The sequence below is a fragment of the Taudactylus pleione genome, unplaced genomic scaffold (assembly GCF_031769625.1).
Source record: "Taudactylus pleione unplaced genomic scaffold, aTauple2 ptg000372l, whole genome shotgun sequence".
Classification (NCBI taxonomy): Eukaryota; Metazoa; Chordata; class Amphibia; order Anura; family Myobatrachidae; genus Taudactylus; species Taudactylus pleione.
In genome coordinates, this window is record NW_028284773.1 from 5,993,885 (window position 1) to 6,138,063 (window position 144,179).

The following is a 144,179-nucleotide window of genomic DNA, read 5'->3' on the forward strand; positions in this document are numbered from 1 at the left end:
TGCAACAGGATGAGAGGGATAGAAACATAGAATTTTGATGGCAGATAAGAACCACTGGGCCCATCTAGTCTGCCAATCTAGGCTGTGTAGCTGGCGAAGGCACTAATGAGGATGTTGATGATGAAGATGTTGTTTGTGTAAATCAGGCACCAGTGGAAGCAGTTCTTGCCTGTGATAAGAAGAAGGCCAATGTCATGCCAGGGCATAAGATGAAAAAATCCACCACTTATGTGTGGATTTTAGATCTGCATTATTGCAGTGTTTTTCTTCTGCAACTGGAATCCAACACCAGAAAAACAACAGAAGCTTACTCTCATTTTTTGTAGTAATAATCGTTTGAAAGTATAGTTTATTTAGCTATTTAAAATAATTCATGCTACAGTATGGAAGGTTTTATTACTGCCAATAACTGCTCCTAAACTTATAAAACCAACAGTGGGGCCACCTTTACATTTCTGTGCATTATATAATAGACTTCTCAAGGTGGTAAACAAGTTCTTACCAGAACAATGAAATCACACTTTTATTTCAGATGCCATTAGCGACCATATTGTCATAAAATGCTTCACTAAGTCACAATTTTGCAGATTTAACACATAGGGTGTTGTTGCTGAATTAGTTTGGCTCTAATTAGGAGTTATACATTTACAAAATGTGTGTTAATGATTTATATAGGAGACAAGCAGATTTACAAGTGTTCTGCAGCTAAATGTTGTGTTCTTGTTACTCATTGCCTTCTCTATATTAATATGATTTGTTCGTAACAACAAGTTGACCAACAATACAGGCAGAGACACAGATGGTGGACATGAAAAAAGGAGATACTGTATCAGTGCTAGGGATGTGCGCCGGACCATTTTTGCTGGATTTGGATTTGACTCTGATTCATCGGCTTTGGATTTGGATTTGCCAAACCTGCCATGACTGGCTTTGGATTTGGATTTTTTTTATAAAAATTGCCAAAAAAAGCTAAAATCACATAATTTGGGCTTTTTTTTATCCTAGAGTATTATTAACCTCAATAACATTAATTTCCAGTAATTTACAGTCAATTTAGACCACCTCACAGCTCACAATATTGTTTTCAACATTATTGGCCAAAGTGAGCTGGCTGGTTACTAAGCAACAGAGCAGTGGCACAGACACCGCAGGTTAAAGCACATCTACGAAATATTGCCACACAGCAGTGGCAGAAATGAAATGAAAGGTAGTGCAAGATGTAATTGTCCTACGGCCCAAGGAGTCACAGTGCTTGTATATATATTGCGATATGGCCAGCAGAGTCACAGTACTTGTTTACACAGTGAGCTAAGGCCCAAGGAGTCACTGTGCTTGTATACACAGAGGGATAAGAGCCAAGCAGTCACGGTGCTTATACACATAGAGGGCTATTGCCCAAGGAGTCACGAGCTTACACACACAGCGGGCTATTGCCCAAGGAGTCACGTGCTTATACACACAGAGGACAATTTCCCAAGGAGTCACAGTGCTTATACACACACAGGGCTGTTTCCCAAGCAGTCACAGTACTTTTAATTTATACACAGAGGGCTACTGCCCAAGGAGTCAAGGTGATTTTCTACACAGGGCTACTGCCCTAGGAGTCACGGTGCTTGTATACACAGTGGGCTAAGGCCCAAGGAGTTACAGTGCTTGTATACACAGAGGGCTAAAGCCCAAGGAGTCACGGCGCTTTTATACACAGAGGGCTACTGCCCAAGGAGTCATGGTGCTTTTATACACAAAGGGCTACGGCCCAAGGAGTCACAGTTTTTAAATACACAGAGGGCTACTGCCCAAGGAGTCACGGTGCTTGTATAAACAGTGGGTTAAGGCCCAAGGAGCTATGGTGCTTGTATACACAGTGGGCTCAGTGGCAAACGCAGGATTTTTAGGGGGGGTTTCCAAATCTCTCTCTATATATACAGACACACATATATATGTATATATATATATATATATATATATAGGTATATATACGCACTTTGTATATATATATATATATATATATATATATGAGAGATACACCCCCATTTTTAGTTATGTATATATATATATATATATATATATATGTGAGATACACTCCCGTTTTTAGTTATGTGTATCTGTCTGTATTGTTACTCTTATGCAGTGCCCCTAATGCTGTGCCCCCAGTAGTTTTGTCCCATATGCGTGGCCCCCTTAAGTAGTGTCCCTTATGCATGACCCCTTAACTAGTGCCCATTATACATGCCCCACCCCCCCTCCGCCCAGTACTTACCTCACCACCATGCTGTCTCCCGCTTCGCCGCTGCTTTGGCTGGATCAGGCTCTTCACATTGCGCGGGTGACGTCATGACGTCACCCGCGCAGTGCATCACTGGGAACGCTGGCCTCTGAAGCGATCGGAGGCTTCTTTAGCCTCCGGTCTCTTCAGAGGCCAGTGTTCACAGTGCAGGGAGCCACAGAGGTCAGAGACGGAGCGCTGTCTCCGTCTCTGAAAAAAATAATTTTGGACCATCAAGGGGGGTTTCTGGGTACTCAGAAACCCCCCCTGCATGCGCGGGTGGGGCTATGGCTCAAGGAGTCACGGTGCTTTTATACACAGAGGGCTAATGCCCAAGGTGTCACGGTGCTTGTATACACAGTGGTGTATAGCACCAAAAAATACATTTTTTTTGTTCTTTTTAAACTTTTAACTTTCTTGAAAGTTTTGTTTACTTTTTTAAGCATACATCAGTGTGTAGTGTGCCCCCTATACACAGTCACTTTGCCAGCATAGCCACTTGTGAGTCTTGACACTTTAATCAGCATAGTATAGCGCAGCATACATTAGCGTGCAGTGTGCCCCCTATACACAGTCACTTTGCCAGCACAGCCACTTGTAAGTCTGAACACAGTCACTTTAATCAGCAAATTATAGCGCAGCATACATCAGCATGCAGTGTGCCCTCTTACACAGTTACTTTGCCAGCACAGCCACTTGTGAGTACCTGTACACAGCCAGTGAGTATTAATATCAGCAGAGCAGTGCGCAGCCTGCGGAGTGTGGGAGTGAAATAGCGTTGAGTCACGGTTTCGGCACCATTTGTAGAGGCGAACTCTTGTGAGAATCCGACGTCAGGAGCATGACATTCGGCCTCGCAGTGGGATCCGAGTCAGGCGGGAACACCCAAGCCGCGGCTCGGGTGGACTCGGATCCCCGCTATTCGGAGCGGTTCGGATTCCACAGAATCCGAACCGCTCATCCCTAATCATTACCTATACTACTAATTGACCCCAACTGCAGGTAACTTCTGAAATAAATGAAATACTTGAGGAAACAAAGTACAATATGTATAAAAAGCAAGAACTTGTACACAAATTAACTTTTTCAATTAATGAGAAATTTCCCTTTATGCTTTGTTATATGTAAAAATATTTCCTGGTGCCAAATGTTTTGTCGACAATAGCTTGAAGAAAAATACCTTATAGACTTTGCAGAAGAGGTCATTTTGTGGTACATTGACAGAAGTTAAAGTGATAAAGGGCCTCATTCAGACCCACTCGCAAGCGGCTGTCCGCTCGCAAGTGGGTCGATGGTGTGCACTGCGCATGCGCACGACGGAGGGAGCTCCGTCGTGCGCATGCGCCAGATGCGACGAGCGAAGGACTTTCCTTCGCTCGTTGTGTCTGATCAAAGGGGGCGTGCTGTCGATGTTGATTGACAGCACGCCCCCTTTGGTGGGCATGCCGGGGGCGTGCCTGCCAGACGGAGGCGTTCCCAAGGGAACGCCTACCGTCAGAAGCCGGCCCCACTGACATCACTAGTGATGACAGTGGGAGTGATTTTGGCTCTGATAGAGCCAAAATCACTCCAGGGCTTGTGGTCGAAAAACCCGAGCACAGGCTTCTGGTCACACTGGCGATGGTCGCGATGGTCAAGACCATTGCGACCATCATCCTGCACGCTCGTATGTGCTGTGGGTGGTGACCCACAGCTATACGGTCGTCCAGGAGTACGCTCCATTTTTATGGAGGACGGCCCTCATTCAGAGCGAGCGCTCTGCTCAGAGCGTCCGGCTCTGAATGAGGGCCAAAGTCTGCTCAGTTCAAGTTTCTCAACAAATAGATAAAAAAGCGGCGCTATGAGTGTAACTTTCCAGAAATCATACTTTCAAACAATAAAAGAAGTATTACCCATAAAAGACACTAATAGAGCAGTGTGATTGTTTATAAATAAAAGCTATATATTTTTATTTACAAAAACATCAATAAATGCATAAAAGAAACAGTGTGTTCATTCCTAAACCCTTGTATTATGGATAACATCTAATGCTGGGTACACACTAGACGATATCTTGAGTGATTTGGCAAATTCCGAAGCATCAGAACGAAAAATCGTGTACGCACTACTCCAGCGGGTCTTCCGTCGCATCCTCAGATCTTTTGTACATGCAGAAAGAACTGAGGATGTCGATAGCGATGCCATGCTGCCTAATGCAGCATGGCCCCCGCTACCCCGCGCCATTGCTCAGTCGCTGCCAGCATTGGCAATAGTGTATGCGCTTGCTGATACCGGCACCCCTGCCGGATCCGTCGCGAACGATGTCGTGCTGGGTACACATGGTCTTATGTGTACCCAGCTTAACACCCAACTGTCTGCTACAATCACAGATATGTTCCTTTTTGATACTAACTTAGCAAGATATTTAAATGGCTGCAATTGTAGCTATAGGTATAGTTAGCAGTGTTCACATAACCAAATCCAGTGTGTCAGAGTCTGTATTTGTTGTGGACTCGGGGTGGAAACAGGAGCAGACACAGGTTTAAACTGAAAGGTGGGTTGTTTCAGGGCCGAAACTAGGATATCTGTCACCCGGTGCAAGGCAGCAATTTTGCGCCCCCTCCCTTCCCGTACCTGGATTTTGTCCTTGCTCCTCCATAAGGCAGTGCACTAGTCAAACGTCAATGATATAGTGACACATAAATGCTTGTTGCCAGGGGGTTCCATGCTCGTTGACATTGGGTTTCATGCTCGTTGCCAGGAGGTTTCATGTTCGTTGCCATGGGGTTTCATGTTCGTTGCCATGGAATTTCTGCTCGTTGCCAGGGGGTTTCATGCTCGTTGCCAGGGGGTTTCAAGGGAGAAAATGCAGCTTTCAGCACCTTCTACCAGCACTTGTGCTGGCCTAACAGACACTAGAGGTCCAGTAGTGTCTGTCTCCTCCTTGGCGGTGGCCATTTTTGGATGGCCGTTTTCAGCAGAGTTCATGCGGACGGCTAGACCACATGGAATCTGCTGAAAATGGCCATCCAAAAATGGCCACCGCCAAGGAGGAGACAGACACTAGAGGTCCAGTAAGGACCTCTAGCATTTGTCTCCTCCTTGGCGGCGGCCATTTTTTAATGGCCGTTTTCTGAATCTGCAGCCCCCAAGCCACCGTGAGTCATCCCTTTTTCACCCCCTGCATTTTGGCACCCGGTGCACATGCACCTCTAGCCCCCCCCTAGTTGCGCCCCTGGTTGTTTTAATGTGGCTGTTTGCAGACATGAATAAAGATAAACTAAAGTCCAGTAATAAATAAACTGATATATGTGGCTGAAGGGAGCTGCAGGGAATGGGAGTAACAAATGTCCAGATTAGTGGCAGAGATGAATCCAGATGAACTGTGGGAGTGAAGTGAAAATCCTGGTTTGCTGAATAGTGGCTGAAGGGGATGTCCAGTAATGCAGTGATGCTGGCTGAAATGGAGATCCGGAAATGCTGTGATGCGTGAACTGAGGAGAGTGGTGCAGGCAGGAGTGGGTTAACTGAGGAGACAGGTTCAGGCAGGAGTGAGTCTGGTGGAATGCACAGGACTGATCTCAGCAGTGAACAAGGCTAGGCAGAGCGGTGCAGGTTATGCAGGAAGCCAGAGACCGACAAGGAGCTAGGGCTAGCACCAGAACACCAGTCTGGGTACAGAAGCGCAGAGAACTCTCTCTCACAGCTACGCTGTGAACACGTTGCACTGGCAACTACAGGCAGCTCCAAACACCCTTAAGTACCCAGTAGCAGAACGTGATAGGCCAGAGAGAGCAGGTGACCTACAGACAATTGGCCTGCTATGTCACATGGCCAAAGACAACATGGTGGCACCCAGACACCTGTGACACAGAGATGCCACTAGACACTCACCAAAAATGAGCGGCTGTGACGGTACACTCTGGGTACATATTTACAACCCTAAGTGGGGTGAATATATATCGTGGGCGATGGAGAAGGGGCCCCTTCAGTGCTGTTGCCCAGTGGCAGGCGCGTTCATTGTCTCCCATAGTTCTGCCGCTGGTTGTGCAGTCTGTTTGAAATGCCTGCCTACTCTCACTCCAGTCCCCAGCAGCAGGTCTCACTTCCTGATCAGTGAGTCACGTCACAGCATCATTATATCACCAGGCCACGCCCCAAACATGTTTCGTCACAAAGACTCCCACAAATGCTGGACAGCTTTATTTTTACACTGCAATTTACTGCAGATATGACTTTGGACACGCCCCTCCCAAAGCTACATCTTTTTGCAATTTTGAATCTACCCCACATGGTTTTGCCAAGATGTAAAGGTACTTCCTATTTTGCTTTGCTCCCAACTCAGTCAGCCCCCTAATGTTACAATCGTTATGTATTAATGTTTACAGTTCAAAGTTAAGAGATAAGTGAGTGCCTAAATAATGCTAGAAATATGAAATTGTATTACATGACCCCATCTATCATTGGGGCCAAAATGAGCTACATGGCTTACAGATATTATCTAAAAAAATACAAACTGTATGTACCATATGTACCATGCATTCCCGTACACATGGACACAAAGGGTAATTCTAGTTAAAAATAAACTTGCATTGCATATATACCTTGTATATAACCCTATGCATGTGCACAAACTGTTTCTGAGAAATAAAAATAGCAATACACATTTCACTATAGAAAGCTACAAAGCATTACATTGCACAGTTATAGGGAAAATAAATGCTGGGCAAGGATGATATCCATTTATCATCCAATATGTTCAAATGGGGATCAATCACAATGAAGAGCGATAGAAAATTAAGGGCCCAAAGAATTGTCACCCAAAGATCCATTGCTTTGAGGTGCAAGATATGTTTTGATGTGCAAACATTTAATTGGTATTTGGAAAATTGTATTTTAGCTGCCTTCATTAATAGATCATCGCACATATAAATAATGAGTACATTCTTTAAACACTTAACTGGCTATTTTTTTTCTCCAAAAACTGCCTGGAAATTGTCACTTTAAAAAAAAATGTAAATTAAATTTGAATGCATTTTTAAAAAAATTTATTTAAAAAAATATATATAATCTTGTACGCCTCCCCCCATCTCCATAGATGGAATTATAATTGTTAACAGTTCTCCCAGGGACAATAGAACCCCACTGGCATTTTCCCCACTCCCCAGTGGTAGATCCCTCCCACCCACAAGTATCCATAAGTACCCACCCTTTAAGTAACCCCCCAATGTATCTCTCTAAATATATATATATATACATATATATATACATATATATATATATATATATATATATATTAGGGGTGTGCACCGGCCACTTTTCGTGTTTTGTGTTTTGGTTTTGGATCTGGATCTTCTTCGTGTTTTGGATCTGGATTGGTTTTGCCAAAACCACCCTTCCGTGTTTTGGGTTCTGGGTTTTGTGTTTTGGATCTGTATTTTTTTGAAAAAAAGCATAAAAACAGCTAAAATCACAGAATTTGTAGGTTTTTCTGCTCCTATGCTATTATTAACCTCAATAACCTTAATTTCCACTCATTTCCAGTCTATTCTGAACACCTCACACCTCACAATAGTGTTTTTATATCCAAAAGGTTGCACCGAGGTAGCTGGATGACTATGCTAAGAGATACGAGTGGGCGGCACAAACACGTGACCCATCTAGGAGTGACACTGCAGTGGCAGACAGGATGGCAGTTTGAAAAACTAGGCCCCAAACTGTACATAATGCAAAGAAAAAAAAGAGGTGCAAGATGGAATTGTCCTTGGGCCCTCCCACCCACCCTTATGTTGTATAAACAGGACATGCACACTTTAACAAACCAATCATTTCAGCGCCAGGGTCTGCCACACAACTGTGGCTGAAATGATTGGTTCGTTTGGGCCCCCACAAAACAAGCTGGCAATTAATCTGTCCCTGCACAAACTGGCTCTACGGAGGCAAGATGTCATCCTCATCCTCCTCATCCACCGATTCCTCACCCTCTTCAGTGTGTACATCCTCATCCTCACAGAGTATTAATTCGTCCCCGCTGGAATCCACAACCACAGGTCCCTCTGTACGTTCTGGAGGCTGGTCTCCCTGGAAGAGTTGATAATTCATTTTATGAACATCATCTTCTCCACATTTTGGGGAAGCAACCTCCTACGCCTTTCGCTGACAAGGTTCCCGGCTGCACTAAACACTCTTTCGGAGTACACACTGGAGGGGGGGCAACTCAGGTAAAATAGAGCCAGTTTGTACAGGGACCTCCAAATTGCTTCTTTTTCCTGCCAGTACAGGTACGGACTGTCTGACATGCCTACCTGGATGCTGTCACCGATGTAATCCTTTAACAGACAGATGCACGCTTGTCGCTGCTGCTTTGAGGATGCAAGTGTGGCTAGAGCCCACACAATTCACAAAGACAGAAAAAAAAAGAAGAATATTTTTATTGTTTGTGGAGCGCACTTTGAGGGTTACACCACCCTTTAACAGACAGACGCACGCTTGTCGCTGCTGCTTTGAGGATGCAAGTGCGGCTACAGCCCACACAATTCACAAAGACAGAAAAAAGAAGAAGAATATTTTTATTGTTTGTGTAGCACACTTTGAGGGTGTCACCACCCTTTAACAGACAGACGCACGCTTGTCGCTGCTGCTTTGAGGATGCAAGTGCAGCTACAGCCCACACAATTCACAAAGACAGGAAAAAAAAGATGAATATTTTTATTGTTTGTGTTGCACACTTTGAGGGTGTCACCACCCTTTAACAGACAGACGCACGCTTGTCGCTGCTGCTTTGACAATGCAAGTGCGGCTACAGCCCAAACAATTCACAAAGACAGAAAAAAAAAGAAGAATATTTTTATTGTTTGTGTAGCACACTTTGAGGGTGTCACCACCCTTTAACAGAAAGACGCACGCTTGTCGCTGCTGCTTTAAGGATGCAGGTGCGGCTACAGCCCACACATTTCACAAAGACAGAAAAAAAAAGAAGAATATTTTTATTGTTTGTGTAGCACACTTTGAGGGTGTCACCACCCTTTAACAGACAGACGCACGCTTGTCGCTGCTGCTTTGAAGATGCAAGTGCGGCTACAGCCCAAACAATTCACAAAGACAGAAAAAAAAGAAGAATATTTTTATTGTTTGTGTAGCACACTTTGAGGGTGTCACCACCCTTTAACAGACAGACGCACGCTTGTCGCTGCTGCTTTAAGGATGCAGGTGCGGCTACAGCCCACACATTTCACAAAGACAGAAAAAAAAAGAAGAATATTTTTATTGTTTGTGTAGCACACTTTGAGGGTGTCACCACCCTTTAACAGACAGACGCACGCTTGTCGCTGCTGCTTTGAAGATGCAAGTGCGGCTACATCGCACACAAGTCACAAACACATTAAAAAAATAGTTTTTTATTTTTTGGAGCACTTTGAGAGTTACACCACCCTTTAACAGACAGACGCACGCTTGTCGCTGCTGCTTTAAGGATGCAGGTGCGGCTACAGCCCACACATTTCACAAAGACAGAAAAAAAAGAACAATATTTTTATTGTTTGTGTAGCACACTTTGAGGGTGTCACCACCCTTTAACAGACAGACGCACGCTTGTCGCTGCTGCTTTAAGGATGCAAGTGCGGCTACAGCCCACACAATTCACAAAGACAGAAAAAAAAAGAACAATATTTTTATTGTTTGTGTAGCACACTTTGAGGGTGTCACCACCCTTTAACAGACAGACGCACGCTTGTCGCTGCTGCTTTGAGGATGCAAGTGCAGCTACAGCCCACACAATTCACAAAGACAGGAAAAAAAAGATGAATATTTTTATTGTTTGTGTTGCACACTTTGAGGGTGTCACCACCCTTTAACAGACAGACGCACGCTTGTCGCTGCTGCTTTGACAATGCAAGTGCGGCTACAGCCCAAACAATTCACAAAGACAGAAAAAAAAAGAAGAATATTTTTATTGTTTGTGTAGCACACTTTGAGGGTGTCACCACCCTTTAACAGAAAGACGCACGCTTGTCGCTGCTGCTTTAAGGATGCAGGTGCGGCTACAGCCCACACATTTCACAAAGACAGAAAAAAAAAGAAGAATATTTTTATTGTTTGTGTAGCACACTTTGAGGGTGTCACCACCCTTTAACAGACAGACGCACGCTTGTCGCTGCTGCTTTGAAGATGCAAGTGCGGCTACAGCCCAAACAATTCACAAAGACAGAAAAAAAATGAAGAATATTTTTATTGTTTGTGTAGCACACTTTGAGGGTGTCACCACCCTTTAACAGACAGACGCACGCTTGTCGCTGCTGCTTTAAGGATGCAGGTGCGGCAACAGCCCACACATTTCACAAAGACAGAAAAAAAAAGAAGAATATTTTTATTGTTTGTGTAGCACACTTTGAGGGTGTCACCACCCTTTAACAGACAGATGCACGCTTGTCGCTGCTGCTTTGAAGATGCAAGTGCGGCTACATCGCACACAAGTCACAAACACATTAAAAAAATAGTTTTTTATTTTTTGGAGCACTTTGAGAGTTACACCACCCTTTAACAGACAGACGCACGCTTGTCGCTGCTGCTTTAAGGATGCAGGTGCGGCTACAGCCCACACATTTCACAAAGACAGAAAAAAAAGAACAATATTTTTATTGTTTGTGTAGCACACTTTGAGGGTGTCACCACCCTTTAACAGACAGACGCACGCTTCTCACTGCTGCTTTGAGGATGCAAGTGCGGCTACAGCCCACACAATTCACAAAGACAGAAAAAAAAAGAACAATATTTTTATTGTTTGTGTAGCACACTTTGAGGGTGTCACCACCCTTTAACAGACAGACGCACGCTTGTCGCTGCTGCTTTAAGGATGCAGGTGCGGCTACAGCCCACACATTTCACAAAGACAGAAAAAAAAGAACAATATTTTTATTGTTTGTGTAGCACACTTTGAGGGTGTCACCACCCTTTAACAGACAGACGCACGCTTCTCGCTGCTGCTTTGAGGATGCAAGTGCGGCTACAGCCCACACAATTCACAAAGACAGAAAAAAAAAGAACAATATTTTTATTGTTTGTGTAGCACACTTTGAGGGTGTCACCACCCTTTAACAGACAGACGCACGCTTGTCGCTGCTGCTTTGAGGATGCAAGTGCAGCTACAGCCCACACAATTCACAAAGACAGGAAAAAAAAGATGAATATTTTTATTGTTTGTGTTGCACACTTTGAGGGTGTCACCACCCTTTAACAGACAGACGCACGCTTGTCGCTGCTGCTTTGACAATGCAAGTGCGGCTACAGCCCAAACAATTCACAAAGAAAAAAAAAAAAAGAAGAATATTTTTATTGTTTGTGTAGCACACTTTGAGGGTGTCACCACCCATTAACAGACAGACGCACGCTTGTCGCTGCTGCTTTAAGGATGCAGGTGCGGCGACAGCCCACACATTTCACAAAGACAGAAAAAAAAAGAAGAATATTTTATTGTTTGCCAAGCACACTTTGAGGGTTTCACCACCCTTTAACAGACAGACGCACGCTTGACGCTGCTGCTTTGAAGATGCAAGTGCGGCTACATCGCACACAAGTCACAAACACATTAAAAAAATTGTTTTTTATTTTTTGGAGCACTTTGAGAGTTACACCACCCTTTAACAGACAGACGCACGCTTGTCGCTGCTGCTTTAAGGATGCAGGTGTGGCTACAGCCCACACATTTCACAAAGACAGAAAAAAAAGAACAATATTTTAATTGTTTGTGTAGCACACTTTGAGGGTGTCACCATCCTTTAACAGACAGACGCACGCTTGTCGCTGCTGCTTTAAGGATGCAGGTGCAGCTACAGCCCACACATTTCACAAAGACAGAAAAAAAAGAACAATATTTTTATTGTTTGTGTAGCACACTTTGAGGGTGTCACCACCCTTTAACAGACAGACGCACGCTTGTCGCTGCTGCTTTAAGGATGCAGATGCGGCTACAGCCCACACATTTCACAAAGACCGAAAAAATTAGAACAATATTTTTATTGTTTGTGTAGCACACTTTGAGGGTGTCACCACCCTTTAACAGACAGACGCACGCTTGTCGCTGCTGCTTTGAGGATGCAAGTGCAGCTACAGCCCACACAATTCAGAAAGACAGAAATAAAAAGAACAATATTTTTATTGTTTGTGTAGCACACTTTGAGGGTGTCACCACCCTTTAACAGAAAGATGCACGCTTGTCGCTGCTGCTTTGAGGATGCAGGTGGAATCTAGACGGGATTTGGAACCGGGGACACACAACCTCCATCTATTGTCTAAATCCCACTGCACTAATGGCGGATACCGGACGCATGTCTAACACCAACATAGCAGTCAAGGCCTCAGTTATACGTTTTGCTTCAGGATGACTGCTGTCGTACTTCATCCTCATCGCTAGGGACTGTTGGAGGGTCAATTGTTTAGTAAAAGTAGTGATGTTCCTACTTCCTCTCTGGGATGATGAACAACTCCCAGCAGCAGCAACAGCACTAGGAGGAAGTGGTTCTTGATCTTTCCCTATTTTATTTTTATCGGAGAAAGTTTGGTCCTCCATTTATGTTATATTGATATATACGTGCGGCTAAAGCGCACACAAACACAGAAAATATTTTTTATTTTTGCTGGAGAGTAGTGCACTTTGTGGGTTACACCACCCTTTAAGAAATGAGCCAGCCGGCTCTTTACTTATGGGACACAGGCGCACGCTTGGCGCTGCTCCTTTGTTGATGCACGTGCAGCCACAGTGTACACAAGTCACAGACACAGAAAATATATATTTTTTTGGTTTGGACTGGAGTGTACTTTGGGGGTTATAGCACCCTTTAACGGTCAAGCCAGCCGGCCCTTTACTTATGACACAGGCGCACGCTTGGCACTACTTTGTTGATGCACGTGCGGCTACTGCGCACACAATTCACAAACACAGAAAATATATATTTTTTTGGTTTGGACTGGAGTGTACTTTGGGGGTTACAGCACCCTTTAACGGTCAAGCCAGCCGGCCCTTTACTTATGACACAGGCGCACGCTTGGCACTACTTTGTTGATGCACGTGCGGCTACTGCGCACACAATTCACAAACACAGAAAATTATTTTTTTTTAGGTTTGGACTGGAGTGTACTTTGGGGTTTACAGCACCCTTTAACGGTCAAGCCAGCCGGCCCTTTACTTATGACACAGGCGCACGCTTGGCACTACTTTGTTGATGCACGTGCGGCTACTGCGCACACAATTCACAAACACAGAAAATAATTTTTTTTTTGGTTTGGACTGGAGTGTACTTTGGGGGTTACAGCACCCTTTAATGGTCAAGCCAGCCGGCCCTTTACTTATGACACAGGCGCACGCTTGGCACTACTTTGTTGATGCACGTGCGGCTACTGCGCACACAATTCACAAACACAGAAAATATATATTTTTTGGGTTTGGACTGGAGTGTACTTTGGGGGTTACAGCACCCTTAAACGGTCAAGCCAGCCGGCCCTTTACTTATGACACAGGCGCACGCTTGGCACTACTTTGTTGATGCACGTGCGGCTACTGCGCACACAATTCACAAACACAGAAAATATATATTTTTTTGGTTTGGACTGGAGTGTAATTTGGGGGTTACAGCACCCTTTAACGGTCAAGCCAGCCGGCCCTTTACTTATGACACAGGCGCACGCTTGGCACTACTTTGTTGATGCACGTGCGGCTACTGCGCACACAATTCACAAACACAGAAAATAATTTTTTTTTTGGTTTGGACTGGAGTGTACTTTGGGGGTTACAGCACCCTTTAACGGTCAAGCCAGCCGGCCCTTTACTTATGACACAGGCGCACGCTTGGCACTACTTTGTTGATGCACATGCGGCTACTGCGCACACAATTCACAAACACAGAAAATAATTTTTTTTTTGGTTTGGACTGGAGTGTACTTTGGGGGTTACAGCACCCTTTAATGGTCAAGCCAGCCGGCCCTTTACTTATGACACAGGCGCACGCTTGGCACTACTTTGTTGATGCACGTGCGGCTACTGCGCACACAATTCACAAACACAGAAAATATATTTTTTTTTGGTTTGGACTGGAGTGTACTTTGGGGGTTACAGCACCCTTTAACGGTCAAGCAAGCCGGCCCTTTACTTATGACACAGGCGCACGCTTGGCACTACTTTGTTGATGCACGTGCTGCTACTGCGCACACAATTCACAAACACAGAAAATATATATTTTTTTGGTTTGGACTGGAGTGTACTTTGGGGGTTACAGCACCCTTTAACGGTCAAGCCAGCCGGCCCTTTACTTATGACACAGGCGCACACTTGGCACTACTTTGTTGATGCACGTGCGGCTACTGCGCACACAATTCACAAACACAGAAAATATATTATTTTTTTAGCACTTGGGGGGAGCACCCCTGATGGACAGAGCACCCCCTGGACAACACTACAGCACCCCTTTAGGACTGGGACACTGCACAGGCACTGCACAGGACTTTTTAGTGGGCACAGCCTCTATGGAGAACTGACTGCACAACACAGTCCAGCCAGCCCCTATGGACTTTGAAGTAGTGGACACAGCCCCTATTAACAACAGCAGCACAGCACAACACAGCCAGCCCCTATGGACTTTGATGTAGTGGACAACAGCAGCACTACACTACACTACACTACACAGCCCAGCCAGCCCTAACTCCCACCCTCCCTCTTCACTGTTCACAACCGAGTGAGAAAATGGCGCCGACGCGGGTACCTTATATAGGATCCAAAATCCGCGAGACTCGGAAGGCGGGAAGATGACGTTTTGCCTCGATTTCAGATCCGAGTCAGGTGGGAAAAGTCGAGCCTGACTCGGATCGGACTCGGATCGGGGGGCTCGGGGGGGTTCGGATTTCAGAAATCCGAACCCGCTCACCCCTAATATATATATATATATAGATACACTTGAATATTAGAAATGTGGTAGTTTGGATTCCTGGAATCCGAACACTCCCGAACTTAGTGGTTACGAGTCGAACCAAGCCCCGGCCAACTTTCGGTTCTCAGAACAAGGCAAAATGTAATCTGGGCCAGCCACCAGGAACACATATCTCTCAGGCTGGCTATTTATTAGCTAAAGCTGGCACAGTTCACACCATGGTGCCAGGCTTAATAAAAGATTAGCCCCCTGAGCCCTAGCTTGGAGGCAGCCGGCTGCCGAGCATGGAGACCCGACCGCTACCTTGGACAGTAAAGTGTGTGCAAGAGAGGAGAGGTCCGGGGTGAGGGAGGTAGGAGCCAGCTTACCTGTAGCGCGTTACATCTGTGTCCCCCGCCAGGCAGTTAATCACACTGTTTGGCATGGTGTAGTAAGATTGTGCGTGTGGCTGGTTCCTCAGGAGGGAGGGACCAGCCACCAGAAAGCAGCTTATGTTGGGGATCGGGACTGGCTACTACAAGTCATGGCCCCAATCTGCAAGCACTACAGTGGCACTACTGCTATGGCTGTGTCGGACTGTGAAGGACTGTGGGGTGCAGCACTACTGCTGTGTGCTGAAACTGTGACAGACAGTGAAGGGCTCTGGAGTGCAGCCCTGTAAGGCACTGTTGTTCAGAGCAGGCATCGTGTTAAAAAAATTATGATAAAATTGAGTTTCAGCAGTGTGTAAAATAGAACATGTGGGTTTTTCTGGTTCAGGCATTGTGTTGTAAAAAAATAACAACGTTCATTAGGTGCCAGTTTGCCACCAACAATAGAAGCACTGTGAGTCACAGTGTGTTGTAAAAAAGAAGTTAATAAAACTTGTGTGTGTTCATTAGAAAAGCAGGAGCAGCAACCAGTACTAGTGCTACAGCTGCTGCCAGTCATGATAGTACTTCGACATCTACTAAAAGTAAAAATATAGTAAAAATATAGTAAAATCACTGCGCTTATGTACAATGGAGCAGCTCCATAACAGTTGGACAAATATAAAATGATAAACAGAGCGCTATTAAACAAATATGTATGTAAAAAAAGTTTAAATGTATATAAATAATGAAATGCAATGCCATAAAATAAATAAAAACAAGACTCAATGTTTATAGGCTTTTGATAGAATATATGCGGTTCCCGCTTGACACTGACCAACGCGTTTTGTGCTGATGCACTTTTTCAAGGTAGCTGGTACTGGTATTAGTTCCTCCTTTTATACTTAAAAACTTCAAACAACTTTATTTAAATACATGTTAAAAACGGAAGTCCCATCCCGGATATGGTAAAAATTGGAGGCAACCTAACAGTTAATCAAACATTGACCAACTTCTAAGTAAAGAAACCACGAGGTTGCCTCCAATTTTATGGCATTGCATTTCATTATTTATATACATTTAAACTTTTATTACATAAACATTTTAGTTTAATAGCGCTCTGTTTATCATTTCATATTTACTAAAAGTGGTCCAGGGGACAGAAAGTTTAAGAAAGGGCACCTGAAATCTAAATATTTCACAATGTTAAAGAAAACATCACCTATAACAGGAAAGGGTAATATTACTGCCGAAAAATTTTACATTGCCAACATGCAATACACCACACACAGTGGCAAGGAAAGGCTCAGGCCACGGTCTTTGTTTGCGAGTGGTGGTCCTGCATATGTATAGTTTGAAGCAGAGAAGGGAGAGGGGGGATAGGATAGAAACTTTCAAATATATCAAAGATTTTAACAAGGTACAGGTGGGAAACATTCTTCAAACGAAGAGGTGTATTAAAACAAAAGGACATGCACTTAAATTGGAGGAAGGTAGGTTCAAAGGAAATTTGAGGAATATTTACTTTACAGAAAGGGTAATGTATAAGTGGAATAGCTTCCTATCAGAGGTGGTAGAGACTAAGGGCCTGATTCAGACCCGCTCGCGAGCGCATAGTGTTCGCAAGCGGGTCAATGGTGGGCCATTGCGCACGTGCAAGCCCTGGAGCAAGTGAGAAATCACTTGCTCCGGGGCTCGCTACAAGACGGGATGGCTGTCGATGTTGATCGACAGCTCGCCCAGTTTTGTAGGCGGGGAGGGGGGGTGGCTGCACTAACGGAGATGTTCCCAAAGGAACGCCTGCCATTTGTGGGCGGCCCTACTGACATCACTAGTGATGTCAGTAGTGACTTCCTGCTCTATTAGAGCAGGAAGTCCACTCGGGCTTGCGGGAGCCGAGACTCTCCCGCAGGGTCTCGCCGCAAGCCATCGATAGGTCACGATAATCGTGACCATTGCCAGGCCGCACGCATACCCTGATTCGGAGCGAATGCACGCAAATAGCATGCACCTCTAAATCAGGGCCTAAGACAGTGGAGCAATTTAAACATGCATGTGGTAGGCAGAAGTATATTTTTACAAATAACTAAAGATCAAATAGGGGTGAGGTTACCAAAACGGTAAAAAAAGGGCAGACTAAATGGGCCAAATGGTTCTTTTCTGCCGTCAAATTCTATGTTTCTATGTTTTTATTCCAGTGCTACTGCTGTTTTATGCCTTGGAAGAATGCTTATTGCAGAAGATGGAGCAAAAACCCAGTCAGACATCTTCTTCTGTAACCTCATATGATGATGATACTACAACATTGTCTCACTCTAAGTCAAGTAAAGATGTTCCCTGTAAAACAGACAAAAAAAGAAAAATAATAAGGCTGAAGAACAAACTGGGTGTTCACAAATCCCTGAAGAGAGTCTAGGGGTGTCCACGTTAGCAATGTGGGAGTCTGACATTTCTGCACCCTCTGCCAATGTGGAGATGAGCAATACAAGTAAAGGTGGTGACATTTAGAAGATGAGGATCCTAGCGTGGAAGTGTAACAGGAGGAAGAGGGGGACATTTGTGTACTATCTGACACTAATGAGGATATAAATGATGAGGATGTTGTTTGTATAAGTCAGCCACCAGTGGCAGCAGTTATTGTTCGTGATAAAAAGAAAGCCATAGTCATGCCTGGGTGTAAGACCAGAAAAGCCACTTCTTGGGTGTGGATTTATTTTAACCAAAATCCTGACAATTTGTGAAGGCATCTGTACCATTTGTGAGGCCAAAGGTAGTAGAGGTAGGGACGTCAACCATCTAGGCACCTCCTTCCTGTTACATCCTTTGCAGAGAGTTCATGCAACTTATTTACATATTTATTATTATTTATTATTATTATAATTTTGTTCAAATAATAACAGGCAGTCCAGTATCAGCTTTCAACAGTTAGGACTAGAACATGCAATCTCCACCGCCAACACCCTCATCATCAACCTCCTCATTATGAACGGAGGTAGTCCTTCCAAAAAATGTTTTGTGGGAGCCAAACAGATCAAGGACTTCAGCCACAGAAGTGGCAGTCCCTGTCGCTGAAGTGCTTTGTTTGTTAAACTGCACATGCCCTTTTTAACATCCAACATAAGGGTGGGTGGGAGGGCCCCAGAACAATTACATCTTGCACCACTTTTCTTTTCATAATGGGCAGTATTTTGGGGGGGCATTAAGGATGGTCTATTTTTGCATAGACAAACATTTTTATTGGTTATTGCTCTAATACATTACTACACATTTTTAAAAAGAAAATAATAATAATACATTGTTAATAGCCAAAGATTCGGGTGGTGGGGAACTAAATGCCCCTCCTTGTACTTTTGTCCCTGGTGCATGCATTCCAGTGAGCGATTCTGGCAGTGAAGTCGGCAGACACAGGCCACCGCATCACTACGAGGGAGATGGATGAGCAGGAGGAGATCTGTTCTGCAAATGTGCAGAACGATTTATTCCTTAAAAGCCAAATGGTGCAGCGTCCCGCATAGTTACATGGAATGTGACCGTGTCAGCTAAAGCTAAACATTGCCTATGTTTACATTTTATTGACACATTCACAAAAACTGATTGGCAAATGTTATCAATAGCAAAGTTAAAAAAGTCCTAAATATCAGAGCCATAACTAGACTTTTTGGTGCCCTGTGCCAGAGAGAGCATTGGTGCCCCCCCCCCCTCATTTTTTAAATAGAACATAAGATAGCGCACCTAAAAAGGGCCATGGTCTCATGGGGAAGGATCAGGGAAGAGATAGGGGAGGCCAGGAGATGCTGGGGATAAAAGAAGAGGAAGTTACAAGTGAGAATGATAATAAACAGGAAAATTGACAGGCCCAAACAGCACCCCCTCTGCCATGGCACTGGTCACACCACCCTAGTTACGGCCCTGCTAAATATGTGTTCAGCAGGTACTGTATTCTACTGCAAAAATGAGTTACTGTAACTGCAGATGTAGTTCATGGGACATATCTGTAGCCAGCATACAAACATAGCATTAACTCTGCAGCAGATTGCCACAGCAGACAGTGATACATTTCTGGAAATGGTCTTTGTTTAGAAGAAACCTATGTCTTATCTCGCTGAAATGGTTAAGCTCGGCATGTTGTTTTGATTGACAGACGAAAGGAAAATACTCATATGTATCCAGCATGTGTCATTATTTTTCTGCAGGATTACAATGTGGTACACAGTGGTGCAAAAATACTATTTCATTACTGCACTGTGTCTGCCTCAGCAATGGTCTAGCCAGCTGCAGCCTAGAAATAATCACAATAATTATATTGTTCTTTTCTTTTTGTGAAATCTGGAAAACAATGAAGGAACTGCATGGGAGAATATATGCGGCTGTAGTCAGACTCCCACGCTTCTGTTTGTCTTCTATGTACACAGAGAAAAAATAATAAAAAAATAATCTGTACTATGTTTAAAAAAATATCAATGTTAAGGGCTGTGCTATATAAATAATATTTTTTTTTAAACCCAATATTGCTTCAAGAGATGCACAAAAAGTGGTAGAAGCATACCTTGCACATTAGCTGTAAAAGTACAAGATACTTTATTTTAATTACTACAGTATAACCAACACAGCAGTCCATAAATATACCTTAATAAGTATGCAATCGAAAAAGTGATTTTGAAAGGTCGGGGCAAACTGTAGTGACAAAATTCAGCTTATTAGTTGAATGTCAGACATTAAACATCTCTCATCCCCTTGAAATGATGCTGGTTTATTATGAAGGCAGCAAAAAGTAATGGTGCATGTTATAAAAACTTTCAATTATATTTTGGGAGCACTATTAATTATCCATTTATCAAAAGGTCCTTTAACATTTATCAAAAGGTCCCTTAACATCACTTTTATAGCACCAACATATTCTGTTGAGCTTTACAACTGGGACTTTCTTTGGCGAAAAGTATCATATTTATTGTCACAGTAATAAAAAAAATTCCTTGTCACCACAATTTACCAGTGCAGCTTAGTTTCGCTCAGCCACCCCGGTGATACTGACTCATAGCAGTAGGGGATAACTCAACGCTTTGCCAAGCCAGTCTCCGTAGATATACACATTTGTCATCTACAATAGCTATTGAAACTGAGGGCCTGATTCAGACCCGCTCGCGAGCGCTGAGCACTCGCAAGTGGGTCGATGTTGGGGCAGTGCGCATGCGCACGACGGCCCCGGCTCCGTCATGCACATGCATGAGACCCGGATAGCGACGGGCAAGCTGTCGCTATGGGTCTCGCTACAAAGGGGGCCTGCTGTCGATGGTGAGTGACAGCACGCCCCCTTTGGTGGGCGTGCCGGGGGCGTGGCTGGCCAGACGGAGGCGTTCCCATGGGAATGCCTACCGTCTGGGGCCGGCCCCACTGACATCACAAGTGATGTCAGTGGGAGTGCTTTTGGCTCTGATAGAGCCAAAAGCACTCCGGGGCTTGCGGCAGACGAGACCTTACCACAAGGGTCTCGTCGCAAGCCCGATCATCACGACCATCTCATTGGCCGCTCGCTATAGCTGTGGGTGGTCACCCACAGCTATGCGAGCAGCCAGGAGGCCACTCTAAAAAAGAGAAGGAGGGCACTGATTCAGAGCGAGCGCTCTGAAAGAGCGTCCGGCTCTGAATCAGGCCCTGAATCCCAGAGTTGTGCTTATAGTTTTACTAAGACAGAATAAGTAAATGCTAAAATATAAAATAAAAATCTGTGAAGCTTACAGTCTGTGAAAATTACTGCTGGTTATAGCAGTGTCTCCTTTAATGTATCAGCCCCTAAGTACAGGAGATATCACCCTAAATTTGAGCATCAGACAGCAGATGGTGATCATGTCTTCTCTTCCCAAAACTCCTCTCTACTACACTGGCAAGAATTTGGGTACCAGTCATCTCGCAAAAATTGAAGAATCACAATTACATAAGATTTTATTGGCTGCATCTTTTATTACCTTTTATGAAATATTTTCTGTTCAGTGAATGCAAAATTAGGGACAAGTTTGTAATTGGAGGAGCTATACGTTGACTAAACTTTAAAGTTAAACTATATAAATGTATACCTGTACCTCAATTGAATAGTAAAACTTACAAACTATATTCACTATATTCATAAATAGTGATCATTGCAACTATTATAAAACTTAACTTCGTTATCAATATTTAAATTAGTTAAAGCGCAATCCCATGAAATAAATTAGTTGTGTTTTTCTTCTCTAGTCACTCTAGTAGGCTATAAGAAGCTGCTTGGTAAATTAGTTTTCTCCATGGTTGATTGTTCAGAAAATTATAGATTTATAACACTGCAAAATTTGCAGACTAGTGTTACTACCATGGCAACAACAGTCACCTGACACATTATGTAGTGAACAGAGAGACTACTTAATGCCCCTGTGATCTCTGTTTTTCCTGTGGCATCCTCCCTCTCCTACTCTGCTCACTGCCTTCATAATGACGTGCTGAAAGTTGTTACAGTGACAGCGATATTTATGTTTGCTCTATAGGATGGTTGTAAAAATGAGCTAATGATATGTAGGAGGATAGTAAAGAAGACTGAGACATGAATAAAAGATACTTGACTTGCTATTTAAAGTAAAAATATAAACAAACAATAAACCTTATATATAGTATACAGGATTTCTGTTTTACATAAGCAAGTCAGGCCCACAGAAGCAAGTCAGGCCCTAACCATTTGCTTGTAAATCTAGTTACACAAAGTATTATGCCTGACTTATATCTTATACCCCCTACGTGTCATAGACAGGTAATATGGCTATATGTAGTGGCAGATTTTAGCTATGGAATGCAGGGCTGCAGTCTGGGCTGCAATTAGCAGAGAACAATTCTAATAGGAGGCCATAATCAGCCTTTTCATCAGCCTTAACTGACTTTTAGTCGATGCAGTTGCTAGAAGCCGGTGTTTTTGTGCATGCGCCAGTCGTGGTGATTGCCAGATCCCTATGCACATGTGCAAAGCACCTGGCATGCGCTGCAACAGTCTGGACCTCTAACCGGACTGCAGCGCAGACAGAATACCCTCACTGGTTATGGTAAGAGCCGCCACTGGTTACATGTACACATACACACATCTATTATAGGGATACATTCAATATCCCGGCACATGGGATTCCGGCGGTCAGAATGCCGGCAGCGGAATTTCGACACCTGTCAGAATCCCAGCACCAGCATCCCGACCACAGGAATAACCAAAGGTGAGTAGCAGGGTTAGGGGGAGGGTTAGGGTTAGGCACTAGGGGGTGATTAGGTTTAGGGTGTGGGGAGGGGAGGGGAGGTTAGATTTAGAGTGCAGGGAGGTTAGGTTTAGGCACTAGGGGGGGTCAGGTTAAGGCACCAGAAAGGGAGGGTTAGGGTATGGGGAGGGTTAGGGTATGGGGAGGGTTAGGACACTGACCGACAGGTGTTGGTATTCTAACCCTATCGGGATGCTGGTGGCGGGATTTTGAACACAGAGATCCTAAATGCTGGCATCCCGTACCCATCCCCTATTATATAATTTCTTATGGTGTCTAGTAGAGAGTTGCATGGATCCAGAGAGGATGCTGCCTCAGCTCTCCCTACAAGTGTTATAGGTGAAGCGCTTGCACTGATCTCCCCCTGCTGGTTTTGCCCACTGGCTGAGGGGGTCAAACCTGCTTACCCTTCCCAGCACATAACGCCGATTTGCCTTGATTTGGCCCTGCTTCTTCCCCTACCCTTGGGGGAGATAGGAGGACATAGCAACGCCAGGCGCAAGATCTACAGTTATCTATGCAGTTAAATGTTTTATGCATTTTACATGCTAGCAACCCAGCAAACAATGAGTCCAAAATACTATTACATACTATTACATATATATTAATTTACAAGATATGTAATGCTAACTGTTTTCCATTTATGTTATGAATAAATGCTGTGGCTTATTGCATCCACGCCACGTTTCGGGTGTCAGGTTTTAGTGAGTTATAGGCATGTTCACCAAATTACAACTGTTAAAGAGCAGAATAATATCATGATATCTGTTTCGATAAATCTTTTGGTGTCACAGTGGAGGCAGCCATTTTGTGAGCTAAACCACCTGTACACTAGAAACTAGTGACAACAGTGAGGCAAGATGCACTTTGTGAATTGACTGGTTAAATCATACTTACCTACTTTCCTGATCTGTCCTCCAAGAGATCAGGGAAGGTCATAGTCAGATGGACATCTGTGTGGCATTATACATTGCATTATTGTGGACCTATATTTATTGCCGCAATTCATGGCATTTGTGCCATCATGTCCCTTGCCCACTTCACCAGAGGGATGCAGGAGGGTTGCCCATGCAGCTTCTGGAAGCTTGGAGAATCTCCACAAATTTGTGAGTCTTCTAGAGATGACATGAGCATAGGCAATTATAGGTGTAATACAAAATGTCAGCCTTCACTGTGTGCCAGTGGCTCGAACACTTTAAGTATAACAAATAGACAGCAGACTGTTATAACCATAGATTTAGGACAGCAGGACGCTTCTAGCATGATGTTATTTGCTTGTCTTTTACATCAGCCAGTGCCTTACTGAAAAGGTCTAAATTGCACAGAATAATATATCTTCATATCTACAGAAACTGCTTTAAATACATTTGCTACTGGAGTTTTCACCTTGTGCAGAGTGAATGGGTTAAGCCTCTCTACAATCATCACTTCACATAACGTGTAGTGTCATCACTCTGCGCTGTATTAAATTTTGCACAAGTGGATTCTGTCCAAAGACAATCCTACAGTTCTACACAATCACAGAGATAAGTACAAACAGAAATAAATCTGTGAAAACATTCACAGTGCCAGGTAAGTCATGAACATAATTTACTTCAAAGTACACTTTCAATTCCCTGGCAAGAAGTGACTTGATAAATGGTGACACTGTGTGGCAGAGGGAGGTAGGGCATATTTAGTAGTTTCTGGCAGTAGACTCTATCAGTGTATTTCAAGATGTATTGCCAAGAGGGCCATAGTCGTCTGCATACTGTGCTATTAAATTGTAATAGGAATGGATTATATGGATTCTGTGGCCATGGGGAGAGTTCAATCTGTAAAAAACAATAATACAGTGTAGGGTAAATAAAGTTGTTTTTTGTTATAATAATTATCCCTTTTACAATGGAAGTTAAAGTATGTGCATTGTCTGCCATACAATTCTGAAACAAAATGTGTAAAAAGTTTCAACAGATTACCCCTTAAAACAAGTTTGTATTTAAACTTGATTGGTGTCAAAGAAAGGATTTGCTATTTACAATTAATTTGTTTAAACTATTTTTCCTTTGTTATCTTCTTTAAATTATCCACTTTTGCATGTTTCAACATTAATGCAGGTAAAATAGTATAAAATGATATTTAGGATTCATTGATCACCATAAAGATGTTATCTATAAACCTGGACATTATGAAGAATGGAGGATGAAAGGCGCGATATTTAATTGCGTTTATACTCCATCCTGTGTTAGCTATAAACTGTGGAATAAGCATCGCACTCTTAAAATGCCTGAAACAGTTACTGTATTGACAGGGAAGTTCTTCTTAGCTGACTATGGGCCGGACACACAGTTGTATGCGTCTTTGGATGCAGAAGCGATGCTAAAATATACTAATGCTGCATGGAGACGTCTGAGGATAAAAGAGTCTCCCTCTGATGGCAACATAGATCTGAGTTCTGTGTCCAAAGACGCCGCATCAGATTACTATTGTGACAATCAGTCACTGCATCAGCTATCTGAATGAGTCTAAGGCTACTCAGAATGGCCATCACAGCTCCATAGCCTAGGCCAGTATATATATTCATCGGAAAGTGTAGACGCTGTACTCGCCATTCCCAGAAAATGGGGGAGATGTGACCTTGTTCTCTGGAACACTAGCCATCTCCGCACAGTCCCCGCTCCCAAACCGCCACAGCGTGTCATGTCATGCTGTGGCTTAGGGGCACTGCGACCATAGTAGCAGAAAAAGACATGTACTGTACATGTGTAGTGCAGATCCAGAGCATGCACAGGTAACAAACTATCAGGGTTTGTGTGCAACTCTGAATGAGGCCCAACATCCTGTATTACAGACTTGCTTATAGCAAGAATCCCATAACAGACTATTCTAAGCAGAGTGTAATTCAGTATCAGAATATAAATTTAGTACAGATGGCGTTAGTAACCACCATTTAGTTATGTGGGTATATTAATGTGTAGGAATTACAGAGGAATTGTTTCCCATAGGATTGCTCCTTGTAAAGTGTATCACTAAAGGCAGGGGTGTATCTACCTCTTGGCCAGAATAGCACTTGCCAGGGGCGCCGGCTGAGGGGAGGGCACTGCCCGGCAGTGCAACCCACGGTTAGGAGGTAGAATCACATAGTAGTTCTGCCCAGAGGCATATCTAGAGTGCGTCATGTGCCCTGGGCGCCTTGGCAGGCCCCGGAAGAGGGAGGCGATGCTGGCCAGAGCCAGTCATCCCTTTCCCACCAGGGTGATTCACAGGCCCCCATCCGGCCCAGGCAGCTAGTACAATAAAGTTTTTTTTTGTTATTGTGACGCTGCATCCGTGATGTCATGACGTCATGCTGTGCTGCACTTTTGTGAAGCAGAGGAGCCACGGCCCGGTGCAAATAGGAGCAGCAGCCAGAAGAGAATAAGGTAAATTACTGCTCTGGAGCTGGAGCGATGTAAGGGACGGGAGTGCTACAGGGGGACCCAGAAAGACACAGGGGACCTTGAGATACACAGCTGGGGCCTAGAGAGACATCAGGGGCTTGTCTGGAGTGACACCAGCGAGGCTTGGAGAGATAGGGGAGCCTGGACAGCCATAGAGGGGTGAAAGGTGAAATGGGGGGGCTGATGAGACACAAAGGGATGACAAGTTTAGGCCTGTAGTGACACAGGGTGGGCCTGGAGAGACACAGGGGGTGACACAGGTGGGGCTTGGAGAGGCACAGTGAGGCCTAGAGAGATACGAGGGGAGCCTGGAGTGACACAGTGGAGGCCTAGAGTGACACAGGAAGGGCCAGTACCTTATTTTGCCAGGGGCATTCGAACCTCTTGATACACCCCAGACTAAAGGTGCATGTAATTTACAAAATGGGACAATCGGCAGACCCATAATTTTTCTATATGACTGCAAGTGCACTTACATGTCCACCAAGCACATTTAAGGTACATGCCTATTTTGTAAACACCTCTACTTTTGTAGGTTGTTGGATTCTCCATAAAAATGCTGTGAAGAAGCAGTAAAAATGTAACAACCAAGTCCATCCTAATGCCACTAGGACCACTCCATTTATTCATTCAGGGAATTCACCACCAAATCAAACAGAAATAAATAGTCTCACATGTTGTAGAGTTTATCACCTGCTCCTCATGTGTTTTTCTGGGGAGCTGTGCCCCAGCATTGGAGGGGGACTATGTTTGAGGTGGAAAAAAAATACTTACCTAAAGGAGGAAGACTGCTGGAATGCCTGCTGAGGAGTGTTCTCTGGTCTCCTATTGGATACATTTGAATAATTTCAGATTAAGGGGGGTATTTATCAAAGCTAAGAGATAGATAAAATTGTGAGAGCTAAAGTACCAACCAATCATCTCTTAAATGTAATTTTTAAACACAGTCTGTAAAATGTATGTTAGAAGCTGATTGGTTGGTTGGTACTTTCTCTCTCTCAATTTTATCTCTCTCCAAGCTTTGATAAATAATGCCCCCTAAAGCTTTCTTCTTCTGAGAGCTTCTTCTGTAACCTGAAACAGCTTAGTGACTAATCAGCGGGCAGCCCTGGAGCATATTTCCAAATTATCGACCTTTGCTTTTATATTGTTGTCTGGATCTGACAGATGTCTGCTCACTGCACCTTGCTAGCGGATTGATGACAGGACTGACTGTTACTGGATTTTGTTACTGTATATACCTCGCAATATGAAGATCATCGCCTGGTTAGTTACCATTTTGTTTCAGACATATTTATTCATCATACACTCATTGTAGAACTAATCAATAGAATGTACATGCATTTTTTGCTGTATATCAAGTGCAAACTATATATAATGTACAGTTTACCACTAACATATTATACTGTGCTTTGTTTACATTATAATGTTTTCTTATCATTCAAATCTGACTATTTGTCAATGGAGCCTAAATTCTCTACAACAGAAATAAACAAAAGGACAAATAGCATTAACCTGCCAGGATAGGATACATTTTTTGAATGTTGGGTCAAATGGAGTAACTGAAGGAAATATATGTATATATTTATATATTTGTAAAGGACCAATATATTTGGTGCAATAGATACATACAGTATTTATGCATAGGTAATCAATTAAGCAGTGTAGCACCTATTAATATATTTGGAGACTAGGGTGTGCAGATCATTTCCTCCCTTAAAATGATAAATAAGAATAATACAGATAAGCTGGCAGTGCAGACAGCCCAGCATGTTGCATTTGTGACACTATATAAATTACCTGCAATATGTTTTCCCAAGCATAATTATTTTTCCATCGGAAGAGCAGAATGATTTGCCCCCAGTTGCTGCAGTTGTATCTGAGAAGAATTACCAAAAAAACTATTGATTAACCCAGTTCATAAAATACCATATTACAAAGGAACATGTCCACTTTGTGCCTTTATAAAAAGTACTCATATTTAGAAACACTTAAAGGCTAAACATTATTGCATATATTACAAAAAAAACAATATTTATCAAATTACAAATGAAATGACACTGGTCAACAGCTAAAATGCTTTGCCAATGATATGTTTTGCCAATCAAATTTGACTAATTTTAATATGCTAAATAAGAACATGACATATGGATTATTAAATGCTCTTGTTCTCATGATATAGTACATACCACTTACAGCATACTTAGCTTAGTTCCTATAGTTTTCTTGGTTTAGTCTTCATCACTGGATATTAAATTGGGTCTTATGAAGAATTTTGATAATACTATGGATGAAAATAGACCATCTTTCAGCTACCTCAAGAATATCACAGATACTACATACAGTATATAAGATTTTCTCAAGGACGAAAACTTTCACCAGATCATTAGGGGTGATGAGAAAATGCATTGGGGTGCATTCAGATTTGTAGCAACTAAATTTGTGGGGAACAACACACCAGATAACTGTAAAGAACTTGTGAGTAACCTACTGCTGTCTTATCAGGAAATAGAATTAAAAAAGTCCTGAAAAATATACTTAATTTATTCTAATCTGGGCTTTTTCCCAGGAAACTGAGGTGCAGCAAATATTGAGTAAGGCGAGAGACTCCATCATAACATCTCAGCAAAGGAGAAGATGTAAAAAGTCAATTGGAACCATATAATGCTTCCAGACTATAACTGACTGGTCACAAGAGAAGCTCCAGATGTGGAATACAAATGGAAGTAGAAGAAGTGAGGTAAACTGTGAGTTAATGTGAGGATAATGTGATATTTACTGAAAAATGTGAGCCAAATACAATTTGTCTTTCATAAAGTGAACAAATATTGTTATATTATACTATTTGTTTTCACAATTGACATTCTGTTTACAAAAAGAATCAATAACTATCTGTTTATTTGTCCCTTTTTAGGTTTATGTCCTTAATTAATACTGTATAGGAGAGAGTTGGTATTTTTAGTATTTCAGGACTGTACATCTAATCACAACTATCACAGGAAACAAAAAAATTATTACTTTCTGTTGACCAGTGTTATATATTATAAAACATGCACATCTTTGCTAAGCCCTAGACTTTGTCACTAGACTTCCATCCCGCTTCCCACCATTCAAACATTCCCTTAAATGTATATTTATATTGCTGTACGTGGCATTTATTCTTACACTATATTCTTGATGCAGGTCATGTAGACAGCGACAACAGCTGTCCAAGGAAACTAGGAGCCAAAGCAGAGACCAGGCAAAAGAAAAAAGAGTAAAAAAATAAAATAAAATAATAAAGTGGGCGCTAATCAATATCTAGTCACCAATTATGTGGTTCTGATTAATAAAACCTGCCCTTAAAGCTGCCCCCACACAGGCAAATCTGGAAATTTACCAACAATAATACAATGCTAGATATAAAAATAATGGGAGCGCTGGTAACTGGCTACTGGTTTAAAAAATAGATTTATTCCATATAAAACAATCTGTTTTATATTACATCAATCCAATCATTCCAATGCAGGTGGAATGATTAGTAAGGCTAATTGCCACAAATTATAGCACGGATCAAGCTTTTCCTATTTAAAACAATATATAACATACGACATATAAAATCAATATATATATATTATAATTAATCTGGAGATATTAACCGCTTTTTTCATAGATCGTTAAGCATCAATTCGGTCCAATTAAGGTAGCGGAGTATGGAGTCAGAGTTTGATAGTAGTCAGCAGATATATATTATTAGTTGTTAATATAGATATCCATTCACTGCCAATTAGTATGTCAATTAATAATCACGTACAGTCACAGTTTTGTTAGCAGATGAAAAAGAGCAGTTTATATTATGCAAATTGAAAGGTATTTCTGCTGCTGTATATTTCATACATTACCATCCGTCCAATATTCTGGAGATATAACGGAATAGAGCTGACCTCTACCCCGATGCAGGGGGAGGAAGTTGGACAATGCTGGCCAGCTGTAGAAGTCTGTGTTGGACACAGTGTGTCAATGGTGATAGTGCTGTACGACGAGCGGTCCAGAGGTACTTGTATCCTCAGGCAGAGGGACCTCTATGGCTGATTCATGGCACTCTTTACCGCTAGCTGTGTGTAAGTCGCTAGGACACGCTGAGACACGCTGACTACCTCACGCTCCGCTACTTCCGGTATCGGGCGTGCAGCTTCCAGTAAGTGTTCCACCAGCATTCCACAAGTCAGCTGACGCGTTTCTCCGCTCTAAGACACGACAGTTTCATCAGAAAATAGTTCACTACCCATTGGTGCTGTATTATATCCCTCCTGATGTACACTCATTGGTCAATTTTCAATCCTAATTAGGGAAATACCATTTCAACTAATAATATATTACATTGATGCTTTTCAAAGGGATAGAATATCAAAACTCACATATTATAGTAAAAAATAATAAATACAGCTTATACAATTCATTATTCTCTGTCTTGTCTTACTTTGAGGTGCCTATATAGAGTCAACATTAAACATTAAACATTAGAGTACCCTTCACCTTAAATATCAATATATATTTCAAAGTGTACTTCTTACAATTGATCGTATAGTAAGTAGTCGCTTATATACTATTAGATCCCTGCTTGCAACCATATTGCAAAATGTTCCTTAAAAAGGGGAAGCAGTGAATAACTTCATAATAATATCGTAATTAATAATTAGTAATATAAATGGCAAATATAGTAAAATAATTCATAGAGATCCGATATAAGGCTCAGTCAGGAATCTTATAACAATAAAATAAAAGGTAATCCTAAATTAGAGGACCTCATATTATTTAATTCAGAACTAAATATAAAGAATTTATATGAAACACAATAATATAATTATATAAAATAGTTAATATAATTAGGAATAGGCCCGCATAAAAGCAAGAACACATAAAATACTGATTACAATTGGTAACTACACCACATATAAAACTCAATCATATAATTAATATATAGGATAATATAAAGGAGGGAGAAAAGACTCGACAATGGCCCGAAAATTATGTATTATTCAGTTCGATTGTTTCATTGAGGCCAACTGGTTCCAAGGTTTGTAACCTAAAGATCCAGTATGCCTCCCTTTTACACAATATATTGAACCTATTACCACCTCTCTCAGTACTTTTTATTTGTTCAATAGCTTTAATTTTAATTTTACTCATATCACCTTTTATACAAACTGATACATGTTTAGACAGACTGTGTGTTGCATCTCACCTAGCATAGGTGAGTTATTCACAAGTCCTTACTGCGTTGGAATGATTGGATTGATGTAATATACAACTGATTGTTTTATATGGAATAAATCTATTTTTTAAACCAGTAGCCAGTTACCAGCGCTCCCATTATTTTTATATCTAGCAGGCAAAAGAAAAGACTGTGATGTATCTCATGGCCTTGCAGAGATAGGTTTCTCCTATGTGCCCCATGGCCTTGCAGAGGCAGGTTGCTGCCATGTGTCTCATGGCCTTGCAGAGGCAGGTTGCTCCCATGTGCCTCATGGCCTTGCAGAGGCAGGTTGCTCCCATGTGCCTCATGGCTTTGCAGAGGCAGGTTGCTCCCATGTGCCTCATGGCCTTGCAGAGGCAGGTTGCTCCCATGTGCCCCATGGCCTTGCAGAGGCAGGTTACTCCCATGTGCCTCATGGCCTTGCAGAGGCAGGTTGCTCCCATGCGTCTCATTACCTTGCAGAGGCTAGTTGCTTAGTTGCTCCCATGAGCCTCATGGACTTGCAGAGGCTAGTTGCTTAGTTGCTCCCATAAGCCTCATGGCCTTGCAGAGGCTAGTTGCTTAGTTGCTCCCATAAGCCTCATGGCCTTGCAGAGGCTAGTTGCTTAGTTGCTCCCATAAGCCTCATGGCCTTGCAGAGGCTAGTTGCTTAGTTGCTCCCATAAGCCTCATAGCCTTGCAGAGGCTAGTTGCTTAGTTGCTCCCATGAGCCTCATGGCCTTGCAGAGGTTAATTGCTTAGTTGTTCCTACTGTATGTGCCTCATGGCCTTGCAGAGGCAGGTTGCACCTATGTGCCTTATGGTCTTGCAGAGGCAGGTTGCTCCCTTGTGATACAATCTTTCAAAGGTGGAAAGCACTGTGCCTGACTTTCCTTTCTTTTTTGTTGTTGTTTTGTTATGTAATGTTATTAAATGTTATTGCTTTATATAAACAGTTATTGCAATTTTATTTAATATAGTACATTCACTTTTTCATTAAGAACTATATAGGGAAAATGGGCCTTATGCATAATAAAGTAAAAAAAATGAGTCTACATTTACATTTACAGTAGTTTTATCTCAGGTCCTGTATGTATAAAAGTCTTTTCAGGAAGTCTTCAAATTACTGGTTGAATTCAATCCCCTAAGTAATTTTCCTTCAGTACACAAAATACACACTTTATTTTACAGTTGAATAATTTAATCAATTTACGTACAAGACAATAGATAACTGCAAACTCTGGGGGATATGAGACAATTCAAGTGTCCAAGAACTGTACATTTAGGGGAAAGGGTACAACAGTAATTCTAGGCACTACTGTATGTCACAACTTATAAAGCCATACCTACAGTACTTGCTGTCATAAGTATACAACACACTATATTTTTTCTTTATCTTTTAATACATAAACTACTGTAATGCAACATGTACAGCCTTTACTTGAAATGTTTCAATTTAGATTACATAACTGTAACTGTATTAAATGGGGCTAGAGAATGGTCAGATGGGAGCAGGACTATCTATAATTATGTGGACGAAAAAGAAGATTGCTGCAGCCCAGAAACTGGGACAATCCAGAGACAAGACACAAGAGAAGCAAAATCCAGAGTTGTGGTTATGGCCCAGAAGCGCTTTGGTACACAAGCGGGTTGGTAACAATAGATAAGGAGCCAATGGATTATTCTGGTCACTTGATTAGAAACAGACAGCTGATTGGTACACAGATGGCAAGCACAGTAATCAGGGAAACAATGGGTTAATCAAAGTGTGGTCAGGACACACAGCAGGGTCAGTACACAGTAGGTCACGTGTCAACAGCCAGAGAACTAGAGAGCTAACTAACAAAAAGCAAGAAAGTGTTAGGAACAGAATTTAGATCCTTTTAACCTATTTGCTGCTGAAGGGCTTTTCACCCCTGTGCCCCTGTGCTGAGCCTATATTGGCACTTTTTGGGATGGTCACACAGGAAAAAAAAGGATTCAGCATAGGTCATCATAAAACAATCTGTACTAAATTTAAATGGTGATGCATTTTTTTCTAGTTTGAATAAATTATAAAACACGTAAAAAGTGTAGAAATAATATAGTAGCTCATTAAGCCGAACAACCTACTACATCAAATGAGGGGACCTCTGTGCTTATTGATTCCAGGATGTGGGAGTTCTCGCCAGATCATCTGGGCACTAGAACCCTCCATTCTGTGTACTGCAGTACAGTATAGGGCCTGATTTAGAGGTGGGCGCAGAAGCACCCGCAGCTGTGTTTTTTGGCAGTCGCCCATCTGCATTTTTAGGCAGTTGCCGATGTCAAGTCCTTCCCTTGTGTACAGCCGTGCATCTGATTGTGCAAAGACTGAGATACCGACTGTCAGCATTAGTACATGCTGTAATACTGATTGATATGTCCTTAGATGCCACCATCGGTCACACCATAGAAACTTTCACCAGTCCTATGGCACATGCAGTTTCTCCGTCCAAGTAAGGCCTCCAATGTGAGTGGTCGAGAGTCACCAACATACCTGCAACTCTCCCATAACACGTCCATAAAATGTACCATCTCTGTGTATGCCCTAAACCACCACTACATTTTCAATACACCTCTACCTGCATATGGGATGCATGTGTGGTGTGACAGTAGCAAGAAATTGCGCCACTACATCCGACATTGATAGTGCATCCACTTCTGTATCATGCCAAGGTACTGCCAGCTCTATTGTGCACTGATAAACAACTAACCTGGCAAATAGTAGGATTCTTCTTACCACTGCCAGTTAGTGTCGCTTTGAAGCTCAGCCTCACTCTGCTGCCACAGGGACCTTGTTGATACATTTCCAGAAACAAGATTTTCTTTCCCTGCAATGAGCGATAGAAAAGTGTTACAGTTACGTACAGTGACCTTTATTTCCTCTCTCCAAACACCCGTTCATTGCCATGCTCACCAGTAGTAGATGAGTGACCATGAAAGTGACATAGACTCTCAAATTTCCAATCTGTAGAACCAGTGTTATCTGTGGATAGGATCAGGGCCAGATTAACAATGGGGCGGATGGAGCTACAGCTCCAGGCCTCCACATAAAAATAGGCCCATTGTCATGACAACATGATGGTGACTGGCCATCTGCTCTCCACACGGTCAGCCCTAAATCATAAGTCATAAAATTGTATTTCTATTTACCTCACAAAATGAAGCATTTTTTTTTCTTTCGCATATTTACGGAGACATTGTGGCTGAGAGTATAGTTGGTGTACACACCCACATGGCACTGGCCATACCCTCACAGCACTGGTCATACCCCCTCTGCTTCTCATAATAGGCCCTTGGTCACTTTCAGCTCTAGGCCCATGTGGCCCTCAATCCGGCCCTGGATAGGATAGTAGGACAGAACCCCCATATTAGGGCAGTCGGGAAACATGTACTTAGCTAGCATTGGAACAGAATTGGACATCCAATAGTGATTTAAGACTTTCTAACTGACTCATTTATAGCCATCTTGATTAGTTTTCTGCCTTTGTCCTCTTTATGATAACCATTTAGGTACAAACATGGACATTATTTAAAATTCTTGACTTCAGACCTAGGAAAAGACCTATTACAATATAACAATGTGGTTCATGTAGAGTTGAACTTTTTAATTGGCCAATCTTTCATACTGCACATGCGCACAAAACGCTTTCATGCTAATGTATATGTGCCTACATCTTTCACTTAAAACTCATTATGCAGAATAGGAGAAGATGGGAGTGGATGCAGAGGTCAAGAGTAGTGTGTCCCTGTAATGCAACTTAGCCAGACCTGGACTCAGATACGTATGTACCTGTCAGGAAACATAAGTGTTGCTTGACTCCTGATGTAAAACATGACCTGCAGATGATGATGACAATCGGCAGCCACTTCTGACTGGGTGATTGCCTCACCATCCCTCCCACTGGTAGTGTTGGCAGAACCTATGTTGATAGGTGTCAGCGGTGTATAATGGAGGTCAGTCCACAGGATGAATAGCTTGGCCGGGGATTGGTTTATTAACCAGGTAGGACAGCAAGATGTGAGAGAACACTAGGGGTAATGCAGCACAATGCAGGAACATGCAGCATGAGCAGATGCAGCCAGCAGCAGTTTAATGCAGGTATATGCAGTAATGGCAGTGGAAAACACAGACCGGTTAGCAGTGGTGGCACCATGGTGTTTAGTGGCACTGCCACGTCTCTATGGCACGGTCTCTCTTAGGAGATACTCAGCATTATTTCTTTGCAGTCTGGAGGACGTAGAGGGAGAAGCACAGTAATGGTGCACATTTGCACTAGGCGCATTGGATCAGAAGTCGCGCACCTTCCTTCTTATGGAGGCCGAAAGGTACAAGGACATAGCACAGAGGCTGATGTAGTCCATTCACATTATTTGATATTTGCATTCAGTCCATGTCAGAATATAAAATTCTCAAGTGATTTTTAGGGACATTTTTCTTATTTTTTGTGGTATGCCCCCATTATTAAAGATTCCTTATCACTGCAATTTGTGGCAATAAGAAATCTTTGATTGCCTTAATGTATCATTACCAGTGGCGGATTTTGCCATGGGGCTGCGAGACTGCAGCCCCCCCCCAGTAAAATCGGCCACTTCAGTGTAAAGTCAGTGCATCTACACTACTGTGACTGGCAGTGGCTTCCTATTGGAAGTGTCACCTGCCAGTCAGATATACAACAGGCAGTCTCAGCGGGAGATGGGACTGCCAGTCCAGGCTGCAATCCTTTTTGCCAGCCCTAACCGGCTCCTAGGGGCTGCAGACTATGCAGCTCTTAGTGAGAAGTAAAGTGATTGCATATATGCGCTGCCACTGCCTCTACTGCGCATGTGCACACTGACATCACCGGGGAGATATCCTACGGACCCCCCAGAAATATGCTGTATGGCAATTAAAAACATATGTGTGGTAAATAGTCCATAGACTACAGTGATTAACGCTATCTGAAGATGGTTTGCATTCCGGAGTTTGGTAAATTCGGCATTGAGGCAGCCCCCATAGAAACCTTTTGCAAACGAAAATTATCTGCTATAGTACCCCGTAGCTATATTCTTAATATTAGTGGGTACTCCCTGAAAACAAGTGTTTTGGGTGGATATTCCACAAAAATAAATTGATAAAGAGACCCCTATATATGGAAGACAACAGATACTTAATTAGTAATTTTATGTTGTATATCCGTCTGTACTTAATTAAATTTTACATGGAAAATGTGACTTTATTTTTATTAATCAAACTATCCAGACACAGACAAAAAGTGTATTTAACTGCATTAAAATACTATATTGTGTACATATTGGGTATTATGGGTACATTTAATAAAGTGAGAGTTTTTAGAAATGGAGATGTTGCCCATAGCTACCAATCAGATTCTAGCTACTATCTTCTAGAAGGTGCTAGATAAATGTTAAGTAGAATAGGATTGGTTGCTATGGGCAACATCTCCACTTCTAAAAACTCTTGCTTTAGTAAATATACCTCCATAACTTTTGCATTTTTTACTAACACTGTCAAGTCACAACTTGTGACATAAACAAAGCTCTTATACTGCTTTCTCCTACCTTTAACCTGGTGCATATAACACAGTTGTCATCTGATAACACTTGTTAATTTAAAAATAATAAAATAAATTAACCAGACAAATTTGATACTGTTGCATACCAGAACTCTGTACATGCTTTAAAACATGGCTGTAGGGTGGTTTGCTGTCGTAAAGGGCGCAATGCCCTCATGGCAATATGGCCACTGTCCCTGCCCATTATGTTCCAGGCCTTGCCAGTGTGAAAGAAAGTGCCAGGCTGGGTGCCCACTACAGTTGCTAATGTGTGAGCAGCAGTGCATCTAGGCTGAAATTGGAACTTTAATTATCATTTTTTATTTTACACAGAACTTTATTAAGACTTATAGGGCGAAATGCATCAATAGTAAAAATGCAGTCAAACCCCGAAAATGCGGGTTTGACCGCATTTTTCATATGCACCAACCAACTTGGCTGCGGTGGATAACGCCATCAACCTGATGGCATAACCCATAGAAGCCTATGGGCTTCTCTCCGCCGAGTATTGATAGAGGGATCCAATCAGATCCCTCCCAGCAGCCCCCACGGCACTCTCGTCCTTCTGCGCATGCGCAGAAGGGTGCTGGAGGAGCTCCTGGGTCATAGACCTGGAAGTTCCTCCACCACAAAGGGCCGCTCTTACCGACAGAGCGGTCCTTTGCAGGGATTGTCATGCATTCCGGAGTTGCAAACGCCGGCATGCATGCGATGACCGTCGGAATGCATCGCTTAGAAAGCGCTATGCGTCATGCATCCCGCCCTTAGGGGGAAATTTACTAAAGTGAGAGTTTTTAGAATAGGAGGTGTTGCCCATAGCAACCAATAAGACTCTAGCTATTATCTTCTAGAAGGTGCTAGATAAATGTTAAGTAGAATCTAATTGGTTGCTATGGGCAACATCTCCACTTCTAAAACTCTCTCTTTAGTAAATTTACCCCTTAATATCACATATTTATAATATGCACAAAATGAAAATACTACATGCATTTTGGACAAACCTGTTCTGTCTAGAAATTATATGTATGTTTACAGCAGTTCAAGTTAGTGTGACCACAGCTTGAACTGGACACAGAGACACAAAAAAGCATATATATAGTAATATGTGTATCTATCTACTGTCACTTATCAGTTTCTTGCTAGCCTCTTTTTCCTTTCTCCCTTCCAGATGATCTTTATGTGCCATCCAGCCTCTCCATATGCCCCTTATGTGCAATCAGACCCCTCCACATGACCAGTGGCGGCTCTAGGAACAGGCTAGCAGGGCCGTCGCCCGGAGCACCATAGCCTAAAGGGTGCAGCTCTGTGCCCTGTCTGAGCTCACCATCGGCTGGCTCCGGTGGAAAAGTCCCCCCTCTACTCTCTTGCTGGTGTTAATGGGTAAACGCGCAGGGGGGGGAAGGGGCGCGGCAGAGCATCATGGGACGTCTCTGGGTACAGAGAAGCCTAGCGCCGGTACTGCCCATGACCCTTAAGCACCATCAGACCCCTCCACATGCCCTTTATGTGCCATCAGACACCTTCACGTGCCATTAGCCCACTCCATATGCCCCTTTCTAAACAGCTTCCCTTGAATAATATCCTTTGGCTCTGCAAAGGAAGAGGAGGATTAAGAAAGGAGAGAGAAGGTCAGGGGGCAGGCACCCACACTTTTAAACAGAGCACGTCAGCACTGTAGTGCTGACAGCCCCAGGTGGATGCAGCAGAGACCTCGCACTGGCACTGCCAGTGTGGTCATGTGTGGGGTGAAGTGACTGAGTGACAGCTGCGACTGTGGCTGGTTAGACCCACGGTCGCCGCTAGCGCAATGTAAAAAAATATGCCTCTTTTAGACAGCCTTCATTTTTTAGTTTAATGGACTCAACGGCACTATCAAGAGGCAACTGCCTAATGGTGGCGCTGGCAATGCTCCTATACATCTTAACTAGAGCTTCTCCCTGCTTCATTGTTAGATTTAAAGGTTGTAACTTTTAACACTTGCTTACAATGCCTGCTGATATGTTATTACAGATTTGTCCCTCTTTGAATAGATGTATTATTTGAATTTATTACAGAGAATAAAGGTAACAAAATGCAAGCTTTAAAAGGTTAGAGGGCTGTCAATGTAGTCAATTGAGTGTATCAGTTTGCCTATCACTGTATTAGGCAATACAAGGTCATCTCAGACTACAGTACATTATCTTTAGCCTATTTCTGCTCTGAAATGTATCACTACCAGGCATGACCTAGTGCCTGTCACTACCAGAGATAGACAGCGGATAATATTGTAAGATAAAATTGTTTGTGGGGCTGCAGATTAATAGTTTGCAGACAGCCAAGTTCTTAAGTACAGCCTTTAGGTTCCTGTCTACTTCATTATTCTTCTTTTCTCCACTTTCATACTGCACGGAAGACTGTGCTTTTATAGCTTGTCATGGTTTAGTGACCTGAACCCATGCTGAGAGGAGCGGAAGATGGTGTTCTTGAACATAAGCAGTCACCATGTCTCTGTTTAACATGTCGACATTCACAATGCCGAAAGCAGGTCAACATTGATGATGTAGACATGATTAAAATGTCAACACATGCAAAACATAAACATTGACAGAATGTTGACATTGGAAATTTCGACATTGTCATAATGTTGACATTTCCATGAGGGATAGAGGTATGGTTACCCTAGAGTAAGGGTTGCCTCTTAGGTTAGGGACAGTATGACAATAAAAACACTATGTTGACTTCTAACAAAGTCGACATAACATCATTTTGGACATGTCAACAAATTCACAGTCACCATTATGACCATAGCGACATTCTCATGTCAACATAATGAATGCCTGACAAATAGACCAAACCCTTTTTTAAGGTGTCACTTTACAAGAAGTTAGAGCACTTAAGTAAATTGATTCTGGAATGATCTATCAGATATAAGTTGTCACAGTCAGCAAAGCTGAATTAAGGGAATTTAAGAATTTGCTGAAAATGCATCTTAGTTGCAATGCGATGCAACTAGGACACATCAGGAAACTGCAGCGATTCATTTGATATGCAACACTTGTATATCTGTGTGCAACTGAATTTGTATACAAAGCATAACGGAACTTGTAGAAAAAAAGCCTTGGTTGCTGCATTGTAGCACTTCGTATACTGATTCAGAGACTCAATTGCACACAGATATAAACGTGTCACATATCAAATTATTCAGCACAGTCTCTTGGTGCGTCCTAGTCACATCACATTGTGACACAGGACCTGATTCAGCAAGGAATGCAGTTGCTAATATGCACGCAATCAGTCGATTAATTTGCACTGCGCATGCGTATACAGACCAGGTGCTGCGGTCAGAACTACATATGCAGAGGCTACGCAGATGAACGACAGAGTGATTGACAGGATGTGCCATTTCTGGGTGGTGACTGGGGGTGGCCGTGCGAACGCAGGCGTTCCAGCGCGTTTCAACGCTGTTGCATGGGCGTGCATAAATTATCCACTGCGATACCAAATGCCTCCTGATTGTCTTATTGCATGCACAGAAGTTAGCAATTCCTGAATGAGGTCTGGGCTTCCTTAACTGTGCGTCTGGGTCCCATGTAACTCAATGCTACTGATTGTTTCACTATGTTGGCCAAGTTTACGGATGTGAGTAAGGTGAAGTGGGCGTCCCTATGTCAGTCTTCATACGCAATGTGAATGCACACATTTAAATATCACTGCTGATATTAGCAACGCAGTTGCGTGCGTATACTGTAGGTAGAATAGTGATCCATGCTGAATCAGGCCCATAGTTGCATTTTCGTCAAAAAAAAAAGACACTTGGTGCTAGCAGAGTCTCATGGGACCTGGAGCACTGAGAGGGGCTATATGGTGTGACTGTAGCAAGAATGTGTGAGTACACATCTGTACACACAGTCACACACATATATACAATCACATACTAATAAACATATATACTGTCACACACTTATACACACATAGTCACACCCTAATATACAGTCCAGTGGCGTAACTAGGGTACTTAGAGCCCAGGTCAAGACAAAAAAACTGAATCCCGCCCACACAACGTGCACGCACTGAAAAAGTGGGCGTTGCCACATGCCACAAGGGGTGTGGCCACTGAAAAATGGGGGCGAGTCACTCTGGGAACATTCCTTTCCATTCTATATGCACCTTAATGCCCCCCGTAGTAATGCCCCTCATGCAATGCCCACTGTAGTAGTGGCCCTTTTGCAATGCCCCCAGTAGCAATGCCCATTATGCAATGCCCCCTGTAGTAGTTCACCTTATGCAGTGCTCCCAGTAGTAGTGCCTCTTATAAAATGCCCCCAGTTGTAGTGCACATTATGAAGTGCCACCAGTAGTAGTACCCCTTATGCAATGCCCCGTTGTAGTGCACATTATGCAGTGTCCCTTATGCAGTGCCCCCAGTAGTGCCCCTTATCAATGCCCCCAGTAGTGCAGTGTCCCTTATGCTGTGCCTGCGTAACCTCCCCCATTTTATGCCACTGATACTACACCCACACACTTATACACATACATATAGTCACACACATATAGACAAACAATATAGAGTGCCCCCCTCTCACTTTACAGGCTACATAATCCTCAATTCCCTAGGTACAGTGCACACTGGGCCTGATTCAGAGCCGGACGCTCTGACCAGAGCGCTCGCTATGAATCAGGGCCCTCCTACCTCAACTTGGAGCGGCCTCTTGGACGCTCGCATAGCTGTGGGTTACCACCCACAGCCAGGGTTGTCTTAACAGCAGTGTGGGCTCTGGGCAAATCAATGCCCTGGAGCCCCTACCCACCCATTCATGGGAAAAAAAATGTTAAATGGTCAATAGCATTAAACCCTCCTGCATGCCCATCAGAACTCCCACACATGCAGAGAGACTGGTCTGAAGCCGGCGGATGAAGTGAAACTGGGACTGAGGTGAGCACTCGTCACCGGAGGGGGGGGGGGATGGGGGAGGTTAGAACAGAATACAGTGCACCGGCAGCTGGCTTATAAAAATATCACAATTTATTAACTGGCCGCGGCTGCAGAGGGGCGGGTTGGCAGGCCCCTACAAGCTTCGGGCCCTTGGGCAACTGCCCAACAAGCCCAATGGAAGAGATGGCCCTGCCCACAGCTTATGCAAGCGTCCATGATGATGGTCGCGATGGTCTTGACCATCAGGCTTGCGACAAGACCCTGCGGTAGGAGGGTCTCCTACAGAGCCAAAATCACTCCCACTGACATCACTACTGATGTCAGTGGGGCTTGACCCAGACGGTAGGCGTTCCCATGGGAACGCCTCCGTCTGGAAGCCATGCCCCCGGCACGCCCACCAAAGGGGGCATGCTGTCAGTCACCATCGACAGCACGCCCCCTTTGGTGCAAGACCCCGAGCGACGGCTACCCCGTTGCTCGCCGGATCTCGCGCATGCGCACGACGGAGCTCCCTCCATCGTGCACATGTGCATTAGGGCACCATCGATCCGCTTGCGAGCGTCCTGCGAGAGCAATGCTATTCATTAAATTGGTAATTCACTTTATCTGATGGTATTATGCAGATTTCTTTCCTATTTCCTTTATATATGACCTGCTACCTATGGGAACACTAACCCTATTGGATCAAAGAATATAATGAAGGATTTATGATGGGCTTTCACATATTCTAAAGCTAGTAAGAGTATATAAATCAGATTAATCTGATGTGTGGATTTTCCTCTGCCTAGCACAGAAACCCCTGATGGGCCCTTTTTCTCTTCAGCTAGTAAGAGTCATAACACCGCATACCATACCTAGTGACTCTCCCCTATTTTATACTTGGGATAGCCTGAGGACATTTATTTCACATTGGATGGACTCAAATGTTTACAAAAAAACACTACACTATATTATGGTATGTTTTTATTTTCATTTGTATGGAAACTATTTATGTGAACAAAGGAAACAATAAAACTCAGCGCCAAGAAGTAATGTACTTTTTTGTTGTAATTTATCATAGGATGTTTTAAAGTGACATTTCACATTATTTTTTGGTTGCAGAGTCAGGAGTGCTGTTGCCTTGCTCAGAGCCCATGAGCAGTAACATTTCACAGAACCAGTTGCCAGCCCACTGCACTGACCATATTGCCAGCCATATTATGCAAACTCCATTGTTTTTTTTAAAGACATATTTAACTTCAGACTCTTCAACTGTGCCTGAAAAGGGAAGGTACCGTGTTTCCCCGATAATAAGACACTGTCTTATTTTTTTTTTTGCTCAAAAAAACACCATAGTTTTCGGGGTAGGTCTTATTTTAATTAACATTGACAGCAGTGCCCCTTATGCAGGTCCCCTTGTAGAAGTGCCCCTTATGCAGCCCCCCTGTAGCAGTGTCCCTTATGCAGCCTCCCTTGTATGGTAGCAGTGCCGCTTGTGCAGGCGCCCCCCTGTATCAGTGTCTCTTATGCAGCCTCCCTTATTGCTGTGCAAGCCCCCTGTAATTGATCCCCCACCCACCAGTACAGTACGGTACTTACTTGACTCGCCGCCGTCCGGGATGTCCCTCTCACTTGTGCGCTGACTGGATCTAACATGATCCAGCAGGCGTGGCCATGCAGGATCCTCAGCACGTGGGTGACGTCATGATGTCACACGCGCACTGCATGACTGGGAACTCTGGCCTCTGAAGCGTTCCCAGCTCAAAATGGGGATTTTGGTAGGTCTTAATTTCAGGGCAGGGCTTATTTTGGACCGGGTTTCTAAAGTAAGGGTAGGACTTATTTTCGGGGTAGGTCTTATTATCGGGGAAACACAGTATGTTAAATAAAAAGCTCAGTCATGTCCCCTAAAGCAAAGTGAACCCTTTTCCAAAAGCCTCATGCCTTCTGGACATGAAATGTGTGCACTTTTAGACTTCGTTTATCGCTCCTGATATATAGAGAGTAAAAAAAAATTGTTACTAAAATTTATTAAAACAGACACCCCCTGACGAAGTCCAATCAGAGAACGGAGTGATGAAATACATTGGGCGTGGCCAGATGATGTGACATCAAGGAGTGATTCTGGCAGCTTTGAATGTGGACACAAGACGCTGGTACACAGGGTAGTGCTACTGGTGACTGTGCGCCTCACACTATGTGATGGTACAATGATGCTGCTCTGAACTTTTAAAGACTGAATGCATGGACCTGTGTACGCATATCATTTGTGATTTTTATATATATATATATATATATATATATATACACACACATATTATGTATATATTGTGATAGGATCACTGGTAAAGTGGTCTGTGGCAGGTACATTTGTCCCAGATTCCTGTCTTTTGTGTTTTAAACCCCCAGGAGAAAGTCTGCAGTGTAGCAGGCTTGAGTTTTGGCTTTTTGAAAAGCCAGTTTGGGACCTGGGGGTTGTGGGTGAGAGGAGAGGGAGGGCTCCACCCACGGCCACTCCAGGTTTTGGTTCTCGCAGCCTGGTAACAGGCTTGTTAGTTTTCCACCTGAGAGTGGCCAATATAAGTCTAGTTTGTTTAGGGCTGATTGTCTCACCTGGGAGAGCAGACAGGGAGTTTGCTCAGAGACACTTGAAAAACCTATTTGTGAGTACTGTGCTGTGCTTTGTTGCTGGCAAGGGCATTAGGCCCTGCCAGGTTCTGGTAGTGAGGGAACTACCTGTGAAGTTAGTGCCCCGACAGGGCTAGGATTTATATTTATGTTTTCTTTATATTTCTGTCATTGTACAATAAAGACTGGCGCCGACCAGCTTGTACTGGCATCCAGACTGGTGTGCTGCTTCCCTGCTGCTGTGTGTGTGTGTAAGGAAGAAGTCCTCTACCCAGGAGAGGGACCCCCTAACCTAACTGTGTCACAATATGGTGGAGAATGCGGGCAACCACACATACTGAAGTTGCAGCGAGAGGAAAACTTTCCGTTTAAAAATTAAAGGGACAGACACCCAATTTGTGAGTGTGGAAATAACGCTGTGTCCTTGGAGTCCCATAGAGGAGGCGTCAGCCAATGCTCAGAGAGGCAAGGTTCAGCTTCCAACCTACACCCCAGGACAAAATGGAGGACATAATTAAGGCCTTGCTCCAAACTACAGCAGCTCAGCAGGAAGCTACCAGGGCTCTGCAGGAATCCACCAGGGTGCAATTGTTGGCCATAAGAGAAGTTCCCCAGTCCTCCACCGGGTTTTCACCCTTCGACTTGTTGTATGGGAGACACCCAAGGGGGTTACTAGACATTGCCAAAGAGACATGGGAGGGGCAGTCTAGTCCTTACAAAACGGTGATTGAGTATGTTTCTCAAATGCAGGAGAGAATTGCTGCGGTAGTGCCGATAGTGAGAGAGCACCTGGAACAGGCTCAACAGGCACAGCAGAGGGTATACAACCGCAATGCTCGGTTACGCAGCTTTGCTCCTGGGGACAGAGTGTTAGTATTGGTTCCCACTGTGGAATATAAACTTTTGGCTAAATGGCAAGGGCCCTTTGAAATCTTAGAAAGAGTGGGGCAGGTCAATTACAAAGTTTACCAGCCGGGGAAAAGAAAGCCGGAACAGATATACCATATAAATCTGTTAAAGCCCTGGAAAGATAGAATGGTACTGTCGGCCGACCGAGCCCCTCCAGTAAATCCAGGGCCCTTAGTTCTCGAAGTGACCGTGGCAAAAACCCTGTTGGCAATTCAACAACAAGAGGTCAAGGAGTTTCTGATTAGAAATAGGGTGCTGTTCTCTGACGTACCTGGGAAAACCTCGGTCATTAAACATGACATCATCACTGACCCAGGGGTTAAAGTTAATCTAAAGCCCTATAGGTTACCAGAAGCATAAAGAGAATCGGTGTCGAAAGAAATTAAAAATATGCTAGAGTTAGGGGTTATTGAAGAATCACATAGTGAATGGTCAAGTCCCATTGTGTTGATTCCAAAGCCCGACGGGAGTGTGCGTTTCTGCAATGACTTCCGAAAGTTGAACAGCGTTTCAAAATTCGATGCCTACCCGATGCCAAGAGTGGATGAACTGATTGAGAGACTAGGGACGGCAAAGTATTTAACCACTCTTGACCTAACCAAAGGGTATTGGCAAGTACCGTTAACCGAGAGCGCCAAACAAAAGACAGCTTTTTCAGCACCAGAGGGCTTGTTTCAGTACAAGATGTTGCCCTTCGGGTTACATGGGGCACCTGCTACCTTCCAAAGAATGATGGACAGGATTCTAAGGCCCCATAGACGGTATGCGGCTGCTTATCTGGATGACGTGGTCATTCATAGTCCTGATTGGCAGTCTCACTTACCCAGGGTACAAGCAGTGTTGGACTCCATCTATAAGGCAGGTTTGACAGCCAACCCAAAAAAGTGTTGTCTAGGCATGGAGGAAGTAAAATATCTGGGATACACCATTGGCAGAGGCCTGATAAAGCCTTAGCTCAATAAGGTTGATGCCATACAAAACTGGCCACGGCCTCTGAATAAGAAGCAGGTGAGAGCCTTCTTGGGAATTACGAGGTACTACAGGAGGTTTATACCCAACTTTGCCACCATGGCAGTCCCACTGACTGACCTGACCAAAGGCAAACAAAAAGTCATGGTAAAATGGAGTCCTGAGGCAGAGAAAGCTTTTCAGGAGTTGAAAGTAGCGTTGTGTTCCCAACCAGTCCTGATGACTCCTAATTTTGAAAGGGAATTCATAGTACAAACCGATGCATCAGAAGTAGGTATAGGAGCGGTCCTGTCCCAGAACAAGGAGGGTGAGGAACACCCTATTTTCTATCTTAGCAGAAAGTTGAATGTACATGAGAGAAACTATGCCACAGTGGAGAAGGAGGCGTTGGCCATAAAGTGGGCGTTAGAGGCTCTCAGGTACTACTTGGTCGGAAGAAAGTTCAAATTGATCACTGACCATGCCCCTCTGAAGTGGATGTCTGAAAATAAGGACAGTAATGCGAGAATTACAAGATGGTTCTTGGAGTTACAAACTTTAAAATTTTCAGTGGAACACAGGCCAGGAAGCCAGCTGGCCAATGCTAATGCGTTGTCACGCGTTCATTGATTGGGGGCTTCAGTTGTTCCACCCCACAGGTCGAAACAAAGGGGGGGGATATGTGATAGGATCACTGGTGGTCTGTGGCAGGTACATTTGTCCCAGATTCCTGTCTTTTGTGTTTTAAACCCCCAGGAGAAAGTCTGCAGTGTAGCAGGCTTGAGTTTCGGCTTTTTGAAAAGCCAGTTTGGGACCTGGGGGTTGTGGGTGAGAGGAGAGGGAGGGCTCCACCCACGGCCACTCCAGGTTTTGGTTCTCGCAGCCTGGTAACAGGCTTGTTAGTTTTCCACCTGAGAGTGGCCAATATAAGCCTAGTTTGTTTAGGGCTGATTGTCTCACCTGGGAGAGCAGACAGGGAGTTTGCTCAGAGACACTTGAAAAACCTATTTGTGAGTACTGTGCTGTGCTTTGTTGCTGGCGAGGGCATTAAGCCCTGCCAGCTTCTGGTAGTGAGGGAACTACCTGTGAAGTTAGTGCCCCAACAGGGCTAGGATTTATATTTATGTTTTCTTTATATTTCTGTCATTGTACAATAAAGACTGGCGCCGACCAGCTTGTACTGGCATCCAGACTGGTGTGCTGCTTCCCTGCTGCTGTGTGTGTGTGTAAGGAAGAAGTCCTCTACCCAGGAGAGGGACCCCCTAACCTAACTGTGTCACAAAATATATATATATATATATATATATATAGATATATATATAATGAGGGGCACTCACCAGCTTTACACATAAGAAGTATCAAAATTTATTCCTCACATAATGAGTAAACAGGTAATTCAATCTCGATGTTTCGGTCCCATCCGGACCATCTTCAGGAGTTACAGTAATACATCATGCACGTCAATAGTTAACCAATCCTTGAGGTTCCTATACGTACTAAACATCACCCACTGGTCCACTAAATACCCCCAACAATCAGTCAAAATGGTGCCAAACCAAATGGTTAGCAGCCACCAATAGTTAATTAATCAATCAAGCAACCGGGACTTACCACATAGTACCCATGAGTGCAGAGCGGCATAATCACATCACCACTTCCGGTGTGTGAGCCGCATATAGGAGCAGCAGGGACAACGTGACGGTGCTTCCGGCAAGTGGAACGCACACATCACCGCCAACAACCACGCACCCGGATCCAGACAGACAGTCATTACCGTCCATGGCGTGTCAGCGTCACCAAAGCCTGCTCACTGGTCTTTACCATGGCCACTTGGCTATAGTAAGAGTTATATGTCATCATTATAGCAACCAAATTATCCTATAATCATAGTTAATGCCAGGAGGTCAAAATAGACCCTAATGATCGCAGAGAGGCTAATATTTTACAGTGGAAGACCAATGTTTATAAGATAATGAAAAACAACTATATAATGGCACCATTGCACTAATCAACTGGGGCATCCAGAGACCCATAACACAGGGATATATCCCTATCATAGTCACATATATGTTAACGGAGGGCATAACCAATTACCATAATGTTATAACCCCATGATACATTACCCAAATACATATACCCCCCTACCTGATGTAAAATAATATAAACAACAAAAACAAAACCAAAGGTTTTTACATGAGAGTGTATTGATCCAAAAAACAAAACTTAAAATTGAGCTCTAGCACCACAGGCTAGTATTACCACCATTAATCTATTACTAGCACCAAGAAATTTTTAATATATTACTAGCGCAAAAAGATATTGAGCGGATTGCCCTCATTAAGGCCATTTGGCAATACAGTATCAAGTTGAAAAATTCACCACATTTTAGAGGTGGCACCCAATCGATGATACAACATCTTAAAGAAGTAAGCTGATGTCCCAGTAACAAAAAATGACTTGATAGAGCCTGATGTATTGATGTACGATGATTCGCCATTCTTTCCTGAAACTTACAGGTCGCCATCCCCACATACGACAGTCCACATGGGCACGTTAATAAATACACCACATGATCTAACTGGCAGTGTAACTTATAACGTATCCGAATTGGACTTCCATTCTGTGGATGTGGGAAGCTGGAACTTGTAATCATCAAGCGACAGGTGGTGCAACCTGTGCACTTAATACAACCTGGCTTCTGCATCATAAGCCAGGTATGATCACCTGGAGCAGGGGCTCTATTTGGGTGCATTAGTAGTTGTTTCAAATTCCTGCCATGTCTATAGGTCATCATTGGAGGATCTCTGCATGCTAGGCCCAAACTCTGATCAGTGGCTATTACTGTCCAATGTTTCTTGATCGATTGGGCCACTTGTGGCAAGACCTCATCAAACTGGGAAACAAAAATCATATGTTCATTGGCCTTATTTGTTTGGTAGCCACTTTCTTATGTGCTCTTGTGAGTCATCCCTCAATTGTACTTCGCTTGTAGCCTCTATCGAGGAAACAATTAAACATCTCACGCAACTGCATCTCAGCCACCTCTGGGTCTGTGTTGTTTCTTATAACTCTCATAAATTTAGAAATAAGAAGACTATTCTTCAAACTTGGTGGGTGGTTACTTGTCGTCTGTAAAATAGTGTTCCGGTCTGTATCCTTCCTGTACAGTGTGCTACTCAGATTGTCACCCAAACGATTAATGGTGACATCCACGAAGTTAATAGTGACACGGTTACAATGGCCAGTCAAGCATATCATGCTATCTAGGTGGTTTAGCTCATTTAACATAAGATTGAAACTATCCTTGGTGCCCCTCCAAATCAAAAAAATATCGTCAATAAATCTACTAAAGTAAATAATCCTATCACCAAATTTAGGCAGAATATGTTTTGTCTTGTATGCATGCATGAACATGGTGGCATACATTGGGGCAAATGGTACAAAAAAATATCACCACAACAGCCTGCGCTCCTGGACTGCAGCCCTAGTCCACTCTGAGGCGCACTACACCTTGATACATATAAACAACACAAATGAATGGTCCACAGGGCGCTGTCTCTCTCTTTTGGTTCCCGACGTACTATGGAATCTTCCTCTCAACAAAAAGAAGAGAAACAAAAACACAGTCTGTGTATAAATCCCATGTATGATAGGTATGATCGAGATGAGCTAGTGAGTAACTCACCTATCCTAGGTGAGATGCATTCATCAAAAGGTATCTTTCATATTTCCTCCTCAATCTAAATTTAAGGGTATTACATGCGGGTATCCCCCTTTAGGGAACAAACTCACCTAAATTCAGGTTTAGATGTTCCACAAAAGGTATCTTTATATATCCCAGTGGGTCATCTCAGCAGGTTTATCCCTCTGGGTATTCAATCAGAAATACCATACCAACATATTCCAGTAAACGTCAAGTTCATATAGCATCACTTCATAAAGTGCAGATGTTCAAAATTCTTGGTTAAAAATATTTTTATTCTTCAAACAAAGCAGCATAAAAATCAACATAAAAAAATAGTCCAATATAAACAGATGGGCTTTCCAAAAAAGTGTGGTTACATAAAAAATTGTAATCCCACTCACCCGGAATGAGTGAAACACCAACAATCAAAAATCTTATGGCCCACTGAATGGAGAATCACCTTATGTTGATTTTTATGCTGTCGCTATGAGTCTCGCACCAAAGGGGGCGTGCTGTCGATGGTGAGTGACAGCACGCCCCCTTTGGTGGGCGTGCCGGGGGAGTTGCTGCCCAGATGGAGGCATTCCCATGGGAACGCCTACCATCTGGGGCCGGCCCCACTGACATCACTAGTGATGTCAGTGGGAGTGCTTTTGGCTCTGATAGAGCCAAAAGCACTCCAGGGCTTGCGGCAGCGAGACCCTACCGCAGGGTCTCGTCGCAAGCCCGATGGTCGCGATGGTCTTGACAATCGCAACCATCTTTTTGGCCGCTCGCATAAGCTGTGGGTGGTCACCCACAGCTATGCGAGCGGCCAGGAGGTCACTCCATTTATAGGTAGGAGGGCCCTGATTCAGAGCGAGCACTCTGGTCAGAGCGGCCGGCTCTGAATCAGGCCCTCAGCTTGCAGAGGCCTTTCAGGAATATAAGGGCGAGAATTCTCATCTTCTCCATTACCATGGTATGCAAAAATTATTGGATGAATGTTGTTCCTTAACATCTCCTATGTTTGGGCCTAACTCAGTTGTCAGCAGGAAATCTTCAAAAAATATCATCATGATATTATTGCTGGACATCCTGGAATTCAATAAAACCACACATTGGGGTCTTCTTATTTTGTGTGGTCACAACTGTCCAAAGAAGTTAAAATTTATGTCACAACCCACTACACTTGTGCATGACAGCATGACATAATACTTCACATCCAAGACTCTTGCAATCCTTGCCGATACCCATGGATCCATTATGGGACTTGGCTATGGACTTCTTTTCTAAACTTCCACCATCACAAGATTTTACAACAATAATAGTAGTTGTTGATCGATTTACTTATATGGCCCACTTTGTGCTTTGAAACTATTATTCAGTGCCTCTCAAATGGCAAAGGTGTTCATCCATCATATCCAAACTACTAGGGCTCCACAAACAATTGTCTCTGACAGAGAAACTCAGTTTGCTTCAAGTTTTTAAAGGGCCTTCTGCAAAGCTTTACAAATGCTGTTAGGCCTATCTTCTAGTTTTGAATCCTCAAACAAACAGCCCAACTGAATGCATTAACCAGTGTTTGGAGCAGTACATAAGAGTCTATTCAAACTTACAACAGGATAATTGGATTTGTCTCAAGCATTTTCAGAACAGTGCGTATGTCAAGCGGTGCACGCCATCCCAAAGATGACACATCTAGACATGTGGTGGAGGGGCGGGGACACAGCGTGGAGCTTAAGTGATTTGGTTGACCTTGGGACACGTATGCCATGGGTTGCCAAGGATTTTTGATGTCTGGCGTACACAAAGCTTAGAGAAATCATAGAGCAAGCATAGAGATGCAAGACAGAAATACCTTCACAGCACTGGATCCAAGAAAAACTTTTGTTATACTTCTAAGTGTGTTTGCTTTCTCAGTAAAATACAGAGAATAGAGGGTAAATTTACTAAAGGTCTAATTTAATCGAATTTAATTCAATCTAAATTGATCTAAATCTATGTTTTGATTCAGGGCCTAAATTGCACATTTACTAAGAGAAGATTTTTTTTAATATTGATTTTTAAATGTTATTAAATGTGCAATGTTGGCCCCTGAAACACAACATCGATTTAGATCGATTTAAAATTGATCAATATCGATTAAAATCAACCTTTAGTAAATTTACCCCTAGGTTCTTTATTTAAATTTAACTTTATTACATTTTATATATCATGCACAGATGTAAGGTACAAAATAACATAAAAACTTCAAGAGCAATCTATCAGATTCAGTGGGTAAATTGTGTATCATAAATCACCAGTATATATTACACTTCTACTTCAGTCAAAAATACATAGTAAAGAATGCAAGTGGGAATTAAGCCAAACATAATGTTCAAAAATAGACGGGAGCAACAAACAGATGGTATTAGTCCACACAGACAGCAATTAGGGTAAGGCTAATTAGCATAGGGGAAGTTAGATTGATAGTTAGATTTTTAAGAACTCTTGCCATATAGGAAGTTAATCTCCAAATAATAAGCAAATTCAAGGACTATATAATAAACAAGAGCTCTGTATAATAAACAAGTATGTCACCTTTCCAATGTCCTTAAATAAAGTAGTGCTCCAGTAGAAAATGTCGTCAGTGGCACAGTTCATTCTGCTCCATGCAAACTGAAGCATAAGCTCCCTGCCTGTTCTGTGGAACAAACGGTAATATTCAAAGTTACTCCTGCTGTGGTGATGATAAAAAGTTTCACCGCTCGGATTCAGAGCAAAATAAACCCTGCATCAGGCACACCTCTGGGACTCCCAGGTTCGGGCGCAGTGCGCCTGAAAGGCGCCTGTTATAAAATCATCATTAGCACCTAATTAACTAAATTCTAATGCTCTTAAAGTGATCAGTGACCTTCATTAGGATGTACAAAGAGAGAATATATGGAAATCTTATTCACAAAACCACATTTACTAACCTTAAAGCAAGTAAAACAAACGAACGAACGAACATGAGTACAAGTTTGGGCGCAGTGTGCCTAAGAGGCCACCCTGGACAAACCTACATATTTCCATAAAATACCCACAACCTTTGTAATTTTCATTCATAAAATGAGCAAAATACACAAAATTGTGAGAAAATAAAAAGACATACGTACCTTCAAAAGTCAGACGAGTTCGGGCGCAATGAGCCTGAGAGGCCAGGAAGGTCACTACTGCACTCCATGCAGGTGGCGGGAAAACTGACTAGGGGGGTTTCAAATAGCACCTAGAGATAGGAAGGTACTAGTAGGGGCAGGCCCCTGCGCCTCCTTGCGGCGGAGAGGTGAGCGAGAACAACTTTGTGGCGCCTGTCAGGCCAGCTGCACCTGACACATGGTTAAGGGGGCGACAGAGGTGGCATGTGCCCTGGGCCCCCTCTCTCAGAGAGCGCCCCAGCACAGAGTAGGACTGCACTGTGAGCTGGACTCTGGAATAGAAGATGGAGGGTGGAGTCCAATTACATTATATAATGTGACCAGTGTCATTTTTTGATTTTTATTTTACCCCCTTCCCCTCAGCATCATATTTCTTTACATTACCCCTCCCTCACTGATACTAAATCAACCCCCACCACGGGCATATAACCCACCTCCTGCAGCAGCTGATCACACTTGCAGGGATAAGCCAAAATGTGTGTATAGAGGAACTAGGTTCCACTCCTCGCACTTTGATCCCCATTCGCATGGCATACTGGAATGCGATTCTGGCAGTAATGTCGGCGGCCACAGACCCCCACGTCACTGCAGAGGGGTATCGGGAATCAGAAGTGATGCCTAGTGCTGACGACGATCCTCATCAACACTGCATATACAGTATTTGCACCAGTCCTCCAGCCCCTTCAAGAGTTACACAGGTATTTCTGCTTATATATGTCTACATGTGATTTTGTCACATTAATGTGAACACACCATTACAGTACTTGGCCAATGCTTGCCTGCTCCTTCTCTCCTCTGTTCCACCTCTCCAGGCTTAAGAAGACAACAATGTAATCTGACAATACAATACGCTATGATTTGTATTTATAGAACCAGGGGCGTATCTATAATGGGTGCAGGGTGTGCAGGGAACAAGGGCCCCTGGGTCCAGAGGGGCCCCACTCCGCACACCCTGCACCCTTAATATTACTTACCTCTCCGGAGTCCCATTTGCGCATGCGCAGTACAGGGAAAATGGGCGCCGCGGCCATTTTCCCGGTGGCCTGTGCATACGTTATAGTGCCCAGAGTCTATAACTCCGGTGCAGGCCGCGCACAGCTCAGTGCGCTGTCGGCCGCCGGGCGGAGAGGAGGGGGTCCGTGTTGTAGAGTGCACACGGGCCCCCTCCTCTCTAGAAACGCCCCTGCATAGAACTATTTTCGTATGTAAAGTATCAGCACTCTTTGACGATTTTTGCTCCCCGATTATCTCTTTATTTAACAGTAGTAAAGGTCCTGCATACGCTTTCCCCTCTGGCAAGTAGCTTTATATCAGTGCAATGCTGAAGCAAAGAAGACTTTTTCCATCCTTGCTCACTGCGCATTTATGAGCTGGTAAGGTCACACATGCACACAAAACAATCTAGCCACTGTCAGACTGCATGCATGGTCTTACCTGCTAGCACATGCTCCAAAATAGTAAGCCAAATTCAGACTGTATAGCTGCGTATGCAAAGTAAAGGATTTTTATAATGCAAAGCAAAGACAAGCTCATAAGGTACACGTTCAGAGATGGAGTCATGTTTTGAACAAAAGAAAAGAGAAGCTACAATACAGTAATACTGCCCATCCACTAGGCGATTAAACCTAGCGATGGAGCGATAACGACAGTCGTTATCGCTCCATTGCTTGGTAATCGCCCGTAAATCGGGCAGTAAAATATTAAAAACAACCAGTGATGCGCACGCCAGCTGGTTGTTTTTAATATCAATCATCGCCCGAACATGACGGTCAACCTGACGACCGCCATCAGGTTGCCATGTTCGTCTGAACGTTCAGTGTATGCACTTCACCCCGCGGGAGACGACGGCGTCGTAATCGTGCCGTCGTCCCCGCATCGTGCAGTGGATGGGCAGCATAAGATTCTTTCAGCTGTATAAATATTGACCTTCCACAGGAATAACAGGAGACGGGAAAAGGCAGACTACGATGCATTTGTACTTTTCAGTATATTAGACATGGAAATTCTAAAAATATTGCTTTCTCCAGCTAGAATGCGGGAGAAAAGTGTTTTTCTGCTTTTAAAAATAGACCACTACCTATGGACATGTGCGTATGCGGTTTTGGTTGTATACACAGTATGTATATCTTAAAATGAAATTAGACATCGGTCCAACTATGAATGAGCCCCAATAAATATAAGCATAATTCATTTAATAAATATAGCACTCTTCTATATATTTTTGTATTTATACGTTGGCAGCATCAGTTGAGCAGGTCTCTCTATCTTTTGGGCCAATTCAGTCAGCCTTTAGTTCATCCATAGAAGCAACGGGTAATATTGCTGTGCACTTCGTGGGTTTTCATCAAGTGAGCTCTTGTTAGAATGTGCAGTTCAATTGTAATAGCCTATTTGTGGCACCCACTGCAATGTTCCACGTTACATTCTACAGTGCACGACCTGCGGTAGAGCATGAAAAGTTGGGAAATCAACCTGAATCCCACAAAAGTGGCAAATAAGATCAGTGTCGGACTGGGGCACGAAGGGCCCACCAGGGGAATGCAGTGATTGGGGCCCATACTTAGTGGTGTCTGGGCCCCTTAAATTATATAGATATGGTAAATATTGCTAGTGGATGCATAATAATGTACCGGATTAATAACAGCAATACATTGTAGAATATACACCAAAGTCCTTTGCAATATAATACAAGTGCACTGTCTGGAACTTGATCCCTAGAGGAGGGGGTGGGCCCACAGGCAGTGGGGCCCACCGGGGGTTTCCTCTGTATCCCTGTGGGCCAGTCCGACCCTGAATAAGATTGGATAACAGTATAGAAGACTATTAGTGGCTATATACATATGTTCTTAAAAGGTGTCAAATGGTTGATTTTTACCTTTTTTATTAATAGTGAATAAATAATAGTAAGCAAGTGTTTTTTGACAAATGAAAGCCTCTAGATTATTTTGAGATACAGAAAAATGTATGTGATGTAAATTTGAATTGTTATTAAGCAAGTTTTAAGAAAACTGAGAAACAAACAATTTTTGGCCAAATTATGCTATTTTAATGCCTCCAAGTGCATGACTATTCACTGTGAGCAGGCTCGGACTGGGCCGCCGGGGATTCAGGGGAATCTCCGATGGGCCCCGCTGATTCATAGCCACGCCCTCAATCGCGGAAGGGCGGGGTCTAGATCAGGTCACCAGAGCTGTGGCTTCACAGTGTAGCTGCTTTGCTGGGCAGTCATTATTCTGATAGCTGTCCCGGCAGAAGATTGCAGCAGGGCAGGCTTTGCAAACGTTATTCCCCCTTTCGCTGAGCTGTCTCAATTCCTGCCTGGCCTCCCACGCTGCTGGTTTGTTTACTTTACACTGCTGGTGTTAGTAGCTCCTCCCCTAACACCAGCCACCAATCAGTCGGTTTATGTTCTCTCTCAGACCCGTCCCTTCCTCTCTGGACTCCAGTCCCTGCAGTAGTGTGCATCAAGTTTTCTTCTCCTGCGTGGCTGCTGGCTTCCTGCTCTCAGTGAGGGAACCTGTCTGGCAACAGCTTTATATCAATGACTCCTAGCAGCAAACATAGTTGCCAAGTCTGCTTATAACAAGTGGAATTGGGCTTCTTTTTTTTGCAAGTTGCTTCTTTTTTTTGTAAGTAACTTGTTGCTTGTTTTTGGGCTTCTTTTTTAAAGTTTGCTTGTTTTTGGGCTTATTTTTTTGTGTGCATTGCCGAGGCACCCCTAGAGGTAAGTAAATGTGTGTGTGTGTTTTGCACTGGTAGTGGCTGAGGGAGGGGGGAAGCTTGTGTCTGGGGAATAGAGGGCAGTGGACAGGGTGAAGTTGTAGGGGGCAGACGAGAAGGAGAGGTAAACTAGATGATAGAAATGAGGCAGGTACATGGGGGGAAGTTAAAATTACTGAGGCTGTTAAAAAGAGGGGATAATGGAATTAGACAGGTGACAGGAATGAAGGAGGTAAAGAAGAGGGGTGAGAGAAATGTGGAGAAGAAGAGTCAGGTAAAGAAAAGGTGGGTACACACTAGACGATATGTCGCCTGATCCTGCGGATTGGGCTGACATATTGTCCAAATCGGCCAGTGTGTACCCACTATGCGTGACCCAGCACACTCCTGCGGGTTGTCCATCGGGGTCATTCCATCGGCCTGCATGTAGGGCCGATGGAACGACCCAGATGCTGATGCTGGCATAGTGGATGGAGCTGGTACCTGACATATTGGACGTTTGGACACCACATCATGCAGTATGTATCGACCGCCCGATATATATTGCGTGGTCGGGCGTCGCATCGCTGGGTACACACATCGGCAAGTGTGTACCCAGCTGAAGACTGGCAAGGGAATGAGGTATGAAAAGAAGGAGGAGGTAAAAATATGGCGGCTGGTGTAGAGGGAGAAAAGCAGTATAGGCAGATAAGGCTGTGCATACACTAACATATTTAGGTTAGAGAAGAGGGGGAATAAAGGAAGTTAACCAGGTAGAGAGTGAGGACAAAGAGACACCCCATAAATTGGGCTATTTAGGATTGGGTTGGGCTTGTTTTTTGCTTGTAGGTTGCTTGTTTTCCATTTCAGAGTTGGGAACACTGGCAGCAAAGGTCCCCAAGCATCTGTGCTGAGCAGGGGCACCGAGAGGGGGGGGGGAGCGGGTACAGATTACCGGGGCCCGGGCTTCCTGAGGGGCCCGGCGGGGGCCCGGGTCCAGCGCCGCTCCCCCTCCCTCACAGCAACCCAGCACACAGTGTGTGCAGAGCTGCAGTGGAGACTGCTCGTGGCTGCTGAGCAGCAGCCACAGCAGTCTGCTAAGCCTGTGGGGGGGAGCGATCACACTGATCGCGCCCCCCTGGCATTGAGTAGGGCTGAGGGGGCACAGAGCGCCCCCCTCCCTAGCGCGCGCTGCAAATCTTTTTTTCCCCTGGGTAGGGGGCGTGGCCACGCCTCCCGCGATTAGGCCACGCCCCCTATTACCCGGGCCCGCCGCCTCTCTCGTTCCCTAGGAAAGCACAATGGCCCTCATTCAGAGGCGCTCGCTTCTTGCATTAAGGAACCCCTGCCATTTTGTGAGCGGTCGCACTGACATCAGCAGTGATGTCAGTGGGGAGCTTCCTGCTCGATCAGAGCAGGAAGCTGCCTGGGGCTTGCGGTTGCTGAGACCCAACCTTAGGGTCTCGTCGCAAGCCCCGATGGTCGCGATGGTCTTGACCATCGCGACCATCAACCTGGTCAGTCGCTAAAGCTGTGGGTGGTAACCCACAGTTTAGCTAGCAACCAGGAGGCCGCACTTAAAAATACAAGCAGCCGCCCTTATTCAGAACGAGCGCTCGCTTCTTGCGAGCGCCTCTGATTGAGGGCCATTGTGCTTTCCTAGGGAACGAGAGAGGGAGAGAGAGGAGAATGCTGCTGTTGTTTTCAATGTTGTTTTCAATGGTATGCAGAGCATGGCTTACAGGCATGGATGTGTGCTCTGATGTCATGGCATGTGCGTCTACATGGGTACTGTATTTGTACTTGCGTGTCTATGCAAATCTTGTGTGCATGCATAAATCCCATCTGCTTCATACTCATCACTTACATTATCACGCTGTTATGGACAAACACATTCCGAACCAAGATTAGATCTAAAAAGGTAATGATAATCATTGTAAACTAATCAGGCTCAAATTTAATTTCTTTTGTGATGTAACCTGTTATGACATCGGGGATGTTACACATAGTAAAGTCATCTATTTTACTGCCTCAGGAGATTTAAACCATTGTTATATAGTTTACATCACCAATTATAATGTCTTTTAATGTTATTAATGTTCTTGATATCACACTTTGTAATGTATTGTCAGCAGTGTTACTATAAATATCTTAAAATCAGTTTGAAAGTAAACATTGAAACGAATATAGTATAGGTCAGTTCTATACAGCAGTATAAACCCAATATAATAGTACAGCTCATCTTTAGATACAAACACAATAGTACATACTGTACCACCTAGAAGTAAAAGATAACTTACAAGAAGGCATAGGTAAATGCAGGGGGGGTTTCCGGTTGTCTGTCCACTTTGTATGACCATATTATAGCTGTTTAAGTGCTTATTATGCCCACTTCATGGACTGGCCACACTCGCTCTAAAATCAAGCATTTGGAAACCCCCCTCTAGAAATCCTGCATTTGCCCCTGGAAGGAGTGTCTCAACAAGAGGCATTAGGCAGAAAACGATTAATTTTAAATAGCAGAAACAAGTACTTATATGGTCATAGCAATATAACACCCACCCCGAGTAAGAAACAAAGGAGATATAACCCAACTATTAACCCTTTTCGTACCATAATTACAATATATAATTTCAATAGAGCATTTTTTCACATGGGAATAGCATTAAAATATTTTTATATATTTTTTAAATATTTATTTTCTAAAATTAATAATAAATTACAGAAATAATTGACGTTCAAAAAGTGATGATTAAAAAAAATTGGCTTATGGTCACAGATCACCAAATAGGAGGGAGATTTACAATGGAACAGCACGAGATGAACGTCATTAATAGGAAACTCATCTGTTCTATTCATGTCTTGAGTAATTAAACAGTGTTCTACTGTATGTTTATAGAAGACATATCCCTCTTCTCACTTTGTGTTCCAATTTCCCAGATGTGCTTAAATGTCAAGATTGTTTGGAAATAATCATTTTCCTTCTGGCTCAGGAACTGTAAGTCTGAAATATCAAATTATTATTCAGTAGAAGCAATTATCAATTAACTGTTGTCATCAAGGTTCCAGTTGGGAAGAGTTGTTTTGTTTTGATGCCTAGCCTACATGTGTAAGTGCAAAGTAAAAACAAATATAACAATATGTCTTTGTTTGGAACACGTGACACTCATCTAAAGCAAACAATCCTTAAACAATATTTAATATAGAACCCGCAAAGAATGCATAATTAATTGCATTTCAGATGTTATCCAACTGTCTGATTGGGTTTTTTCTTGTTTCTTTTCAATGTATTTTTACAGCAGTGGTTCCCAACTATTTTTTTTCTCAGATGCCAAATGAATCTTTTTTTTTTCACAAAACATAATAATTAGCATCAGAATCCAGAATAAATATCAATATGATTAGAAACAAAGCTAATTGCTGCTAAATTGTTTCATTGTAAAAATGTTGTCCATGTTTTTCTCCATTGCACATACTGTATGTATTAAAATTTATTTTACAGTTGTCCCAATTTTGCAAAAATATTTCTATGATACTTCTGGCATGTTATTAAGACACACAAATGTATCCTGTTACACTGGTCATGAACCACCAGCATACAGTTTTAATTCAAATTATTATAATTCTTTCATTTCCATGAAAGACTCCATGACAGACATTGACAAGGGTTAAGACCATTGTCAGCTGACTAGAGACAGGAAAAAGAACAAATATGGAAGGTGTACAGTGTGAGTCCTCCTTCCATACTGTGTCTTTGAAAAAATTCCCAAGCAGTCCTATAAAACCAAAACAGTCAACTTGGGTGGGAATATACTGTAGGTCTGTCATGGAGTAAAGAGACACTCCCATAACATGCCCATAAGACAGACCATCTCTATCCATCAGCTTAGCCACCTCCCTGTCTCCACCAAGGAATGCCCAATATATTTTCTATATATTTCTGAGACCATGGGTCTCCCATGCGCCTCAATGGCAGCTGTGACTCTGTATGCATAGACTCTGAGTGATTGCGCAGTACGCATGCACAGAAGAAAAAAATGTTCCACTGCGTTCAACATCTGCCGTGCGTCTGATATCATCAGCTCCAATATGTGGTAAAGATACAGTATGAAGCAATGACCACAATGATGCTCCTCATAAACCGTCTGCTGAAGCCTAAGCCCTGCATGTTGCAATATCCCCTACAGTATTGTAATGCAAACTATAAATTTGCTCCCTCCTACAAATATTTACTCTTGACATGCCTCTCATGCCACGATTAATTCACACCTAATTAGATTGCCCCATTTTTTTTCACTCCTATTTTGTAGAAACTGCATTAATAACATCAGTCCCTGTAGACCCTGCGGTGGCTTGGGGGCATCGGAGGCCTGGATAAGGGGGGGCGGGGGGCCCATTGCTACGCCACTGCATTGTACATTCTACAAGGCACAGGTCGATTCATATGTCAGCTAGTGCCAGCTGTCTAGCTCCCGGGATTTGCGTTCCCCTGTGGATCGCAACCCGGAAGCTCTTATACAGTACACAATACAAACACATTGGCACCAATAGGAAAAAAAACAAACACTGGCCCCCCCATCTAAAAAACAAAGCAAAAAAAAAACACATTTTCCCCATAGAAAACAAAAATCAAAACACATTTTCCCACAGAAAACAAAAAATCAGAACACATTGATTCAAATTCATTGCACTGCAGTCAGAGTCAGCACTGCAGCCTGCCCTGCTGTGTCACTGCATCACTGGAGCGGGAGGTGGCATGCAGCTACGTGATGTCATGGAAATGCATCACTGTCTCTGGGTCGTGCCAGGATCAGGCTGCATCTGAGTCACTTGGAAAAGTCCAGCGCTGCCAGGCTACAAGGTGGGTGCAGGTAGGCTCACATCAGAATTTGTGGGGCCCAGTATAAATTAAACAAGTAAGGCTTCCCAATCAGCGGCATGCAGATAGGGGGAAGCGGGCAGATGCTCACAAAGGCTGTGTGGGCAGAGGCATATATGGGGAGGGTGGGTAGAGGGACAGATGGGGGATGGGCAGAGGCACACATCAAGGCAGGCAACCCCCAACATGGGGGTTGGGGCAAAGGCACACACGGGGGCAGGCAGAGATACATGTGGGGGTTGGGGCAGAGGCACACATGGGTGTTGGAGAAGAGGCACACATGGGGAAGGGGTTTGAGCAGTAAATATATATCTAAAAAAACTGTGCTGGGGCCTGCTCTATATACTCACCAGCGCCCAGCAGCAATTCCAATGCATACGAATACTTAATTAAGTTTGAGGATAGATAAGCACCCTGTTTGATATTTAAAATGTGTTAGTTAGTTAAGGGTTAAGGCTGGGCAAGGTGTGGTTAGGTAGTGGTCATTTGATGAGATAAGCCTATCATAGGATTTGTGGGAGGTTACAAATTACCCATATATATACCTTGGTAAGAGGAGCCATTTTCCTCTTTTCCAGTTTCTTCAAACCAGGCTGGCTAAGTGACCCATATAGTATCTTACATAGCTGTATATCTATGTCTAATTCCTTCTCTTTTATGTCACATCCTATCTATCTCTTTTATTCTTATCTTTACCTCACCTCTTTCCTTTCAGCTCCTTCTTTCCAACCCCCCCTTTTTTGTTTAACATCCCATCCACCTGCTGTGTTTCAGCCCCCCCTCTGTCCTCTGAGTTTACTGCCCCCCCTCCTCCCTCATTCCTGCTTTTCATAATGCCCAGACCCCGCCGCTCAGCACCCCCCCTGCCGCTTGATGAAGGTTTCCAGGCCCCTTACATCCGCGGCCCCCCCTCCAACTAGATGCAGGTCGCACCATGCCGCGCGTGCACCCCCGCCAGGCTCCCGCTCCCTTACCTACCCCGCTGCCTCACCACTATTATTTAGCCACCAGGGTTCCCCCTGCAGCGTGGCATCAGATGCAGGGTCCATCAGGTCTGGGGCCCTAAGTGCCCCCCCCAGCTTATTATTGCCCGTCACACCCCCCGCATCTAGGGGCAGGGGTTATAACATGCAGCAACCCCCCCTTTTCATTCAACCCTTTAGCAGTGCAGCAGCCCAGCTGGTCACCATATTTCACTGCCCCCGGCCCCTATTGCCCACCCCATTTTTCAAATGCAGCCGCTTACTTTTCTGCCCCCATCGGGCTCCACCAGGCCCCGCCCCCACTATGTTTCAGTACGCCTTCCCTGTGTTAACCCCCGGGCCCTCCCCCCTTTCGCAAGGGTTCGGGCCGAATTACCAAGTCCTGCCGCCACCTTTTGTCCTTCCTCCGGCCACTCTTGCGGCATATTCCCAGCCCATGCATATCCCCCCCCTTTCCACCCCGCTCCCCCTGCCCCCCCAGCCACCTGCAGCTGTCAATGCGCCGCTGCCACCCTCCCCCCCATGCCCCCCTTTCCACGGAGGGAGTTCATATGCAGTCTGAGTCACCTGTGATTGCATCAAGTCCCCAGGTCGCAGTTACGGAGCATTCCAATCGGGTTGCTGAGAACCAGCGGACGGACGGTGAGGTGGCATCGGCGAGTCAAGTCTTGGTGGGCGCACCGCGCAGCAAGGGACTGTTGGCGAACACTTGGGAAGAAGTGGCTGGTCCTTCGACGGCAGTTTCTGGTGAGCATGCTGTTTCCACATTGCACAGCACACACTCATCTTCCACTGACTCTAGCGATTCATCAGAGAGGCCGCGTAAGCTTATGCGATACTTAGCGCACAAGATTAAAGGGAAACAGGGGAGTCCCAAAAAGACCAGCACAGTGTCGGCAGCTAAGGTCCCAGATGCTACGGGGGATATGGTGCATTGCGCGAACACGGCCATTCTTAGGGGTTTGCGGTCTAAAGTTAGGGAAAGGATCAGGAAGCACAAATTCGTGGACATGTTTTCCATTACGGCCGATGCTAAAAGATCGGGCAAAATCAGCTGGCGCGGGCGCGGAAGAAAGCTTCCGTTCATTCCAGAATTGGGAAGCAGGGATGTTCGTTTTCGCAGCTTCATACCTTGAGTCACGCCCGGCTGAGTACATGAATGTTCTCAAGTATATGCATATGGTGCACGGCATGCACTCGTCAGGCAAAGGTACAGCTTGGCGGAAATATGATGAGACATTCCGGAAAAAACAGGAAGGTCAGGCGAATTTTCAGTTTGGCTTCAAGAAGGCAGAGGTGTGGCTGGAAGTCAACCAGCTGCCTCGCGCTTCTTCGGATTCCTTGGTAGTGCGTAAACAGCCCTTTCCGGCCCGCCCAGGCGGTGCAAGAGCCGGCAGAGGAAAATGCTACGCATATAATAACGCACAGTGTAATAGAGGGTCGGGCTGTCGGTATAGACACATATGCATGCTCTGCAGGAGCGGGCACCCTGCTAAAGAGTCAGGGCGTACCGGCGGTGGAAGGACGAATCGAGGTGATCAGCCCGACGAGTTGCGGGGCGGTGTTAGGTAAAGCACCTTCGCCGGTGGACCTAGGGGCATTGAAGAGTTGGTTGGCTCGTTATCCTCTCAGGGAGGAAGCAGCCTTTTTGTTTCATGGGTTTAGTGAACGTTTTCGTTTACCAGTGACACGGGAGGTCTCGGTTGTGTCTAAAAGAAATCTTAAGTCGGCACGCCTACACCCAGAAGTGGTTCGAGCTAAGATTGAAGCGGAAATCGGGTTGGGGCGCATATGCGGCCCTTTTACGTCCCCACCTTTGGAAGGTTTGTGCATATCACCTTTAGGGGTTGTACCAAAAAAGGAACCGGGTAAGTTTAGGTTGATACAGCATCTTTCTTACCCTGAGGGAGGGTCGGTCAACGACGCACTAGATCCATCGGATTGTCGGGTCGTTTATCAATCATTTGAGCAGGCTCTAGATATAGTACAGAGTTTTGGGAGAAGGGCTTTATTAGCCAAGGTGGATATCGAGTCTGCTTTTCGGCTGTTACTCCTTCACCCCAAATCTTTTAAGTACATAGGTTTTAGAGTTGCGGGGCTCTATTATGTAGATAGATGCTTGCCGATGGGATGTTCCATCTCGTGTTCCTTTTTTGAATGTTTTAGCTCCTTTTTGCAATGGTGCTTTTTTGTTGGTGGGGCCAGCGGATAGCCAGATTTGTGAGGAATTGATTTTTTCCTTGCAGGCCTTGTTCACAGTGGTAGGCGTTCCTGTTGCCGGGGACAAGACGGAGGGTCCGGTTACACGCTGGACATATTTGGGCATAGAAATAGATACTGTGCTAGGGTTATGCCATTTGCCGATTAAAAAAGTGCGACGTTTGGGGGAGTTGCTTGAACCGTTTGTTTTGTCAAAGAAAGTCTCGCTGAAGCAGTTGCAGTGGTTGCTAGGCCTCCTTAACTTCACTTGTAGAGTCATTCCTATGGGTCGGGTCTTTTGTAGGCGGTTCGAAAGAGCCACGGCGGGTGTCAAGAGGCCCCATCAACTCGTTCGAATATCCCAAGATCTGAGGGAAGACCTTCGAGTTTGGTTGCTTTTCCTGCATGAGTTTAATGGTGTTCGGATATGGCTCCAGGCCCCAGTAGATAATTCAGAGCTTCAACTATTTACTGACGCGTCCGGTTCCATCGGTTTCGGCGCCTTTTTTGAAGGGGATTGGTGCACGGAGCCTTGGCCAGAAGTTTGGGGGGTTTTGGGCCTTACTAAGAACATACTGCTCCTAGAACTTTTCCCCATCGTAGTGGCAGTTGAGTTATGGGCTCACAGGCTTTGTAATAGGCGGATCCTTTTTTGGTGCGATAATTTGGGTTTTGTTCAGGCAGTAAATAATCAGAGGGTGGAATCTCCATTGGCTTTGAGGTTGTTGAAGCACTTGATGCTTCTTTGCTTACGGAGGAACATTGAGTTTAGGGCGCAGCATGTTTTGGGTGTTTCTAATGAGAGCAGACTCCTTATCTCGTTTACAGTGGGACAGGTTTCGTTCTCTTGCTCCTTACGCTTCTATTCATGGTTTAAACTGCCCCTCCCATGTATGGCAGATTGTCGTGCCGGCATCAAAGGCCTCGCAATGAAGTCTCTGGCCCCTAGCACTTTAAGGACCTACACGGCAGCTTGGGACGATTGGCAGGGTTTCTTGGCTTCCACACGTGAGGGAGGTAAGACGGTTGACGACCGTATGGCAGAGTTTGTTTGGAATTGGCATGAAGGGGGTCGTTCTAAGGCAGCTAAGTCTGCGGCGCTGTCTGGTATCGCTTACTTTTCTAAACTACATGGCATAGCAGATCCCACAAAATCGTTTCTGCTAACCAAAGCAATGAAGGGGTGGGCGATGGAACACCCTAGCATGTGCGACACGCGTAGACCAATTGACCCGGCTTTGCTTAAAGATCTGATTGTGGCAGTATCAGGGGTTGCATTAGGCGAATACGAATCGGCCCTTTTTAGTTTAGCTTTTTCATTGGCATATTTTGGGGCGTTTAGAATCGGCGAGCTTGTGGCGTCTAGTAAGAGTTCTGCGACGTCGGGTTTATTGTTAAAACACAAGGTTGTTAAGACGGAATTGATAATGTGTATAATTCATAGGTCCATGACAGACCAACTTGGCAGGGGTCATTGGATTTCTATCAAAGAACACTCAGATGCTGTAATTTGCCCAGTTGCCTTGGCGCAGCGTTTTAATGCTCTTCGCCCTCCAGGTGGCGCGCAGTGGCTTGTCCATGTTAACCTTACACCTTTATCTAAGTTTCAGTTCATAAAGATGTTTCAGAATTGCCTTATAGCTTTAGGCCTGCCCACAGACCAGTTCGGGACACATTCATTTAGGATAGGGGCAGCAACCTGCGCAGCGGTTGATGGTGCTTCGGTCGACACCTTACAAAAGTTGGGTCGATGGAAGTCATCAGCTTATAAAACTTATTTAAGGGAGGACAAGTTGCTTAAGTAGCTGCACTCCTTGTGAGTTTGTTGGGAAACCCAGGGGCCTTATGCCTACTGCCGCTTTGGAGTTTGAGGGGCTTTTCAGTTTTGTCCTCAAAGAGGTTTTATGTTTTTCACCTTCAGCTGGGTCACCCAACTATTGTTTCCCTTACTTAAGATGCATTTATTTATTATATTGTGATTCAGTTTCTGACTAGGTAACTTTTCTTGCAGGTTACCCAGGAATGCTAATGGTCGGGTGTGGTTTGTAGGACACTCATTTATATTTTGGGCTGGTCAGCACCCCTTAGCATTGCAGGTCCCCCTTTTGTTAGGTGCAGATGACGTCCGTTGGTTGGGTTTCCGCGGTATGCGCTGGAAGCGATTACTGGAAGCCTTATGGACGGCAGAGGATAAGATCGTGGCCCCGGACTGGGTGGTCATTCACTTGGGGGGGAAAGATTTGGGCACTTGCAAAGGCATCGAGCTGATACATGCTGTTAGGAATGACTTGCAAGTGCTAGTTAACCGTTGGCCCAATGTGCGTACCGCTTGGTCGGACATTGTTCCGCGGCGAGTTTGGCAAGGACCCCAAGGTGGTTAGGCATTAGACGGAGTTCGTCGTAAGGTCAATATGGCAGTTGGCCGTTTTGTCCTCAGTGTGGGTGGCCGCGTCATACGGCATCCACGTTTGCGTTACGAGGAAGAGAGCTTCTATAGGCCTGATGGGGTACACCTAACGGGAGTAGGGTTAGAGCTGTTTATCAGCGACTTATGTAGTTTCCTTTAGGTACTGAAGGGTCACAGTTTGGTGGCGGGCCTGGTTCTATGAACCGGGCTTTGGCAGGAAGCAGTGCTCCTGGGCGGCCTATTATTTAGCGCAGGAGTGCCTGGGTAGCATCTTTCCTTTGAGAGCGGCAAGTTGGTCACCGCCCATAAGGGGGGACCTGGTCCCTGTCAAAGGGAAGGGCCGAAGGCTGTGCCACTTAAGGGGGGATGGTACTACCTCAGGTCAGTCTGCGCGGGGCGGGAATCCGCCTCCTTTTATTTATTATTGTTTCCAGCAAGGCTGTGGCCTCGGAGCATTGCTTTTGTCCTGCCACCTATTACCAATTTCAATTCGATCAATAAATTCTGGCTGTGACCTCTTTAATTGCATTACATGTGTCAGTGTGTTCATTTCTAGGCTTAGGTTAAGATAAGTTAACAAATAGAATGGTAAAACAAATGGGTGACTTATCAGATTGGCTGCCTGTCATTACAGTGCGCTGGCTGCGGGGAGTTCAATCGGCTCTGCAGTACTTTGTACATCGGTGTGATGAGCAGTCTCGGGAGCTTCCCTGCTCACTACACTGAGCTCCGCACGGCAACCGCACTGTAATGACAGACAGCCAATCTGATTCCCTGCTAGGCTGCCTGTCACAAATGTAGCTCCATGCTGCCAGGCCGGAGAGTATGGACAGCCTCCCGGCAGTCGTCGGGCAACTGCTCCTCCTCTGGTGCAGACATAACCATCTCCCCCCCAAACACTCCTGGCGTTCCTGGGTGCGGGACTATGTGGTGGCACCCTATTGCAGCCACTCTGCCTCGAGCCGGCTCAGAGCACCAGTCACCCACTCTCCATTAAACCCCTACCTGCTACACTCACTGGTAGATGTCTTCACTCCAAGTGCAGGGGCCGGTGTCACGCCGGGTCATGTCCCTGTAGTGCCGCAGCATGACATCCAGTAAAGGTGCCAAAGAGGTCTCTTGCTAGCCTGACTCCACCTGTGGCTTTTATTGCCTGCAGCTGGGCCAGGGTCATCAATCATTTGATGAGGAGCCAGGAATTGCCCAGGGTGGACCGCGTCCCTGGGGACCCACCCATTCTGAAAAAGTGAGTCCCCGGTCCCCGATACTGGGTAAAATATGTGCTATACCTCGTATTTGCTATCACTGAACATCTTTGTTTTGGTTTTTTGTGGGTGGGTTGGGAGGTGCCAGAAACTTTTTGGCAGGGGGGAGCTAAATTTATAGTTACACCACTGAATAACGTATCAATTAAAAAATCTAAGCTTACCTCACAACCACTTTACTACAATCGGTATGTCACAGAGTGGTGGCTCCAGTAGTGGGGCTGCAGCGCAGTTTAAAATTCAAATAGCGGAGTCACACCAACTGCCATTTAGTCCCTGCCAGCGATGTTTGGGGAGGCAGTTGGTGCGACTCCAGTATTTGAAGTTTTGACTGTGCTGCAACCACACCTAATTAATATAATAAATAATATAATAATCAATATTTTAAAATTAAATATATACACATATACTGTATATGCCTGACCCCTACCATTATCTTTAACCCACAACAATTTTCCTTAATTAAATAATTCCTTATTAAATAGATATACTATAGACATTTAGGGGTACATTTACTAAAGTGAAAGTTTTTAGAAGTGGAGACGTTGACCATAGCAACCAATCAGATTCTACTTAACATTTACTTAACATTTATCTAGCACCTTCTAGAAGATAATAGCAAGAATCTGATTGGTTGCTATCGGCAACATCTCCACTTTTAAAAACCTGCACTTTAGTAAATATACCCCTTATAATAAAACACTTACCTTTTTTCTTCAACTATTTTTTTTCTTCTGTCTTCACCAGGCCATTCCTTTTCAGGTTGCTCTCTCTGTGTCAGGCTCCTCTTCGGCCATCTGCCATTATAGAGCCAGCCTCCTGCAGCAGTCTTTCTGTCTGCTCTGCTGAGTTTGCTTTCATTAGAGCAGTGTGCCTGACATCCCGCGAGCACTCACACCCTGCACTCCTATTAGTCTAGTGAGCGGTATGAATCATGAGCACAGATCATAAGGGGACGGAGTAGGAGAGGCGTTGATCGCCGCTGTAGTGCTAGGCTCACTCACCATGACACTGCCGGTGCCGCCTCCACAGTCTACAGCGGTAAATGGACCTGGTGGTGGTAAAGGCAGGGAGGCGACACCCCAACCCAGCGCCCCCCTGCAATGCTTCCCCCACAGAGTGCCTTATTGCACCAGCCCTGATTGTAACTAGTATCAAGGAATAATGTCAAGTAACAAAAACCTGCTTACTTTCAAACATATACTAATCCTCAAGTCAAAGTTGCTAAATTGTGTGAAAGCAATATTTAAAAAGCTACAGTAGGATAGGTCAGTAAAGTTAAAGTGTAAATATAAGTTTATATAATAACAAGGAATAATGTGTGAAAAAAGTTTATATAATAACAAGCAATAATGTGTGAAAAATAATAAAAGGTACAAAACATATAATTACAAACTAACATAATAGTATAAGTTTGAGGCATAAGACACGATGAAACTGCAAATAATATTAGAATAGTTAGCTGTCCATGTACCAATATATTGCACTGGTCAGTAATAGGAAAGAAATTCAGACCACACAGTTCCATTAAATATAAAGCCAATTAGATGGAATATGGGCAAATGGGATTTTCCTAAGTAGGGTAGGTGTACTTATAGCAATTTGTTATATGCAGCCTCCAGGAGCAGTATCGGTACCAGTATCCATATATCAAGCCCCTTCAAACTCCTGTGCATATGCAATATGCAGCTAACCAAGTAGCGTGCTAAAGACAGTGCAGCTAGGCTTGCTTGAGGCAAGTTGAACAGCCATGGAAATCCTTAGCGATCTTATCTTATATATTACTTTAAATAACAGGTCCAGACCTGAAACCAGCAACCATGGATCAACCTCAACAATGAGGTTAACCTTAAGTCCTGCTGTGACTAGCTAGTACTGGCAGAATCATTATGTGAAAAGAACAATGGCCCTCATTCAGACCCGGTCGCAAACGCTGAGCGCTCACAACCGAGTTGATATTAAGGCCCTGCGCACGTGCAGCGGCCGCACTGCATGTGCGCAAGACCCAGAGTGAGAGAGAAATTCTCTCGCTCCGCAGCTCACTACTCATTTTGTAGGCGGGGGGTGGCTACACAAACGGAAGCGTTCCTAACGGAACGCCTGCCGTTTTGTGGGCGGCCGCACTGACATCAGCAGTGATGTCAGTGGGGAGCTTCCTGCTCGATCAGAGCAGGAAGCTCCCTGGGGCTTGCGGCTGCAGAGACCCAACCTTAGGGTCTCGTAGCAAGCCCCAATGTGTTTACCCACAGCTTAGCTAGCGACCAGGAGGCCGCACTTGAAACGTGAAGCGGCCGCCCTCATTCAGAGATAGCGCTCGCTTCTTGCAACCGCCTCTGAATGAGGGCCAATGTGTGTTGACTCTTTGAATGGGACTTTTTCAAAGAAACGTTTTGAATGATTGTATCCAGATTTTCCCAAAATGAAAAATTTCCAACAGTACATTTAAATAAGTCTTCAATTGTGGTTCTGCTATCCATATGGCTCTCTGAGAGACTATTCCTAGAGACATATTGCTAGATAAGATGAGAAAAAAGTTTCATCCAGAGAAGCTTCACCAAGAAAATGAATTCCTCTTTACACGTGAATGCTTTCTGATATAACACTTTTTATTAAATATTGGCTACCGTATATACTCGAGTATAAGCCGAGTTTTTCAGCACAAAAAATGTGCTGAAAAAGTACCCCCTCGGCTTATACTCGAGTCAAGTGTAGCGCTGACCGGACGGAGTTCGGTCAGTGCTACACACTGCCAAACACCAAGCCGCCGGAGCCGGCAGCTGCGTGTTTGGTGTAATCAGCAGCTGCTGAGAGTCTGTCAGACTCTCAGCGGCTGCTGCTGCTCCCACTGCGGGAGCCATCTTCCGGCTCCCGCAGTGGGTGATGGGAGACACGTCGTCATGACGACGTCTCTCCCATGCAAAGCAGCCGGAGGAGCGGACAGCGGCGGGACCAGGAGCGGGAGTTTAAGGTAAGTGTTTATTTTTTTTTTATTCTTTTCACGTCTCTCTCTACAAGGGGGGGGGGACTACAGGGGGCACTACCAGGGGGCGATGACTACAGGGGGCACTACCAGGGGGCATTATCAGGGGGCACTACCAGGGGGCGATTACTACAGGGGGCACTAAAAGGGGGGATTACCTCTGGGAGAACTACAAGGGGGGGATTACTACAGGGGGCACTACCAGGGGGGGATTACTACAGGGGGCACTAAAAGGGGGGATTACTACAGGGGGCACTACCAGTGGGGGATTACTACAGGGGGCACTAAAAGGGGGGATTACTACTGGGGGTACTACCAGGGGGGGATTACTACTGGAGGCACTGAAAGGGGGGATTACCACTGGGGGCACTACCAGGAGGGATTACTACTGGGGGCACAACCAGGGGGAATTACTACTGGGGGCACTACCAGCTGCTGCCATTTCCCACACTAGGCTTATACTCGAGTCAGTAAGTTTTCCCAGTTTTTTTGGGTAAAAGTAGGTACCTCGGCTTATATTCGGGTCGACTTATACTCGAGTATATACAGTATTTATTTTCTCTTGTGGATCCTTATGAAGGATCACTGCCCAAACTCTGAATGCTTTGGAGAATAAAGCCATAATGTTCCTAAAGAAACATGTAGTTTCTTAAATAAACTTTCCTTTTTTCCTAGGATCCATTAGTGGACCTGTTTGTAGGCTATGGCTGCATCTTTTATTCACTGAACACCACTTAAAAGCTTGACATTAAAAACATTGAAATCACAGCATAATAGCCCATAAGTGATACAGTTTCCATATCACTGATATTTATATGGAGAGAATGGTAGTAGCATATATTATATATACAATTAACATTTTATGTTGTGATTTCAATGACCGTCCTTCCCCCACTAAGAACTGACACTTACCTCAGTGATCGGTGAGCTCCTCTGTGCCTCCAGTCAGCTGGTCGCTGGACTCTGCCACTGTGACCCTGGTCATCTGGTGTGTGCTGTAAATTGTGATGCAGTTTTACAGCACAGCTGACCAAAGTCACAGTGCAGGAGTCCCGGCAACCAGCTGACTGGGGGAGAGAGTCCACCAAACAGTGGACCCCTGGGAGCAGGTAAGTGTTTGATTTTCATTAACTACTTTTATTTTTTTACAGTAATCAGCTACTGGTCTACAGGGGGCTGGCTCCCGGCTCTGCTCTACCTGTTAGAGCGGAGGAGGAGTCAAGGAACCTTGCTTAACGCCATCCCCAAATGGCATTGTTATAGCAGGGCTCCCATCCAATATTTCTTCACAATTGCCCCTTAGTACATTTCAAGCAGATCGCATTTCTCATTGTAACCCAGTTGGAATGCCGGCGTCTGGATTCTGACTGCCAGGATCCTGAGCGCTGGCATCCCGTACCCACGACAGTTCCAACTATCAGTAATATACTGCATATATTATGTGACTTTATTTGAATCACTCTATAGAGGGGGGGCGAGCACTCATGGACATGGTGGGCTGCCCCCAAGCACTCCCTGCAGTGTGAACACATGAACACAGCATTTATTCTGTCAATGGTGATGGTTTTATCACAACTTTTCCTCCCCGTGGGACACTGCGGCCGGCAGGTGGGGACAACACACAGTAGGCGGGAACAGTACCCACAATCTGCAGCCTGATACATCTGATGATCTAAATGCAATGCAGTTTGATGTTCTCTTCTACAGGCATCTGGAAGAACTCAGTGAGAGAAAAGTCTGTGATTACTTACTGTTTGCCAGCATCTCTCTCAAGTTTTAGTGAATGACACCATGATCTGCAGTCCTTCTTAGATACTGTATTTGAAATGAGCTTACTCTTTCTGATGCAAGGTCAAGGGGTTCATCGTGTGGGCTCATCATGCGAGGGACCTCTCTCTGCATGTCGTGCCTGACGTTCCTTTGTCTTTTGTTGCAGCAGACAATTTCATTTTCAGAGGGAACGAACATATGGTAATGGTGGATTCATACTCTGGCTGGTTCAAAATTTACTATTTACCCAATGTTACCAGCATCACGTTAATCACCACGTTAATCAACAAGCTAAAGAGACAATTCTCAGTACATGGCCTAGTGCACCAGCTCCTGACAGACAATGCCATGCAGCTCATGAGTATTGTTTTTCAGACCTTCACCAAGCAATGGGACATTACTCACACCAACAGTAGCCTTCTATACCCACACTAAATGGGTTGGCTGAAAGATAAGTCTGTTCTGGCAAATGTTCCAGAGATGGCTCTGATCTATTCAGGGCACTTCTAACTCTCCAATATCCCGAGAGATGGGCTTCCTTCATCATCACCGCAGCTTCTCTCAAGGCGCACTCATACTGCAATCCCCATAGCTAAACTGTAGAAAAAAGCAACACAGAAAGCGTATTAGCAACTTCCATGATGCATTTCAAGGCAAGTTATGACCAGTTATCACACCTGCATGCATTCTTCCATGTTACACTGTCCCGCACCCACACAGCTGTTATGCATTCTTCATCTAAGAAAAAAGGGGATGTAGTTGAGTGCTGTGTGTGATTGGCGGATATTCCCCCTGCCACCTGGCGGCTATATTATGTTATGCATGCCCTCAGCCAAGGTCACGTTTCTGCAGAGCTCTGGTATCATTTTGTGTCTTACAACAACAGACAAATCTACATATACTTTCCTACATTACTTTTTTGCCCAACAGTAACGTTGTGAAGTTAAGACATTAATATTGTGTATATAGGGCCTGATTCCCAGATTAACACTAATGCAATCGTAACTGTATTCTCTCACGGATTGCAGTTGCTAAAATATGCTAATGCCTTTCAAAGTATAGTTGGGCATAGGGACACCCACTGCTGCCTTCTCATATCCATCCGACAACGAGCAAAAGCCTAAACATCGGTACCATCGACGCACAACGGGCAGCCATGCAGCATATCCGACAAGTCTGACCAGCCACAAACACTGCAGCTCTCATGACACTCAGGGCTCTCATACTGCGAAGGAGATCACAGTGGCTAATTTATGCACGCCCATGAATCAGCGTTTAAACGATCCGACACGCCTGCATTATTGTAACCACTCCCCCGTTACCACCCCCAAACGATGATTAGCTGTCACTCACTATGAGAGTGGTTCCTCTGTATGAGGGCAATTGCAATGCGTATGCGCATTTTGGCTTTCGTGCATGCGCAATAGCAAACAATAGCACGATCTGCAAAAATATCGGCTTTGCTAAAATCTCTGAATCAGCCCATAGCCTGTTCTTCTTTGTGATTTAATTCTTACATTAATAACATAAATATAATCTAAGTAACAGTTACCATTTTGCCTCAGAGAATTGGATTTGAATTAAAATAAACTGTTTATCAAATTACATTGAGAGCACCAAACAAGCCATTATTGCACAACTGTCAAGTCTAATGTCTAAGCTTCTTTGTATAAAAGCACTTTCCCTTTCACAGGATCAGTAGGACATGGGTTAACACTGTATTCTGAAGTTATTTTTCTAGTTACGTTACATTCTAGAGGAGCATTATCTTTCCATAAACGAATACTGCTGACAAAATGATTCTCTTTATTGCAAAGTGGAAACAAGTGTCCTGCTTATATTATGCCAGTACTGGAAAGTTGAGATTAAATATGGTTCTGAATTAAAAGCCAGATCCTACATTATACTGATCAGAGAAGGGCAGGGTGACTGTTCGTGAGTTATGGTGCAAAGGCCAGACTGCCCCAGTAATTGACTGTAATTCTTTACAGATAATGGGGCTATGGACCATAGATTAGACTGCATTTTATTTTAACATGAACCCTCATAGAAAATCAGTTTGTAAAGGTCCTTAAAATAAAATGATCGCAAAATTGCAAAGCAAGTAGGTATGCCTCATATAAATCAGTCATCGTTTGATGGTGGCATTAATCTTCCCTCCCCGCAGCTTGGTTTTCAGTGGACATTTTATCCATTGCAATACAAATCTCTATGTGCTAAATTGTCTGTGGTTAAAAGCAAGATCTCTCTGATGCAAGCTAAAGAAAACAAAGAATAAAAGGTTATAAAAGATTAAGCCCACTACGCAACATGAATATAAATAAAGACGTGGGTTAATAATCTGAAAATTATACCTGAAATAACGGTCATGTTTATATATATATATATATATATATATATACACACACCAGTCCTGTAAACCGGCACTCCTTGCTTGAAAAATCCGGTGCTCTCCTTAGGGATAAATCCCACAGATACAAGGAGTAGGACGGAAGGCGGCACTCACAAGGCTTGTCTTCAGTCACCAATATTTATTTGTAATATTGGTGACTGAAGACAAGCCATGTGAGTGCCACCTTTGGTCTACTCCTTGTATATATATATATATATATATATATATATATATATATATATATACTGTATGTACAGGAGCTGGCTGGCAACTTTTAGCCTGGGGGTCAAATGCATGCAGGTGGCCCTGGCAGAGGAGTAGCGTGTAGCCAGGGTGCCCGGAGCATGTGCGTGCTTAGGCGCCCCCCCTCAAGTGTTCTAGGGAGGAGGCGGGTCCATATGGAATTAATGTAAAGTAAAAGTAAATAAATGGGGCAGCCCCCTTTAGTGGTGCCCATATGCACTGCCCCCTGTGCCCCAGTAGAGGACCTCCTTATACAGGCCACCAGTAGTGATCCTCCTATGCAATGCTCCTTATACAGTGCCCCCAGTAGTGGTCCCCCCTGTGCAGTGCCCTTTGTGCCCCCAGTTGTAAGCTTCTTATATAGTGTCCCCAGTAGTGGTCCCCCCTGTGCAGTGCCCCTTGTGCCCCCTGTAGTAAGCTCCTTATATAGTGCCCCCAGTAGTGGTACCCCCTATGCAGTGCCCCCAGTAATAGTCCCCCCCTTGTAGTGCCCCCAGTAGTAGTCCCCCCCTTGTAATGCCCCCAGTAGTAATCCCCCATTGTAATGCCCCCAGTAGTTATCCCACCTTATAATGCCCCCAGTAGTAGCCCCCCTTGTTGTGCCCCCAGTAGTAATACACCTTGTAGTGCCCCCAGTAGTGTTCTCCCCCTTGTAGTGTCCCCAGTAGTAGCCCCCCCATTGTAGTGCCCCCAGTAGTGGTCCGCCCCCCTCTCCCTCAGTACACACACATACGTAATAAATAATAAAAAAAAACCACTTACCTGAATCCCCGCTCCCGCCGCCGCCAACCGCTCCTCCGTCTGTCCTCCCGGGCCGGGCCACTCTGCATTATGGGAGAGACGTCATATGACGTCATGACATCTCTCCCGTTACCCACTGCAGGAGCCGGAAGATGTAGCTGCTCCTGCAGTGGGCGCAGCAGCAGTCAGTGAGAGTCTGACAGACTCTCATTGGCTGCCACTCAAAACAAACACACAGCTGCCGGAGCCAGCGGCTGTGTGTTTGTAACTGTGTAGCTCTGACCGAACTCCTTCTGGTCAGCGCTACACGCAAGGTGCAGCTGTGTCACACAGACTGCGGCCCGGGGGCACATGGCACCCTGCCCCCCGGCCCAGCCTGCCACTGTGTATGTATATTTATATATGTGTGTATATATATATATATATATACATATACACATATACTGATCAATTAAAGGCGGCACTCAGCGACTTTGTAATCATGTATTGCAACATTTCAGGCATAGAGCCCATCATCAGGGATAATACGAGAGTTGTCCAAAAAGTAATGCCTAAATGCTCATAACTCTGAAATAATATTAAACATTTATTTTAAACTTTGTCAGTTTGTAGTTTAATATGCCTGCTAGCTATATATGTATTTTTGTTTAGGTAGTCCAATAAATACCATGGAATCTAAAATAAAACAAAGAGCCATCATTGAATTTCTGGAAAAAGAAGGCTGCAGTGCTACAGAAATCCACAGAAGACTGAAAAAAGTGTATGGTGAGCCTACAAATGACAATAGCAATGTCAGAAGGTGGATGAAGCATTTTCAATCGGGAGAATCGTCCATGTGCAACAAACCTTGTGATGGCAGACCATCAACTGCGGTGACAGCAGAGAACCGACACAAAGTTGATGCCATGATTCAGAAAGAACGTCATGTGACTTTCAGAGATATCAGTGATGAACTTGAATGTAGCCATGGCACTGTAGAAACACTAATCAATGATTTGGGATATCATAAAGTGTGTGCTAAATGGGTTCCAAAGCAATTAACCAGGGATCATAAGGCCCAGAGGGTGGAAGTGTGCAATGACCTTTTGACCAACTTTGAAGCCAACCCTAAGATGTTTTTGGAAAATGTCATTACAGGAGATGAGACCTGAGTATTCCTTTATGACCCAGAAACAAAGGCCGAATCAAAGCAATGGAAACACCCAAGTTCACCTAGTCTAAAAAAGTTTAAATCACAGCGATCCGTAAACAAAGTCATGGCCACATTCTTCTGGGATTGCCGAGGTGTTATTCTCATCGATTACTTGGAATCAAACCAATCAATCAACAGTGATCGATACATTATTACACTTAAGAAGCTGAAAGAAGCCATCTGCAAAAAAAGGTCAAAAATTCCACTGTCAAATGTCATCTTACACCACGACAATGCCAGACCTCACACTTCGATGGCGATATCTGCGGTAATTTCTGAAATGGGGTGGGCAATAATGCCACATCCACCATACAGTCCTGATTTGGCCCCTTCTGGCTTTCATCTGTTTGGCCCTCTCAAATACTGTCTCCGGGGTCAACATTTTGAAGACATAGAGGTTGTTAAAAACACCATACGCTCCTGGGTCAAACACCAACCACTGGAAATTTTCCAAAGTGGATTCACAGCTTGGGTTGAGAGGTGGAGAAAATGTTTGAGGGCAGATGGTGATTATTTGAGTAGAGTCATTCTGTTACTAAGACTTCAAAATATTTTACTGCAAATTTTCAAATCTGTATCTATAATAAAATTTGAGTTGTGAGCATTTAGGCATTACTTTTTGAACAACCCTCGTAGAATACTCATAGTGCACACATATATATACCCTCTCCAGGAGGTCATGTTGAGATCATGTAACACATTAAAATCCATTCCCATAACGCGTTAGTATACTGCCCAAATGTGCTACCCAAATATATGCCCTCATGATAAACCTCATAAAAAACATTGGAGCCCCAATGTTTCATTGAGCCCCCTGGGAGCCAATGTGTCCAGCTTATCTATCCAATGGCATTCCATCTGTAGTAGGTGTCTGGGTCTATTGCCACCCCTGATGTTAGGTGGAAGGTGGTCTATAATCCTGGCACGGATAACAGCAACACCGTGCTTAGCCATCAGACAATGCCGGGCCACCGGTTGGTCACTGCAGCCCGTAGTTAATGCAGCCCTGATGGCTGACCGGTGGAGAGCCATCCACTCCTTGAATTGCCTCTCCGTCTTGCCCACATAGTGCAAACCACATGGGCAAGACAGAAGGTAAACCTCAAAAGTGGTACTACAATTCACAGGGTATCTAATGAGGAATTTCTTCCCGGTATATGGATGTTTAAAACTATCGCCAGGGATAACTGATCTACAGGTAATGCACCCCAGACACCTATGATAGCCATTACTTTGGATCAAGAGGTGCGTTGGTTTGTTCTTCTGTATCAATCTAGCCACATCAAGTTTGATCAATCTATCACTCAAATTTTGGCATCTAGTGTAACAAGGCATTACCCTAGAGTTTCTGAGTACTGGTAGTCTTTATCAGTATTGACCAATGGCTACAGTTGCTTAATGACTTTAGTTGTGCTATCGCTATTGGTAGTGTGTTGTGAGGGGCATATATTTTGTAGCACATTTGGGCAGTATATTAACGCATTATAGGAATAGATTTTAATGTGTTACATGATCTCAACATGACCTCCTGGCACATTTCCTTCATGGAGAGGTCATAATTAGTTAGATTATGCTGAATGCTACATTGATAATATAATGGATATTGATCATCATGTAGGTTATTATAGTTATTGTGTATTTATTGATAACATTCAGCGCTCACATGTCTCATGCACATTTAACATGTAATCGTGTTTTTTAATATTCAGTGTTGTGTTTTGTTTTGTATTATAGGTTACAATGGTAACTGTGGTGTGTCAATCCGTACTGCCCTGGCCGCCACAGCGTTCTGACGTCACTGGAGCCATGACGCTTGGAGCATCTGCGTCACAGAAGGCGGACGAGCAGCGGCAGTGGTCCAGGTGAGTGCACTGAGGGGGCTAATTGATTGATGTGATGGGGTATATATATTAGGGTGAGCAGGTTCGGATTTCTGAAATCTGAACCCCCCCGAACCCCCCCGATCCGATTCGGGAACAGAGTCTGGCTCGGGTTTTGTCGCCTGACTCGGAACTGAAATCGAGGCAAAACGTCATCATCCCGCCTTCTGGATCGTGCGGGTTTTGGATCCAATAAAAGGTCCCCGCGTCGGCACCATTTCTCACTCCGGCTGTGGGCAGTGAAGAGGGAGGGTGGGAACTAGGGCTGGCTGGGCTGTGTTGTGCTGCTGTTGTCCATAGGGGCTGTGTCCACTCAGTTGATAGGGGCTGACTGGGCTGTGTTGTGCTGCTGTTGTCCATAGGAGCTGGCTGGGCTGTGTTGTGCAGTCAGTTGTCCATAGGGGCTGTGTCCACTTCAAAGTCTATAGGGGCTGGCTGGACTGTGTTGTGCAGTGTCCCATAAAGGCTGTAGTCCAAAAGGGGTGCTGTAGTGTTGTCCAGGGGGTGATCTGTCCATCAGGGGTGCTCCCCCAAAGTGCACTCCAAAAAAAAATAAAAAGCTACACGTGCATCAAAAAAGTAGTGCCAAACGTGCACCTGTGTCATAAATCAAGGGCCAGCTGGCTTGTCTGTTAAAGGGTGCTGTAACCCCCAAAGTGCACTCCAAAAAAAATAAAAATATATTTTTTTTGTGTTTGTGAATTGTGTCCGCAGTAGCCGCAAGTGCATCAACAAAGTAGCGCCAAGCATGCGCCTGGGTCATAAGTAAAGGGCCGGCTGGCTTGACCTTTAAAGGGTGCTGTAACCCCCATAGTGCTCTCCAAACAAAATAAAAAAATATTTTCTGTGTTTGTGAATTGTGTGCACTGTGGTTGCACGTGCATCAACAAAGGAGCAGCACCAAGCGTGCGCCTGTGTCCCATAAGTAAAGGGCCGGCTGGCTCATCTCTTAAAGGGTGCTGTAACCCCCAAAGTGCACTCAAAAAAAATAAAATTATTTTCTGTGTTTGTGAATTGTGTGCACTGTGGTTGCACGTGCATCAACAAAGGAGCAGCACCAAGCGTGTGCCTGTGTCCCATAAGTAAAGAGCCGGCTGGCTCATCTCTTAAAGGGTGGTGTAATCCCCCAAAGTGCACTCCAAGAAAAATAAAAATATATTTTCTGTGTTTGTGAATTGTGTTCACTGTGATTGCACGTGCATCAACAAAGGAGCAGCGCCAAGCATGCACCTGTGTCCCATAAGTCTGTTAAAGGGTGGTGTAACCCCCAAAGTGCACTCCAAAAAAAATTAAAAATGATTCTTTTCTGTGTTATGAATTGTGTGCGCTGTAGCCGCACGTCCATCAACAACGGAGCAGTGCCAAGCATGCGCCTGTGTCATAAATCAAGAGCCGGCTGGCTTGACCGTTAAATGGTGCTGTAATCCCCAAAGTGCACTCCAAAAGAAATTTTAAATTCTTTTCTGTTTGTGTGCGCCTTAGCTGTACGTATATATCAATCAATATAACATAAATGGAGGACCAAACTTTGGGCCTGATTCAGAGCCACTCGTAAGCGGCAGCTCGTTCGCTCCGAGCGATGTTTGCCCAACTGCGCATGCGTACGGATCGTTATACGCATGCGCGAACCAGTCAGTGCGGCCGAAATTCATGTGCTCGCAAAATAGCGAATGCCTGCTAATTTGAGTGACAGAATGAGGCGTATGTGGGTGGTAACAGGGGAAGGTGCTTGAAAACGGGGAGTGGAAATCCGATCGCAGGCGTGCTTAAAGGTCAAAACGGGCGTTGTAAGGGAGTGCATAATTAATCCAGCAGCGTCATTGACCACGTCACTTGGTTTTTTTAAACTCAGAACTGCTCGCAAAATAGTGGTTGAAAAAACCAACCACAAGAATAGCGAGCAGTTCATACACTGGTTGATGTACTCGATTAATCTAATAAATAGCGGACATGACGTATGGTGCGAGCGGCCAGGGGGCGTATTTTTTAAATTTACGTTCGCATGTTTTGCTCGCTCGTTCAGACTTAGAGGCGTGAACAGACCGCAAAGTGCGAACGGTTCATTTGAATAGCCACCCCTTTTTAGAAAACGAACGACCGCAAATAGCAAGTGGCTCTGAATGAGGGCCTTTGTCCCCTAAAAATAAAATAGGGAAAGATCAAGAACCACTTCCTCCTAGTGCTGAAGCTGCTGCCAGTAGTCATGACATAGACGATAAAATGCCATCAACGTCGTCTGCCAAGGTCGATGCCCAATGTCATAGTAGAGGGCATATAAAATCCCAAATGACAAAGTTCAGGAAAATGACCTTAAAAAAAACATTTAAATCATCTGAGGAGAAACGTAAACTTGCCAATATGCCATTTACGACACGGAGTGGCAAGGAATGGCTAAGGTCTATCTCTATGTTCATGACTAGTGGTTCAGCTTCACATGACGATGGAAGCCCTCCTCCCGCTACAAAAATCAAATGAGTTAAGCTGGCAAAAGCACAGCGAAGAACTGTGCATTCTATGGGTTCTAAGAAGATATCACAAATCCCCAAGGAGAGTCCAAGTGTGGTGGCGGTTGCGATGCCTGACCTTCCCAGCACTGGATGGGAAGAGGTGGCTCTTTCCACCATTTGCATGCCCTCTGCAAGTGCTGAAAGGAGCACCCACAGTCCACTTGCTGATATGCAAATTGAAGATTTCACCTTTGAAGTACAACAGGATGAAGATACTGGTGTAGCTGGCGCTGAGGAGGAAGTTGGCGAGGAGGATTCTGATGGTGATGTGGTTTGTTTAAATCAGGCTCTGGGGGAGACAGTTGTTGTCCGTGGGATGAAAAAGCCCATCACGGTCATGCCTGGGCAGAAGACCAAACAATCCACCTCTTTGGTCTGGCAATATTTCTATCCAAATCCGGACAACAACTATCTTGCCATATGTACCATATGTAAAGGTGAATTAAGTAGGGGTAGGGATGTTAACCACCTAGGAACATCCTCCCTTATACGTCACCTGCAGTGCGTTCATAAAAAGTTACTGTCAAGTTCAGAAACTTTGGCTAAGACCGTAAGCAGTCCAGGGACACCCAAATCCCTTTGTCCTGTTGTATCCAAGCGCCTGCAAACCACACCGTCAACTCCCTCCTCGTCAATTTCCTCCTTAGTCAGGATTAGAAGTAGTCCTGCAGGCCATGTCACTGGCATGACTGACTCTCCTATCCGGGATTCCTCCGGAGGATCCTGCATTGCTACGCCTACTGCTGCCGCTGCTGCTGTTGCTGCTGGGAGTCGTTCATCATCCCAGACAGGAAATAGGAACACCACTACTTTTACTAAACAATTGACCCTCCAACAGTCCTTAGCGAGGAGGATGAAGTACGATAGAAGTCATCCTGAAGCAAAACGTATAACTGAGGCCTTGACTGCTATGTTGGTGTTAGACGTGCATCCAGTATCCACCATTAGTGCAGTGGGATTTAGACAATTGATGGAGGTAGTGTTTCCCCGGTTTCAAATCCCATCTAGATTCCACTTCACTAGGCAGGCGATACCTAGACTGTACAGAAATGTCAGAAAAAGTGTTCTCGGTATCCTGAACAATGCGGTTGTACCCAATGTCCACTTAACCACGGACATGTGAACAAGTGGAACAGAGCAGACTAAGGACTACATGACTGTGACAGCCCACTGGGTAGATGTATCACCTTACGCAGCAACAACAGCAGCGTCACCAGGTGCAGCATCTCAGAAGCACCAGCTCGGTCCAAGGCAGGCTACGCTGTGTATCACCGGTTTCAGTAAGAGGCACACCGCCGACAACCTCTTAGAGAAACTGAGGGAAATCATCACCCAGTAGCTTACCCCACTTAGACTCTCCTGGGGATTTGTGATATCTGACAACGCCACCAATATTGTGCGGGCATTATATCTGGGCAAATTCCAGCACGTCCCATGTTTTGCTCACACAATAAATTTGGTGGTGCAGAATTTTCTGAAAAGCGACAGGAGACGCTTTGGGTGGACAAAAAAATTTCTGGTCACTTTCGCCATTCAGCGACTGCGTGCCGAAGACTGGAGCACCAGCAAACACTCTTGAACCTGCCCTGCCATCACCTGAAGCAAGAGGTTGTGACATGGTGTAACTCAACCCTCTATATGCTTCAGAGGATGGAGGAGCAGCAAAAGGCCATTCAAGCCTATACATCCCCCTATGACATAGGCAAGGAGGGGGTATGCACCTGATTCAAGCGCACTGGAGAATGATTTCCATGTTGTGCAAGGTTCTCCAGCCCTTCGAACTTGCCACACGTGAAGTCAGTTCAGACACTGCCAGCTTGAGTCAGGTCATTCCCCTCATCAGGCTTTTGCAGAAGCAGCTGGAGAAAGTGAAGGAGGAGCTAAGATGGAGCGATTCCGCTCAGCATGTGGTACTTGTGGATGAAGCCCTTCATTCGCTTTGCCAGGATTCCAGGGTGGTCAATCTGTTGAAATCAGACCACTACATTTTGGCCACCGTGCTCGAGCCTAGGTTTAAAGCCTATGTGGTGTCTCTCTTTCCGGCCGACACAAGCCTGCAGAGGTGCAAAGACCTGCTGGTGAAAACACTGTCAGCTGAAGCGGAACGTGACACGTCAACAGCTCCTTCTTTATTTTCTCCCGCAACTGGGGCTGCCAGGAAACAACTTAGGTATCCTAAGCAACCCACTGGTGGTGATGCTGGGCAGGCAGGACCAAGTTTGGACATATGGTCCGGACTGAAGGACCTGGCAACAATTTCTGATATGTCTACTGTCACTGCATATAATACTGTCACCATTGACAGAATGGTGGAGGATTACATCGATGACAGCATCCAAGTAGGCATGTTAGACAGTCCGTACCTGTACTACAAGGAAAAAGAGGCAATTTGGAGGCCCCTGTACAAACTGGCTCTATTTTACCTGAGTTGCCCCCCCTCCAGTGTGTACTCCGGAAGAGTGTTTAGTGCAGCCGGGAACCTTGACAGCGAAAGGCGTAGGAGGTTGCTTCCACAAAATGTGGAGAAAATGATGTTCATCAAAATGAATTATCAAGCCTCCAGAACGTACAGAGGGACCTGTGGTTGATTCCAGCGGTTGACGAATTAATACTCTGTGAGGATGAGGAAGTACACAACACTGAAGAGGGTGAGGAGTCGGTGGATGAGGAGGATGAGGATGACATCTTGCCTCCGTAGAGCCAGTTTGTGCAGAGACACATTAATTGCCAGCTTGTTTTGTGGGTGCCCAAACGAACCAATCATTTCAGCCACAGTCATGTGGCAGACCCTGGCGCTGAAATGATTGGTTTGTTAAAGTGTGCATGTCCTGTTTATACAACATAAGGCTGGGTGGGAGGGCCCAAGGGCAATTACATCTTGCACCTCTTTTTTTCTTTGCATTATGTACTGTTTGGGGCCTAGTTTTTCAAACGGCCATCCTGTCTACCACTGCAGTGTCACTTCTAGATGGGCCACATGTTTGTGTCACCCACTCGTGTCGCTTAGCATAGTCATCCAGCTTCCTCGGAGCAACCTTTTTGACATATAAACACTATTGTGAGGTGTGAGGTGTTCAGAATAGACTGGAAATGAGTGGAAATTGAGGTTATTGAAGTTAATAATAGCATAGGAGCAGAAAAACCCACAAATTCTGTGATTTTAGCTGTTTTTATACTTTTTAAAAAAAATATACAGATCCAAAACACAAAACCCAGAACCCAAAACACGGAAGGGTGGTTTTGGCAAAACCAATCCAGATCCAAAACAAGAAGAAAGATGTAGATCCAAAACACAAAACACGAAAAGTGGCCGGTGCACACCCCATGTATATATATGTATGCACTATGAGTATTGTATTATTCCTGATGACGAGCTCTATGCCCGAAATGTTGGTATAAAGTACACATGGATTACAAAGTCGCTGAGTGCCGCCTTGAATTGATCAGGATACATAGGGGCATTCACCTCATGGAGGGCATCAGCGCTGGTATTTGTTTTTAAAGACGAGGTAGGAGTGCCGGAGATTTGGTGTGTATATATATATATATATATATATATACACACAGTATATCCATAGACAAAAAACCTTACGGTTTCACATGTCCCATTAAAGCTTCTTAGACATGATCTGAAATTTCATGAAACCTATAGAATTTCTGCCAATCAAACTTAAAAAAGCAATGAAATTCCGATCATTAAGGCTGACGCCTTAATGGATGTGTGCCTTGTGCAATACAGATATGCTATGCCATACCACTCTGTGGTTAACTGCAGATTCACCACTCTCACAGAGTATATTGGAATATAAGACTTTAGGATTTCATCTCATACATCTTATATGTACATCTGCATTTCTTCAGGATTACCTTGGCCACTCTTTTTTGAAACATCAATTTTTTATACTGCAGTTGTATGTTGTTCTAGTGAACTTTCTCCATAAAATTATTTTCTGCACAGAAGGAAGGATCTTTAGGTTGGAACTCTGATGCTTCATATTGCAACATTGTTTTTATCTTTATTTTAAAATGTTTTATAAATTGTAACTTTTTATGTGTTTTTCTTTTGAAACTCTAACATGGTGCAATTCAAAGTTGGTAAGATGTGTTGTACGATTGCCCTTGAAATTCTTCATAAGACGTGGTCAAATGGTGTACGATTGATCGTTACGATCATAGGATAAGATGCATAGAAGTGTATCACATTGTACTCAAAAGATCGTAGATCTCTCTGCAAAACCATCTGATCTGTAATCCAACTAGAGGACGGCGGGGACGCTCATCGGGACACACAAAAAACACCTATTTTCATACGATTGGTCTGTACAGCCTGTCAGAACTGTCCATATCGGGTAAAAAATCGTACCATGTATGGGCACCTTAACACTGGTGTTTCTATATATAATATTGATCTATTTCACAGGTTCTCAAACTCGGTCCTCAAGACCCCAATCTGCATGTTTTCCATGTCTCCTCACAGAATCACAAGTGAAATAATTAGCTTTTTTAATGTGTCAGTGAGTAATGAATACACCTGTGTACCTGCTAGGTGACCTGGAAAACGTGACCTTTGTGGGGTCCTCAGGAACGAGTTTGAGAACTTCTGATATATTTGATTAATAAGTATTGCGACATTAGTACTGTGTATGCAATCTATTGCTGTTATATTTTGAGATTTTTTCTGCCATTCTTGGGTCTTTCAAGCGCAGCTCATACAAAGTTAACTTGTTCTTAGCAGCACCGATAGCCTCGGCAATTTATGAACAGTCAGTTTGCCTGACCGTTCTGCCCGCTGAAGCTGTCACTATCAACTGCTACAGCCTGGCAATGCCCAATCCCCACAGCAGGGACAGCTGGCTCCAGGGCTGCACGCGGGATCTTGCGATACTTGGAAAATCCCACGCATGCTCTGTGGAGCCAGCTGGGACTGAGACACAGCACATCAGCACTAGACTGATGCGCTGTGGGCTCTAGCAGGGATTGCTGGAGGTGGGAGTTAACACTCCCCCTCTCCGGCTGATGAGATGTTCATACGTCTCATCGTTAGTGCTTCCTGCTTCGCCTCGGTAAAGAAGCAAAGCAGGAAGCGATATAGCGGCCTTTAACGTGCCACTATAATACATCTCCCCCATTGTCTTTTGCAGTATGACTACAGGTCCCAGCAGGCCTCCCCCACAAACTGGTACTTGGAGAACCACAAGTACCAGCAAGTGGGTGATTAAAGGCCCGCTGGTCTCTTTTGTACCCCTGTAAAATAAATGTTAAAATAAAACAAGGACACCGATTGTTTGAATATTTTATTTTCCTGCGCCTGGGGAGGGCGGTAGCCTTTAAGCTCTTTTGCATGGCCGCCACCCAACCAGTACTTCCACGGCGTCTTCTTTCTTCTGCAGCTCTTCTCTGCTGCCACCCGGCCAACGAACTGCCATACTGTGTCCTTGCACTGGCTTATATAAGCCAGCCGAGGGGGCATGGCGATGATGTTGCGACCCGTAATTGGCTAACGGCAGCCATCTTTAAATTTAAAAAATTGCGTTGAATTTTCAGTCCAGTGTTGTCATAGAAACATGACAGGTGGCATTGTCATCCTGATAAAAACATTTGTTGTTTCCGTAGAACTGCAAGTGCATTGGCATCCCTGTGAAGTGTCCTTGTTGAAACATTTAGAGGCAATTTGGAACTCGTGAGCAATGCTATGCATGGTATACATTTCACTTTCGTGGGGGTGTCTAATCACTTTTGTCTACATAGAGTAATTATATATATATATATATATATATATATATATAAGGAATATGCATGAACGCAAGTGCAGGTTCTTACAGAATGTCCTTGTGGAACTGCAAGTCAAATGATAGATTGCTCAGTTCATTTGCAGGCTGCAATCCACATCCACAGGAAAAAAGGTGTCAGTCTGCTTACACACTGCTTGTTATCAGTTGTCATCTTCCCCAATGTACCCAAATCCAACCAGTAAAAGATTTCTAAATAACTGAATGAAAACAGTTGCACTACATAGTGCATTAAAAGTACAACATTTTTATTTTAGCAATCATGTTAGGCACTGAAAAATAGCATGTGTACCAACAATGGCAGTTGGTCCATCACAGGTTACCAAGTATAATGGATTTCTCCAGCAAAGCACCAAGTTCCTCCAGAGAGTCTCAGAGACCAGGAACGTCTCCACACCAAGTCACACCCCTGGTGGCTTGGGTGTAGCTTGGCATGGTGACGTTCCTGGTCTCTGAGACTCTGTGGAGGAACTTGGTGCTTTGCTGGAGAAATCCATCACAATGCTCATATTTTTGAGAGCCAGTGTAGGGACTGACTAGAATGGGAAAACCTTGAAGTGGTTGGTCAGCTTGACAAATTATTGCAATACTCTGAAACTAACATTCGCTTGAATTAAAATTACTGTTAGGAATATAATGGTGAGTGCTGAGTTTGTATTATATACATATATATATATATATATATATATATATATGTACCTTTTCATCAGGACTGTATAACTGATGAAAAGGTCTGCGGACCTTGAAACGTCGACATGCTGCTGTATCTTTTGTTCACCATGATTTAAGTATATTACACTTTTTCCATTTTTCTAAGGGAGTGCCTCCTGTGTTGTTTTTTCCTGGGGGTTGCTACACCTCATATGGGAGAGACAGTTCGTTGCTATATATAAATATATATATAAATATATATATATATATATATATATATATATATAGTACAGCAGTCCAGGGCATTGGTACAAGTACCTTCAGCTAAATGTTAGCTGCTCAAATATAAACAAAACATAAAAGTAAATCCTGACCAGTCCAGCTCTAACAAAACAAAATGATTCCCTCTCTCGGAGTGGAGGACCTAACGCCCCTCTCATAAAACAGAAGTCTTCATCCCAGCACTTGCATTTAGTAATCACAGTGTCTTTCAATAAGCCTCAACCTATTCCCCAGGCAGTGAGACTGACTACAGAGACTGACATCCTTTATCAGCCCCTCACAGGTGTTTTGTCAATTAAGGCTGCTAATCGGTTTCTGTCTACCCAACTACAACTAAAAATCTGGGGCATATATAATTCCCCTTGATAACCTTTCCAGTGTTATTGTCACATATCCCCTCCCTTCCTTATTGTTTTGCCTTATGAGGTGAAACTCCTTTAGCTCCTAAGCAAAATATACAGGAAAAAGCAACTGCGCTGACCAGTTGGCTTGCCAGCCTATGCTCTACTGAAAACTTTCAATGCCAAGAACCATCTAGTTATTCTCCCATTGGTCTATATATGCTCAGTCATCCACTTCATTGGAGCATGTTTCACAATCAATCTAAATTTTTGCCCCAAAATGTACTACCTTGGTAGGGATGAGCACCGACCCCCGTGTTTTGGTTTCGGTTTTGGATCTGTATCTACTTCGTGTTTTGGTCCTGGGATTTGGTTTTCCCAAAACCGCTCCTGAGTGTTTTTGTTTTGGATCTGTTTTTCTTTTTTTCAAAAATTGATAAAAACTGCTAAAATCACATAATTTGGGCTTTTTTTCTTCCTACAGTATTATTAACCTCAATAACATTTATTTCCACTCATTTCCAGACAATTTGGACCACCTCACAGCTCACAATATTGTTTTCATCCAGTTTAGGCCTGGGGAAGATGGAGTATGTATGTAGTTGAAGACAGAGACAGGAAGGTGTGATTGGTAGTAAATTTTATATAATTTTTTGATTTGGAAGCAAATTTATGAGGGAGGAGGAGAGAGCATGGGTTAACAACAGCCGGCAGTGTCACCGAACAATAATAGCACAGCTAAGTTGATAACACAAACATACACAAAAAAAATCTTTTTTGACTAATGATAATTTTATTTCACTTTTATTTTTGTTTCACTGGGGAAAAGAACCCCTAGACGAAGCAGCAGCCCTTTGATGAGCAACACAGCACCTCTTTTATGAACAAAAAAGCACCCCTGTGGAGTGCAGATGGACCACCTCCAGAGTCACAAATACATGGATGATAAACTGCAGTCTGGCCGGCAGTGTCACCAAACAAAAAAATATTTATTTTTTTATTTTTTGAGGAATGATAATTATTATTAATTTTAACTTTTAGTTTTTTTACATTGGGGAATAGCACCCCTTGGGTGGCAGAGCACCCCCCCTGGACAACACAGCACCCCTTTATGAACAGCAGCCCTTGCTCCTTAATGGACAGGACAACACAGCAGCACCCCTTTATGGACAACACAGCAGCAGCCCTTTATGTACTGAAGCCTCAGCCCCTTGATTGACAGGACAACTGTGACCCAGCAACACCCCTTTATGTAGTGATTACTGAAGCCCCCCTTATGTACTGCAGCCCCAGCCCCTTTATAGACAACACAGCAGCAGCCCCAGCCCCCGACAGGACAACACAGTGACACAGCAGCACGTTCACACACAGAGTAGCACGTCTCTTCTGTACACTCTCCATGGCATTTATACAATCCAAATCCCGCGAGAATCCGACAGCGGGAGTATGACACGTTTTGCCTCATTTTCGGATCTGAGTCAGGCAGGAAAACCCGAGCCGGACTTGGATCTCCGATCGGATACACAAAGTTTGGGTGGGTCCGTTTCCTGGAGAACCGGACCCACTCATTTCTATACCTTAGTGTTTCTAATGTCCTCTTAATTGCCTTATTTTTCAGCAGTGGCATAATATCTCTTAAATGCTCTTTACCATCTTCACTTAATTTCAAGAGTCCTTAACCGCCTGACAAGCCTTTTCTGCTTCATGCAGAAATGGTGGCAAAATTGGGTATAAATCTTCTATAATACCCTGTCATTCCTAAGAGAGCTTTCACCTGGTTCTTGTTTAGAGGAAGTGGGCAATTTTCTATTGCCTCAATTTTATTAAGTTGAGGCTTTATCAAACCTCTGTCTATGATGAATCCAAAATTCTTCACCTCTTCCATCCCTAAGCACAAGGACGTGCAGTCAGGGTAGGTCACAGCGATTGCATACACAGCTTGAGAGCCCACTGCGTGTGAGGAGACATGCAGTTTTTGCAACTGGTCAGACTTGGTGTAAATGCTGCATACCTGTGCAATATGAGTCAATGGTACAGATGTTTAGGCAGAAGAGCGACATTGGACGGATGTAAGAAGGCAGTAGTGGGCATCTTTATGCCAGTTGAGCTTTGAAAAGCATTAGCACATTTTCGCCGATGCTTTCTGCAATCGCATTAGAGATCACTGCCGATCAGGCCCTCTGAGTCTATTCCATCCACTCTACAGCACTGTGCTGTATGTTGCTTCCAGCCTGTGTTCAAACAATGGTCCTACTACTGTTGCTTTCACTGGTCTGACTCTGGTTCAAGCCTGTGATCCCGTCCCATTCCTGTTCAAACTTATGGTTCCACTCCTGCTGGCTGCTACTCTCTCTGGTTCTACTTTGGTTCAAGCATGCGGTTCCACTCTGGCTTACTGCTGTTCTCTTCTGTCCCACTCTGATTCAAGTCTGCAGTTCCACTCCAGTTACTTTCTCTGATTCAAGCTTACGGTTCAACTCCGGCAGGCTGCTACTCACTCCGGTCCCACTCCAGTTCAAGCCTGTGGTTCCTCTCTGGCTGGCTGCTACCCTCACTGGTTCCATTCCAGTCCAAGTCTGCTATTCCACTGTGGCTACACTGCTGTTACCTCCGGTCCCAGTCTAGTTCAAGCCTTCGGTTCTTATGTGGTTCATCTACCATCCAAGTCTGTAAATTATTCTGTGATTCCAGGATGCTTGTATTCTGAAGCCTCCTGGGCATTACAAGACTTTCCTAGTGCTTTCAGTGCCAAGTCTTCTGCCACAGTGACCTCATCTACTAGCAAGTACAAGTACTGAAGTACAGTGGGAAATTTATCCTCACTGTACTTCACTTTACTTCTGTCCTGCATTATACTGCTTTTACTCAGCATTGCAGCTCCTGAACTACTTTGGGATTTGCTAATTACTATAGCATTGGTACCTCAATCAATAGTGGTTGTTGGTCTGTGGGGCCTCTCCTAGAGTGTTAGGATTTATGCTGAGGTTCTGCTACAGCATTCTTTCTGGATGTTGGGGACTGGGTGCTGGACCTAGGCTACTCCTTGAGGATTTAGGATCCAGTGACCCAACTCTTATAATCGGTCTGTAGCATCTGTTAGCAGATGCCAGGCGAGCTACCAATCATCTGAATTACTCGCTGTCCTGTCCTCTGAGATCTCAAACACTGGTTCCAGCCCCCAATATTTACATTGAGGGTAAAGGGTTGAGTACCACTCAATTGGTTCCAGAGGCAGACTGGAAGTCTTGCAGGTATCACTGACCTCTCTGAAGGCACAAGGCATTTAACACATGGGATCTCTGATCCTACCAACACTATTCTGCTACAACCCATAGATCCTGACTCAGATCTGAAAACCCGAAATGTGACAAGGGGGACTCCATGCTGTATGTCTCCCTGCTATAGTGTAAGCCCCCCGGCTGGTTCAGCCTGGTGCTGGTTATAGAAAAATAAGGGGAACCCCACGTAAGTTTTCCCCACGATTTTTCTGTATCAGAACGTGCTCAGTGGTCCAGGGCAGGTTATGCTTTTGGGGGGGGGGGAACCCCACACTGTTTTTTGTTCTGATTTTTTAGCCCTTTAGTGCACCTATAGCACAGAAGCACTGCACAGATCACAGCTCCTGCTGAACACACCGCTGAGGTGGTGATCTATTTAAAACTTATATTTTGGCTCGAGTTTGCTCTATGTACAATCATGTTTGCAAACATGATTCATGGTAAATTGGCGTGTTTTATTCCAGTCTATGTAAAGTAGTTGAGAATTGGTTTGATGGTGTATTGACTTCTATTTGTGTGTACGAATGTGTTTTGCAGATAGAATTGTGTTTTTACAACCGTGTTTGCCTTTAGTAAATCAATCAAACCAACATAAAATTTGCTTTGCTTGTGGCACTAGATTAACCTGTCTTCTGTCCCCTGCAGCACCAGGAATCAGCCTTTGTAGACAGCAAGGCAGTGTCTCTTCCAATCACCTGGGTGTCTTTAAAATGCAAACACTTTTGTACGCAGTTCATACGCAGTGTTGGCAGGACCGCTCTCGTACAAGCTGGCAGTCACTCTACTCTCCTTCATCTGACGTCACACACCAAATTCATCTCTCCACTACATGGATTTCTCTATTGTCTCTCACTTGTTTGTGCACAGGTGCTGGCTATCCGCCCCAAGTTCTTATGGAAGTTGTAGTATTATCAAACAGGTTACTAAGGCAACAACAGCCTTGGATAGTGACACATCGTGGTATGCGGAGTATCACGGTGGCACAGAATAAGTATCACAGCAGTCGGGGCTGGGGTCCCCCAACATGCTGAGTCCATATTACTAATTATAGAAGGGATCGGTATGAAATCCCAACGCCGGAAGATCGTCAACAGAAGATCCCAACAGGTAAGTATTTTTACTATTACTAACCCCCCCTAACCCTAACCCTTCCACCTAACCCTTCCACCCAACCCTAACCTCCCCCCTAGGTGCCTAACCCTAACCCCCCCCCTGTAAGTGCCTAAACCTATCCCCCCCCCTTCCTCGCAGCCTAAACCTAAGTCTACCGGGGTGGTGCCTAACCCTAACCTCCCCCGGGGGTGCCTAATCCTAACCCCCCTTACCCTAGCCTAACCCTAACCCTCCTGGGGGAGTGCCTAACCCTAAGTCCCCCCCGGGAGCCCCTAACCTAACCCTTCCCCCCGCGGCTGTCCGAGCCCGCCGCCTGGCTTACCTCTACCATAGTGGGGTTTGCTGTGAGGTTCCACCCCATTTTATCATGGCTCCGCACCCTTTACATGAAGCCCGCCCCCTTTTCGTGCGCACGCAAAATGTACTGAGTGGCCAGTCTTAAAAGTTGGGAGGTATGCTTTTATTACCTTTGGAGTGCTATTAGACTAACTTCAAGTCCCAGCTTAATGGTCATGCGGAACTTGGAACTGTGTAGCTCATTCAGACCCGCTCGCTAGATGTGTTCTTTCACACCCAGCGTATGCAAATTTGGCTAAGTGACAGCACGGCAGGCGATCGCACAGCAAGGCATAAGCACGCCCACTATGTCTTGGCGTGCGATCACTTTGTGTATGCAGATGCCCACCAGCCTGTCTTAAGATGCCCACTTGCGCACATCATCTCCAGGAAGTGTATGCAACCATCGGTACATTCGGTACCATCGGATGTGAACGTAGCGCTTGAGGTTGACTATACCCTACCTCAAACACTGCAATCACTTCAGTGTGAAATACAACCAGGTGATGTGTACTATGACGCTGCCTGTTAATTATGCACGCCTCTGAAACGACGTTAAGACGCTCAGGCATGCCTGCATTCACATCTCCACTCCCCCGTTTCTAGTGTCCTGCCCCTGTCACCACTCACAAACGGCTTCATCTGTAACTCACTTTGCTGGACATTCTATGCGCAACGAACGAACGCCTCCCGATCTTTCGCACTGGTTCGCGCATGCGCACTGCGATGCAATAGCCAAGGCACACTACCTGGCTATGCGGTGTGCGTGATCAATGAAAACATTGGCTCCCACATAAAAATATACACACATAATGGCCTCCACAGGAATAAAGCACACTACATTGGCCTCCACAGGAATAAAACACACTACATTGGCCTCCACAGGAATAAAACACACTACAGTATAAGTGCCCTGAGCTGACCACTGCGGCACACTTGACAATCGCTTGTGGCACACTAGTGTGCCATGGCACAGAGGTTGAAAAACGCTGGTCTATACTGACACACTGAGAGCTCTCATGCTGCAAAGGAGATCACACTGGCTAATTTATACAAGCCCATGATGAAACGGCGTTAAAACTGTCCCGACACGCCTGCATTTGCCTAACCACCCCCAGTTAACTCCCCCAAATGCTGACTACTTGTCACTCACTTTGTGAATGAATCCTCTGTGCAGGCGTAATTATAAAAACAATCGCTGCACGGGCGCAATGCAGCTTCCATGCGTGAGCAATGGCTAACAATCGCTAGATCTGCATAAATATCAGAATTGCATCCATCTGTGAATCAGGCCCACAGTTCAGTGAATTTGAAAGGATATGCAGCCCACAGTAGTACATGCTTCATTTTCGATTTACTTATTGTTTTACTGAAGAAATACCTTGAATGTTCACAATCATGAAACTAGTGTCCTGTAATTAATATCAGCACAATTTTAAAAGCAAACTATTCTTACCCCTATTGTACAATTGCTTTGTAACATTGTATACACATCATGTCTATCTATAAGGGTCTTTCAGAGCAGTTTTGGCCTGTTCAATTGCTTTATAACATTGTATACACGGCACCGTATATCTACAAGAGTCTTGCAGAGCAGTTTAGGCTACCTTATTGATTTCTCCTCACTTATGTAACTCATCCTGGACCAGGCAACAAAAAGGTAATAATACAGCAGCCACCTGCTGTTCGCAGCATAGTGACAAGTGAGAAAATCTTTAAAATGCATTTATTTCAACAATAACACAGGAGACTGTTGTGCAGTTCTCTATCACATACTATTTATCTTCTGACATAAACATGCATTGAACACAATTCTGAATTGCTGTCTGGATTTAGTAGACAGAGCATTCTTGGAAAAATAATAGATATGCTTTTAGCCATGCCCAGGCTTGTTGTAGGGGCCCAGTCAACTGCTAAAAGCAGTGTTACCAAGCCTCCCTGATTTGGTCACACCCCTAGCACCTGGGCCTGTTCAGCTCTCAGCAGATCTTTGCAATCATACGCTGATCTTGAAGAGCTGATGTGGCTGTGTTTATCATATAATGAAAACAATGGGTGGGCTAAGACAACTGTAACCTAAATGAGACAACCACCCTGTCTAATTTAAGATAGTTGTTTCAGCCAATCCATATTTTAATTTTCATCAAATTGAAATGCAGGGTAAAATATAGTGGTCTAGGCCAGTCCATATAGTGGGTCAGCTTGGAGAGACTTGGAGACTTACAGGGGTATTCAATATGGGAGCAAAAAATCTCCGTGCTGGACTTTTCGCTCCACATCGGGCGCGCGCCCCCTTAGCCCCGTATTCAATATAAAAGCTACGAAAACGGGAACCTGCGAAGTGTGATCTGCGAAAAAAAACGAAATTTTCCTGGAATAAATTGTAGGACCCACCCTTAAGCTGTAAAAACTTGGGGTATCACTATGGGTACCCCCGTTGTAGCCTGCAAATGAAAGTCGGGGTTTTAAATAGCTGATGCAGGAGTTTTTTTCCCGACATTGAAGAAGTGTTGCAGAAGGTTTTTTTTTTCATTTTTTTTAAGTGGTCCCATCACATTTGGGGTACATGAAAATGGGTACTAGCATATTTTTAAGTCCCTAAAGTCTTTATTTAAAAATTCTGTAAATATGCACCTGACGCTAATAGCCTATTCTAGAATACACCTGCCGCATACATGCAGAATAGCCCTGAACCTAATTCGCTATTTTTAAACAATTTTTTTTCATTTTTCTTTTTTTCACCCCAAATTTTCAATAATTTTTTTGGGGTGTCCCTATTTTTTTTTTAAATCTTTTTTTGACACAGTTTATTTTAAAATGTCATTCCCAGGGGTGCAGGCTATTTTTTTAAGCCTGCACCCCTAAACCCCAATTCTGCACTTTTTTTCGCCACCTGTTCAGTGGTGAAAAATGATCCCCGTTTTTTTCAAAGACTTTTCGAACCAGTCTTTGAAATTGAATACGGTGCAAAAACAAAACCAGCAAAAATGACATCATCGGTGCGAAATTATCGCAAAAACTGACTTTTCGCTCGAAATTGAATTGCCCTGATAGTGGTCTATTTACTAAGCCTTGGATGGAGATAAAGTGAACGGAGATAAGTACCAGCCAACCAGCTCCTAACTGCCATGTTACAGGCTGTGCTTGAAAAATGACAGTTAGGAGCTGGTTGGCTGGCACCTTATCTCCATCCAGGGCTTAGTAAATATACCTCTTAAGCTTCTTCTTTAGTGCAAAAGACAAGTGGGATCCACCCGGGAATAACAGATAGGGCTATGTTTACTAAAGTGCAGGTTATAGAAGCAGAGGTGTTACCCATGGCAACCAATCTGATTCTAACTATTATCTTCTAGAAGATGCAAGATAAATGATAGCTAGAATCTGATTGGTTGCTACGGGCAACACATCCTCTTCTACATACCCGCACTTTAGTAAATATACCCCCTACACTGCAGAAATCATCAAGTATTCCAGGGATGATGGCAATTTACAGATTTTGTTTTTTTTCCACCAAAAATGTGTTTTACTCGCTATGCGATGTACTAGGACGCACCAGAAGACTGTGCTGATTCAATTAATATGCAGCGGCCATGGCAAGTTCCATTGTGCTTAGTATACAGACTCAGTCGCCCTCAGATATGCAAGTGTTGCATACCAAACTAATCAGCACATTCTCCTTGTGCGTCCAAGTACATTGCATTACGACTAAGGGGCATATTTACGTAGGTGCGAAAAGTCAGTTTCTGCGGTAAAGTATCGTCATTTCACCAGGCACAAACTTATCCCCGTATTCAATTCAAAAGATTTTTCGCCAATGCGGAAAGTCAATGCATTGGAATAGGCGAAAAAGATTTGCCTCTGAAAGCTGTCGAAAAAAAGTGCAGAATTGGGGTTTTGGGGTGCAAACTTGCAGGAACCACCCTTCACCCTTGGGACAGCCCCCCAAAGGTAAACTGTGTCAAAGAAAAGTTTAAAAAGTACTTAAGAACACCCCAAAAAATGACTTTGAAAAAAGGGGCAAAAAAATACAAAGTTGGGGGACAAACTTAAAAACGAGCGAAATAGACTTCAGGGGTCCCCGAGGTGTTTTTAAAATTGCAGGTGCTTGCAGCAGGTGGATTTTTTAAGTTTTGAAAACTTCACTTTAGTAACTTTAAAATATGCAAGCACCCATGTTCGTGTACCCCAAATTTGCTGGGACTACTTATTTAAAAAAACTGTTAAATGCTATTCTTCACCACTTTTGCAAAGATGCTAATTAGCAGCTATTGAGATCATTTAAGTACCCCAAATACCTTCAGCAGGCCTATTTGGGGGTATCTATAGAGATCCCCAATGTCAGTGCATCTTTTGGGGGGTGTCAAGCTGATTTCCCCAAATCTGACAGGACTTTTCGCCAGGTCAGAATTCGCCAGGTCCCGTTTTCGCCGATTTCTAATTGAATACGGGGATAAGCAGGGACGAGCGCAATACTTTTCTGCGTGGAAAACCACCGATGTCGGCAAAAAGTACGGCATGCGAAAAGTATGGGACTTTTCGCACCTAATTGAATATGACCCTAAGACGTATTTTCGGCAAAAAAACACTGCCGGCACTAGCAGAGTCACAAAGGACCTGGCATCTCACTCGTGCCAGGTACTTCACACCACGTGAAGTATTGAAGTTAGATGTACAGTATGAGAACACATCTGTAGTGGTTATTATCTGGTGAACACACGCTTTGCGGCCTTCAGCAAATTTTGATAAACAGACCCCAATATCACCCTTCACTATAGAAACACCAGTAGAGGCTGAAGAGGGTGCGAGCTGAAATGGGCGAAAAGTGACCTGTTTTGGCACCCAAACGGCATCTTTCGAGATCGCACCCAGCACTTTGGTCGGGGGTAGCTGTTTTATGTGGCTAAACCCGTCCACTATGGGCACAATCAGCGCGAAAATTGCCAACAATTGAATAGCACCCCGTGATCTCCTGTCACTTTAGACGGGAGATCGGGCACACTATAACAATTGAATACAGCCCATATAGTCTGTACACAGTAAGGAAAGACGTCAGATCAAAATGGACGTAGTGGAGTGATGTTTTACGTCTGAGAATGCGTCCAAGTTGCACTAGGCATACATCCCGATTGTGTTCGTACAGAGTAACAGTACAGATTCAGAAGCAAGCACGAAGACATTTCTGGGCGGTCACAAGGAATTGGTTTATCAGACGCAGATGCATATTTAGTGCATACTTGCCTACTCTACCGAAATTGGGTGGTGCTCCCGGCCACCTGGAAGAGTGGGCAAGTCTCCCGGCAGCCACCCCCCCCCCATCCCCAGCAGCTACTCACTTATAGAACACAAGTGGGGGCATGCAGTGAATCGCGTCATCGTGGCCCCCCTTACTGCACAATGCCGGTAGTCTCAGCATTGTGTAGCGGGGCTGGGGTATGTTGACGCAATTGTGCTGTCACGCCCCCTCTCCGCCCCAACCACCTCCAAGCTCCCCGATGTGACTACCCTTTCCTGGAGGGGGCAGCCAGATTGTTAGCAAGTATAATGTAGTGTAGTATGGGTGTGTTATTGGAGTGCCACAGGTGTGTCGCTGTATTTGCTATTGTGTACAGTTTGCACCACAGATGCACCATGCATGTATATCAGGGGTGGCCAGAGTTTTGGACTTAGGGTCTGACTCAGAGACAGGCGCTAATGCAATTTTCACACAGATGGAACGATTGTTTGCCATTGCACATGCGTATGCACCGCATTGTGATCACGCATGCACAGAGGAATCCATCTCTAAGTGAGTGACAGACTGCCAGCGGTTGGGGGTGATAATGGGGAGTGGTCTCAAAAACGCAGGCGTGCCTGTCCGTTTAAACGCCGTTACATTGGCGTTCAGAAATTAGCCACTGCAATTGCACACGCAGCTCTGCGAGTCAGTAGAGCTCCCAAGGCTACGGCAGGTCAGACCTGCCACAAGGGTAAGATGGCCGCCAATATACTTCGATGTTACTAAGGTATGCGTAGTTGCCAGGGCCGTAGCTAGGGTAGTGCGGCCGGTGCCATCGCACAGGGCACCACAGGTCAGGGGGGGGCTGTTTGGACCTGTTAAATTTCTGTTTATTATCATTCTCACTTGTAGCTTCCTCTAATTTCATCCCCAGCATCTCCTGGCCTCCCCTATCTCTTCCCTGGCCCTTCCCCATGAGTTCATCCCCTTTTTTGGGTGCATTATGTCCCTTTGAAAAATGAGTGGGGTGCCAATGCTCTTTCTGACACAGGGCACCAAAAAGTCTAGTTACGGCTCTGGTAGTTGCACACAGGTAAGAAGGCAGTAGTGGGCATCTTTATGCTCAGGTGATCTTTGCTAACATTAGCATATTTTTGTAACTGCGTTGCATACGGAAACACACTGCATCACTGGGAACGCTGGCCTCTGAAGCGATCAGACGCTTCTTTAGTCTCTGATCGCTTCAGAGACCAGTGGCCCTGATTCAGAGCCGGATGCTCTGACAGAGCGCTTGCTCTGAATCAGGGCCGGTCTTTTTATTTTTTAGAACGGCCTCCTGGCCGCTCGCATAGCTGTGGGTGACCACCCACAGCTATAGCGAGCGGCCAGGAAGATGGTCGCGATAGTCAAGACCATCGCGACCATTGGGCTTGCGACTAGACCCTTGTGGTAGGGTCTCGTTGCCGCAACCCCAGAGAGCTTTTGGCTCAAACAGAGCCGAAAGCTCTCCCACTGCATGGGAACGCCTCCGTCTGGGCAGCCACCCCCCCAGCCCACCCACCAAAGGGGACGTGCTGTCACTCAACATCGACAGCACGCCCCCTTTGGTGCGAGACCCGGAGCGTCGGATTGCCCGTCGCTATCCGGGTCTCGCGCATGCGCACGACGGAGCCGGCTCCGTCGTGCACATGCGCTCTGGGCCACCATCGACCCAGTTGCGAGCGCTCAGCGCTTGCGACCGGGTCAGAATCAGGCCCAGTGCTCCCAGTTGCAGCAGCAAGTTGGTCGTGATCTACCAGCAAGAGAACTGTAGATGGCGATCGACGTATTGGCTGGCCCTAATGCATACCATCAGATTCCAGGAAGACAAACATTGGCAGTTTCAATGTTGAAAAAGCTATAGCTTCTGAGGAGGGAATATCCTGCTTCCATCACCAGACCCCACCCCCAGTAGGGCTGGTTCCTGAAATTTCCTGAGATGTTTTTTATTATCCCAAACAGCCCCTGCTAGGATCTCAGGTATTAAAAAGTACTACATGTATTCTGTTTGTTCTATGGTGTCTCAAGTATTGCACATATCAGGACCAAACACACATGTCCTTCAGGAAGGTAAGATATTCATTCAAAGGATGTATTAGTATACAACAGAAAAAAGATGGTCAAAACAATATTGCAATGTTCAAGACTCTATTGGGCATATTCAATTGTGTGCGAGAAAAGCAAAAAACCCACACCTGTGAGGTTTTTCCTGCAGATGAGGGTTTTTTGCTATTCAATTAGGTGCGTTTTTTTTTCTATTTTGCACGCCGGGAGGTTTCTATTCTTGCACCTCCAGAGCAAGTGTGATTTTTTCTAAAATCGCTATTTTTAGTAAAAATCAGCGGGACTTGCTCTGGGACCCCTGCTGAACCCCTCCTAATGACTAATTAAGCTTTAGGAAGTTTCCAATTAACTTAATTAGTCAGTAATTTCTCACCTTCCGAAGTGCTGTCTTTTGCATCCAGCATCGGGACCCGGACTCCAGCAGCAACGGTGAGTATGTAGTGTGTGTGTGAGTGTGTATGAGTGAGTAAGAGTTAGCGTGTGCATGTGTGTTTGTGTGTGACCCCAACCCACCCGGTGTATGGTTGTGCCCCCTAGTGTCAATGTGGCCCCCTGGAATGGGCGCTGTTTGAACTATATCGCCCAGCAGCCATGCCCCTCCCAGCAGCGCCCTTTGCAGTGAGAAGATAGAGGGAAGGCCACCTGGGAGCCGTGGAGATCACCGGAGACCCCCAGACAGGTAAGTGCAGTATTTATTTTATTTTATTTGTGCGTGGCGCGTGGTTTTCAGAGCTGAAAACCATGCAACCAATTTTTTAACTGGATACCGCGGGTATTGGGAACGCCCATACCCACGGTTATCCAAAATTGGGCGTGAGGGGTGCGAGGGATGCAAGGTTTTTTACCTCGCTAAACCTCACGCCCAATTGAATATGCCCCCATGATTTGTAGCCAGCAAATGAGTTGCACTGATTAAAAAGAAAAACAAATTTAGAACACAATTGTAAATATAAGCTCCCATTCAAAAAATAAAAAGGGACAGATATTTTAGCAAAATAACATTTTAAACAACATTTATACTTTTAAACAATTATGTAGAAAAAATAAAAACTTTTTAAACCTGTAATAAATCATGTTTAAATTAATTAGTTTACAATAGAATTCTGGCAGCCCATTTGATCACATTAACTAAATGTTAAAGAAAATAAATAATATTTAAATGAAAAAAAAATAGCAATAGTTCAAATATTACAATTGCTGTTATGACATGAAATGATAGCTAGAATAGCATACTTGCCGACCTTTTGGCTGCTTCCTTCGGGAGGAGGCAGCCAGGTCGGCACTGTGAGGGGCGGGTCTCGGCAGGTGTAGGTGGGGCGGGGCTTGGCAGAGGTGGGCGTGTCTGGGGTCTCCGCCCTCTGCTATGCAATGCTGAGATCACTGGCATTGTGGAGCTACTGTTACGCAATTAATTGCGAATCACGTCATCGGCCCCCTGTGCATGGCTGGGTGGCCCCAAACCCGGGAGACTTGTCCACCTTTATGGGTGGCTGGGAGCATCGCACGATTTTTAGGTATAGTTCGTTAGCTCATTTCAAATCTTAATTTTCTTGATAGCATGTTAAATATTAAGGTATTATAAAAACAGAAATTAGCTACTGTAAGCCACAGTAACCACAGCAACTGTTTGAAGTAAACATGCCATTGTATTACACAGATGACATGTTATTCTGTTTGTCCCTGGAAAAACAAAGTTGTAATTGTTGTAGTTAAAAACAGACATACTGCTCCCAAGAAAGTGCAAAAAAGCTCGGCACTGTCTTATCTCATTTGCCAACTTATTATTTAAAGAAGAAAAAAGGGATTCATGATGTGCTCTGTATTCAAGGTCTTTTCAGAAGAGAAATCTTAGCTGTCTCAGTGCCAGCAGGCAGCCAGCAGAGGGAGGAGTGTACTATATTCCAATAGAGGTTCTTCATCAGATTAATGCGTTCAAGGTCGTTATAGCTGCATGAACTCACTCTCCAACTCTGCACTTCTGGAGGCAGTTCACGGCGACTAGCTATCTAACCTGCAGCTTGCAATATCACTGTATAACTGTATAGATGGCAATAACACAGGTAGGCTGATGTAACAGCAGCAGAATAATTACAATTTGCTATTTATGTAGGTGGTTTGTGTCTAATTGCCAATTCTACAGTAAGGATCAATAGCAAGATATTTGTCTTTAAATAACATACCAAATGCAGACTGAAAGTCAACAAAATGGAAAAAAATCAGTGGAAAGGCCTACAGTATTAAATGATAATTGGAAATTCCATTTGACAAAGCACCATTAAATCCATTTCTATTGCTGCCAACTGGCTGCAGACAAAGAATGCACTGGAGATTAATACTGTTTTCTAGCCATGTACAGAACTATTATTGCAAAACTGGCAAAAGACCAGAGAAGGAGAATATTAAAACTGGGCTGTGCTATTGTCACCTTAACTATTAAAGTGCTAGGCATGACATATGTAATAAACTGTGATTCACTAAATGGCAAATAATATGAAATATTCTAATGCAAATATCACACAAAAAACAGCAATCAGATACAGATATAGTTATACATTTTACAACATGGTTGGCTTGAATAATACCCATATGCCTTAATAACAAATATCTCAGATAAAGCAATGTTGTATAATAAAGTGCTCTTAGATGTCATGTGCTGAGTGTCATTCTAAAGTGCAGTGGTCACTTTCATGGTGGTGGCGAGGTGGGTGGCATATCTCCATTACATGTAATTGTTGTTTAATGTGGGAGTGGATGCGTATGAAATTAGAAATGAGGTGAGTAACAGAGTAGCACCCCCTTCCCCGCTGTTGCTGTTGACACCATGTAATTTCCCCACGCATCTAATAAATACTTGTCTTCATATGTGTGAGACAAGACTCCAAATTAATGGGATAACTCCTAGTCAGCCTCACTAGAATACGTAAAGCTTTTTTAATCTTCCAGGAGATTGCAGAATATAAATATATCATTCCTCTTTCTCAAGGAGATATTGTTTTCCTTGCGGCTTTATTGGGCTTCGTTCTCCATCATCATCTGCCAATTAATTTGAGCCTTAATTCACAAATGTTTTCCTGAGTGAGGATCCAACAGTGAATTTATTTCCAAGCAGTAAACCTTCTAGTTCGCAAAACATAATATAGATGTAAAATACTGTTTTAATTTCTGAAACTAAATGGAGTAATAAAGATTGTAAAGCCTTCCTTCATTTTTGATGAAATTACCATAATTACCGGATCAAAAAATTATCGGAATCGCTAAATCCGGTTGTCCAACATGTTGAATTTCAGTGATCAGTTGGGGCTATAGATTGGTAGTGTATGGTAACAATCAGTCAATTTGCCGACCATTACTAGTAAAATGATGAGCCGGGCGCAGATTGGTGGATTGGGGAATCTTTAAATCGGTAAAAAAAAATTACAGAATCTCTGAATTGTTTTTTTGAGATTGCTGATGTATGGGCCCCTTCACACTTTAGTAAAACCTCACATACAGTAAATAAACAAATTTAGACATGGATGTTAAGCAAAAATACAAGCATACAGGATAGCATTTACACATAGAAAGAAACAATACTGTACATATACTGCATTTTACAGTTTGTCAATCCGGGTTTAAATTTGTATATAATACTCCATCTACAAAAAATGTTGAAACAATGCAGATGTTTGCGTGTGCGTGAAGCTGTCCGCACCCTAGCATTTAATGTAATATAAAGTAAGCAGCTGTATATACCAGATATAGAGCACTTACAAATATGTCCTTGTGGGGAACTTTCAGAAATCTAAGATTAAAAAGGATTATGCACTAAACCAGAGTGCTGCTATTTATTCTCCTTTTTTTATTTGCTCTAATAACTGTAGCCACAAAGCAAAGAGCAGTACAAGCTATTTAAGGGTTTGCATATTATACCGAATGGTTCACAGAAACTACAGAGTTAAACTCTGCCATTCAAGACATATGCTCTGTCCAGGGTGCCAGTAAATCATGGAAGATTCATGAAAGGCATAAGTCTACTATTCCATTACTGGGAATTAACATTTTATCTAAAACTGCCACAAGCACAATTTTAACAATTTAACTATTTCACTCTCTGTATGTTTTAATTTCATTAAGCTACAAAAGTTATTCTAACATTCTAAAAATGTTTTTATAGATCTTTTTAAGCCCTAGCAGTAGCACATTAACAAAAACAACAAATAACAATCAGGGGGTTTCACCCTGAGTGTGTGGGTAACACTGATAGGCGTACCCTAATCACAGCATCAAATTATTCTCGATGCACATCAATGTTTCTTTAGGTGCATACACACAACAATTTTTTTGAACGATTTAACTATAACGATGTCATTATCGTTAAATCGTTTATAAAATCGTTCATCTTTTTATCAATAATCGTTCATGCGCGTTCACATTTGTAGTTTGTAGTTCATTCTGACTGTCCAACAAACGATTTTTGTTCAGAAAATCGTTCATGTTGTACAGGATGAACGATGAACGATGTCCATTCACTGTATGCATGATTAAAAAATTGTTCATCATTCATTAAAATCGTTCATTAATTTAGTAACCAACAATTTTTATAAATGATTTTCGTTCACTTTTTCAAGGGAAAATCTGGACGAAAATCGATCACTAAAATCGTTGGTTACTAACATCGTTGTGTGTGTATGCAGCTTTTGTGTGCCTCCTGATGTGACTCCTAAAGGTGCCTGCACACTAGACGACCTGCAAACGATGCAATGTCGTCCGTGATTTCCCTTGAACTCTCCCCGGCACTCCAGGACACGATATGGAGCAAAACAGTGAAATGGGACATACGACATATCGTGCATCATTAACAATTTAAAAATGTATTAAAGTACTGTATAAATATTAATAAAACAACAACGTGGGGTCCCCCCCTAAAAGTATAACCAGCCCCGGACTTTTGAGAGCCTGTCTTGGATGTGAAAAAACAGGGGACAAAAGATGTAGTCGTCCACTGTATTTTGCACAACCAGCACTGGGCTGAGAGAACCGGTCCTGGTTTTGGAAATACAGGGGACAAAATGAGTAGGGGTCCCCTGTATTTACCATAACCAGCACTGGACTCTTTCTAGCGGGGGGGATATTGTCACAGCCAGGGGAACCCTTTCACCCCCGGCCAAAGCATTACGCCTGACTGCTAGTCAGCCCAGGCTAGGGATCCCTGGGAAGGTGAGGACCTCCCCAATAAAGTGATCCCCCTCTCCAGGGAATCCCAGGCCTGGGCTGATAGCCTGGGGCTATCCCCGGCACCCTTAGTCAGGTTGATAGTGGATTGTGGTGTCAAAAAAGATTAGATAATATTGTGTTTTGCAGGAGAACTACAGTTCCCAGCAAGCCTTCCCCGCAGAGGGCGGAGGCTCACCTTTAGAGGACAGTACTAAGTTCATGGTCCGTGACACTTAATTTTTTTTTTTTAAGACCACCGTGGATGTCTACTTGGAATGAAGAGGACTTGATCCACTCTAGGAATAGGTGAGTATGGAATTTTTTTACATGTACCTGTGGATTTCTACATGGTGAAGGGGATGTGATTTGCTACAGGGATACTAGGTGAGTATATGTGATTGTGAGTGTGCATGTATGTTTTGATAAACCTATATGGACACGGTATGTGTGTGTCCTGTCTTTATTTTAATATTTCTTTTGCGGGTGAACTACAGGTTCCAGCTGGCCCGTAATGCCCCGTATGCTAGTACTTGTGGTTCTCCAAGTACCAGCATGCGGGGTAGGCTTGCTGGGACCTGTAGTTCTCCTGCAAAAGACAATATTATCTCATCTATTTTTACACCACAATCCACTATCAACCTGGCACACACAGCCCAGGGGTGCTGGGGATAGACCCAGGCTTTTGGCCCTGGAGAGGAGGACCCCAGGGCCCTGGCTGACAAGCGATCAGGTGTAATGCTTTGGCCGGGGGACCCGGTGAAAGGGTTTCCCTGTCTGTGGCATTAACCTCCCCGCACTAGAAAGATTCCAGTGCTGGTTATGGAAAACACAGGGAACACCTACTCATTTTGTCCCCTGTATTTCCAAAACCAGGACCGGCTCACTGAGCCCAGTGCTGTTTGTGCAAAATACAGTGGACCCCTACAGCTTTTGTCCTCTGTATTTTGACAACCAGATTGGCTCTCAAAAGTCTGGGGCTGGTTATCCTTTAGGTGGTGCCCCACATCGTTTTTTTATTTTATTTTACACTCGACATGCATTTTTTAATATGCAGATGCTTGCACAGATCTCACTGATATGTGCATGCATCTGTGTCATTAGGGAAATGCCTGTCAAGTGACATCGGTGTTCGGGACAGAACGACATATAGTTCATGCCTAAATACTGAACGATATGCCGTGAATCGTGTACGATATTGCCAGATCTTACTGCATGTAGGTCAGATCTGCAGATATGACAAACGACACACGGGTACGCGAATCGACATCGTTATCATAGATGGACACTGCACGATTTGCACAAATTTGCACGATTTATCATTCTGATGCGTTGAAATCGGCCAAATTGTGCAAAATATCGTCTAGTGTGTAGGCACCTTCACGGCACTCCTCCTTATCCGATGATGGTAGCCACTAAGGAACTGAGAATCTGCCAAAAGATTTTGTTTTCTGTGGTACATATAAGAAACAATAAACAAAACTCCAATTGTGTAGTAAGTTTTGATTGCTGATAGATCTATCCAAGTTATATCATGTACTTAGGTTCCTGCACCCCTATTCAGAGCAGAAGTTAGCATACCGTACTCAGAAGAAGATAGATATACTGCTCCTATAAAGTTTCTTTTTAGTCCCTTTTCATCAAGCGTGTACAGAAAATTCAAAGTTTTCACCCAAAATGTGAGAAATAACAAGATGGGCATACCATACTAAGTCAAAACTGCTTGTGTAATGTCTGGACAAATTTCAACACTTGCATATGTTAAACTCCCAATAGAACTTTGATTAGGATCCTTCTTCGTGTCCCCTTGGCCTGATTCAGACCCGGTCGCAAGCGCTGAGTGCTCGCAACCGGGTCGATGGTAGCCCAGAGCGCATGCGCACGACGGAGCCGGCTCCATCGTGCGCATCCGCGAGACCCGGATAGCGACGGGCAATCCGTCGCTCTGGGTCTCACACCAAAGGGGGTGTGCTGTTGATGTTGAGTGACAGCACGCCCCCTTTGGTGGGCGGGCCAGGGGGGTGGCTGCCCAGACAGAGATGTTCCCATGAGAACGCCTACCATTTGGGGGTGGCCCCACTGAGGGTGGCTACCACAAGGGTCTCGTCGCAAGCCCGATGGTCGCGATGGTCTTGACCAACGCGACCATCATCCTGGCCGCTTGCATTAGCTGTGGGTGGCAACCCACAGCAATGCGAGCAGCCAGGAGGCCGGTCCATAAAAAAAAAGATGCCCTGATTCAGAGCGAGCGCTCTGTCAGAGCGTCCGGCTCTGAACCAGGGCCTCTGGGCTTAATTCAGACCCGCTTGCAAGCGGGTCGATGTTGGCCCAGTGCGCATGCGCACGAGGGAGCCGGCTCCGACGTGCGCATGCGCGAGACCCGGATAGCGACGGGCAAGCCGTCGCTATGGGTCTCGCTACAAAGGGGGCGTGCTATCGATGGTGAGTGATGTCAGTGGGAGTGCTTTCGGCTCTGATAGAGCCGAAAACACTCCAGGGCTTGCGGCAATGAGACCCTACCACAAGGGTCTCGTCGCAAGCCCAATGGTCATGATGGTCATGATGGTCTTGATTGGCCTCTATCTCTACTTTGCTACTTGGTGACATGGCTTTGGTCAGCTTAATGCCTTTATCAATGGGACTATTCATTGGTTTTGCATTTGACATTGTACTTTGCAAATATTGCTTCAATGAATGTTTGCTGATCAATAATGACAATACCTGTCTCCAAATTCTATAAGATTCTTAAGCCTAACAGGTGATGTGCAGAAATATAAACAGTTTCCAGCAATAAGTGCGCTAAATCATAGTCCCACGTAGAATATATATGTATACCATGAAATCCTCTTCTCAAATTTAAACTTTATAGCCGTTGTCAAAGCTGAATTAGTGGCTGAAACAGAATCAGCGTAAAAAATAATCGTGCGAATGGCAGCTAGACTCCATTTTAGAAACAAGAATCTGCAAGACGCCATTTTGCGATCAGCGCCATTTTAAGTTACAACTCACGAGCTAAGTACAGATGGCAATGTTTTTGATAATCTTTTTAGAAGCCATGACAGGCCCATTCTGGGGACAACCTTGTATATAGAAATACCAAAACAATTATAAAAACAGCCTCCTGAGAAAAGTAAATAGAATAGACAATACACCAGAATACTGTGAGTGTTTTACATACAAATTGGTTATCCCTGTATATAGACAAGTATAGTTGTGGCAATTGTAATATAACCCAGACATTGATCTACACAATTGAATTTGTCTGAATCCTAAACTCCTAAACAGGTTTTAGTCTCACTCCCAGACAGAATGGACCCAGCTTCACAGCTGGGGGTAACACATTTGCATTGCAGTTTGAAACTGTTAGTAAGGAATGAGATATGTGTGTGTATTAGTGTGTGTATACATATATATATATATGTTAAGTCTATCATAGATAGAATCTCATGCATAAACACGCACATTACGCACAGTTGCGCTGCTAACATGACGCTCAGTAGCGAATGCACAATATCCTGCATGCGAACGCTGTTCATTAGCTGCATGCGTGCACATCTGCCCCAAATCAGTTAAACATAACTAGCGTCTTTTCCCATATCCCTAATACTTACATAATGCACACTTACACAAAAGGTTCCATAGCTATAAAGTAATAGATCCAAGTTTTATTCATTTATTACAAATGCTGAAAAATAAAGACTATTTTGGTATCTAAGGTTTAATACGTAATAAGTAAGCCATGTTTGATATTGTACTGATCCGCACTTTCTCAACAGCTTCCCGTTATCATCTGTGTGAAGATCGCAACATGCATTCTCAACTTATGGACCGTAGAGATATAAAGCACCAAAATGTATTTTTGTGAAACCAACAGCCTAGATTTGCATGCAGGGGAAATAGAGGAGGCAACAAGCTGTTAGAGGCTGTTCTGTGTCCATTTTAACCAACCTGTTAAATGCTCTGAAACAAATGCACCCGCACTGGGAACCAATGGGATCAGCAACAAACTCCTCCATTGTGTTGTCTATTTCTGGGGGGGTATAAATATGTGTGCTCTGACCCTGGGTCTCTAGTCTATTCTGCTGATTGCTGATTGACAGAAGTCTCTTGCTGATGCCGGAATCTGGGCCCAGAGCGCTTGCGTATGTATGACTGTATCTTGCGTCTGTATAATTCTTTGCGCTAAATTGTACTTAGAGCACAGCGTGTAACTGACTGTACTTTACTTGAATAATACTTTGTGCTTTTGAACACATGTTCAAGGTCTTTATTTTACTGTATGACTGCATATGCAAATAGCATCAATTTTAGAGGTTTATAGGCAGGGTTTAGAAGGTATAGGTAGGTGCGTATAGAGGTTGAAATCCAGTATCCTTACCATATATGCTACAGGTATATAAATAAGAGAAAAGAAAGGTACATTGGTTGTAGTGTAGTTCAAACAACTGTATTGACATACAAGTTGATAGTTCCTTCCTTCCTTAGATAAGGTGTGTTCTCAATGATATAACATATCACCCCAGTAATTGATTTTAGAGTGAGTGTGACCAGTCCATGAAGAGGGTATAATTATCACTTAACCAGCTTTAATATGCGTCATACAAAGTGTATTGTGTGTCATAATTCCAGCATATAGAGGACCAGCAATCACAGAAGCCATTATATGCGGCAGTAGGGCCATCCTGCCTCAGCTGAATGTTTTTATTTTATATGTGGGCACCATTTCAGAGTATTAGAGTAAGTCTGGGAGTCTGGGGGAGCAGCAGAAGAACCTAGCACTGCCCTGGACATATATATATAGATATTGGGCTCTATAGCAGCATATCCCTAACAGTGAATGTTTTCCAGATCTCCTAGTTGGTGCACAGGTTATTTATTACTGACTGATACATGTCAAAAGATCCACAGGTGGTGCTAATTATTTAATTTGTGATAATGTGAAGAACATGCAGCACTAGTAAAATTCTATTACATTACTATTTCTATTGTGGTCATGGTGTGGGCTTGGGAGGGGAGTTTCCATGCAGACGGAACCCCCCCTGCATTTGCCCATGCACCGTGTGAGTACTTTAGATAAATAGATGCTCAAATGTATGCTTATATGGATATTATGGTCGAATCTCCCATTATGTTCTTTATCTGTAACAACTGGGCAATTCACATAATCCACCAAGATGTTATGCTGCTGGTTCAGTGCATCAAATAGTACCAGTCAGATAAATAACATTCTCTCTCTCCCAGGCATGGAATAGATTCTTACTGCTGACTCAAACCATACCAGATAAAAGCAGAAATGATCATAGCAACAGCCCCTGTGGGAAGAACTGGAACTGGAGTGAATAACTGGATCTGGATTAAAGTCACCAACTCATGTGTTTCAATGCCCACTGACATCTTAGTCAAGGATAGGTGACTGAATGCAGTGCAAGATTATAATACCTGCTAACTGGAAGTAACTAACGACCGGAAGTGGGCAAAATAAACAGTCTGTAATCTTTAAAACTACTAATGTGTGGCGGATTAACATACACGCCATAGTCCTACTTACATACTGCTCCAGAGGTGGTGACCTCACCATCCGGCAGCATGGGCATCGCTGGTAACACCAATGTGTGTGGGACAATAAAGTTTGTACAAACAAACATCCCATAATGCCGCGGTATACATCCCAGCATTCTGGGCACCAATGCATTTATGTACATCAATATCGGTGCTAATAAAGATAATTCAAAGAAAACTATAGAGTTAAATAATTTAAAACTGGATATAAATCCAATAATATAAACATATATATATATATATATATATATATATTATGATACATAGAAAATTATATATATATATATATATATATATATATATAAAATTTAAAAATGGCTTCCACCCTTTTGACAAAGAAATTACATAATCATAAAAATCACTTAACTTCAACATCAGAATTGAGCCCAAACGAAGAGTGTTTAAAACATATATGTGTTGCACTTCAGTTTTTGATTGTCTAATTTCTCTGTCATTGGTCCTCCAATTATCTTTAACCCAAGTCAAACCACACAAATTCTTTATACCCTTCAAAGAACTTCCATATTTTTCTATAAAATGAAGGGAAAATGGATAACTCTCCTAACCTTTCACAATATTTTGAATATGTTCAGCCAATCTCACTTTCAAAGGTCTCTTTGTTTTATCTATGTACACTAGATTGCAAGTGCACTCAATCGCAAGATGACATAACATGTATTACATGTAACAAAGTCATGTATTCAATTTTATTTGTTGCAAACACTGTCACTTTCATGACATCACTCCTACATGATCTGCACATCTTGCAATCGTTGCAGCAATAAAAGCCTTTATTCCTAGGGAGGAATCTATTTCTTTTAACCTATAGTGAACCTGTACTGAACTGGATACTAATTTATCCTTTAAGGTTTGGGCTCTTCAATAAATAAATCTAGGTTTTGGAGGTAACACTTCACGCAGTGTGGTGTCCTTTAGTAATATATTCCAATTTCTCCTAAAAATACCTTCAATATTCCAATATTGCTTATTATACCTAGTGTTAAACGTCATACTGTACTCACCTTGTTTTAATGTCTTATTATCCTTTTTTACTATAAACATTGAATTCCTATCTAAGGAGCTGACTTCAGATAGTGTTTTCTGTAGTAGTTCTGTCTTATAAACCTTTTCTCTAAATTTATCTTATATTGCTTTGGCCTGTTTTTCAAAAGTCTTCGTATCCGAACAATTATGTCGCTGTCACATAAATTGCCCCTTAGGGACATTATTAAACCACTGTGGCAATGACTATCATATCTGATGACTATTAGATCCGATAAAGGTATTTCAATCTCCTTGTTTGGTATAGCAGCTTGTTGCCAGACATCCATCCTACACTTGGATTCTCAAGTCCAAAAAAATGTATTCTTCTTCACTAATATTAAATATAAGATTTATATTAAGTGAATTAGAATTCAAATATTCACAGAACAGATCTAAATCAAACTTGTCGCCTCTGCAGGCAAATAGGATGTCATCAATAAATCTCAACCATTGCACCATGTCAGTTCCATGTGGAAGACTCCTCCCACCTAGACAAAAATAAACTAACATAGCTGGGTGTAAACATGGTGCCCTTAGCTGTCCCGACCACTTGTTTGTAAAAAGTTCCATTAAAATTAAAATAATTATTATGTAATACGAAAGAGATACTGTCAACAAGAAATGCCCCTAATTGAGGATCTATGTTATCCTTTTTTAAGTTTTAATGATAGCCTATATCCCATCAGTATGGGAAATGATGGTATAAAGCTACGACACATCTGCCGTAACGAAATACAAATCATCCTCACGTGACATTGCTTAACTTTGATAATATACCCTGTGTTTCCCTAAGAAATTATTTTTCCATATAAACAAGTGGTTGCAGATGGTAATCAATAAATGCAGATAAGTTCGAGGTGATAGAGTTTGTGGCAGCAACAATAGGGCAGCCTGGAGGTGCTGTGATACTTTTGTGAATCTTAGGTAGCAAATATAATGTAGGAACTGTATATTGTTCATTTATAAGATACTTAGCTGTATCTCTATTAATACTTCCCAATTGGCAATATTTATTTACAATTTCCTGTAGAGATTATAAAATACTTTGAGATGGTTGGCTGGACACTGGGAGATCCATGTGTGTGAGCAGAGTATTGCCTTTACAGAGCTGCCTGCCATTCCCTGTGACTGAGAGCCAGCCAGTCAACTCTGCAACTTGCACTGTGGACAATTGAAAATCTATTCCATGCCTAGGAGAGTGAGAGAATGTTACTTATCTGACTGGCACTATTGCATGCACTGGTTCAGCAGCAGTACATTATAGTGGATTATGTGAATTGGCCAGTCGTTACAGATAAAGAACATAAAGAAACCTTTATGGGAGATTCAACCATACTATCCATGTAAACATACATGTGAGCACCACTTTTCAAAAGTACTCATGTACCTGTTTGTTAAGAATACCAGAGTACTTAGGTGGCCGCCTGGTCTTAATACTCGGGGTAGTAGCAGTTCACATGAATATACTATGGGATTCAATGGTGAGAGGAACAGCAGAAGTTTGGGAACAAGTGGTGCAGCTTTGAGAGCCGATGATGTGGCTTAGATACCGGTGGTGCAGAAGAAAACAATAACATAAGTAAGTGAGTTAATGGTGAGGCTTTGGGAGCCAATCATATGGCTAAGGTGCCGGTGGTATGGCTTTGAATCGGTAGCAGGAGTGGGTATACTTTAGATGTGGCTTTGAGAGCTGATAGTGTGGCTTGTGAGCCAATACACAAGTTTGTGTACTGTGATGCAGCTTTGAGAGCCAATACACAAGTTCGTGTACTGTGATGCAGCTTTGAGAGCCAGTACACAAGTTTGTGTATTGCGATGCGGCTTTGAGAGCTGGTACACAAGTTTGTGTACTGCAATGCGGCTTTGAGAGCTGGAACACAAGTTTGTGTACTGCCGCTTTGAGAGCCGGTACACAAGTTTGTGTACTGTGATGTGGCTTTGAGAGCCGACGGCAGCACGGAAGTTGCTGGTGTGGCTGAGAAGCCGATGGAGTGGCTTGAGAGACGGTGGTAGCAAGGAAGCTGCTGATGTGGCATGGAAAGCTGATATAGTGGCTGGTGAACTGTGGCAGCACAGAAGCAGCTGGTGCGACTAGGGAGCCGATGGAGAGGCTGGTGAGTTGATAGCAGCACAGAAACTGCTGGTGCGGCTTGGGAGCCATTGGAGAGGCTGGTGAGTCGGTAGCAGCACGTAAAGTGCTGGTGCGGCTAGGGAGCTGATGGAGAGGCCTGTGGCCAGTGGCAGCACAGAAGCTGCTGGTGCGGCTACTGAGTCGTTGGAGAGGCTGGTGAGTCAGTAGCAGCACAGAAGCTGCTGGTGCGGCTAGGTAGCTGATAGAGAGGCTGTTGAGCCGGTGGCAGCATGGAAGCTGCTGGTGCAGCTAGGGAGCCATTGAAGAGGCTGGTATGTTGGTAGCAGCACAGAAGCTGCTGGTGTGGCTAGGGAGCTGATAGAGAGACTGGTTAGCCGATGGCAGTATGGAAGCTGCTGGTGTGGCTAGGGAGCTGTTGGAGAGGCTGGTGAGCCATTAGTAAGGCAATTCAGCTGGAGTTCCAGAACACCGTACCACGAGGAGACACAGAATGCTGACTATGCAGCTGAGCTGAGAGAACCCACAGGAACGTTATAATCGGTGAGGTGGCACAAGGTCAGGGAGTAGAAATAGGAGGAGGAACCAATCACGCCATGCTGTGGATAGATAACACGTGACCTCTTGAGTCGTGAAGATTGCCTAGAAACTGATGTAACCAGAACAACAGCGTCATGAGAAGGTAAACTGGTAGTGGGAGACAAGTCATGACCGTGACTTGTAACAGCACCCCCTCCTTGATGCAGGATTGAAGAACCCACAGAACCCGGTTTGTCTGGAAAATCTCTGAAGAAAAGTCTCTTCAACCTGGGAGCATGTAGAGCACTTTCAGGAACCCATGAGCACTCCTCCAGGCTGTAGCCCTTCCCGGAGACTAAATAATGCAGATGACCCCTGGAAATTTTAGAGTCCAAGATCTTTTCCACCACAAATTCATGTTGACCATGGACCACAACTGAAGCAGGCCTGGATGGAAACTTTGACTTAAACTTGATTGAACTGAAAACTGGTTTGAACAAGGAACAGTGGGAGGTGTTGTTGATATGGAGAGACTTGGGTAATTGAAGCTTAAAAGCTACTGGATTCACCTAAGAAATTATGCGGAATGGCCAATGAACCTTGGACCCAACCTCTGAGTAGGCTGCTGAAGCTTAATAATCTTTGTGGAGAGCCAAACCAAATCACCCTTCTTAAACATACACGACCTCCAATGTCTGTTAGCAGATATTTTGGAGTGGAGAGAGACCTTCTGAAGGCTTTCATGAACCTTGCTACAAATACAACGGAGCAGAGAGACCGAAGGTGAAACTGATTAACTGGAGTTGAAAGAATTTGCTCTGGGATGTTGGCCCCTGACACAGAAAAATGGAGACACTGAAGATGCTGAATGGCACGAGTTGTTAAAAGCGAACTCAGCAAGTGGTAGATGGGACACCCAGTCGTTTTGGCACTTGGAGACATAACAGCATAAATATTGCTCCAGACACTGGTTGACTCACTCATTAGATGGGATGGTATTCTGAAGAAAGGCTGAGGTCAATGCCAAAGGAAGCGCAGAAGGCTCGCTACAAATTGCGTTCCTCGATCCGACACAATATCCATCAGTAAGCCATGCAGGCAAAATATATGTTGGAGGAACAGGCCGGAGTGTTCTTTGGCAGAGGGTAACTTAGACAAATATATGAAGTGCGCCATTTTGCTAAAATGTTCCACCACAGTATAGATCACAAAACATCAAGCAGACACTGGAAGGTCAATGATAAAATCCATGGTGATGTGAGTCCAGGGTCTCCTAGGTATGGAGAGAGGAAGTAACAGACCAGAAGGAGCTGTCTGAGGTGTCTTGTTTCGGGCATAGATCTCACATGCCAGGACAAACTCATGTACATCTTTAGTCAAGGAAGGTCATCAGACTGAGCGGGAGAGCAACTTTAAGGTCTTACTGATGCCCGGGAGACCAAAAGCTCGACGAGCGTGTAAATCCAGCAAGACTGATCTCCTGAATTTTACTGCGACAAATAGAAGACCAGAAGGCTTATCTGGAGGTGACTCTGACTGATAGGCCTGATTGAGTTCAGCCAAATTTCGGGTGATGGCACAGTGGAAGGAGTCTGGAATAATTGGTTCATTTGCACTGGAGATCTGCTGCACAGGTTCAAAGCTCCTGGAGAGAGCGTAAGCCTTGATGTTATTTGAACCAGAATGAAAAGTGATGAGGAAGTTGAACCGGGTGAAAAAAAATGCCCATCTTGCTTGCCGAGAGTTCAACCTCTTTGCAGACTGAATGTAAGACAGGTTCTTGTGGTCAGTGTTTGGCCCCTTCTAACCAGTGTCTCCAGTCAAAGCCCACTTAATCGCAAGGAAACTCTCGATACCTCAAATCATAGTTGCGTTCTGCCGAGGTGAACTTGTGTAAGAAAAAGGCACAGTGGTGCAATTTGTTATCTGCAAGATGCTTCTGAGACAGAATGGCTCCAGCTCCAACTTCAGAGGTGTCCACTTCTAGAATAAATGGAAGATCTGGATTGGGGTGCCGAAGTACTGGAGCCTGAGTAAATGCAACCTTAAGGGCTGCAAAGGCCTGGACCACTTTGGATGACCAATTAGAGGTGTCCGCTCCTTTTTTGGTCAATTCAACAATGGGTGCAACGATGGTGGAGAAAGACCTAATAAACCTATGGTATTAGTTTGAAAAACCAAGGAAACGCTGGACTGCTTTGAGGGAAGTCGGCTCTACCCATTTCTGTATAGCTTCAACTTTACTCAGATCCATGGAGAATCCCTGGGAAGAGATGACATTGCTTAGGAAAGAAATCTGAGTGAAATCAAAATCACATTTCTGTAGCTTAGCGTACAGGTGGTTCTCTCACAGTTTCTGTAGAACTAGGCATACATGCTGATCATGTTGGTACAGCAACTGGGAAAAGATGAGTACATCATCCAGATATACGACAACAAATTTCCCTAAGAACTCTCGAACAATGTTGTTGATGAGATCCTGGAGAACTGCTGGAGTGTTGGATAGGCCAAACGGCATGACCTGGTACTCGTAATGTCCCAAGTGAGTACTGAAGGCCGTCTTCCACTTGTCCCCACTCCTAATACAGATGAGGTTGTATGCTCCTCACAGGTTGATCTTTGAAAAGATGTTGGCCTGGCGCAGCTGGCCGAAGATTACTGAGATGAGAGGCAGTGGATAGGAGTTCTTAATAGTGATGTTATTCAGACCTCTATAATCAATACATGGATGGAGAAACCTGTCCTTCTCCCTGAAGAAGAAGCCAGCCACCACCGGTGACTTAGAGGGATGGATAAATCCCTTCGCCAATGCCTCCTTGATGTAGTTTCTCATCACCTTGTCTTCTGGAACAGAAAGGGAATACAATCGGCCTTTAGATAATTTGGCTCCCGGCACTGAATTAATAGCACAGTTGTATGACCGATGTGGAGGAAGATTATCCGCCAGTTGCTTGGAGAAAACATTGGCGAAATCTTGGTATTGGATTGGGATGGCGGGAGGAGCTTCAGCCTCCGCAGGTTGATGTGCAGAATAGGAACTGCAAGACAGCAAGTTTGACAGGAACGGCCCCATTTTACTATTTCCCCGGAGGACCAATCAATGACAGGATTATGATCCCTGAGCCAAGAATGATTGGCACTAAAGGACACTGGAGGAGATAGAAGGAAATCGTCTCTGAGTGCAGGACTCCGACTGACATATGGAGAGGAGGTGTTTTAAATATGATGTGACCCCTGGAAACCAATCCTCCATCTAATCCGCAGATAGGAATTTCAGAAATCCAATGGAATGGTGGGTATACCCAGTGGCTTAAAAAGAAGAAAATCCGTGAAGTTGCCAGCCTCCCCGCTATCCAGAAATGCCGAAGTGGTCAGAGAGGAGTTGACAAGTTGGATGGCTGCAGGGAGTAGTACCGAGTTCTTGGAGGAAATAGGAGCCAGGCCTAAATGTAACTCCTCCTGGATATTTAGGCCTTGCCTTTTACTGGCCTGAGTGGACAGTTGCTCACACTATGCCCCCTTGTACCCACAATACATACAGAGGCCTAGGTTATGTCTCCTGCGTCTCTCTTTGGGTTATAACCAAGATGCACCAATTTGCATTGGCTCTTCCAGAGCAGAGAATAAAATCCAAGTGGGAGAGCAGGGCGACCTTGTGGGAAGATTTTGCTCCCATCTACGTTCTCGGAGACGACGGTCAATCCTGATGAGGGCGTTCAAAGACTCAGCAGGGGGATGTTGAATGAGGATGTCCTTAATACTCGGGGTAGTAGCAGTTCACACGAATACACTATGGGATCCGATGGTGAGAGGAACAGCACAAGTATGGGAACAAGTGGTGCGGCTTTGAGAGCGGATGATGTGGCTTAGAAACTGGTGGTGCAGCAGAAGCCGATAACAGAAGTAAGTGAGTTAATGGTGAGGCTTTGGGAGCCAATAGTGTGGCTAAAGTGTCGGTGGTATGGCTTTGAGCCAGTAGCAGGAGTGGCTGCTGGCTCAAAGCAGGATGCGGCTTTGAGAGCTGATGGTGCGGATTGTGTGCCGGTACACAAGTTTGTGTACTGCGATGTGGCTTTGAGAGCTGGAACACAAGTTTGTGTACTGCGATGCAGCTTTGAGAGCTGGTACACAAGTTTGTGTATTGAGATGCGGCTTTGACAGCAGTTACACAAGTTTGTGTATTGCGCTATGGCTTTGAGAGCTGGAACACAAGTTTGTGTACTGCAATGTGGCTTTGAGAGAGAGAGACGATGGCAGCACAGAAGCTGCTGGTGTGGCTGGAAAGCTGATGCAGTGGCTGGAGAGCTGGTGGCAGCATGGAAGCTGCTGGTGTGGCTAGGGAGCCGATGGAGATAAAGATTCAATATGAGAAGAGGATTTCATGGTATACATATATATTATATGTGGGACTATGATTTAGCACACTATTGCTGGAAATTTTGTTTATATTTATGTGTAAAATTGGTCACCATAACACAGCATACAGGAAGCATACAGGGCACACAAGAGATCAGGTGCCCAGAACTGTGAAGCCATACATCAATAGCCACGACCAGTGGAAGGGAACGGTACCAGCTATTCTAATGCTGCACACACAGGTACAGAGGGCCCTCATACACAGCCTATAGCAGCAATCTGGAGTATTTTGAGGCCCATTGGAATACACAATTGCCCGCAGTGCGATCACATGCCATAAGGAGCCACCATCTGGTTTGTCCTAACAAGGAGGTGTGAGTAAATACATTAACATTTGTATATGTATACCCTTATATCTGGAAGAGGACTTTGATATTGTTTTATGAGACTTACTCCACCAAATTTGACTTTACTAACCAGTGACTACTGTTTTCCTCACTAACCACTGCATTTGGCTGCTCTATACATATCTGTGCTTTCTGCAGACTGCCACTCATAGTAACACATTTTCTGAGACTGGATGTTTCAAACTATATTTATTGCTTTTTTAAGAGAAACATTGCTATATTTTTGCTCTGTGCACCAACTTCAACAAAGTGATACAACTAAAATAGGAGACTGCTATACCCAGTGTATATCTCAATATTATGTCACCTTGAGTTTGATGTGATACGTTGTGCAATATAATTATATTTCTGTTGCTAAAGTCCTGTGGCCACAGGCTCTCTTTAGGATAATATAATCTTTATATTTTATATTGCTCTAAAGTGATATTCCATAGTTGGTGTCAGTTTTATAGTATGTTGATTTATTGGCTATTCTATTGAAATTAATTTTTGTTCTATATATACAGTCAGGTCCATAAATATTGGGACATTGACAGAATTTTCAGATTTTGGCCTCTATTCACCACCACAATGGTTTTGAAATGAAACAAACAAGATGTGCTTTAACTGCAGACTTTCAGATTTAATTTGAGGGTAATTACATCCAAATCGGGTGAACGGTGTAGGAATTACAACGGTTTCAATATGTGCCTCCCACTTTTTAAGGGGCCAAAAGTAATGGGACTATCAACTCAAAAGCTATTTCATGGACAGGTGTGGGCTATTCCCTCATTATTTCATTATCAATTAAGCAGGTAAAAGGTCTGGAGTTGATTCTAGGTGTGACATTTGCATTTGGAATCAGTTTCTGTCAACTCTCAATATGAGATCCAAAGAGCTGTCACTATCAGTGAAGCAAGCCATCATTAGGCTGAAAAATCAAAACAAACCCATCAGAGAGATAGCAAAAACATTAGGTGTGGCCAAATCAACTGTTTGGAACATTCTTAAAAAGAAATAACGCACTGGAGATCTCAGCAACACCAAAAGACCCGGAAGACCACGGAAAATAACTGTGGTGGATGACAGAAGAATTATTTCCCTGGTGAAGAAAAACCCTTCACAACAGTTGGCCAAATCAAGAACACTCTCCAGGAGGTAGATGTATATGTGTCAAAGTCAACAATCAAGAGAAGACTTCACAAGAGTGAATATAGAGGGTTCACCACAAGATGCAAACCGTTGGTGAGCCACAAAAACAGGAAGACCAGATTAGAGTTTGCCAAACATCATCTAAAAAAGCCATTACAGTTCTGGAACAACATCCTATGGACAGATGAGACAAAGATCAACTTGTATCAGAGTGATGGGAAGAGAAGAGAAGGAAAGGAACTGCTCATGATCCAAAACATACCACCTCATCAGTGAAGCATGGTGGTGGTAGTGTCGTGGCGTGGGCATGTATGGCTGCCAATGGAACTGGTTCCCTTGTATTTATTGATGCTTCAGAACTCATTGGACGGCGCTTAACAGTGCAGATGGACAATGACCCGAAGCAAGCAAAAATGGCAGCTGCTCAATCAATCTAGCAGTACTAATCAGGTGCTTGAAAGGGAGGGGTCAGACTAAGTAGAAAAAGGAGGGGGATTTAACCCCCTATTGTACCTCAGCACACTGAATAATACCTGCAACAATATATGAAGACTATATGGTCATAGAAATTCAGAGATATTAGTTGCATGCATTTGCAAATACATGGGAGGCTGCTGGGCCACGTCACGGCTTCTCTGTTACCAGCAGTCCCTAACACTAAGGGGTCCACGTCCGGGGTGCAGTGCACCCCAAAAAACATCCAGCCCAGGACCCCCCCAGGGCATCACACGAAAATGGAAAAAGAGTGACAGTGCAGTGTAAAGTATAGCTGTGTGTGAGTAATCATTAAGTGTGGAATGAGAGGTTAAAATATATGTGAAAAAATACATGAATAATAAACAAACATAAAAGGTGATGTGAAAAGCAACTATGTGTATTAAGTGGTGATGCCCTGAGGAGGCCCAGCCAGACCAGTCCCAGGGGCCCTACGCCCAAACGCTCACCCCAAATGTAAAATATACCAATTATAAGGCCTCATGATAAAGGCACATATATAATTTTGTCAAATGTAAGGCCTCATGATAAAGGCACATACATAAATGCATCCAAATTGAGAGCCAGCTTACCTGGGAGTCACCCCTGGGAACTCCAACTAGCACTACTAGAACCAGCATGCCCTACTAATGCTGGCTCCTTCATGCAACTCATAACAAACAAACAAAAATGGCAGCTGCTCAATCAATCTAGCAGTACTAATCAGGTGCATGAAAGGGGGGGGTCAGACTAAGTAGAAAAAGGAGGGGGATTTAACCCCCTATTGTACCTCAGCACACTGAATAATACCTGCAACAATATATGAAGACTATATGGTCATAGAAATTCAGAGATATTAGTTGCATGCATTTGCAAATACATGGGAGGCTGCTGGGCCACGTCACGGCTTCTCTGTTACCGGCAGTCCCTAACACTAAGGGGTTCACGTCCGGGGCGCAGTGCACCCCAAAAAACGTCCAGCCCAGGACCCCCCCAGGGCATCACACGAAAATGGAAAAAGAGTGACAGTGCAGTGTAAAGTATAGCTGTGTGTGAGTAATCATTAAGTGTGGAATGAGAGGTTAAAATATATGTGAAAAAATACATGAATAATAAACAAACAAACATAAAAGGTGATGTGAAAAGCAACTGTGTATTAAGTGGTGATGCCCTGAGGAGGCCCAGCCAGACCAGTCCCAGGGGCCCTACGCCCAAACGCTCACCCCAAATGTAAAATATACCAATTATAAGGCCTCATGATAAAGGCACATATATAATTTTGTCAAATGTAAGGCCTCATGATAAAGGCACATACATAAATGCATCCAAATTGAGAGCCAGCTTACCTGGGAGTCACCCCTGGGAACTCCAACTAGCACTACTAGAACCAGCATGCCCTACTAATGCTGGCTCCTTCATGCAACTCATAACAAACAAGCAAAAATGGCAGCTGCTCAATCAATCTAGCAGTACTAATCAGGTGCATGAAAGGGAGGGGTCAGACTAAGTAGAAAAAGGAGGGGGATTTAACCCCCTATTGTACCTGCTGCTGTGTACATGCTGTGTGCTGAACCAAAAGCAGGACTCACTATATACATCACACACAGGGTACAGTGGCGCCTGGACCCATAACCTATTTATACAGTATGTGCTATTGGCAGAATGTGAATATGAAGTTTAGGCCACAACAGGATTCCTTATCCAGGTTTGCAGATTTATTGTAGGAATACAGCAATACAGTGGTATAGACAGGAATGGCAGTAACAGCAGAGATAAGTGGCAGACCCTCCGATCATGTAATGCAGCGGCATAACAGGCACTTACAGCCAGAGATAGGTGCTAAACGTCCATGTAGCACTAAGATGCTCAGCATAATAAAGATGGGGCGGCTACGCATGCGCAACAACACACTTGTCGTCCATCTTGATAAAGGACACTTGGCTTTTTCAGTAAAGAATCAGACAGGAGATAGCACTGGACCTTACTCCTTGCCAACAAATCTCACACATATTTGTTGGCCTTGCTCATGTCATCTCTCCCATTCACAGGCATAACTAAATATTGCTACACAAACTACAATATACCAGTGAAACTGTTACCAATATACCATTGAAGCCTGAACAACTTTCATGTGAAATTTAAACTTTCCTAACTTACTTCAGTAACATTTATAGCTTTTTGTGAATTGTTGTGTAATCCCCAGAATACATGAATCAATTCAGACACGGCACCAGAGACAGAGGAACAGTGGGTCTGATTCAGTTTTGTAGCAAACCCAATGGGTTATGTACAAAGCTGATGTTTGGGAATCTGTGCATGTGCAGAACGGGTCCTGCCTGATCGCTTGCAGTCCCTTCTTAGCCAAAGCATTATTGACATGCTGCGGTGTTTGTGTGGCAGAGACTGGGACCATTCTACAAAACCGGTCGTATTGCCCACAGTCGCGATGGTGATGCGATGATGCGTTTTCGGACACAGCACTGGGATCATAGATGCATGCTGGAGGCATTTATTTCTTACAAATGCCTCCTGCTGCATTTGAATTTTAGTTGTACAGTATTAGACAGCCAATTTCCTGCAACTGTACAATACTAAACAAATGGAAACCAGGCCCAGTGTTTACTGTGTGCCTCCAAACCTCCTATAGCAATGCAGCTGATTCATTTGCCAAACGCTATTCCATGCTCCAGTTTAAGCATTTATGCAAGAAATAAAAACCTAGGGAAACTATTGCTCATCTCTTGATTAAAAAAGAGAGGCTATAATACTACAGCCCCTTCTGGTCTGAAATCAATTAAGGGACTGGTTGGTGTAGGCTATTAGCATTTTTAAATTAATTGAAAACTTGGTGTAGATAAGACACATACAGTACTTATAAAAATGCCATATTTATCTGATTGTAATTCTGTTACAAGCTCGGAAGAATATTATTCAGAGAAGCAGTAATTATAGTAACTCTTGTTCTTGCACAAACAGCATCAGGAATAGCCGGATAATTCATAAGGAATAATGTAGAGAGGTCATAGAAGAGAGAAGCTCTCAGCCAGACCTTGAGAAAAGTTCTGGCGGAATTATATAGGGTACTTGCAAATTGATACTTGTTCTGCAATTCCTCTCTAAGACGTGCAGATCTCTACATAAACATTAATATTATACAGTAGAAAAACAGCCACCATGTATTGTTATATATTCTTACGTCCTTAGAATCAGAACAAAACTCAATGTACTTTGATTTTTAATAATCTTGAAGAAAATAAGATGATCACAATAAGTTATGATAACAAAAGAAATGTTGTGCATGCTTTGATTTGGCTACATACATATTATATGCCATTATGGAATCCATTTTCATATGGAAGGATGCTGAGCACATAAGGAGCTGGCAAAATAAGTTTGCCTTTGGCAAAACATACAAAGAGAAACAAATCCTACATTTGCTTTAATAACGAAGAACTCTCATCTTCATCATACAGTTCTACTTTTAAAATAACATACATATGAGACTCTAAACTGCTATTGTTTGTTGGCCAAAGCCTTCAAATATTTATCGTTTGATTTACTGAAACTTAGACATAAAAAGAAAATAAAAACTTTTTAATGTGGGAATTTTCACAAAATGATTTTCTCTATGGTGCTGAAAATCCTTTGTACTACATAGCAGGTCCCCTAGGACTGTGAGAGGTTTCTAACAAGTAATACGCATTATTACTCACTTGTATCACTGTCTAGGCTATTTATCATTCTAAGTGTATTGTTACCTCAACCACTTGCTGCACGTTTGTAAGTATCCTCCTGAGGGGATTGGGTTTTAAGCAACCTTGCCAGAAGCACATTGAAATTCTCTATCAGTCTCCCTGCCGCAGGAATGCATCAACTGAGCGTGATTAGATTACAGTGTCCTACAAGCAGTGTTTACCATACAGCTGATGCCTTTAACTCAGTCTTAAAAAGGCCATTACATCTCAAATTATGAAGTCAATTCAAGAACTGACTTACGATCTGCCTATTAAGTTTTATCAGTTTAAAATAGCAATATAAAAGAAAAGCAACAATGATCTTTTGAAAAACGGTGATGCTCGCTTCCCTGCACTCACGTCCGTACATGTCGATTTATTTTTTAATTGAAAATTTCATAAGGTGGAAAGTTTATTTCCCTCTTGAGTTGAAGATGCTTTCTGATGCATATTCATGACAATGCGGACAGGTGTTTTAAGCAAAACAGAATTTGAAATTTAAAGATTACGTTGTAATGAAATATAGAAACGCCACATACTTTATTTAAATGATAGAACTCATCATCTATAATATTGTAATTTGAAAATGGTGATTAAAGTTATTTAGTCATTTCTTTTTTGACTGGAGCATAACTCTTTTCCCATGGCAGCCCGGTTTTACATAAGATACTAATAGAATATTCATTTGTTTGTTGTTACAGTTTTTTTCTCACAATCACAAACAAAGACTCTGAATATTAAAGTTTGAATTTCAATTTAAATAAAGTCAGTACTCTTAACTGTGACAGGAATATAGTTAACGAAGGATGTTAAAACCTACAGCTTTAGCTTCTGTATGAACAAGAAACGCAATTGAACCAGGTAAGAAAATGTACATCTTGAGACTTTAATTATTAACAGCTTTATTCAATCTATTCAGTTAGTGGGAATGAAGAGAGAAAGCAGATATAACTGCTGTATTTCTCATCTATTAATGAAAATGAATTTGGCAACTGAATAACTATTTTATGAAAACATGAAGCACATTAATATTCCCAATACCTTACACAGAAATCCCATCTAAAATTAATATTTAATCACATCCTCCCCTACTTTCTGCAATGACAGTGGACAATAAGTGGACATGGCTTTCAAGGATTAGGATTTAAGATAACAAAATCAAGACGGACACAACAAAAGTTTGTAGACAAATGCAGAAACACACACAAAGGTAGGAAAGATATATGGCTGGAACAGAAGAACAAGCATTCAGTTGGTTATATGGCAACTGTCTTTGCCCTAAGAACATTCTATTAGGTTCTCAGAAGCTGCCAGATGTGGAAATCATGCATCTATTGAAGATTATGTAGGTCGCAGATCCAAATCTATGAAAGCAAGGATACAAGTTCAAGCAATAACATAGCCTAAAGAATCACTAGCAGTAACAATACACAAACAAGATAAACTATGACAAAGCCATTTAGAAACTAGAAAGAGACAAAAGCAAATATAAAAGACAAACAGTAAACATGATTATGGCTGAAGACTAAATAGGTGCAGGAAGATTGGCATAAAGCTTCAACAAGTCTTTAGTCTTTAGTAAGACCTTATATCAGCCTGTAGTCTACTACTATGAGCCTCCCCTGAACTCTTACTGGCAAGAGTTCTAATTACATGTTTACCATGGACTGTACCATGTATATATCTAAAATCATCAGGGATTTGCCATCCCCTGATATTATTATTATTATTTATTATTATTATTTATTTATATGGCCCCACAAGTGTTCCGCAGTGCCTTACAAAGTATATAAACAAATAGGTGACCAAAGACTTACAGTACAATACACAATGCAGGACAAGGACATGGATAATATACATTGCTACATTAGCGACCATAACACCCACATAAGCAGCACAGCTTAAACAACCAAGTGTTAGGTGCCCTAGTCGCGAGTAACAAGTAGCTGAAAGTAAAGTAGGGAGAAGCACAAGAGGGTAGAGGGCCCTGCTCATAAGAGCTTACATTCTAAAAGGGAGGGACAGACAAACAGGTGTGACACCGAAGACGGTAGACGGGGAGGAAGGAGCATATAGCAGCAAGTTAGGATGAGAGCTGGAAGGCTTTAATTAAGTAGTGGGTCTTGAGAGCCCATTTGAATGATTGTAGAGAGGTGGAGAGTCTGACGGGGAGAGGAAGATCGTTCCAAAGGTGCAGAGCAGTACGGGCAAAATCTTGGAGGCGAGAGTGAGCGGAAGTAACTAGCCCCAAAGTTTGCAAACACATTACAAAACCAATACAACACATTAGCAAAATGTTTGGTTCCTAACTACTTGCTAAACAACTGAAATACACATTTAGGCTTTCCAGGTGTCACATGCAGTCCAACCATATCCAGGGGCGCCGACAGGGGGGAAGGGCGGGTACAGATTAGCCGGGCCCGGGCATCCTGAGGGGCCCGGCGGGGGACCGGCGCCGTCCCCCCTCCCTCACAGCAGCCCAGCACACAGCGTGTGCTGAGCTGCAGTGGGAGACTGCTCGTGGCTGCTGAGCAGCAGCCACAGCAGTCTCCTATGCCTGTGGGGGGGGAACGATGACACTGATTGCGTCCCCCCTGGCTTTGAGCAAGGCTGATGGGGCTCAGAGCACACACCCCCCCCCCCTCCCAGCAAAGCGGCGCTGCAAAACTTTTTTTTTTTTGGGAAGGGGGCGTGGCTGCGCCTCCCGCAATTAGGCCACGCCCCGTTACCTGGGCCCGCTGCGGCTCTTGGTGGGCCTGACTATATCGACACCAGCCTGTATCAAGGTAGGACCATCGAGAATTAGCTATGTCTTAATCTGAGACAGATGCAGATAACATACCATAGAAGACTACCACAACTTAAATGTACTTGAACTAGGCATCAACAGGAGTCCGGGCTTTGTTTGTCCACAACTACCAGAATTTACACAGAAACAGACCCAAAGGCTTCACAGCTAGCATCAGAACATTTGATTGCCAAGCATCTTTGGCAGTGTAATGATGGGTACACACTGGGCAATATTACTGAGCGACTGCACGATTACGACATTGTAATCGTGCAATCGCTCAGTAATCGTGCACAAATCGTGCACATTTATGTCGGAAACTACCAGCTATGCGCACTCCCACTGGTCGTTTCCAACATTGTCCATCGCCTGAACATGCAGCACAATCTGATGACCTCATCAGGTTGCTGCATGTTGGGGAATGGGGAAGAGAGCCCGGCGCTGAACGATATCGTTAATGATATCGTTCAGTGACTGTGCTCAATATCATGAACGACATTGAGCACAGCCTGCCGGGGACACACTACACGATATCTCTCAGGGAGCATATCGTGTAGTGTGTACGCACCATAAGAGTATAGGGGAAGCCCACCTGTAGTTGTTAAATTTTTCTAAGCTGCAGCCCTGAGAACTGGAGTGCCTCCGAAGATGAACAGGAGCCTCTACTGTGGCCTAACTTCCTAAGGCACTTAGGAGATACCCTGTCACCAAAACCTGCGACAACCCTCCACTTACAGTGCAGCTCTGGACTTTCTTTGGTTCATCATTGCCAAATTGAACCTAAGCCCTATGAAAAAGCCTAAAATCCAGTCATACACATAACCATTGTGGTCTAGACCACACATTCTCTGACCACATTATCATCTCTATATATAAAAGACTAACGCTGCTCCTCAACTCTATGGGGGAAATTGAGCGCTGGTAGCCGATAGATGGTGCCCAATGGAGCAATTCAATTGTTGCTCCATTCGGGCATGCACAGCCGCCGGCACTAAAATTTCTACTGGAAGCCCCCCGAGCTGCCGAGCAGAAATGACCGAGTAGTGACCCGTTTGATCACTCAAACGGGACTTTTCGCAGGCGCAACAATGTCCGTCATTTTGACGAGCTGCTAACTACTTAGCCAATAATTGCTCAGGTCAGAACTAGGAGCCAAGAAATATTAGACTTGCATTTACCTGACCATTACAGCAGATGTTATAGCAGACACAGACGCTCCTGCAGTCAAAACACCAACATGGGTGGACAATCTACTGTTGAGTTCTAGGTACAGACCTAAAAGCTACAGTAGCTACTCACCTAAATATTGTGGTCTACCTGCCCATAAAATGGCATTTGCACCAACTGGATTATACCACACTATACCTAGCCAGCAATTCATTAGGCCAAAACAGGCCATCCAAAAGGTATATTTCACTTTAAATACGTGGACAAAAAAAAAAAACAATCTTATTATTATGGCATTCCCCTTGAAGACAAGATGAAAAGCATATTTTGTACATCCCCCTCCTGGTGCCTCAGGCACACACTGACTTCAAGGGCTGAAGTATTCCATGTTTTTTTCACTCTATAGTTAATACAACCAATTTACTGGGCTTTCTCCGCACTCTAGAAAATACAATGTATGTGTATGTGTGTATAGGGCTATTCTGTGACATTCGACAGTGAATATGGCTAGAAGAAAAGTTTGTACAATTTAGGCCAGTAGAATGCAACATACATGATCATGCCAGGGCAACCTGTATACTTTGTGAGAGATGTGCAAACCTTAGGGGTCTATTAACTCAGCCTTGGATGGAGATAAAGTGAATGGAGATAAAGTACCAGCCAACCAGCTCCTAACTGCCATGTCACAGGCTGTGTTTGAAAAATGATAGGAGCTGGTTGGCTGGTACTTTATATCTGTCTACTTTATCTCCATACAATGCTTAGTAATAAAACCCATTAGAGAGAGAGAGATAAAGTGGAGTGTTTCCCATGGCAACCAATCCAATCGGCTTCTAGCTATCACCCAGCACTGGCTATAAATGACACAAGCTGATTGGTTGATTTGAGCAACCATTCCAATTTATCTCTCTCTATGGTTTGATACATTTTTTTTTCTTTATAACAGCTATTTATATAACGCCCATATATTCAGTAACGTTTTACAGAGAATGTTTTTGTAAGTCATATCAGTCACGGCCCTGGTGGAATTTACAATCTATTCCCTACCACATGTACACAAACACACATGCACACTGGGGTTCATGTTTTTTGCCAGAATCCAATAAACCTATCAGTATGTTTGAAACCCACACAAACACGAGGAGAACATGCAAACTCCACAAAGATAGGGTCTTGGTGGGAATCAAGGCGCAAGACCTTAGTGCTGTGAGGCAATAATGCTGAACATTACATCAACCCTGCTGCCCCTATATATCTCCCCTTCTGTCAGCAATCAGCTGGCAAAACATACTGGGACTTGAAGCCACAGGTTGTCCAGGCCTCTACTAGTTTTGGGGGCCTCACATGTAACTACTACAAAGTGCCAATCCAGTGGCTTGTAATAGCAGTATACACTCTCACTGTGAGCGACCAGCATTACGGATTATCACAAGGGAACCTGACATCATCAGCAACATCAATTGTGACACCAATAGCATTGCTCCCCATTCATATATTAAACAATGACAGTAAGGATTACGAAAAATCAGCTTTAAAAATCCTGCACATTAATAATCTAACAGTAGAAGTGATGTGTAAATAATATTCCTCCAAGTAGTAATAAGTGCAATAGCACATCTACAATAGCAACAATATGTAGTAATATGGGAGCAGTCAAAGAAATGCCTGTTAATAAGTAATACTAAGCATTATGGTAGAAGTAGCAATAATATCCATAATATGCAGTCAACTGTAGTAATGCCTAAAGGGCCCGCAGACAGTACAAGCAATATCCATTACTACGCCAGCAGTAACAGTAAAACCAATTAACCCTTCGCTGCTGAAGGTCTTTTCACTCCTGTGTTGAACCCATTTTTTATTGTTTGAATTTGTTGCATTCCAACATCAATATCACTATTTTGTTATGCAGCACTCACACAAATTATACCGTGCTACAGATAGTGAACTAAAAGCAAATGTGATTTTTTTTTTTTTTTATTATAAACACCATAAATAAATACTTTGTGGTTTTTGCTGAGGCTTTAACCCACCTTTCCAAAATAACAAGTAGGAATAATATTGTAGCTCAACAATGCCACAATTTCTTCAACTACAAAGCTCATCACATTAAGGGACTGATTCTGAGTCACACGTAAAGTGGATGTGGTTGAACTTATTAAATGTATGTGATCTCCACCCTTCTGCAATTATACTCTGAACTTTATTTATTCAACTTATTTAAATTTATGTGATATCTTAAATTGTTGCAATAGTCATTTCCTATTTTTGTGATGTTGTTGTTAGTGAAGCATAGTTTATGATGGCATACTGGGCTGTTGTTTACATAGTCAAACACAAGGCAATGTAACACCTTAGGTCAGCTGGACATGTCTCAGATGTAGCCTATGTTAATCAGCCACAGTATATCTTACTAGTCAGATCTAGAGAGCTGGGTATCCCATGCATGAAGTATCAAAATGAACAGTTAAAAAACAGTTGAACAAACATTGAACAACATCAAAAAGCAGGTAATTTCTAAATGCAACCTATAAGTATTTGTATTCTAAGGATTTTCTCTTTTTATTCTAAATCATCATGTACTAAATATTATTCATTCTTATTTCACTCCATGGCATGTTCTCTAAGGCTATTGTATCCTTTACTCTCCCTGCAGCTCACCCCTCTGTACACATTGCAGCCTCAATAATCTACTCCCCTCTTCTGAACACACATGAGCTATTTACTTATCTTTCTAAATTGACCATAACATCCACAATCTGTCGCCATAAAAAACTTTCATACAAAACCCAGAACTATATTTATATCTCTCTCCTTCTACTTCTATTAGCTGGTGACATATCACCAAATCCAGGCCCTACCCACATGCCCTACTCACAACGGAATATAAATCCAGCAAACCTCAGACACATCACATGCCTCCCATCACCCTCCAAAACACTGAAATGTGCCTTATGGAATGCTCGCTCTGTCTGCAAAAAAATAACATCCATCCATGACCTCTTTATTTCAAATAACCTCAATCTTCTGGCATTAACAGAAACATGGCTCACACAAACAGACACTGCCTCCCCTGCAGCGCTCTCATATGGTGGTCTACACTTCACACACACCTCCTGGCCTGGTAATAGTAAAGGAGGTGGAGTAGGAATACTACTGTCCCAATCTTTTACATACACAGTTATTCAACAGGTACCATCCCTTACATTTACATCATTTGAAGTACATTCTATTAGGACTTTCACTCCTTTCTCTCTGCGCATTGCTGCTATCTATCGTCCACCTGGACCACCCAATCAATTTCTGGAACATTTATCTGCCTGGCTCCCTCACTCCCTATCCTCTGACATCTCCACCATTATTATGGGTGATTTCAATATCCCCATTGACAGTAAACAATCCCCTCATGCCTCCAAAATTCTCTCCTTAACATCCTCTCTTGGCCTCTCCCAATGGACTGACTCCTCTACTCATCAAGATGGCCACTGCCTTGATCTTGTATTTACCAGACTATGCTCAGTCTCTGATTTTACTAATTCTCCTTTCCCTCTCTCAGATCATAACCTTATCACCTGCACACTCTCCTCCATTACTTCAACTTCAATGCCAAGCAGATCAACCAAACCTCCTCTAACCCGCAGAGATATTAATGCTATTAATTTTGAACAACTATCCACCTCTCTGCAACAATCACTCTTGCCTATTTCTAATTTCACTTCTCCTGAGACTGCTGTATCACACCTGAACCAGACCCTAGAACTAGCCCTTGATGAAGTAGCTCCAACTACCCATCACATTACGCATAGACTTAGATGTCAACCGTGGCATGCCAAATTCACAAGACACCTACAAAAACTCTCACGTAAAGTAGAACGTCAGTGGCGAAAGTCTCATACTCCAAGTGACTTCCTCACATATAAGAGGATCTACCACTCTTATTGTAATGCACTGGATAATGCCAAACAGACATATTTCCAATCTGTTATCTCTGCCCAAGCCTCTAACCCCAAGCAACTTTTTAATACATTTAAATCACTTCTTACCCCTCCATCACCCAACCCACCTGCTACCTACAGTGCACAAGATCTCGCTTCCTATTTCAAGAACAAGATTGATAATATCCGAAATGAAATGGTATGCACTTCCTCATCCATGGTCTTGTTCAATCCCCTACCTGAACCCAGTGGCACATTCTCATCATTTGACCCCACTAATGAAGCTGAAGTAGCTACACTCTTCTCATCCTCCTACTCTACTACCTCTCTTCTTGATCCTATACCCTCACAAATCAGTAAAGCTCTGTCTCCTGTGCTCATTCCACACTTAACTAAAATCTGTAATCTCTCTTTCTCTACTGGTATATTTCCATCACTGTTCAAGCATGCAGTGATCACTCCCATTTTGAAAAAACAAACTTCTATCTCCCAGCTCCCTTGCCCCTCCAAGCTACTGGAGAGACTTGCCTACACTCGCCTCACACACTTTCTTAACACCCACAACTTATTGGATCCACTTCAGTCAGGCTTTCGTTCCCAACACTCCACTGAGACAGCACTGACTAAGGTAGTAAATGATCCGGTCACTGCCAAGGCTAAAGGCCATTATTCACTTCTAATTCTTCTAGATCTCTCTGCTGGCTTTGACACTGTTGACCACTCTCTTCTCATACAAACACTACAATCCCTAGGTCTTCAAGACTCAGCCCTGTCCTGTTTCTCATCCTACCTATCTAATCGCTCTTTCACTGTTCGCTTTTCTGATTCTACCTCCACTTCATTACCTCTATCAGTTGGAGTACCACAAGGTTCAGTATTAGGATCTCTGCTTTTCTCAATATATACCACCTCTCTTGGCAAACTAATCAGCTCTTTTGGTTTTCAATATCATCTGTATGCGGATGATACTCAAATCTACCTATCCTCCCCAGATTTGTCACCATCTGTGCTGGTCTGTGTCACCGAATGTCTCTCTGCCATTTCATCTTGGATGTCATCTCGCCACCTCAAACTTAATATATCCAAAACAGAATTAATTATATTTCCACCGGCCAATAGTAGTTACCAACCTGATATCTCTATTACTGTCGACAACTCGACAATCAACCCCACCTCACAAGCTCGCTGCCTAGGTGTCATCCTTGACTCTGAACTGTCTTTTGTTCCCCACATTCAATCTGTCTCTAAATCCAGTTACATACATCTAAAAAACATAGCCAAAATTCGACCATATCTTACGCAAGACACTGCAAAAACTCTAATACACGCACTCATAATTTCCCGCGTTGATTATTGCAATAGTCTCCTTATTGGTCTTCCCAAAAACAGGCTCTCCCCACTACAATCCATTTTGAATGCAGCTGCGAGGTTGATCTTTCTCACCAAACGTTCAGTGTCTGCTGATCCACTCTCAGTCCCTCCATTGGCTGCCGGTCTTCTAACGTATTCAATTTAAAATACTTACACTCACACATAAAGCTATTAACCAAACCACACCAACATACATCTTTTCACTTATCTCAAAATATCTTCCAACCTGACATCTCCGCTCTGCACAAGATCTGCGTCTCTCATCCCCGCACATTAGTTGTTCCCATGCATGGTTACAGGACTTTTTTGGGGCTGCACCCACCCTGTGGAATGCCCTCCCAAGCACAATAAGACTTTCCACTAGTTTCCAAACATTCAAGCGTTCTCTGAAAACTCACCTCTTTAGACAAGCTCATCAGATTCCAGGACCGCCCACCTAACCTTTTGTAGCTCCCTATCTAACTCTCTTGTTATAGTAAACACCTATCACATCTTCTCTGTCTTCAATTTAACATCCTCCTAACCCTAGGCCAACTTTCCAGTGTGATTGGATTATACAGCCGACCAAGAACATCTGCAATCGGGCTGAACCAATTTGCAATATGTAGCACCTATCCTTGTGTATCACACCTATTGCCCTATAGATTGTAAGCTTGCGAGCAGGGCCCTCTTACATATATACATAAAAGACATTTATAAGGGTATGTCTTTTACAACCCAGTATAATGTTAATTCAAATTGTAAAGCGCGACGGAATTTGTTGCGCTATATAAGAAACTGTTAATAAATAAATAATAAATAATAGTTGTCGGAAGCCACGGAAGCCTGATCTAGAACCTTATGCTAATGCAAGGGAAACCTGCGCTGCCAATTGATTCAATGTCGGCCACACAACCGTCATCATCAGTATTGGCACTTGTACCAGCCCCATGCTATGTGCAAGAGATCTGTCCCCGTATGCAGGACTCGCACAAAGCTTTTGATACACACTCCTATGAAACCACCAGGAGACTCCCACAAGTCAGGGTGGTTGCGATCGCATTGTCACCATCCAGTTCCTGCCCCACTCCCTATTTCACAGAAAGACAGATCTGGCCAAGTTCTGTCTGACACAATAGGATGGAGATATACAAATGTGCGAAACATTCATTTCTGCGCATATGCATTCTTGGTGACATTTTATATCTCCTCTCTGGGAGAAGCCCGGAGAGGAGACGTAGCTAGCCACTTCTGGGGGCAGGGCCAGGCTCCTTTGTCATTTAGACCAACCCCTCCATAGCTCCCCATCCTGTCCACTTCACTAGCAAGTGGGTGGGATGCGAGAGATCCGGACACTCTTCCAGGAGTGCAGGGGGGGCTAACTTGGGGGCCTCCCACAACTTCTAGAAGAGTAGGTATGTATGCTATACGTTACATGCAAAAACTTGCCAATTATGTTTGTGCTAAGAGATCCATTGGACTAAATGTGGGAACCCCTTTTATTTTACAGGGAGAGGGAGACAGGATCACTACAGTGCACTACAGAAATATGGGGGAAACTATTATTTTGGTAAAGGTGGCAATATCAAAAAATATTGTAATTGGTGCACTACAGGGGGCTAGTGAAGCATATTTGGCTGGTATGTTTGAAGCATTCTTGCTAACATCCTTGCTGCCCCCTCGGAGAGGGAGCAGCCAGGTCAGCTTAGCAGGGGGCGGGCCGGCATAGAGAGGAGCTGCAGGGCACATTTAAGGGCAGAGCTGGGGACATTGTGAAGCAGGGGGTGGGGTCATGATGACGCGATTCAATGTGAAACGCATCATCAGCCCCTCCGCTGCGGGTGTTTGTGGCTGCATTGCAGGGGAGACTGATGGGGCCAGGAGGCTTGCCTACTTTTCCGGGGGGTCGGGAGCGGACAAATCGGGAAAGTAGGCATGTATGGTTTGAAGATGCCAACCTCTGTGCCATCCGTGCCAAAGGGGTTATAGTACTATAATGTCCAAGTACCTCGAAAATGCTCGCATGATGTGAGGAGAACCACTGTTGTCATTTACTTTTTATACATACAGTTTGCCTTTGTACCTACAGTAGCAATCCATTCCACTCTTGGTGAATGCTTTTCATGGCTGACCTCTTATTGTCAGCTCCATTTGCAGGGTTACAGGGTTATTCTACACAGATGATCCTGCCTAGATTCTGACCACACTAACATTTTGTGACTGACGTTTTGTTCCATTGGTTCATGTAATGCAGTTGGCTCACTGTATTTATTTTTGTGCTTTCCAAGTGGCGATTAATGTGTTAAGGCGGCTACAGAACACAATGTGCATTTAAGAGTGCTATTTTATATATTTAGGCAGCTACAGAACACAATGTGCATTTATGAGCGCTATTTTATATATTTAGGCGGCTACAGAACACAATGTGCATTTATGAGCGCTATTTTATATATTTAGGCGGCTACAGAACACGATGTGCATTTATGAGTGCTATTTTATATATTTAGGCGGCTATAAAACACAATGTGAATTTATGAGCGCTATTATAAATATTTAGGCGGCTACAGAACACAATGTGCATTTATGAGCGCTATTTTATATATTTAGGCGGCTACAGAACACAATGTGCATTTAGGAGCGCTATTTTATATATATAGGAGGCTACAGAGCACAATGTGCATTTATTAGCGCTATTTTATATATATAGGTGGCTACAGAACACAATGTGCATTTATGAGCGCTATTTTATATATTTAGGCGGCTACATAACACAATGTGTATTTATGAGCGCTATTATATATATTGTAGAGCTATATATTAAATGTAATGTTTTCATAAATAAATAAATGTGGCACAGATTATATTTAAAAAATAAAATACTTGCAATTCCCTCTGGTTTTGCTTGGGATTTTCTCCTTCCCCTCTTACTCCATCTCTGTCTTTCCTTACTATCTGTTCCACATCTCTCTCCTTTCCCTTCTATCTGTTTCTTATTCTCTGACAATCCTCACCTTTTTCTCTCCCCTTTTTGTCTATTTTATTCCCCACTTTCTTTTTCTCCCGCTACACTGGGCCTGATACAGAGGTGGATGTTTGCAGAGAAGAGCGATTATTTGCGCATGTGTGTGAGTTGCACTGAGCATGCGTCCCGATGGATTACCGATGGTGGTCGCAGTGAGTTTCTGGACACAGAATGATTAACAGTCAGTGAAGGTTTGTGGGAGGTACCGGACGGGGAGTGGTGAGTCAAACGTAACCATTTTGGGAGCGTCTCAGCCTGCATCTGCGTCTCTGTATGCAGTTACAATGATTCCAGAGGTTGACTTCCGATGAACATTCTGTGTAACCATAGGGCCCAGAAGATTGATGGCGCATCTTTGTATGCAAGCGGCAGATGAGAGACGTAGCTGATGGGAAGGAGACATTATGTTTAATATAATACTGATAGGAATGCACATTATATTTATTAATATACTGATGGAGATAAGGATTATACTTAATAACTACAGGGTCACATCCATAGGCATCGGAATGGGGGGGCATACCCCAAACATTTGTGAGCAGTGCTGTAACTAGACATTTTGGTGCCCTGTGCCAGGAAGTGCATTGGTGCCCGCCCATATTGTAAAAAGGGTCAGTGCATGTCACAGGTACACGGCCGAAATAAGGGCGTGGTCTTGCAGGAAAAGGGCGTGGTCACACTATAATACCCAAAATTCACATTACGAGACACAGTAGTGCCCCTTATTCACATTACACTCATAGTAGTGTCCCTTATACATGTTACAGTGCCTTATACATGTTAGTAATGACCCTTACACATTATGCCCACAGTAGTAATGCCCATTACATATTATGACTACACAGTAGTAATGCCCCTTACACATTATGCTCACAGTAGTAATGCCCATTACATATTATGACCACACAGTAGTAATGCCCCTTACACATTATACCCACAGTAGTAATGCTACTTACACATTATGCCCATGGTAGTAATGCTACTTACACATTATGCCCTCAGTAGTAATGCCCCTTACACATTATGCCCACAGTAGTAATGCCCATTACATATTTTGACCACACAGTAGTAGTGCCCATTACATATTATGACCACACAGTAGTAATGCCCCTTACACATTATTTCCACAGTAGTAATTCCCCTTACACATTATGCCCACAGTAGTAATGCCCCTTACACATTATGCCCACACAGTAGTAATGCCCCTTACACATTATGCCCACAGTAGTAATGCCCATTACATATTATGACCACACAGTAGTAATGCCCATTACATATTATGACCACACATTAGTAATGCCCCTTACACATTATGCCCACAGTAGTAGTGCCCCTTACACATTATGCCCACAGTAGTAATGCCCATTACATATTATGACCACACAGCAGTAATGCCCCTTACACATTATGCCCACAGTAGTAATGCCCATTACATATTATGACCTGACAGTAGTAATGCCCCTTACACATTATGCCCACAGTAGTAATGCTACTTAGACATTATGCCCTCAGTAGTAATGCCCCTTGCTCATTATACCACATAGAGCAAATCCCTCCCCCTACTTACACATTATGTCACACAGTACAGATCCTACCTCCTCCTGGGTCTCTTTCCCAAAAGCAGCACTTAGTTACCTTCATAATAAAGTTTTTCAGCAGCAGGGGGGAAAGCCACAGTATTTGACAGGAGCAGGCGCCAGAGGAATAGCATAGTAGCACCTCCACCGCCGCGGCTCCTCTGCACAGGGGACTGTGGGACTGGACTGAGAGACGTCATGACATCTCTCCCAGTCCCTACCTGAGACAGTGACACTAGGAAAACAGGGAGAGGGCGTACCACAGGGACAGGAAGCTGCAGTGCTGCCTGGCCTCTGTAATGTGTATTAGTAGCTGTGCGCCCGGCAGATAAAAAGCCGGGCACACCACTATCATTATACAGCGGGCGTTAGAGGTAGTTGCTGTGATTGCAGGTGGAGGAGGCCGGTTCTGCCCACAGGGCATATGCGCTCTGTGCGGGCGCACTGGCCGCACCACCCTAGTTACGGCCTGTTTGAGGGGCATCAGTATATGTAGTGGGTCATAGGGAGCAGGGTTACCACCGAGCCGGGCACAGAGATATTCCACTTTTTAGCAGCTCCACCTCCTCCATTCCCAGGGCTTTTCTCTGCCCACCTCCTCCCTCCTCCCCACTCCACCTACTGTAGCTCTGACACCTACATTGGCTGGTAACCATGGGCTGGCCCCTCCCACTTTATATATTCCTCCCCTCTTGACCTTCAGCTTCCCCTTTGTACTTTCTCTCTTCCCCTTGGACCCAAACACTCCCCCTCCATTCGCAGCACCCTAGACCTCCCCCCTCGCGGTATCCCCCGACCCTCCTCCTTGTGGCACCCCCAACCCCCCTCCTTTGTGGCACATATAAATATATGTCTAGGAGTGCCAAAATGAACTTGTATTTTGGTGCCCCCAACCTAAAAACATTGTGGCACCCCTGGTCACTTCTGATTACTATTGTAATAAAAGAAGTACACATGATTACAATTATAGTAAAGGGGGGACATCTAATTAGTATTCTAATAATGGGGGCACTTATTATTAGCAGACTAAAAGAGGCACATATTATTATTAACATAATGTTGCCGTGTTTGTGGGATGGCCTTGCTCCCCTAGTTGATGACCACACTTACCCAATGGCTGGTCATGCCCTGCCATTGCATTCACTTGGTGGTCCCTTCATGCCCCAGTCCGACACTGTGTAGGGCTATGTTGTCTGGTGATCACATGTGAGCAGTGGCCCACAAAGAGGTATGGCCAGTCACTGGAGGGGGTGTGACCAACTATAATGGGAAAAGTATTGGTATAATTTATGACCCCTTTATATACTAAAAGTAGAATACTATAAAACTCTCTCTCTCTCTATTTTTATATATACATATGTGTGTGTGTAAATATATTTTAATGGGAGAGGTCAGTGATCTACTCCTAGACATGGCAGTCAGCTAAGTGGGCAAGGGAGGTTGCGGTGGGCATGAAGGGGTCATGTAGGCAGTGGAGAGTAAGGAGGAGTCAGGGAGGTAGTGCAGAGAGATAGTGTTTGGTAAGAAGGGGTCAGGGAGGTAGTGCAGATAGGTAGTGTTAAGTATGGAGGAGTCAGGGAGGAAGTGGTAAGCATGCAGGATTCAGAGAGCTAGTGAAGAGACACCCTGTAACCCTTACAATGCTGGTCAGTTGTGGGTAAATGAGGCCATTACACATGTACTAACATTATACCACACTGTAGTGGCCCCCATATTATGTCACAGTGTAGTGCATCTACATTATACCACACTGTAGTGCCCCACCATATTATGCCACACTGTTGTACCCATACATTATGCTACACTATAATGCCCTCGCATTATACCACACTGTAGTACCACCATATAAAATACTGTAGTGCCCCCCACATTATACCACACTGTAGTGCACACACATTATGCCACACTGTAGTGTCCACACATAATGCCACCTGTGGCACTCACACATAATGCCACTTGGAGTGCCCACACATTATGCTACACTGTATGGCCCACACATTATGCCACACGTAGGGCCCACACATTATGCCACACTGAAGTACCCACAACTAATGCCAGTTGTAGTGCCCACACACTATGCCTCCAGTAGCGCCCCCACACATTATGACACACTGTAGTACCCACACACATGCCACCTGGAGTCCCCACGCATCATGCTACACTATAGTGCCAACACATTATGCCACCTGTAGTGCCCCCACATTATACCATGCTGTAGTGCCCAGAGTACTCCCCAGAAGCCACAGCAGCCAGCAGAGCAGCAGTCACAGCCTCAAAATGAGTCACAACCATGAGGCTGTGCTGCTTCTGATCAATGGGTTAGAGGAGCATGTGTTGGGCTCATCCAATCAGAGCTCAGCACATGCTCCTCTGACCACTCTGCAGAGACTACTAGGATTTATTATCCAGTAGTGCACTGCAGAGGGGTCAGTGCATTCTGACTGCAGTCAGTGCTCTAGTAACCTGTGTGTAGCTGTCGACCGGGACAGTCACAGCATTGATGACTGCCCAGCAAGCAGCTGCACTGCAGCCTGCTACAAACAAATGGTGCCGTAGGCCATGCCCTCTATCTATGAAATCATGAAAACCATGCCCAACTTTCTGTAAGTTTTTTTTCCATTGGGTTGGAAAGGATGAATGTTGGAAATGGTTGCTCTTTAGATCAGATTATGGGCCTGATTCACCTTTGGGAACAGAGGCTCTGATTCAGAGCCGGCGCTCTGACAGAGGTCGCTCTGAATCCGGGTCGGCCTTCTTGTTTCTTAGAGCGGCCTCCTGACCACCCACAGGTATAGCGAGCGGCCAAGAAGATGGTCGCGATTGTCAAGACCATCGCGACCATCGGGCTTGTGACACTGTGGTAGGGTCCCGTTGCCGCAAGCCCCAGAGAGATTTCGGCTCTCACAGAGCCGAAATCTCTCCCACTGACATCACTCGTGATGTAGGTGGGGCCGCCTCCATTTGGGCAGCGTGCTGTCACTCAACATCGACAGCACGCCCCCTTTGGTACAAGACCCGGAGCGACGGTTTGCCCGTCGCTATCCGGTCTCGCACATGCACACGATGAAGCCGGCTCCGTCATGCGCACTGGGCTACCATCGACTCACTTGCGAGCACATAGCGCTCGCGAGTAGGTCTGCATCAGGCCCAGAGTAAGATATAGCACGTAACTGATCATCTTTGTAAAACCAGGCTGCACTGCAGGTGAGGCAGATTAAAAATGTGCAGAGAGATTTAAGGTGCATACACACGGTAGGATCTGTACCACCAACGACTTGAAAGATACCTTTCAAAGATAATGTTCATAGATATCATTCATGGATCGTTCAAAGGGCCTGATTCAGACCCACTCGCAAGCGGCTGTCCGCTCGCAAGAGGGTCGATGTTGTGCACTGAGTATGCGCACGACGGCGGGAGCTCCGTCGTGCGCATGCGCCAGACGCGACGAGCGAAGGACTTTCCTTCGCTCGTTGTGTCTGATCAAAGGGGGCGTGCTGTCGATGTTGCTTGACAGCACGCCCCCTTTGGTGGGCGTGCCGGGGGCATGCCTCCCTGACGGGGGCGTTCCCAAGGGAACGCCTACCATCAGAAGCCGGCCCACTGACATCACTAGTGATGTCAGTGGGAGTGACTTTGGCTCTGATAGAGCCAAAATCACTCCGGGCCTTGCGGTTGAAAAACTCAACCGCAGGCTCCGGCTCGCAGTGGCGATGGTCGCGATGGTCAAGACCATCGCGGCCATCAAACTGCACGCTCGTATAGGCTGTGGGTGGTGACCCACAGCTATTCAAGCGTCCAGGAGGACGCTCCATAATTATTGAGGGCAGCCCTCAATCAGAGCCTGCACTCTGCTCAGAGCGTACGGCTCTGAATGAGGGCCAAAGATCTTTCAAATATATCTTTCAGTGAGTCATCCTGCCACATCTCTGAACAGGGCAAATTTACAATATCGTCCAAGTTGGCCAGCATGCTTGGATGATGAAAGATATCTTTATCGCCCATGCGGGAACACGCATCGTTGGTCGATCGTTCACTGCTTAAAAATGAACGATATGAACAATATATTGTTCAACGATATAGTTATCGTTCATATCGTTCAGGAAAATCGTCCCCTGTGTATGCAACATTAGATTTGGGAGGGGTGTGTCCAAACTGATATCTAAATTGCAGTGTAAAAATAAAGCTGTGCAGTATTTGTGGGCTACATGCAAAAGTAGCCAGTATTTACTTTACATGAAATATAAAATGTATGTATTTGCACCCCTTGCATTACAAAGTGGTTTGTCCTGGTTCACAGTTACTTGCTATATCATACTCTGGGCCTGATTCAGACCCGCTGCTAAGATGCATACTCTCGCTGCTGTCGATGGTATGCAGTGTGTATGCATTGTGCACATGCAT

At 43.9% G+C, this 144,179-nt stretch overlaps 1 protein-coding gene across 1 annotated transcript; it reads right to left on the reverse strand.

The window, feature by feature from the left end:
- Positions 1 to 30,248: 30,248 nt before the first annotated feature.
- LOC148508264 (uncharacterized) lies at positions 30,249 to 73,508 on the reverse strand. The gene is made up of 3 exons (XM_088444702.1): positions 73,443 to 73,508; positions 34,138 to 34,254; positions 30,249 to 30,413 (listed from the first exon to the last, which is right to left on the reverse strand). Exons 1-3 carry the CDS (start codon positions 73,506 to 73,508, stop codon positions 30,249 to 30,251), a joined length of 348 nt encoding a protein of 115 aa, XP_088300828.1.
- Positions 73,509 to 144,179: the final 70,671 nt, after the last annotated feature.

Excerpts from the sequence above, each read along its gene's own strand:
- LOC148508264 (XM_088444702.1), bottom strand. The coding sequence starts at position 73,508 with ATGCAGAGAGAGGTCCCTCGCATGATGAGCCCACACGATGAACCCCTT. Across the intron at positions 34,255-73,442 it reads TTGACCTTGCATCAGAAAGA|GGAAAGAAAATCTTGTTTCT; the intron begins GTAAGCTCATTT and ends CGCTCATTGCAG. Across the intron at positions 30,414-34,137 it reads AGAATCCTACTATTTGCCAG|AGCGGAGAAACGCGTCAGCT; the intron begins GTTAGTTGTTTA and ends GTCGTGTCTTAG.